This window comes from Callorhinus ursinus, unplaced genomic scaffold, assembly GCF_003265705.2.
Source record: "Callorhinus ursinus isolate GAN/ISIS: 27379988/994484 unplaced genomic scaffold, GSC_fseal_2.0 scaffold42, whole genome shotgun sequence".
Classification (NCBI taxonomy): domain Eukaryota; kingdom Metazoa; phylum Chordata; class Mammalia; order Carnivora; family Otariidae; genus Callorhinus; species Callorhinus ursinus.
In genome coordinates this window covers 1,339,959-1,471,183 of record NW_027397104.1, presented here as the reverse complement: position 1 = coordinate 1,471,183, position 131,225 = coordinate 1,339,959, and the positions used below count along the sequence as shown (strand labels likewise).

The 131,225-nt window shown below is 46.9% G+C and overlaps 8 protein-coding genes across 18 annotated transcripts; 3 read left to right on the top strand and 5 right to left on the bottom strand.

Annotated features, from left to right (window-relative positions):
- The first annotated feature begins 31,318 nt into the window (after window positions 1-31,318).
- NPR2 (natriuretic peptide receptor 2) lies at window positions 31,319-48,065 on the top strand. 5 transcript variants are annotated; one of them, XM_025852888.2, is made up of 22 exons: window positions 31,319-32,778; window positions 33,588-33,793; window positions 38,707-38,820; window positions 39,121-39,256; window positions 39,489-39,583; window positions 39,805-39,937; window positions 40,164-40,248; window positions 40,733-40,853; window positions 41,016-41,090; window positions 41,299-41,376; window positions 41,601-41,705; window positions 41,803-41,874; window positions 43,811-43,970; window positions 44,135-44,290; window positions 44,373-44,541; window positions 44,682-44,828; window positions 45,300-45,423; window positions 45,615-45,683; window positions 46,946-47,120; window positions 47,192-47,290; window positions 47,564-47,655; window positions 47,782-48,065. In XM_025852888.2, exons 1-22 carry the CDS (start codon window positions 32,112-32,114, stop codon window positions 47,845-47,847), a joined length of 3,144 nt encoding a protein of 1,047 aa, XP_025708673.2. In that variant the 5' UTR covers window positions 31,319-32,111; the 3' UTR covers window positions 47,848-48,065. The 5 variants fall into 5 exon arrangements, with proteins under 5 accessions (XP_025708673.2, XP_073737463.1, XP_073737466.1 ...); XM_073881362.1 differs by having other exon boundaries at window positions 40,724-40,853; XM_073881365.1 differs by lacking the exon at window positions 38,707-38,820 and having other exon boundaries at window positions 40,724-40,853.
- A 137-nt stretch (window positions 48,066-48,202) lies between these two features.
- On the bottom strand, window positions 48,203-51,081 carry SPAG8 (sperm associated antigen 8). Of its 3 annotated transcripts, none has more exons than XM_025852891.2 (7): window positions 50,356-51,081; window positions 49,549-50,257; window positions 49,255-49,429; window positions 49,017-49,062; window positions 48,818-48,932; window positions 48,639-48,701; window positions 48,203-48,522 (listed from the first exon to the last, which is right to left on the bottom strand). In XM_025852891.2, the coding sequence occupies exons 1-7, from the start codon at window positions 50,391-50,393 to the stop codon at window positions 48,334-48,336; spliced, it is 1,335 nt and encodes a 444-aa protein (XP_025708676.1). In that variant the 5' UTR covers window positions 50,394-51,081; the 3' UTR covers window positions 48,203-48,333. The 3 variants fall into 3 exon arrangements, with proteins under 3 accessions (XP_025708676.1, XP_025708677.1, XP_025708679.1); XM_025852892.2 differs by having other exon boundaries at window positions 49,255-49,351; XM_025852894.2 differs by lacking the exon at window positions 49,255-49,429 and having other exon boundaries at window positions 48,818-48,942.
- Window positions 51,082-51,215: 134 nt separating this feature from the next.
- On the bottom strand, window positions 51,216-53,440 carry HINT2 (histidine triad nucleotide binding protein 2). Of its 3 annotated transcripts, none has more exons than XM_025852896.2 (5): window positions 53,221-53,386; window positions 51,891-52,031; window positions 51,690-51,794; window positions 51,519-51,591; window positions 51,216-51,408 (listed from the first exon to the last, which is right to left on the bottom strand). In XM_025852896.2, exons 1-5 carry the CDS (start codon window positions 53,305-53,307, stop codon window positions 51,395-51,397), a joined length of 420 nt encoding a protein of 139 aa, XP_025708681.1. In that variant the 5' UTR covers window positions 53,308-53,386; the 3' UTR covers window positions 51,216-51,394. The 3 variants fall into 3 exon arrangements, with proteins under 3 accessions (XP_025708681.1, XP_025708680.1, XP_073737470.1); XM_025852895.2 differs by having other exon boundaries at window positions 51,216-51,397; XM_073881369.1 differs by lacking the exon at window positions 51,690-51,794 and having other exon boundaries at window positions 53,221-53,440.
- A 3,214-nt stretch (window positions 53,441-56,654) lies between these two features.
- FAM221B (family with sequence similarity 221 member B) lies at window positions 56,655-66,751 on the bottom strand. 2 transcript variants are annotated; one of them, XM_073881367.1, is made up of 7 exons: window positions 66,183-66,751; window positions 63,424-64,336; window positions 63,133-63,276; window positions 57,750-57,860; window positions 57,398-57,595; window positions 57,092-57,211; window positions 56,655-56,731 (listed from the first exon to the last, which is right to left on the bottom strand). In XM_073881367.1, exons 2-7 carry the CDS (start codon window positions 64,334-64,336, stop codon window positions 56,694-56,696), a joined length of 1,524 nt encoding a protein of 507 aa, XP_073737468.1. In that variant the 5' UTR covers window positions 66,183-66,751; the 3' UTR covers window positions 56,655-56,693. The 2 variants fall into 2 exon arrangements, with proteins under 2 accessions (XP_073737468.1, XP_073737469.1); XM_073881368.1 differs by lacking the exon at window positions 63,133-63,276.
- Window positions 66,752-66,799: 48 nt separating this feature from the next.
- TMEM8B (transmembrane protein 8B) lies at window positions 66,800-93,583 on the top strand. Of its 2 annotated transcripts, none has more exons than XM_073881366.1 (13): window positions 66,800-67,692; window positions 71,991-72,180; window positions 72,532-72,739; window positions 78,744-78,877; window positions 79,208-79,476; window positions 80,090-80,415; window positions 83,390-83,483; window positions 83,670-83,793; window positions 83,878-84,020; window positions 84,255-84,433; window positions 92,026-92,172; window positions 92,306-92,422; window positions 92,674-93,583. In XM_073881366.1, exons 1-13 carry the CDS (start codon window positions 67,155-67,157, stop codon window positions 93,037-93,039), a joined length of 2,835 nt encoding a protein of 944 aa, XP_073737467.1. In that variant the 5' UTR covers window positions 66,800-67,154; the 3' UTR covers window positions 93,040-93,583. The 2 variants fall into 2 exon arrangements, with proteins under 2 accessions (XP_073737467.1, XP_025708682.1); XM_025852897.2 differs by having other exon boundaries at window positions 66,803-67,692; window positions 92,670-93,583.
- Window positions 93,584-95,815: 2,232 nt separating this feature from the next.
- Window positions 95,816-96,908, bottom strand: LOC112809557 (olfactory receptor 13C7-like). Its single transcript, XM_025852881.2, has one exon. The coding sequence runs from the start codon at window positions 96,906-96,908 to the stop codon at window positions 95,943-95,945; it is 966 nt and encodes a 321-aa protein (XP_025708666.1). The 3' UTR covers window positions 95,816-95,942.
- A 4,777-nt stretch (window positions 96,909-101,685) lies between these two features.
- On the bottom strand, window positions 101,686-106,656 carry LOC112809548 (olfactory receptor 13J1). Its single transcript, XM_025852869.2, has 2 exons — window positions 105,531-106,656; window positions 101,686-101,904 (listed from the first exon to the last, which is right to left on the bottom strand). The coding sequence occupies exons 1-2, from the start codon at window positions 106,468-106,470 to the stop codon at window positions 101,852-101,854; spliced, it is 993 nt and encodes a 330-aa protein (XP_025708654.2). The 5' UTR covers window positions 106,471-106,656; the 3' UTR covers window positions 101,686-101,851.
- Window positions 106,657-129,356: 22,700 nt separating this feature from the next.
- On the top strand, window positions 129,357-130,275 carry HRCT1 (histidine rich carboxyl terminus 1). Its single transcript, XM_073881310.1, has one exon. The coding sequence runs from the start codon at window positions 129,546-129,548 to the stop codon at window positions 129,816-129,818; it is 273 nt and encodes a 90-aa protein (XP_073737411.1). The 5' UTR covers window positions 129,357-129,545; the 3' UTR covers window positions 129,819-130,275.
- Window positions 130,276-131,225: the final 950 nt, after the last annotated feature.

The window sequence follows — 131,225 nt, the reverse complement described above, 5'->3', positions numbered from 1 at the left end:
TTCTGCCTTTCTCTTTGGTAAGACCTTAGATTTTTTTTTAAAGATTGGATTTTATTTTTTCTGCATGATCTTCTGTCTTCCTCTTCTCTCACCTTTTTCTGATTCTAGACTGTTTGTAAAACCTGTTATGCTTGCTTTCACCAAGGCTTCAACCTTACCCTTGGCATTAAGCTCTTCTTCCTCTAAGATGCTTATGTTTCCACTCTTTTTCCCACAAGAATAAGAGTTTTCAAATTTACTCTACTTCAGTCTCTTCCAGTATTTTGCATCCAGAAGTGTGACATGGTCAATTGTAGAATCCATTGAATGACCCCACTTAAGCTTGGTGTTGTGCTAGCCACTAAAGAGTGAATTTCACAATTCTGGTGCCATATTCCTCAGTGCTTACCAACAACGGATGTTATTGCATGCGTGTGCATGAATTCTCTCATGTACACATATATGCTAAAATGCACAAATAATATAACACGTCAGTACATGTATCTGAATATGTATTCAGTATGTTTCATTATAATCAAGCCAAGTACATTTTGGGGTGGAAGATGAGGATGGGTTAAGTTCATAGCTAGGATAGAAAGTTAAGAGACCTCATCCTTTGGCATTCTCTGTTGAGATGAGAAGGATGAGAGGAGCTGTTCCTGTGCAGATGAGGAGATCACGTGAAGGAGACTGAGTTTCAGGAGTTGAGAGAGATGACAAATAAGACTGTGGTGAATGGCAGGAGAATGGGATGGAGGGGTCAGAGTCCCAAGAACATTCAGTTGCTATACTTAGCCTGGTGTTCTCTCTGGCAGTGAATATAAAAGATCCTCTGGTTCTAGTACTGATTTCAACTCTGGTTGAGTTTCCATTAATAACCTATGTTGAAGTTTTCCTACTTTGTCTCTGAACCATTGGTACCATTCTTTTTTTTTTTTTTTTTTAAAGATTTTATTTATTTGACAGGCAAGAGAGAGGGAACACAAGCAGGGGGAGTGGGAGAGGGAGAAGCAGGCTTCCCCCGGAGCACGGAACCTGATGCGGGGCTCAATCCCAAGACCCTGGAATCATGACCCTAGCCGAAGGCAGACGCTTAACGACTGAGCCACCCAGGCGCCCCCCATTGGTACCATTCTTAACAAGTTCATGTAATTCATGATAGCCCATACCACCAATAATTAACCCCTAACTAACCACCATTAATTTTGACTAAATTCCCTGTCCACTTATATGTTTTCATTGTTCTTGTCTGCTCTACGATCTACTTGTGGCAGTAGTGACTTTTAAAATTCTATTTATGACTCTACTTGTATCTTATTTGGAAATTGCTCTCTTCTTAAAATTACAGACTCAAAACTAGATACTTAGAAGCCGTCTAGTTCTTCGTTACTTCTGAAAGATGATCAAGTAGGTCTTTGCTTGTCTGTCTCTACTGAATGAAATGGGTTACTTCCTCTTGTGGTTGGAGGCTGCCCATTCTACTGTTATCTGGCTTTAGGTACTAGAGGGTCGGTAAGCTGAAATCTGTCATGTTATGGCATCTCATTTTCCCCCCTTAATTCTGCTTTTTGAAACAACATGGAAAAAAATCTACTTGTTTTTCAATGTGGCAGCTCTTTAAAGATTTGAAAAGGGTCGTTTTTTTGTTAGCTGTTTGTCTAAGCTTTTTTCTTTACTCCAGCACTGTCCAATAGAACTTTCTGTGATGATGGAAATGTTCTCTACCTGTCCTGTCTAATCCCTAGCCACGAGCCACATGTGGCTTTTAAGCACTTGAAATATAGCTAGTGTGACTGAGAAATGAAATTTTAAATTTTAGTTAATTTAAATTTACATAGCCCCACGAGGTGAGTGACTTGTGTTAGTCCAGCTCTAAACTCTGGGAATTAGTTTATTGTCATATAGCTGTCTTTTGGCTGCTCCAGAAATCTTACGGTCATGTCAAACATGGTAAAAATGTGTAACTGGGCTCTTGATCTGTCTAAAGGCCAGTACCTATTGTCACAACTGAGAAAAAATGCAGACCCAATCCCCAAAGCCCTGATAAATGTCAGATTTTACTGAAGATTCCTTAGAAGGTGTAGAAGATGAAGGCTGTATCTCATCTCTCACATCCCAAAAGCAGTGCTTAAAAAAAAAAAAAGTTCTCATTTAATTTCTCTTTCCTAAAGAGAAAGAGTCCCTAAAGTCCTTCTCCCTCAAGTGGCTACCAGATCTCTCCCTCATCTTTTCTCTTCTTTCCCCAAAACACCTTTCTCCTTCTCTTTGAGCCTTACTTCTCTATTCTCTTTGAGCACCGCCCTCTTTTCCTTTGAGAAGAGTTCTCAGGTGTGCTCCTCTTTCTTCAGCTTCCCTTCCCTTTCATTATGTCTGCTCAGTAAAAGCAAAGAACTTTTTTCGGACCTATCTTTCTTGGGGTGAAGGTGGGTGGGGGGAAATTAGGGCTAGAAGATCATAATATTTTTTTCCTTTCTCACATAATTCCTGACCTCCTCCTAGGAGTCCTCTGTTTTCTTGTCATTGCTGAAGAGTCTTTAGTATTCTTTTACAGAAGAATCTCCATTGTCTTCTTTCACTCCAGATCTATGCTTGATGTATCCTAAAGCTCCTTCTTCACAATTCCTTTATTCATTTTCCTTTCCTTTTTGTGTGTTTTTTTTTTTTGCTTATGTTATTTTTAATAGAGTTCTCTTTACCAATCTTCTACATGTGGAGAGAGGCTGCATCCATTGAGGGAATGGCATTCATTGCCCACTCTTGTCACCCAATACCTTGTCCTCCCTTGATTTCCTTCTTGGCTTACCATCATTGTCCATACCTTTACTTCCCTTCATTGTCTGTTGTTCTGATTTTTGTTTGTTTTGTTTTTAAGTAGGCTCCATGCCCAACGTGGGGATTGAACTCAGGACTCTGAGATCAAGAGTCACATGCTCTACCAACTGAGCCAGTCAGGCGCCCCTGTTTGTTGTTCTAGTCTCCTTATCCATATCTTTAATAACATTCACTATTTTTTTTAAAGTGATTTTTGGGGTCTCATTTTTTTCCAGGGGACCTCACATACTTCTCTGTACTATGACCAAAACTGTGTATGTAGCATTGATTTCTGTGGAATGGGCATGATGGTGTTGAGAGGCAGAATATTCTCAACCATGGCACTGATGTTTTGGGCTGGATAATCCTTTGTTGCTGGGGGCCAGTCCTGTGAACTACGGGATGTTTAGGAGCATCCCCGACCTCCACTGTGACAACCAAAAATGTCTCCAGACATTGCCAAATATCTGCCTGGAAGGCAAAATCTGTCACCGCCCCCCGCCCCCGCTCATGTTGAGAACTACTGTGCTAGAATATGGGCTTTCTGAAGTTAACAGGTGGTTATACTTTTTCTCTCTGACTCCTGATTTGTTTGCTTAGCCTCGGTTTTCAAAAGTGTGATCTTTGTCTTACTTGGTAGGAGGTAGCTTCTTAAAATTGCAGGTTTTTGAGCTCATCTTAGACCTGTTGAATCAGAAACATTGCAAGTGGAATCTGGAGATCTGATTTTTACAAGACACTACTCCCTCTTCTCCCCTGACCAGGTAATTCTTATGCCCTAGGCTTGACCCTCCTGTGGCATAACTGCTGCATTACCCACATTTTTTTCCTGCAAATCTTGCTGGTGCTTCAGCTTTGCTTCCGCTCTTGGCCCCATGATGCCAACACAAATAAGGGGGCCTCAGGTTACCAGGACAACTGGAGCACAGGAAACTGTAAAAGCTCTGCGCTCCCACAGGCATCATGGACTGTGGCTATACTGGCTTGATTTCTCCTTAGGGGCTCAGTCATACTTTTTACTTCCCATCCCCAAATACCCAGACTGGCAGATACCCAGGCCCAAGCCACAGACCTCGTGCTGGAATATGCAATGGGTGGCATGGAGAATGGTGAATGAAGTTTTCTTATTAACATTGATGATATTCCGTGTCACCTTGGTGATAATTGAATTTTATACTGGTGAGAATTATATTCCCTTCAGAGATGATGAGATTACAGGTTTTGAAGTCAGGATGCTTAATTTATTTCTATTATTTATAGTTGCCTCAGTGGACCCTGAGTCTTAGATCTTTTTGGATCTCTGGATAGATATTTTCACAATTAGCTTTGGGTCAAAAGACTTAGCAATCTACTTCTGATAAACTGGGAGCAACTAATGTTTAGCAAGAAAAGAGTAGTTACCAGATAATGAGTTTGAGTTCTATTTACATTTCACCATAAAGCTAGTCATTTGTTTTAAGGAAGATCATCTGGCTTGATTAAGTCTTTAAGGCCATGAGTAAATAAAAATCTACTTGCACATCTAAGCACTTAGATGCTTAGAAAATGTTGAATTGATCCAGAACTAGAGCAGGCTACCTCCGTGGAGCATCTTGGCAGGTCAGAGCAAGAGAGAATAAAGGATGATAAGGGAGACTTGATAGTTCTTTTCAAACAACTGAAGGATTCTCCTATGGAGGAGGGGCTAGATTTACTTGCTTTAGGTCCAGAAGGTAGAATAAGCACCTTTATTTCAGATGACAGTGATAGAGGGACAGACTTCGGTTCAGTAAGAAAGAATCTTTGATTAGTTGGGGGATCTCAAATTGGAATGAACTGAATTGTTAGGCAGTGAAATATTTGTGACTGTATTGTTTATATGGAGTTTAGATTACTGCTTGCACAAGGTTTGGATGAGATATGGGACATTAAATTGAGTTTGGCTTGGAAAGAAAAGCAGGCAAATTTATTGAAGGTCAGTTTATCCTTTTTATTATATGATTTTGTGGCGACTCTTAAAGTCATTACTGTTTTCCTAGGCACATCTGCCAAGTTTACCCCCTTGAGTCATTGAATATTAGAGTTGGTAGTAGAATCTTTAGAAATTTCTCAAATGTTGTTCCCTAGTCCTCTGGAGATTCCTCAAGAATGCCTCAGGGGTGGCTGAGAGAAGTGAAATGGAGTCTGGCGGAGGCTCTGAGCCCTTTACCTGTGCTTCAGCCAAAACAATCTTGCCTTGTTTTTGCCCAGAACAAAAGGGTTCCACTGGGGGGAAAAACTGTAAAAGCCCTGATATTCTAAGTTCTTCATTTTACTGACAGAGAAACTGAGATATGGAGCAGGGAAGTGTCTTGCCAGAATTCACACAGCTAATAAATTTCAGAGTTGGAATTCAAATTTAGCCCTTCTAATCCTAGTCTTCACTCTACTAGTCTAACTTTTTGTAATTCAGTAGAAGTTTCTCTCCATTTCTCTGGCCCCACTGTAATCCGATTTTTAATTTCTTCAGATCTATCCTCCAGGTTAGCCCCTGAACTATCAGTCTCCCTGCTCTCCAATCTCTTCTTCTGGTCTATGTTATATCCATGGTTGCCATGTTATTCTTCTTGAAACATTGTCTTTATCATGGGATTTCCCTGCTTAAAAACCTTCTCTAGGGATGCCTGGGTGGCTCAGTCGTCTCAGGTCATGATCCCAGGGTCCTGGGATCGAGTTCTGCATCGGGAGCCTGCTTCTCCCTCTGCCTGCCATTCCTCCTGCTTGTGCTCTTCTCTCTCTCTCTGACAAATAAATAAAATCTTAAAAAAAAAAAAGAACCTTCTCTATATTGCCTCGAAGAACTTTTCAGCTTGACACATTGTTAGTATTCTTTAGGATTCTCATTGTTCAACTAGCTGAACTTTTGCCCAAATCCATCATATTATGGGTAAGTAAGGGGCTATATAGAATAGTGAGATTAACTGAGTCCCACCCTACTTCTACTAAACACCAATTTTGGCAGAATTTTTATGTGTACAGTTTTAATCAGGCATGATGAGAAGATACAAAAGAGATAGAAGATTATAGCTCTTAAACAGCAAGTTGCACAACAATATGGATCATGTCCAATTTTTATGACACATACATGGATTTGTTTAAAAACAAGAATGGGATGTATAGAACTTTTCTGGAAGAAAATATACCAAACTGATAACAGACGTTAACTCTAAGGAGGGGGACTGAAGAACAGTGGGGGATAGTGGAGGAAGGGGGGCAGCTGAAAATATTTATTTCTCCACTGAGGAGAGCCTCACAGGGTGGAAGGGAAACCTGAGGAAGCAAGCTTAGAGATGACAGAGAAGGAACTGCTCAACTGTCTTGCCTAGATCCACTGCCAACCATTTCTTTGCTTCTTGCATCACTCTGCTGAAGAAGTGAAGTGCCAAGAGATCGTTTGATTGGCTAAACTTAAATCAAGGGCCCAATGGCTCTATCAGATAAAGAGAGAAAGGGTCTGGGAGAAGGAGCACCCCCCCACCCCCAGAGAAAGTCCTTGGTTTCGGTGGAGGGAGGGAAAACTTTTGATTTTCCTCTCCCAACAAAGGTGTACACAGGGGAGTTAATTACTTGAAATGACATCAGAGTACTCTTAGGAAGGGGGCATGGACGCTGGGAACTAGAAAGGACAAACGTCCACTGAATTCATTATCCCTTCCCTCACTTCTTACCCTTACCTTCATCATAGATCTTTCTTTACTTTTGGCTTAACCCAAGTCCTCTGGTGTGGTTTTAGCATTTACTGGAGATTGAGGTGCAGTGATTTAAGGGGATGAGGGAGAGAAGTGCAAGACAGGGCAGTAGAGAGGGCAGGTGGCAGGTTTTACTTTGCTTTCTGCCCTTCCTGTGTTTACACAAAAGCTTTTTCAGTGCCCGACCATTTAAAAAATGATCATAATAAACCCTTATAAGTCAAGTTACAAATAAAAACTATTCCATCTGGCTGTTCTAACAACCTGCCTCTCTGATGGTGGAGCCCTGTGCCATACTATGCCATATACAGTGTGGCCAGGGAAGCATTTCTGCCCATTTCGTGTGTGTGTGTGTGTGTGTGTGTGTGTGTGTGTGTGTGTGTGTGTGTTCCTGCCAACACACATACCAGGTGATTCTTCACCCTCTTTGGAAGGTCCAGACGCCAAAGTATGTATTAGAAGTGTTTTGTTTTCCTACAGTGGGGATTCTTTATTTTTGAAGCATTAACCTTCTGATAAAAAATAGCTTTCTTCAACTGTTATCATTGTTTAGGCCTGATTTTTTAAAAATTTGACTTGGGTAAGGGGCGCCTGGGTAGCTCAGTTAGTTAAATGTCTGACTCTTGGTTTCAGCTCAGGTCATGATCTCAAGGTAGTAGGATCAGGCTCTGTGTCGGGCTCTGCATTCAACACAGACTGCTTCAGATGCTCTCTCCCTCCTGCTCACTCTCAATCTCTCTCAAATAAATAAATCCTTTAAAAATTGACTTGATTGGGTTAATCACGAGAGGGTGTGCAAATTCACACTCTTAACTTTAATGAATTGGAAAACAAATTCCCTAAGGCATTCCTTTCCACTGGACAGAGAATCCATTCCTCTAGTATGTTGCAGAAGACTGATGGATCAAGGATAATTCTATACTACCCATGGGCTGCTTATTAACCTCTGTAATGATTTGCTGGCCAGCCACTATTGGTAACAAAAAAGACTTAACTTCTTAACTGTTGCAAAATAATTGTTTTTTGAACCTTATGGAAATATAATTTACAAACAAGATGATGTATGTTTTTTAAGTGTACAATGTAGTGAGTTTTGACAGATATTGGCACCTATATAATCATCTTCCCAGATTGTAGAAATTTGTTACCCTCCCCCATGAATTCCCTTGTTATCCTTTGCAGTCTCCCGTCACCCCGCTGCAGACATCCACTGATCAGATTTCTATCACTGTAGATTAGTTTTGCCTATCGTAGAGCTTCATATAAATGGAATCATACAGTGTGTGTCCTGTTCTTGGCTTCTTTAATTCAGCGTTATGTTTTTCATATCCATTCATGTTTTTGTGTATATCAGTAATCCATCCCTTTTTATTGCTAAGCCGTATTTCATTGTTGGATATACCACGATTACTTCCCCAGTGATTAATGATACTGAGTTTACCCATTCATCTGCTGATGGACATTTAGGTTGTTTTCCACTTTTTGGAAGCTGCTGTGAACATTCATATGCAAGTCTTTTTGTAGACATATGTTTGCATTTTTCTTGGATAGATACTTAGGAGCGAAATTTTAGGATTTGTGTTAAGTGAATATTTAACCTACTGTAGAAAAAAAGTGTCAAACTGTTTTCTAAAATGCCTGTACACTTTACACTTACCAGCATCTTGTGAGAGTTCCAGTCGCTCTTCATCCCCATCAGCACTCGGTATCGTCGGTTTTTAAAATCATTCTAGTAGGTGTGAAGTGATATCTCATTGTGGCTTCACTTTGCATTTCCCCAGCGATTAATGATACTGAACATCTTTTCATGTCCTTATTTGTCACCAGTATCTCATATTTGGTGAAGTCTATTTAAATCTTTTTGCCCATTTAAAAAATTGGCATGTGGTCTGTTGCTATAAGCGTTCTTTATATATTCTGGATACAAGTGAGTCTATGAATTGTGAGTATATGTGAGTGTATGAATTGAAAATATTCCCTCTAGTTAGTGGCTTGCCTTTTTTTCTTTATGGTGTCTTTTGAAAAGCAAACGTTTTAAATTTTGGTGAAGTTTAATTTCTTACTTTTTTTTTTCTTGTACAGTTAATGCTTTTTGTGCCCTTCATAAGAAATCTTTGCTTACACTAGAGTCACAGATTTTCTCCTGTGTTTTCTTCTATATCTAGAAATATAGTTTTACCTTTTGTTAGGTCTTTTTACGTTTATTATCCATTTTGATCATTTCCTTTGCCTTTCCTCACTGTATGACAGACACAGTAAGAAGGAAAGAATCTGAAATAAAGGTGATCCTCTTAAAAAAGGATATACTGTAGAATAGAAATATTAAGCTTTTTGCTCTCTGTATTGTTGTCTTCATCTAATATTTATTACCTATTCATTAGTAAAATAGGTATCAGTCATGTGCTGCATGTCAGGCACTGGGGATACAGTAATGAGCACACTAGAGAGTGTCCTTGCGCCACAGAGTTTCCATTTCAGTGGAGAGGTGGTGTTTTAGTGAGCATCCATTGTATGCATGGAAAAGTCAAGGAAATGTTACTGCCTTTCTCTCTGATTCCTCATTTGAAAGGAGTATTTCAAATCCTTGTCAATCTATTTAATCTCACTGTATGGTAGAGCAGTAACCACTTTCCACAAAGGGCCACTGATCTATAGAGAAAAGGGAATCGGCTTCATTTGGCCAGCTACTGTGCAATACAGTGGTATAACTGTACAGGATAGAAAACCATAGTAAGTGATCTCACGCTCCTGTTACTGTTGAGATACAGTGACCAGACTTTGGTTTTTAAAAAAAAACAAAAAAACAACAGTTTGTTTTTTTTGTCTCCAATCCTATATTTGATAATATCTTTTTGCTAAAAGAGTTCACTGTTAGCATCTTTACAGAACTCCTAGATCTCTTTCCTGATAGCCAGAGAACCAGGTGTCTCCTATAACTAACCAATTATATTCCCTAAAGCCAGTCATACTTTGTGTTAATGATACCACCATTCTTCAAGCCACCTTAAGTATCAGTAATAAGTGTTGTTTACTATTAACATTTATAAACTAATACAAATATTAATAACCAGATAATAAGTGGTGTTAGTTTATAGCAGGATGAGATGACTGTGACTGAGGTTGACCTTCGTGGGAGAAATAAAGATTGAACTAGTTCTGAAAGATAAGTAAGATTTTGATGGATGCAAAGAGGGCAGATTAATTTGGATTAACAGATGTGAGGAAGAAGAGATTAAGGATCGGTACATATAGCATTCATGGTGTGATTCCCCTATCATCTGTCTGTAGTAGACATCATTAATGCATCATGGTACTCATTCTTGCTGGTAAGACTGGAACTAGATAATAGGGAAAGAAATGTAGGCATCAAGTGGAGAGAGATTTTGAAAGGCATCAGTGAGACTTTGTGAAAATGTCTGATGTAGGAGGTCAAGCTATGGGGCATTTCCTGGGGGGAGTAGGGAAGCCCTTGGTGCAGAGGCTATGAAGGGTTTCTTTTCTTTCTGTCTTTTTTTTTTTTTTTTTTTTTCTGTGAAGGGTTTCTGCTGCAGCTGTACCGAATGTACAAGCATCTGAGGGCTGGGATAGGCGTCATAACCAGACTCAGAAAAATAGTACCAGGGGAAGACAGTGCAATTTCTTCTGTCAGGGGGCACCACTCAGGCTATTTTGGGCTGAGAGAGATCGTAGAATTATACCAGCCACAGAGTTGGGCCACGATTGTGGAGTGAGCAGCAAAGGCAAAAGAACATTGCTCTAGAGATCTGGGAAGTCAGAGGACCACTTGCTCAAGGAGTCCAACTTTTTCTTGCTCTACTACAAAGCCCCCTTCCCCTCATACATCCAGATCCATTTCAGATAGAAAAGCAGGGGAGAGGTGGCTCTCTTAAGAGATCAAGCAATTTTTATTCAAGAGAGTTTAAAGTCATTTAAGGACTTTAAATGATCAGATCTGACTATGTTAAACTGGATGGGAACTTCTGAAGGATGTGGTATCAGCAACTGTGAAGATGTATGAGACCTTCATGTGAGTAAAGGGTACCAGTCAGCTCATCTCCCAACTTTGATGACAAGGCAGGACTGAATGTGGAATGCTGCAGGCCTGTGCACCTGTTGCCCAGAAGAGCTGATTGGGCCCATCTAGGCAGGTTAGGATAGGTGCCAGAGGAGTCTGCCTGAGACTCTCCCTCTCCTTCTCCCCCAACTCACACACACGCTCTCTCTCTTTAAAATAAATCTTTAAAGAAGTAGCTATGTTTACATGGTGATCTTAATGATTTTGAGGTGATCATGTGGAAGGTAAGAAGAATGTTTCAGGCAGAGGGAACAGATCACGGAGCACCTTGAAATCCATGATAAGGTGTTTATAGTTCATCCTATAAAGGGGAGGCCAGTCTAGGGTTTTACGAAGAGGAATGAGTTGGCCAGTGCTGCATTTTGGCTGTTTTATAGACATATTGGAGAGGATCAACACTAGACTCTGGGAGACAAGTTAAAAGGCAGTTACATTGGTTCAGATGAAAGATGATGGTGGTTTGCCCTGTGTAGGGTAGAGCAGTGGAGAAGTGGATGGATTTGAGGGAATATTTTGGAGGTCTATCCAGCAAGACTTAGATGTGGACAGTGAGGGAGATGAGAATTCAAGGATGGCTTTGAGGTTTTGGCATGAGCATGTAGGTGGATGATGGTGCCAGTTCCCAGTAAGAGAACTTTGGGGTGGGAAAATCATGTGTCTGATTTTGGACATTGAGTTTGAAGTGCTTGCAAGTCCATCAAGTGAAGAGATCCAGTAGGCAATTGGATATATTAATGTAGAGCTGACAGAATCCATGCTTGGCACATGGAGATAGTTATTGGAGTTATGCATGGGTGTAGATAGAATTATTGAGAGTTGAGTGGAGAAAAAAAAGAAAATTAGGAATAAAGCCTCCAGGAATACCAATGAACCCAAGGGACAGGCAGAGGAGGAAAAGCCAGTAAGAGACTGAGAGAGAGCTACCAGGTGGTTGGAAGAAACCTATGGTATGGTGGTGTCACAGAAGGTGTCCCACTACAGTCTATTGTAGAGAAATGTTGGAGTGTTTGGCTGGACTCCTGGCGCTGCTGAAGTTACCTATAATATTTGATAGGGTGGGTGGGCTACAGAGGATCAGAGGAGTAGACCCAGAGTTCCCAGGCACCTTAAGTGTCTCCTTAATAACATGGCAGCCTTCTGCCTGTCAAATCTGAAGAAACCTGGACTCCGGGAGGTAGCAGGGGCTCAGAGGAAGGAGAAGGCTCCCACACAGCTGTATTACCTTCAGAGCTCCACCTTTAACCTGGTCAAGTTCAGCAGGATTCAGGGGAACCCCAGACTATGGACCTGAACCATCCCACAAATTTTGTTACAACCTTACCATTTACCCAAAGCTGATCCTCACGCTTTTTTCTGTCTTTGCCACTCTGATTCTGATGCCTAATTCGTTCCCCTTGGTTCTTGATCTTTGGTTTAGTTTGGCTAGCTCTCCCTTTCTAAGTGGTAACTTCCATATATACATACTTCTTTTTTAAAAATAATTTTATTTATTTATGAGAGAGAGCACGAGCACGAGCAGGGGGAGGAACAGAGGAAGAGGGAGAAGCAGACTCCCCACTGAGCAGGAAGTCTGACCCCAGGACCCTGGGATCATGACCTGAGCCAAAGGCAGACGCCTAACTGATAGGCGCCCCACCATATATACATACTTCTAATAACCCCTATGCATGGCTGGCAAGCCCCAGATGCTGCCTCTTTATGTACTGCCCGAATAAGCAGTCACCACAGAGAATGGCCCAGGACTACAGATACCTAGAGGTGTTAGTGGCTCTGACCCGTAGAAGTTTTGTTTTCTTCAACCATCTCCTTTTCTCCTGTTTTGCTTGTCTGAAGCTTTCTTGCTTATTTATTTATTTATTTATTTATTTATTTATTTATTTATTTTTTGTTTACCTGGGATCATGACCTGAGCTGAAGGCAGACGCTTAACGACTGAGCCACCCAGGCGCCCCATTGAAGCTTATTTATTAGCTAGATGTTAAAGGCTTATTCTACCCTTTGACAAATCTCGGCTTTTATTGCTATTCTAAGCTACTATCTGGCCCTAGTCTTGCTCATGGCCGTAAGGGTTTTGAAAACCTTTTCTATGGAGTAATATTCTGTGGAGCTTGCTAACACGTGCTTTCTTTCCTGCTGGGATTAGTCAAAAATTAATAAAAAGTTCTATCTTCCTATTCCAAAAGTCTATAACCTCTTTGTTCTGTGTATTGGGTCTGAGGAATGCCTATAGCCCTTAAATTATTTCAGGACCTATGATTAATATACTGTAGGTCTAAATAATAAATTTGCATGCTCCCTGTTGCTTGCAGATTCGTATAGGAAAAGTTTAAGGGCAGAAATCTGATTGGAAGGGGAGGGAGGGAGTTAGAAGGTTTGTCTTGAAGCTGAGTCCACAAGAGTAATGTGATCAGCTGACTAGGAATGACTACCAGCAAAATAATAAAAGATGTGATTAAAAAAAATGTGCTTTCTTCATTTAAGTGAGTTTTATAAATGTAGAGTCTAGAGCCTTAAAAAAAAGCTTCTGTTGGCCAATTCATTTACTTAGTTTTTTCCTTCCTCCAAACAAGGTATACCATTACCTGAGAATTTCAAAGACATGCTTTGCTCACTTTTCTAATATTTATGTATTTTTATTTGGTTTACTTTATGAAGAGGGGGAAGGAATTCATTGCCACCTATGCTGACAACTCTTCCTCAGATCCTCCAAGCAATCTTTTCCTTGGTGAGTTATGTAAAATTCTAATCGTTACTGTTGCACAATACCAAAATACCTTTTATATGTAGCAGTGACAGCACACATGCCCACACCCAGTGGAACAAGGTCATGTTCCACCCGAAATTATCTACATTGAGTGACGGGTGATGATGCCATGACTGCAGGTGAACTCACCAAGGAAATGAGCATGGAAAGAAGAATGCAGAGAGCTGAGGACCAGGGTGGTGGCGGGGGCTGGGGGAAGCTTACAGTTCAGAGGAGGAAGAGGATCTTCACCACAGTAAGAGATTAGTGGACACTGAGATGGGAGGGTAACTAGGCGAAGGCGCCGTGGTAGAAGTCTTGAGAGTTTCAAGAACAAGGTGGTGGTGAACAGTGTCAAATGTCATTGAAATATAAACAGAGGAACTTACTGTCATGTGTAAGCCAGGGACGTCTCTGTGTGCTTCCTCATCTAAATCACTTACAAAAATTTTACACTAGATGATTCAATTAGAGCTGCACACTAAGTGTAGTGCAGTTGTATAAAAGAAGTATGAAGTGTTTTAAGTAAATATACTGGTAATTTATACATAAAAACTCCCATCAGTTTTATCTGGTATATTTGTTAAATGGAAACTAAAGACCTATTTCAGTGAAATTAAAAAAAATCTTTTGGGGGCGCCTGGGTGGCTCAGTCAAGTGTCTGACTCTTGATTTCAGCTCAGATCGTGATCTCAGGGTGGTGAGATCGAGCCCCACGTTGGGCTCCATCCTGGGCGTGGAGCCTGCTTAAGATTCTCTCTCTCCTTTTGCCCCCACCCCCTCCCTCTCTAAAAAAAAATACTTTTCTTTCTATTATTATTTATTTATTATTTATTTTTTTATTATGTTAGTCACCATACAATACATGATCAGTTTTTGATGTGGTGATCCATGATTCATTGTTTGCGTATAACACCCAGTGCTCCATGCTGTACGTGCCCTCCTTAATACCCATCACCGGGCTAACCCATCCCCCCACCCCCGTCCCCTCTAGAACCCTCAGTTTGTTTCTCAGAGTCCACAGTCTCTCATGGTTCATCTCTCCCTCTGATTTCCGCCCCCTTCATTTTTCCCTTCCTTCTCCTAATGTCCTCCATGCCATTCCTTATGTTCCACAAATAAATGAAACCATATAATAGTTGACTTTCTCTGCTTGACTTATTTCACTTAGCATAATCTCCTCCAGTCCCATCCATGTTGATATAAAAGTTGGGTATTCATCCTTTCTGATGGCTGAGTAATATTCCCATTGTATATATGGACATCTTCTTTATCCATTCATCTGTTGAAGGGCATCTCGGCTCTTTCCACAGTTTGGCTATTGCGGACATTGCTGCTATGAACATTGGGGTGCATATGGCCCTTCTTTTCACTACATCTATGTCTTTGGGGTAAATACGCAGTAGTGCAATTGCTTTCCTTAAAAAAAAATCTTTTGGTATCCTTTCATCTCTGATACCTTTTTAAAAAATCTCGTAATTTTTTCTTATTACAAGAGTAATACATATCATTGAAAATAGAGTTATATAGGGGCGCCTGGGTGGCTCAGTCGGTTGAGCATCTGCCTTCGGCTCAGGTCATGATCTCAGGGTCCTGGGATCAAGCCCCATGTTGGGCTTCCTGCTTATGGGGGAGTCTGGTTCTCTCCCTCTCCCTCTGCCATTCCCCCTGCTTGTGCTCACTTTCTCTCATTCTCTCTCTCTCAAATAAATAAATAAAATCTTTAAAACACATCTTAAAAAAGGAAAAAATATAGTTATATATAAAAGTCTAAACCATACTATCCCCAAGAGATAGCCATTCTCAACACTTGGATTTATACTGTTCCAGATTTCTACTCTGTATGTGTGTGTGTGTGTATTTTTAATGAAACTTGGCTTGTTCCATACATGTTTCAACTTTGTTTTCACTTAGTGATGTGTGGTGAACAATCTTTGATATCATATATATCTGAAACAATGTTTAATGGGCTGCTCAGATTAATTATGTGTGAATATAACATAGTTTAATTATACAGTGCCCTATTATTAGAAATTTAGATCTTTCTTGATTTTTTTTTATTAGTATGAACAATGCTGTGTTGGGGATCTTTGAGGCTAAATCTATGATTGGTTTCTTTAGCTAAATTCTTGAAGTGGAATCGATGGATTAATGGTAAACTTTTTTTTATTTTATATTTATTTATTTTGGTAAAAATATTTTAAAGATGTTTGATGGAAATTGTCATGTTGCTCTCTAAAGTTGTATCAGATTTCGGGGCGCCTCGCTGGCTCAGTAGAGCATGTGACTCTTGATCTTAGGGTAATGAGTTCAAGCCCCACATTGGATGTGGAGCCTACTTTGAAAAAAAAAAAAAGAAGAAGGGGCACCTGGGTGGCTCAGTCATTTGGGCGTCAGACTCTTGGTTTTGGCTCGGTTCATGATCTTGTGGTTGTGGGATTGAGCCCCAGTTTGGGCTCTGCGCTTAGTGTGGAGTCTACTTTAGGTTCTTTCTCCCTCTCCCTCTCACTCATTCTCTCTCTAATAAATAAATAAATAAATCTTTAAAAATAAAATATGAAAAATTATCCTCATTATTGAAGTTGTACCAGATTGTACTCCCACAGGCTGTGTATGAGAGTACCATTTTCCTGCATGCTTGCTAATATTAGGTATTATTACTAAAAATTTTTTCTACAGGTCAAAAAAGTAGTCCTTCATTGTTATTTCAATTTTAAAGCCACTATAAAAAATATATGTATATGATAAATATACTAGTGGTAAATACTTATTCTTTGAAGATAAATTTTATTTAGAAGGCTAAAAATTATTCTGAATTGATTTAATGAAGTGAATGAACAGTCTGCATACTATTGTTTTTGACTGAACGTGGATGTGACTCTGAAGTGATCGTATCCTAGTTCTGTCCCTTACTGGGTAGTCTTGGGCAATTGGTTAACATCTCTAAGCCTCGGTGTCTTGACCAAATGGGGACTATAATAGTACCTGTCTTAGAGGACTGTTAGGCAGATTAAATAAGGTACTAGATGCAAAGTTCATGGCCCAGTAGTTGACATATGGCAAAAATAAATATTAGCAATAATTATTGGTGAGACTGATTTTCTTGTGTGACTCTTAAGCTGAAAGGAGCATCAAAAGTGGAGTTGCAGGAACACATTTTATTTTTTTTTAAAAATTTTTGCTTATTTTTATTTTAGAGAGAGAAAGATCGCACAAACAGGGGAGGAGCAGAGGGAGAGGGGGATAATCTGTAGCAGACTCCATGCCGAATGCAAAGCCCGATGCAGGGCTTGATCCCAGGACCCTGAGATCATGACCTGAGCTGAAACCAAGAGTCAGTCGCTCAAATGACTGAGCCACCCAGACCGCCCCTCAGGAACAGTTTTTAAAGATATCATCTTAGGAGTAATCATCTAGACTCTGAAGGATAGTGTTCTTCCCATCAACAAATACTGTAGGTGCTAAGGGGGTCCAAAAATGAATAAAAAGTGTCTTCTGTTTTCAAGTAGCTTACTGCCTAGCAGGAAGAATGAGATATACCCATATTACTCTTACATGAGGCCAAAAGTGAAAGCCTCCATGGAAGAGGGGCAGATAAAACACTGTGAAGTTTCAAGTAAAAGACAATTCTCTACAGAAGGCAGCACTTGAACCAGACCTTGAAGCATTAGGATTCGAATATGCAAAACATGGGATGGGAGTGGGGAGGGTATTCTTGGCCGAAGGAATCACCTGAGCAAGAAGGCAAAGTAAAGCTGGAGATGGAAATGTAGGCATTATTAACCTCTGGCACTAGCTAAAATCGTGGAAGTGGGTAAATACGTAATTGCATAGTCACAAGACTTGGACATGCAGAGATTTTAACTTTTGTTTTTGGAACTGATGTCCTCCCCCCCGCCCCCCCAACTGATAGAAGAAAACTTAGTGTTGTATGTTTCTGGTATATTTGGTTCAATTCAGTGGTGTGTGTGTGTGTGCGTGCGTGCGTGTGGAAACTAAGATTCATGATTTATAACTCCCAGTCCAATTCAAAGCTCCATCTCTGGGCTTTCTGCCTGTTCCCTGCCTATTTGGTTCTATCTGTCAGAACTTGTACACAGCCAGGTCCTTATAGGGGAGGCTTATACTCTTGTTATTGGTCTCTTCTTAGTTGTTTCCTCTCTCTCTGCAGCAGCTTGTCATGCCCGCCCCTCTGCCACAGTTGGTTCTAAGATGATTGCCAGTGGTGGTTTTGATGGATGATGATTTTGATGGATGGTGCTTTAGCTTTTTCCATATATGGATAACCCTTTGGAAATATATCCACTGTAAACCTTACCACCAGCAGGTGACCCCTGCACATCCTATTGCTCTTTCAGAGACCCTTAGGGTTGGCACACCAGCTCACCTTCCCTTCTAAAGCCCACAGCTCCCTCCGGGCCCGTGTGAACTTTTCCCTTTTCTCCACTCCTGGGTCCTCAGATGACTCAGCTTCCAACCCCCTGCATCCCCATAGAAACATGTGATGCACCATCCCTGAGAAGCTGGCCACTGGAGCTGTGGACAAGGCGGGCTACACAGAGTCATCACTGGATGACCCAATGGGCAGACTAAGTGTGTGCTTAGGGTACCAGCAAAGCAGGGCTATCAAATAGATTTAGAGGATAAGATTTGATGTATTTTTTAAAATGTGAAAGTAATTACTTTAGAAAGAAACCAATTTATTATACTTCGTGTAAAGGATTGATTTTATTTATTTGGGGGGGGGTGGAAATGGAGTACTATAATCTTTCAGTGCTTTGGGTTTCTAAAGGCTTTCTAAAGACCCTGTGCAGGTCCACTCTTTGACTCATCCCAGATTTTAAGGAGAGATTCAGTTATGTCCTTTAGCCCCTTCCCCATATTATCCTGAGGACCAGAAGTAGGAAACCCATAATGCTCCCATCTCTCTCATTTCCCCAAACTCTTTTTCTCTCCTGTGTTCTTTTGGGAAAAGAGGAAAATCAGTTCTTTCTCTGCACTTCTCTGCATAACTCATCTGGACTCACACCGATAGCAGACAACTTTGAATTTAGCAGATTTTGGAATCAGGGTCTTTGCTCTTCATACAAGTAAATTCATTTTTGATTTAGTTGCCACATTTAGGGTCCAGCCAGGAAAACAGAAATCACTCTAAGTGTTTAAACCAGAGGGAATTTCATCCAGAGAATCAGCTATAAAAGTGAAGGAAGAGTTGAGAAGCCATTCAAGGAAAGGTGAGGCAACCCAGAGATTTGCAAGAGCAGGAATCTTCTGTCATCTCTAGATGGAAGGAACAAGGGGAGGAAGCCCAGAGGCCAGGGTGGGTGAGAAGCTGGAACTTTGGAGGGCCAGCCTAGGGCCGCTGGAGCCATCGGTGTCAGCTTCTGTCAGAGCTGCTGGCCAAGATGCAGGGAGGAGGGGAACAGAATTTTGGCTTCTGGCTTCCTCCTGACTCCAGTCTTCTGCCAGTGCCTCTCATGGACTGAATTCGGCAGGACTCAGTCTGTGAGTGTTGGCCTCCCTGGAGAGGGAGACGAGTGGATCGGGTAAGAAACAGACCAAGGACTGACTGGGGTGGGTGGGACATAATCAGGTAATCACTTTGCCACATAAATGGGCTTTTGTCTCTTCCTAGTTAGTACACTTCTTAAGGGTGGGTGAGGCAGGGAACTGTATTCTCATTTAACTTTGTATCTTCTGAAGGCCCATCAACAAATATTTGTTCTATTGAACTGAACTTCACAGTTTCTAAACTCTTTTGGTCACGTGTCACTGACCAGCTCCTCTTTTCAGACTTTGCAATGAAGAGATGAAAAGTTGAAAACCTTGTGCACTGTTATAAAAACGAACACATTCTTTTAAAACACTTCATCTTCCAGAAGATGACCTCAGACTGCTGGTGGTGGGGTCTAGTTCATTTTTGAACAGGAAATATCAGGAATATCCCTGATAATTACTATCATAATTAACACGTATACAATGCTTGACAATTTACAAAGTACATTTACATTTGTTTTCTTTATGAGGAGGTTTTAGTCTGGGGATCCTGGAATCTGTTTATTTGACCCCTGTCAGGTTAGTATAAGCTTAGATTTGAAAGAAAAACATTAGGGTTCTTTTCTTCTGAACCTCACATGATGGACAACCTTCTATGCCCTTTTTGTTAGACAGTTTAGTTCCTCTCAGTAGCTGACGAGGGCTAGGTTCTCAGCTGTCATTTGGCTGGAGACGCCCGCATCAGGTTACCACTCCATTTTTCTCTTTCAGGGACCTAGCAGGTGTTTGAGGACGATGACTGACTCATCTACTCACATGGAGTAGTCATGTAGTCATACATATCACACTTGTTGTTTTTAGCGCCCTGTTCTCATCTGACTGTCCATGACTGTACTTATGTGTTTTAATAATCAGACTCAGTCCTCAAGAAAGTCTAAATCAGCCTTACAGTTTGTGTCCGGTGTTTGGTCAAGATTTGCTCTGTGGAAAAGCAGACTGCTTTCATGACTCTATTCTTGGGCCAGAGATACCCCAACCAATCTTAGTTTTGTTTTTATCACATTATACATGAAGTTATCTAAATCATGTTTGGAGAGTTTAAGTGCCCATTTCTTGTAAAACATTCTAGTCCTAAGATCTGCTAATATTGGATTACACTTTTTCATAAAACTTCATTATCTTTTTGCCCCAAGTTACTGGTTTTCAGAAAAAACCTCTGAGCTCTTGTCTTAGTGCATTCAGGCTGCTTTAACAAACCACCACAGACTGAGTGGCTTATAAACAACAAATATTCATTTCTTACAGCTCTAGAGGCTGGGAAGTCCAAGATCAAGGTGCCGGCAGATTCTGTGTCTGGTGAGGACCTGCTTCCTCATAGACAGTGATCTTTTTGTTGTGTCCTCACATGGGTGAAGGAGCTCTTTGGGGTCTATTTTATAAAGGCACTAATCCCACTCATGAGGACTCACTCTCATGACCTAATCACCTGCCAGAGGTCCCACTTCCTAATACCATCACCTTGGAGGTTAGGATTTCAACATAGGGATTTGGGAGGACACAAACATTTAATCTACAACAGCTCTGATGTCACCATTCCACCCTCTAATAATTTAAATATTCCTAGTACAGTTATGAGGAACTCATATGTGGATTTACCTATTTAAGGAAATGCCATCTTTCTCTTTGATGTCCCATTACCTTCCTGTAAAACATTTAAAGTACCAAGTACCCTATATCAATATTATATTTTTAACACTTTCTGTTTATGATTAATATTAATTTTCAACTGAAGTTTTTGAGTAATACTTGCACATGTTACAAAATTAAAGAAATACAAAATGATATATAATAAAAAAAATCTGTCGCTTCTTGCCCCTTAGATACCTCATTCCTCTCATGGGGGCAATCAGTGTTACTGATTTCTAGTCTAACAACTATATTTTAAGGCATAATCAAATACTTGGTCCTTTTTCTGAAGTCCCTCAATTATTTGTTATATTTACTATATAGAAGGATGCATTATGGCATGATACTGAAAAGTAAGTTGAATAGTGTTAAGCAATCAGAATAGTTTGGCTTAAACATTGCATTTAGAAAACTGGCATCTGGCATGGACTGCTTCTGGGTATATGCATATCCCTAAATGTCTGACTTTCTAGCATTACTTTACCTGCATAAATACCACTCCTTCCTCCTACGTATATAAACAATCAACTGTTACCTTCCTGCTTGTTTCTCTTAGCCTAAAATTTGTTTATCTGGGGTCCTTTGGCCCCTTCGGATGTTTTAAGAGATCCTGGATCTATGTGCCCCTGAAATGATATGCAAAATTTTGTGTGTAATATGTATATGTGCCTTTATTTTTTTAATTGGGGGGAAATTGGGGCACCTGAGTGGCTCAGATGGTTAAGTGCCTGCCTTGGCTCAGGTCATGATCCCGGGGTCCTGGGATCAAACCCTGTGTTGGGCTCCTGACTCAGTGGGGAGCCTGCTTCTCCCTCTCCCTCTGCCTCTCCCCCTGCTCATGCTCTCTCTCTCTCTCTCTCTCTCTCTGTATCTCTGTGTCTCAAATGAATAAATAAAATCTTTAAAAAAAATTGGGGGGAAATTATCCATGGCTTTTATCTGATGTTCTATCCACAGTCTGTGTCTGTCTTCTTTATTCTGCCTGAACTTTTTTTTTCTTAAATATTTTATTTATTTATTTGAGAGACAGAGAGAGCTAGAGAGCACAAGTGGGGGAGATGGAGAAGCAGGAGCCTTCAGGGAGCCTGATTTGGGGCTTGATCCCAGGAGGGATCTGAGCTGAAGGCAGATGCGTAATCAACTGAGCCACCCGGGCACCCGGTATTCTGCCTGAACTTTTAACTCCTGGTTCTTTCTCTCACTCAGAAGATGACCTTGCCTCCTTATTTAGGAATGTAGCTGAGCTGCTTATTTCATACAACCTTTCATTCAGTTCGGCATATTGTAGCAGATACTGAGTTGAGTCCTTCCTTTTGCCCTGTAATTGGTGACTAGGGTCCAAAGATGGGGACAAAGGAACACTAAGTAACACACATTCTAGAGAGAGTTGCTAGTAATTGGGATCAGTCACCCTCTCCAGGGCTTACAAAGAAGTATCAGAACTGGCCCTGGTACCTCCAACCACTAACCCCACACATTCCTCATTACCCCACCTCACTCCCAGTCTATATAAGATATAAGATGACTCAAGGGGGAGGGAGTCATGACCCTAGCAGGGAATACTTTCCCGTCCTTTAGCCCCCACACCAAGCAAGAAGCTGTCAAAGAGAGTCTGCGTAAAGGAGAGACTGATTTCTCATTTCCTGGTTAGATTATTTGGACAGTGGATTTGTTCAGCTCTGCATTTATCTGAGAAGAGGAAAGGCAATTAGAGAGAGGTGGAAGGACAGGGAGGGGGGGTTAGCAGTGGAATAACCTTTATTCCTTCTGTTTGGCTTAGCAAGGTTATTTGTGTTTCTTGTGGTCAAAGGGACCTGAGAAGGATAGCTTGCTTCATCCATCTTTCTGGTAGCCCATACGAGAGGCTGTCTACTGGACAGAAGTTAGATGGGTTAAGGGAAATGACTTGGAACAGGATTGTCTACATTAGGGCACAACTCAGTGGAGAGTCCTCATGGGACTTTATAAAGAACTCACTGTATGAGTTCTTCCAGCAACAGGCTGGAATGGCCTATCATCCACAGCCAGGAGTGGTTTGCAATAACTACCTCGTTTAGTAAAGAGACAGTTACTTCTTTCCTTTCTGCTCTCCTCCTGGTTCCCAACCCCTGAAGAGCTAGAACCTTCCTAGAGAACCTTCTAGAGAACTAGAAGAAGAAGAAGAGGAGAAGCCATAGAAGGGACCATACTCCCCTTCCAACTTCAGGTTCCTTAAGCCACAGCTCAAGCTTGGGCTGGAAGAAGGGAGGAGATGAGTTCTCACTGGACCTGAGATGGGCTTTTAAACCAGTTGGATTGGATTGAGTTTTTACAAAACCTAAAAGGGAACAGAGAGTTATAGAATCTGTCCATGCTGGTGAGTGAGAAGGAGAATTTGTCATGGCAGAGATCAAGACTGTGATAGGATGGGAGGTTATGTTTATGCCCAACTGAGTTCAGTGCTCAACAAAGAAGTTAAACTTACCTACCTATCACTAATTCCATCCTTGAATCCATTGTCCCATCTTTCCCTGCCATCTCAGAGGAAAGAACTCCTTTTCTTGTAAAGCGAATCTCTTCATCTGTACTCTTGTTTATTCATTGATAAAACATTTCAATGACATCTAAAATGTCTTGCTCGTGTTAAGGTACAAAGATTAACCATGACAGAATTATTTCCCTCATGGAATTCACAGTCTAGCGGGGTAGGTAGAAAGTAACTACCTACTTTTTTTTTTTTTTTAGATTTTATTTATTTGTTTGAGAGAGAGAATGAGAGAGAGAGAGAGAGCACATGAGAGGGGATAGGGTCAGAGGGAGAAGCAGACTCCCCGCTGAGCAGGGAGCCCGATGCGGGACTCGATGCCAGGACTCCAGGATCATGACCTGAGCCGAAGGCAGTTGCTTAACCAACTGAGCCACCCAGGCGCCCCCCACTACCTACTTTAAAGACAATATAGGCAGTGTTACAAAAAGTGGCCTGAAAGTCCTCAAAGCTGAGTGGTTAGTCAGAAGGCAAGGAAAGAGAAGACCTTTCAGGCTGTTGGAAAAACCGTGGGCATGGACTAGTGTGGCTCACTTAGGGAACTACAGATAGTTCTGTATGTTTTGAAGGCATTTTGGCTGCAGAGGAGGCTGGAAAGAAAAGCCAGCACCAGATTCTGATGGGCTAATGAGCTTGTTCTCTATCCTGTAGGCCAGCAGTTCATAACAGCAGTGCTACTGCTCGTGGAGGGGCATTTTGGACACTGGTGGGACATTTTTCGTTGCTATAGTGATGGGAGGTGGGTGCTACAGGCCTTTTAGTAGTTGGGGCCACAGATGCTAGACTTCAATGGGAGAGTAGATCCACGTAAGTAAGGATACTGTTTTAAAGCAGGTATTTCCTTTTCTACCTATGCTACTAGGTCATGCATTCCACAAGAGAAGGAATTTGGTCTTGTCAATTTTTGTACTTCAACACTGGCAATATATTTTGGTTGTCAAAAGCCCTGGATTCTTCATGATTTAGATCTCCTGAGTTCTGTAAGATTTGCAAATGTTCCACCAAACATTTGTGTAGGGTATCATATATAAATAAATTTGGTCTGTTATTACTTATCCTAACACTGGTGTTTAATCTAGTTTTTTTTTTTTTTTAATGGGATGGCTTCTGATCTTCTCTTAAATCCTTATTTACTCATTCCATATAATTAGGTGCAAACATATTAGTGCTTCCTTGAGTGTTCTATCATAGTCCTGTCCAACCACTTATGTATTGAAATACCTATTATTTTACCACCAGTTATGGTCTTTTATTTGTTTTCTGTTACAGCTAGGACATTTTATTAGTGTTTTGAAATTATGTGTATAGATAGCTTATATTATCTATGAGTTTCATTTTAGGTTAGTAAGTTGCTATTATTTAAAATATTTTTTTAAAGATTTTATTTATTTGAGAGAGCGAGAATGAGAGAGAGAGCATATGAGAGGGGGAAGGGTCAGAGGGAGAAGCAGACTCCCCGCTGAGCAGGGAGCCCGATGCGGGACTCGATCCCAGGACTCTAGGATCATGACCTGAGTCGAAGGCAGTCGCTCAACCGACTCAGCCACCCAGGCACCCCTTATTTAAAATATTTATTAGCAGAAGGGAGACTAACATCTGATAGGATCAAGAGTCACTATGTAGCCATTGATTTTCAAAGTGTTGTTTTATTTTATTTTTTAAAGTGGCTTCCATGCCCAGTGTGGGGCTTGAACTCACGAGTCGCATGCTCTTCTGACTGAGCCAGCCAGGTGCCCCTCAAAGTGTTATTTTGAGCCACAGACCTCCAGCTTGTTTGCTCATAGCTCCCTAAAATAATAATAACTCCCTTACACAATTTTAAGTTGAAATCTCACATTTATAATCCAAGCTTACCTTTATATATTGTTAATAGGCAATGGAAAACATCATTTTACAAGTTGCAATGAACTGAGGATTGACTGTAATTGTAACATATCTCATGGTGATTCAATAAAGTAGACTTTTAGCTATCTTATAAATAAAGCACACTAAATACTAAATAAGTTAACTGTTTACCCGTGGTTTTTATTTAATGTATCTGAATTTTTTGATGACCTACAGAACTTTCCAGTTACTTTTTTTTTGGTTTATTTAAGTTAAGTTACTGTGGTATAATTTATATATAGTAATATCCAATTATTTTAGTGTATTTCAGTTACTTTTAAGACAAAATATGTCACTAATGTATCCTCCTTTGGCTAATGAATCCCAGCCTGGGCTAAACATGCCATTTCCTTTCTCTTTCCTTTTTTTTTTTTTTTTTTAAGATTTATTTATTTGGAGGGGGAGGGGCAGAGGGAGATGGAGAGAGTCTTTTTTTTTTTAAGATTTTATTTATTTATTTGAAAGAGGATGAGAGAGAGAGAGAGAGAGAGAGCACATGAGAAGGGGGAGGGTCAGAGGGAGAAGCAGACTCCCTGCTGAGCAGGGAGCCTGATGTGGGACTCAATCCTGGGACTCCAGGATCATGACCTGAGCTGAAGGCAGTTGCTTAACCAACTGAGCCACCCAGGCATCCCAAGATGGAGAGAGTCTTAAGCAGACTCTGCACTGAGTGTGGAGCCCAACGCAGGGCTCGATCTCAATCATGATTCTGACTGAGATCACAAACTGACCTGAAACCAAGAGTTGGACACTTAACCAACTGCACCACCCAGGCGCCCCTGAACATGCCATTTCCAGTGCTGTTTTACCCTTTACAGAATTATGTGTATGGAGGGAAAAGGCAGGAAGCCCTATCAACTTAAGTCACCTTGATTCATCTTTAAAAGTTTTCCTAGATCAATGTCTTCATTTATGTATCCCTTTGCTTGGTGTCCCAACATTTTTCACACCCCAGAACAACTCCTCATAATTAGCTTTGGCATGAGAGAGGGACATGGCTTTCTTTTGTAAAGTGGGAGGTCTGTGTGAGCACAAGGTCATTCTTTGGTAGATCAATTTTAGGAAAGTACATATGGAAGACGAGGATCTGGAAGTGGATTCCTTGAAACCATCTTACATACATACACTTTGGAAAATCTGTGCTCCCCCCATTTGAAGGGTAGAGGCCCAGAGGCTTGGGGGCTGTGTGTGAGAAGGCAGTAAGGGCAGGCGGGAGGGGGTCTGGGCCTGCCCCTGCTATTGCATCTGGAACAGCTGCACTTCATTTCTGTTTTACATTTAAGTTTGTGTTTGAAGGAAGAGTTTTGATGCTAAAAATAACAGTTTTGAAAAACACATCTTCCATGGGGAACCGTTTAAGAATTTTGAGCAGGGAAGCGGCATACTCGGGTTTTTGTTTCAAAAGGTCACTTTGGCATCTGAGCACGTTGTGGAGGATGGCTTGGAGGGAGGTGAGACTAGAGGCCCAGGGAGTTGTCACAGAGGCTGTCAAAACAGTCCTAAGGAAAAATTGTAACAGCAGACAACTCTGGGCTCCATCCCAGAGTGGGGGCATCCACATTAGATGGAGCAGGGGCTTCACGGTTTGCAAACCCCCACCCAGCTGCTGCTCACATTTACATTTTCTGCCTGGCCTTTGCCTGTGTGCCCCCCACCTTAGAGTCTTTGACTCCTTTCTCTTCCTCCTGTGGATCTAGTCTGCCACCAAGTCCTGTTGTTTCTTCCCTCATATTATCTCATATTTGATTCTGTCTCTCCATTACTCTTCCATCTTCCTAAATCAGGCACTTAGCAGTTCATGCTCGGATTTCTCCAGGAGCCTCAGAATGGTCTTCCTGCTTTTAGTCTGTCTGCCAACCAATTCTACGTTGCCACAGCTAGCTACTCTTTTTGTTTTCCATGACGTATTGTAGCCAGGCAAAAAGAGTACAGTTTTGTCAGATCCTGTTTCAGATTTCTCCTCCTCTTCCCAGTCTTTGGCTTCTCTAGGAAATTCTAAGTAGAGCAAAAGATTTAAAAAGTGATTAATACATTTCCATTCTCTAGAAGCTGTTGTGGTCGTGTTTCCTTTGCTGCTTCTTTTTTTTTTTTAGAATTTATTTATTCATGAGAGACAGAGAGAGAGAGAGAGAGAGAGAGAGAGAGAGAGAGAGAGTGGAGGGAGGGGGAGGGAAAGAAGAAGAGGGAGAGAGAGAGAATCTCAAGCAGACTCTCCACAGAGCACGGAGCCCGATGCTGGGCTCCTTCCCAGGACCCTGAGATCATAACCTGAGCTGAAACCAAGAGGTGGACGCTTAACCGATTGAGCCACCCAGGCACCCCTCCTTTACTTTTTATGTGACGTATTTATGGTGCAGGGAACATATGCCTCTTTTTCTCAGTGAAAGACTGTGTGAAGAAAGTAGACTTTTAAGTGGAGTGGAGAAAGAAGTATAACAGAAAATATTATATCTGAAGCTTTATGTTATCAGGTGCTCCCAGTGGGTGCTAAGTAATTACTGGGGTTGGTAATAATGGTGAGGGGTGGTATTAGGAACATAGTACCTATGTTCCTAATACCAGTATATGTACCTGGGAAAACAGGCCACGTGTGGAAGAACAATGGAAACCACTGGGAATGCATAGAGGTGGTGATCCAGGCTTTGATGGAGTAGATGGGTAAAAAATAGGGTTCACCTGGAGCTTGAATTATGAAGATAAACATATGCAGTTGCTTTTCCTGACAATTCTTAAACTTCTCAGGAATTCCTTGAAAAACTACCCATGTGGACTGTCTTTTCACAAAACCGGTGTTTCTGGCCCTCAGAGTATGGTACCAGTTCAACTTTCAGCATACGTATCGGGACAGGTACCTTAGAAGCTGGGATCTGATTTGAAAATATTTTAAATTCAAAACCTTTTCAACTTATAAAAGAAAAAATGATTTGTGAATTCAAAGTAAAAAGCCTTGATCCTCTAAACAATAATAGCTGCTCTTGGAGGATATTGAATATTATGAGAAAGTGAACTGGACCCAGGGTCTAGAGCCATCTTGTGCACTGCTGTATAGAGCATGAGGGGAGTAAGGAGGTGGCGGGGAGCGGGCTACATGAGCAATAATGGGGTTTGACCTGTTTTCAGGATTCTGTCTCTCCCTTACTGGGGCCAAAAGAAACAATGCAGAATTTTTGTAAACTCTCTCTTTGCCTTCAATATGTTTCACTTGTATGTATTTCTCTTTTTACACTGCCTCCTCCCCTCCCTTTATTGAAATGCTGCATTTGAAATGTATCTTTTCTCCTTTATTTTATCCTACTTTCCATGGCTGTTCTCTGCCCTCTGTTGGCAGGTTCCTTTGGACCTGTCTGTCTTGTGTGCAGGAGAAAGTGTACAAATAGTTAAAGCCCTTTTCTGCAGATCGGGTCAGTCAAGCAGAGAGAAGGCTGGAAGGTGTGTGGTTTTGTTTTGTTTTTTTCTTGTTTTGCTGGAATCCTTCAGGTCTGGAGGCATGGTCTGGTGTAGAACAAACCTGGTGTGGTCCAGAGTTAGCTGTGAAATCAGGTAAGTTGTAAAACTGTTCAGTGCTGAACTGGGAGTCAGTTTGGGGCCTCAGGCCCTGCCATGGAGAGGATTAGCATGAGCCCAAATCCCATGGTGGTCCCAGAACTCAGCAAGGGTCTTGAGCCTCTTTTGGCCTGCGTGTGACTGGAGGTAGGATTTTTTTTTTCCTTTCCCGCTAAGGAACTGGGCATTTTGGAAACCACAGCAGCTTCTAGCAGCTTTGATGCTTGGCAGTTTAGTTCTGAATGAGAAAAGAGGTGTTTGGGCTGGTCCTATCCTAGAAGAAATTATAGGTGGTGTCTGCGAAGTAGTGGAAGGCCATACCAACCCTATAGAGAGAAAGGTGGAGCCTGGGTGGGTGCTGCTCAGGCTAGCAGTGTCTTTAGATTTCTCAGGTTTTCTATGAATTACAGTGGGGTCACCAAATATTACAGCCAAAATCTTTTTGTCCACATCAGTGAGAGCAGTGATCACTTAGATAATGGGAACTTAGATAGTGGGAATATATAGATAACCAAAGTTCTCGTTTATATAATATTTTCAGCCTCTCCTCAAAAATGAAAACCTTTCACTGGATGTTAATAAGAAACTGCATTAAGCAATTAACTTTTATTTCCCTGCCCTTTCCCACTTGCTAGTATTAGTGGCCAGTTGGAAAGAAGGGGGCAAGATGATTGAAAGTTTAATCCCTAATTAAGAGTTGTTCTTAATATTTAGAATAATGAACTATCATGTACTTGAACTTGTGTGGGAATCTAGGCAACAGAGGTATTGGTGCTCACTAGGGTCTGCAGGTGTTCCAGAGAGACTTGTCTGGGTCTTTGGTGGCCATTATCCTAAAAGCATGGCTTCATACCATAAGTTCATGAGTTAGCACAGAATCTATACAGAGCGCCACCTTAGAGAATATCTATATAGAGCCTTACCTGGATTCCAGTCTCTGCTATTAAAAAGCCATGTGGGGTTGGGGGAGAAGTGGTTTCCCTCTCTGGAACTTAGTTTTCTGTTAACTTTCTTTTTTTTCTTTCTTTTTTTTTTTTTAGTAGGTTCTATGGCCAACCTGGGGCTTGAACTCACAACTCCTAGATCAGGAGTCACATGCTCTACCAACTGAACCAGCCTGGGATCCCAGTTTTCAGTTATCTTTAAATAAGGGAATTGAACGATGTATTTATAAGACTCCTCTAGCCCTGAAATTCAGTGATTCTGGCAAAGATTGTGTAAAGATTTGCTTCTCTTATTAAGCTGTGTATAGTTGCTTAAAACATATTTGGTTGATGTGATCTGAAGTTAGAACCTTGTCTTTTTCAGGTTGTCCCATCACCCTTTTGACTGTTTTGTCCTTCTCTTCCTTGCTCAGATAGGACAAAATGCCTTTTTACTAACAGTGTCAGGAGCTGGAATTGGAGTTATCATCCCTCTGTGTTAAAGAAGTCCTAAGGCTTCCATTTCTACTGCACTTGGGGCAAGTTGTTGCTGGGGGCTTGCCTTTGGCCTCTGTGCCCCATGGATTCCAACTACATGCTCCTCCAAGGTAAGGGCTGTGTTATTCAGCTTTTCTTGTATTCATCCCCACAGCTTGTGCAAGTCAGCCAGTGTTCAATAAAGAAATATCACACCTAAGAATAAAATGTCATTGTCCTTAATTTCCCCCCCAAGCCACTAGGTGTCGCCTTCATCTCAGAGAAACTAGGCCCCTCCTCTCTCCCTGCACACCTACACCCCTCCCTCTACTTTTGGAGCTCTCAGCTTCTTGGCACTGTGATTTCTGGAGGAGAGGCTTGAAGGGGGGAGACAAACTGTGGCTCTCAGGAGGGGGAGGAGAATGGACTTATATGCATCTCCTTTATGACCATTTGAGAGAAACTCCCCAAGGTCCCATAGCAGTCCCTCCCAGCAACCATGATATCATCCCTCATAAGCTGTTCTCGGGATCAGATTGGCATGCCAGATATGGGGTATCTGGGGAGAGCCTTCTAGGTTGGAGGCTTGGGAGCAGGATGGAACCCAAGGGGGATACAATGGGCTTCCATTGCCAGGGGGGAACGTTCTGCTTAGTCAGTCCATGAGCTGTTATCAGGTGCAAGCCTGGGCTGTGCAGGGAGACAAAAGAGGAGAGACTGTTCCTGGCCTGGGTCCCTGGAGCAGATGGTGTCGTAGAGGCCTAGCAGGCTATGGAGGGCCTCTGAGGACTTGGGAGACTACAGAAGGGAGCATGGGGAAGGAAGAGGGAGGTTGGAGGGTTGAGTTCTAAGGAAGAAGGAGACCCACCCATGGACTTTGTAAGGACTCAGGAAAAAATCAGTCATCGGAGTCCCTTGGTCCCGGAGGGGCCAATCTTCCAGGTAGCAGGCATGTCTTCCTGGTGAGGGAGTGAGAGGTTCCTGCAATGGGAAGTTTGCTATGGTTTACTAGGTGGAGGACTAGTGAGGATACCAAATATGTGGGGATTCCTGACTGCTTCCTGGAGACTGGAGTGTTGGAGGGACTCAGGGGAGTAGAGAGGGGACCTTAGGAACAGCAGGATACGCGAGTGGGGAGAAGTTCTGGGCTCGTGGCACTGTGCAAGATGGGCAGAGGGTGGCGGAGTGGGCCAGGGGCTTGGGGGAGACAGGGGTAGGCCCTTAAAGTGAGAGGACGCCCAGGAACCTCGCCGGCCTGAGAGGCCCTTGCGCGAAGCCCCCGAGTTGTCACTGCGTGGGTATAAGACCTGGGATGTCCCTGGGCGCCAGGGAAGGGGGTGGGGGGAGACAGCAGGCGCCGGAGGGTGGGGCCGGAGGGGGAGGAGGAGGGGCCGCGGGGGCGGGGAAGGCGCGGGGCGGGGGCGGGCGTGGGCGGCCTGCCCGGGGAGTCACACTCGGCCGCCGCCGCCGGCGCAGCGAGCGGAGACGGGCCCGGCCGCGGCGACCTGACCTGGACGAGCGGCGCGCCTGGGGGCCCAGGCGGGGGGCGGGAGGAAACGCCGGGCAGCGCCGGCCGCGCGGGCCCAGGAGGAGCGGAGCAGAGAGGAGCTGGGACACGGGCGGGGCCGCCGCAGCTCCGGATGGGACCAGCGCCCTGGGCCCGTTAGTCCAAGCAGGAGCTTCAGGAGAAGGCTTCACAGGGAGATTCACCCCTGCCTTTCCCTCTCCTCCGGCCCAGGCCTCGCTTCGCTCCCCGCCCGCCCATGGTCCCAGTCCTTCCGCGGCGCGGGCCCCCTCCCACCTTACCCCCTTGGTCCTCCTTTTCGCGGCTCTCAGCCCTCCTAGCCCCTTCAGCGGCGAGGTACCCCCGGGCCTTTTCTTTGTACCAGCGTCCCCCCCACCCCCACCCCATCCCAGTCTCGGATCCCCCTTTCCTTCTCAGCTTTATCAGGCTCCTTCACCTCCCACTGTCCCCATCCCTGTCGCAGGCCCCCTTGGTCCCTCCCTTTTCCTGCCACCCTACTCAGCCCTCAGTCCTTGCCCCAGGCTGGTAGACCCACCCCCTACCTCTACCTCTGGGGCTTCCTCCCATCTCCTCCTCTCCCGTCCCCACCACTTTCTGTACCCCAGCCTACCTAGCTGCTCCGCACGTCTCTTCCTGGCCATCTTCCCCCCAGGTTCCGGGCTGGGTGGTGCTTGTGCCTCCCCTGGAGGCCAGAGTGGCGCCGGGGTCTGGGGGTGGCGGGGCTGCTGCTTTCTCCCCATGGCACTGCCATCACTCCTGCTGTTGGTGGCGGCCCTGGCAGGTGGGGTGCGTCCTCCCGGGGCACGGAACCTGACACTGGCGGTGGTGCTGCCAGAACACAACCTGAGCTACGCCTGGGCCTGGCCCCGGGTGGGTCCTGCTGTGGCCCTGGCGGTGGAGGCGCTGGGCCGGGCACTGCCCGTGGACCTCCGGTTTGTCAGCTCCGAACTAGATGGCGCCTGCTCTGAGTACCTGGCACCGCTGCGCGCTGTGGACCTCAAGCTGTACCATGACCCCGATCTTCTGTTGGGCCCCGGTTGCGTGTACCCTGCTGCCTCCGTGGCCCGCTTTGCCTCACACTGGCGTCTTCCCCTGCTGACTGCGGGTGCCGTGGCATCTGGTTTCGCAGCTAAGAGTGAGCATTATCGTACCCTGGTGCGCACTGGCCCCTCTGCTCCCAAGCTGGGTGAGTTTGTGGTGACATTACACGGGCACTTCAATTGGACTGCCCGCGCTGCCTTGCTGTATCTGGACGCTCGCACAGATGACCGGCCTCACTACTTCACCATCGAGGGCGTCTTTGAGGCCCTGCAGGGCAGCAACCTCAGTGTGCAGCACCAGGTGTATGCCCGTGAGCCGGGGGGCCCTGAGCAGGCCACCCACTTCATCCGGGCCAACGGGCGCAGTGAGTGTGGCCCAGGCTATCTTAGGGTCAGGGGGAGGAGGGGCGCCGCATCCCTGGAGCTCAGCACTGGGAAATAAATGGTGGATGGACGTGGTGGTTGGGGTCAAGAGGCACCTGTGGACAGAGCACCTGTGACGAAGGTGAGGGCGTTGTATTAGGGGAGCCCGTGGATGGCACAGGCAGATGTAAACCAGGGATAAGATTTCAGGTAGAATGAGAAGCGAATCCTGTGTCAGGGAAGAATGTGGGATTGGGCGGAAATTGAATTTGGGGGGCAATATGAAACGAGTGCCCTGGAGTAGTGAATGCGTATCCATCTGTGAGCAGAGACTTCTTAGACTGGGGCACCAAGAGTCCTTGGTGGCAGAAAAATCGTGAGGACTCCATAAATGAACTTTGGGGTTCAGCAGATTTGTTTGGGAAAGACGGGGTAAAGCTGACACTGAGAGAAATTCTGAGCAAGTCAGTGCCTTTGAGCCTAGGGAAAAGCAGGGCAGAGTGGGGCAGTGAGGAGGGCTGGGTGTGGGGCAACAAGCAGAGCTCTGGGAAGAGGAGGGGCTTAAAGCTGATAACTCCCTTCCTCTGGGGTCTGGAGTCAGACTCTGACCTCTGCCAGATGGTCCATAAGGCCCCAGGGTACTTATGACATAGACTTCAAGGGGGAGGAATGGGGAGCATATGTTGGGTGGTTGATAGGTTAGGGCACTCTCTTCCTTGCTAAAGATGGAAATGCAGATGGTTCAGAGAGGGGGCTGTGTGGGGACCGGATCCTTTCTCAGAATGCCCCTCTGTCTTGTACCTGTTCCCAGTCGTGTATATCTGTGGCCCTCTGGAGATGCTGCATGAGATCCTTCTTCAGGCCCAGAGGGAGAACCTGACCAATGGGGATTATGTCTTCTTTTACCTGGACGTCTTTGGGGAGAGTCTCCGTGCCGGCCCCACACGCTCAACAGGCCGGCCCTGGCAAGACAATCGCACCCGGGAACAGGCCCAGGCCCTCAGAGAGGCCTTTCAGGTATCATTTGAGCCAAACTTGGAGGAGGGGGAAGAGGAGCTTCTTTGAAGATTCTCTGTCTCTCGTAAGACCCACAGAAACCCCGGGAACAGGGCAGGAATTATGAGCTACAAGGAGGGAAACGAACAGAGGTTTTTTGAGTTTCATATCGTTCTTTCTTACTTCTCCACTTTTGTGACTCTTCTGAGTGTCAGCGCTACCCCCCAAGATCCCGGAACACCCTCCTAAAGTCCCATTAGTAGACTATACTGTGAGGGAGAAAAGTTCTAGAAAAGACCTGGTCCCAGACCCTGAGAGGACTTTCATCCTTTCTGGATAAGCAAGGCATGATTGTGGTACAGTTAACTACAAGTCTGTGAAAGAAAATGATTATGTGTCCTGGAACAGACACCAAGAACTTCAGGGGGTTCAGAGGAGGGAGAATCAATGTCAGCTGGGTTTAGGAGAGCCTTTTTATAAAGGAATAAGAATCTGTTGTGACTTGAAACGTAGATGTCATATTCCTAGTCTGAGTGGGAGACAGGATCCAGGCAGCCTGAGCAAAGAGAAAAAGATAGGAATGGGCATATTTGGGGGACCAAGAAGATACTGACCTGCCAAGAAAGAAGGGTTGGTTTGAAGCAGATATAGGAAATAATGTTGCAGAGATATAATCAAATTAAGGAGAGCGCTGAACCTAAGATTAAGGTACCTGGACTTGAATGTGGGGTCCTTGAGATTTTTTTGCAAAGAGAAATATAGAGACAGAATTCAGGTTGGATTAGGAGAGGAGTACTTGGGTCTCAAATAGGGTGAGGTGATGTGGGCTCCAACGCCACTGGCAGTAGTAGGAATGCAAAGAAATGAATTTACGAAATAATTTGTAGGGGTAATTGACATGACTCTGTTCATTTCACTCCTCTGCTCAAAACTGTCAATGACTGACTTTCTACAGAATAAAGTCCTGACTCCTTATCATGACATTTCAGACCTTCTACAGTCTGTGTTCAGCTCAGTTTTTCAGTCTTGCCTCCTGGTGCCCCTCATACCCTGTACTCCAGCCAACCAGACCTCTCTCAGTTCCCCAACCCCTGGGCCTCCCGGCCTCTTGCCTTTGTGCTCTTTGCTCCTTTTTTTTCTGGAACGCTCTTCCTTCCCTCATCCCAAATCACACCCATGAACTGTTCCCTGATTCTCTCACCAATTTTTCACTAATTTATGTTTATGTGTTTCTTTTTTTTTTAAGATCTTATTTATTTGACAGAGAGAGACACATGAGAGAGGGAACACAAGCAGGGGGAGTGGGAGAGGGAGAAGCAGGCTTCCCGCGGAGCAGGGAGCCCAATGTGGGGCTCGATCCCAGGACCCTGGGACCATGACCTGAGCCGAAGGCAGACGCTTAACGACTGAGCCACCCAGGCGCCCCTATATGTGTTTCTTATTTATTTATCCATATCCCTCCTTTTCCTGAAAAGGATTTGAGGTGGCCTATGGGATAACTTTAAGGTCTTTTCACCTGGGATTCTTTGAGTCTGAAATTCAGTAGATGTGTATGAGGGCTGGACTTTGGTGGTCATCATCTCCAATGAGTAAAGTTTTATGTGGCTGTCATTATATATTTGGTTGTATCTGACTGTGAATGACAAGTCTGGGTCTGAGTCTGTGACTGTCACACTTGAACATGGGCAGTGGCAGGACGGGTTTCGTTTATGCTATAACTTTTGCCTGAAACAACCTTCTCACCTTTGTCTGTCTGGATAATGTATGCGTATTCTCTAAGACTCAGATGAGTTATTTTCCCTTTGAGGAAACAATTCTCGAATCCCCAGGTTGGGCTGAATTTCCTGTTCTGTGCTTAACTCTGTATCCTGTAGAATTTACCACATTATTCAGTCGATATTTGATTCATTTGAAGATTGACTCATTCTATTAGTATCTATCGAGTACGTGCTATGTCCCGGTCACTCTGCTAGGTTCTGGTATACAGTGGAGAATGTAATAGATGTAGTCCTTGCCTGGAACTTACATTTAATAGGATGGACAGACACTAAATAAGCAAATAAATACAAACATAGGGCAACTTGCGATGAGTGTTACTTAAAAAACCCACAAAAAACAAAGATCATAACAAAACCAAACCAAAGCCTCTCATGAGAAGGGAATAACGAGGGAATTGTACTTCAGCTAGTGTGGTCGAGGAAGATCTCTATGATGCTCCTGAATGGGATGACTCCAGAGCCTTTTGGACTGTATTTTTTTTTTTTTTTTTTTTTTTTTTTGTGTGGAAGGAATACCTTTCTTTCTCATCTGGGAATTCCTACCAGTCAAGGGGCCCCAGCACTTCGGGTGGGGGAAATGAGATCTAGTCAGCTGACAGATAAATTAATTCTCAGTTTTCCCACTCACTACAGGCATTATTCAGGTAGAAAAACATAGGGAGATTTTGCTAGGACACAAGAGAAGGGGGGAATCAGCAATCAAGAATATGCTGAGGGGGGAATCAAGGCTTTGGGGCGGGGTGAAGGTAAGGGGGTAACGAGGTGTTCTCTGGAAAAGCCACTTATCCTGTTCCAATGCTGAAGCAGGGCAGGGGGTGAGGGAAGTTGAGTGGTCAGCTCCAACCAAGGATGAAAGAGCAGAGAGCCCTTACCCCAGAGATACCTGGCCTACTGGGGGGAGAGGGCTCTGAAATTAAGTATATTGATATGATTTTTCTCTCATTAAGCCATAGCTGCGTGATCATGCTCAGTTTTGTATTCTACGTGCCTAGCACGGACTTACTGAACTGCATTAAGGTGCGTGTTGGGGAGAAGTGGGGAGAGGACTAGGAATTCGTTTACAGAGGGGTAGGGCTAGCAGGTGCCATAAACCAAGGTGATCAGCCAGGATAGGGAAGACTAAGTGGATACAGTAGAACTAAGTAAGCAAATGATGGCTAAACACGTTTTTGGCAGCCTTTGCTTGTTTTTCTTCTCACCTGGGGTCCACTGTGAAAAGGGCCACCATTACTTACCTTTACCTTCTTCTCTCTATGTAGCCCTGAGCAAGCACAGAAATTCTTTGGAGGTTCTTCTTTTTTTTCCTTTTTTTACATAGCTAGTAACCACAGCAAAAACAGTCTAGCACAGCAGTTTTCAAAATGTGGTCTTGGAACCCTGGGGGCCTCTGAAATCCTCTCAGAAGGACCGTGAGGTCAAAACTATTTAAAACATAATACTAAGATGTTTATTTGCCTCCTCACTCATCCCTCTGCGATTGTACAGTGGAGTTTTCCAGAGGCTACATGACATGTGATGCTCTTGTCAGCCTGGCAGCTGGAGAAGGTGTCCTTGTGTATTCTTGTGTTCTAAAAACTTGTCAGTTTTAATTTCTAAAATGTAAAGATTGATAGATATAATCCATGTAATCAAAAACTCTTTGTGGTCCTCAGTAATTTTTAGTAGTGTAAAGGGGGGTCATGAAATCAAAAAGTTTGAGAACTGCTAGTCTAGCAAACTGAGAAGCCTAGAGAATTATGAAGTGTCTAAAAAGCATTAAAAACCTGTTAGCCTTTATATTGAGATATAAATTGTGTTAAGCACGATCTTTTTGGGCTCTTTTACTGATTTTTTAACATTGTTTGTCAACAATATCCTACCCTTCTATTTTTCTTTTATTCTTGAAATAGGTGTTACTGAACAAACCCTTCCAACCCCATCCTCAGACCCCTTCTCCTTTTAAGTTATACCTGAGGGTGGGAGAGTATTACAAGCGTGTGATCAAGGACCCAAATGCTCCAGTAAGAATAATTACGTTACGAAGCAAACGCTAGTCTAATGTAATGAATACATATTAGAGATCAACTTTATTATTTCCTACCTAGAATGAATTGATAGAAAGTAAATCACATATATGTGATTTATCTAGTATCTCCAAGTCCACATGTACTTTCAGTGACAGGAATGAACAAAACTGGTAGAAGTGGGTAGATTTTAATCTACATTTCACAAAATGCATTGATCTGAATGAAGTCTTGCCCTGAAGTTGCGATGCCAGCTTCCCATCCAAGGCAAAGGCTGGTCTCAGTCGCTGTGCAGGCCTGAGGTGTAGACAGAGGCCAATATGTCCATCAGCAAAGGAAGGGGAAATGTGTGAGGTCAGTGGGCGCCAGGAGGGCATCCCAGAGAGAGACAGAGATGCGCTGACCCAAGGCCAGTGATGTGGGCCTGGCTGAGGTCACGTGTGTCATTTGCCTAGCTATGAAATGTGTGTGGGCATGTGACTATATGTTTTCTCTGTGACACATGTCTATTAGTGACGTATAGGACCATGCCCGTATGCGGGACAGTGCTGCTTAGGGTGGGTGTTCCACACATGTTCAGTGAATGGGCCCACAACTTTTCACTGATAGACTCATTGTCTCCAAGTGTTTCCCTCAGGTGTCCTGAAATCTGTTTAATTCACTGGGTGGAGGCACTGTGTCCAAGTGGCCCAGAGGAAAATATCAACACGTTACTGATCACATTAACAGTAATTAACATGTCAGAGAGGAGCTGTTGATCCGTGTTGTCCTTGACAGTGAGTAGGTCCCCAGAAAGGATGGGACAGAGCAGCTGTGAGTGCCGTGGCTGGAAGGGAGGGGACAGGGAAGACAAGGGGACAGGTTTGGGGGATGGAGCTGATATCTCTATTTCCCAGGCTCCACCTTCCCAGAACCGTGCACTTTTCGTGGAGGAGTGCCACTCCCCTCTTCCCAGATGTAGTAAACATACACCACACGGACCTCACACACACAGGTGCATGCACAACACAGAGCTTAGTGTCCTTGCAGCCTTCAGACTCATCTGTGTATATTTTGTATCATGAATATTTCACCGAGCTCCCTGCCCTGCTTCCTCTCTTCCCCAATGCCTATCTTGAATCCTGTTCACTCTCCCCATGTGCTGTTGGTACAGACAGTATTGGTGATCACTTACCGAGAACCCCCAAATCCCGAGTATCAGGAATTCCAGAATCGTCTGCTGATAAGAGCCCGGGAAGATTTTGGTGTGGAGCTGGCCCCCTCCCTGGTAAGTAGATCTCTCTTTCCTGAGAGTTGGGCCAGGCTTTGAGGAAAGGCTCTTCTAACTCAGCATCAAGCCTTGGCCTCGGAGCCAGCCCAATTTGGGGACTGTCTGCTGTCATCCAGGCTTTTTCCTTCAGTTCTTCTGTCCAGTGGAGGTAGGGATGGCACATTAGGAATGAGAGGAGGGAAGGAAGCAAACCAGAAGAGAGAGAAGCGGTAGAAGGAGACCCCAGAGACGGGAAAGGGGGCTGGGGAGGGGCCTGGCAGGACATTTGGAGACCCCTACTGAAGTTGCCACCCCTAGATGAACCTCATTGCTGGCTGCTTCTACGATGGGATCCTGCTGTACGCTGAAGTCCTGAACGAGACAATCCAGGAGGGAGGCACCCGGGAAGATGGACTTCGAATTGTGGAGAAGATGCAGGGACGAAGATACCATGGTAATGGAGAGGGTCAGGCGGGGGCCAGAGCGCTGCTGTCGGGCCTGGGAGCGGAGTAGGCAGAAGAAAATATAGACGCCAGGGGCAGAGGAAGAGTTAGGAGGGGTCAGAGAACATGGTGGAGGTGGACGTGTATTAAGACCAGGGGCGGGGAGGGATCTGAGGTAATTGGAGGAATCAGGGCACAGGAAAGGGTAGATCTCAAAGTACGGGCTGCTCTTTTCTATCTTAGGTGTAACTGGACTGGTTGTTATGGACAAGAACAATGACCGAGAGACTGACTTTGTCCTGTGGGCCATGGGAGACCTGGATTCTGGGGACTTCCAGGTAACGGGGGAGGAGGCAGGGAGGAGACTGTGGTCCCTGAATATCTAGCTTTCAAGGGTTCGGTGGGGCAGAATCAAAGGTACTAGAGGCAGGGACTTGTTTGCTGGAGCTCTGTCCGGGGTGGGTGGTAGGCTGGGGAGAAAAGCAGCCAAATAGCGGGGGGTTTGGGGGAGAGGCTGGTGGGAGCAGGCCTGTGGGCCCAGTTTTCTCCTTCCTCACAGCCTGCAGCCCACTACTCAGGAGCCGAGAAGCAGATTTGGTGGACAGGACGGCCTATTCCCTGGGTGAAGGGGGCCCCCCCCTTGGACAATCCCCCCTGTGCCTTTGACTTGGACGACCCATCCTGTGATAAAAGTGGGTGTGTGCGGGGGCTGGGAGTCACCCTTCCTCCCCTAACTCCCATCCTTTCATCTCCTCTCCCTGACCCCCCACCCTTAGCTCTGTTTCCCCCTCTACTTGTAGACCCCCTCCTCCCACTCCTTTCCCTCAAGGAGTCTGTCTGCTCCCTACACCCTGAGCACCGCCCCCTCCCCGTCCACAACTCCACACAGTGTTTCTCAGGGTCCCCTCTCTCCTTCAGCTCCACTTTCAACTCTGGCCATTGTGGCGCTGGGAACAGGAATCACCTTCATCATGTTTGGTGTTTCCAGCTTCCTCATTTTCCGGTGAGTTCTGGGCTTCCTACTGACCTCTACCCCCTTCCCTCCCTCCCACCGCTCAGGCCTTCTGGGGGTTAGCGGGACTCTTAGTTTGATGGCTGTCTCTTAGGCCTAACACCTTCCTCTCTAGCCTTTTCTCGTTAAGCTTTTAGCCTAGGTGTGGTTTTCCCACTTTTGGTCCAAGCCTGGGTGTCCTAAGGATGGGTTTCGCGTGGGGTCTTCTAAGGGCAAAGGTGAATTTTCCATGAATGGTACCATTTTAAGAAAGAACTTTTACCTTCAGCCTCTGTGTTTTCAAATGAGCACAGGGCACATATCCCCCGTGTAGAGAGAGAATGCATCCTCCTGAGGCAGTCCTGCACTGAGTCCCACCTCGAGTGTGATGGTTGCAGCTTCTGGTGCTGCAGGGAAGCCCCCCGCAACCCCTCTGTTGGCTCCCGGGGTGGTAGGATCGGGCTTGCCAGTCAACTGAGGTGTGCAGTCCTTACAGAAAGCTGATGCTGGAGAAGGAGCTGGCTAGCATGTTGTGGCGCATTCGCTGGGAAGAACTGCAATTTGGCAATTCAGAACGATATCATAAAGGTGCAGGCAGTCGTCTCACACTGTCGCTGGTGAGCTCTGGTCTCAGCTGTCCCTCTGCTTCCCTCTGAGTGCCTGTCCTTTCGTACCCTGGACCTTTCCCAGCACATTGGCTTGTAATGATAGCCCTTGCACTGCCACCATCATCTAATGTTCCTTTCATCCTTCCGCCTCCATGTTGCCCTTGGCCCCAGCGGGGATCCAGTTACGGCTCGCTCATGACAGCCCATGGGAAATACCAGATCTTTGCCAACACCGGTCACTTCAAGGTGAACAGTCATCCGCTTGTTCTGGTCCCCATCATTTCATCCTCTCTCATCCCCATATGTCACCTCTTGCCATGAACCTCTGCCCCTCATAACCTTCCTTTCTATGTCTAGCTGAGCTCCTGGATGTTCCCACCCTTCTCCAGGATTTCCTAGCACCCGGGAACTCCTGATACTAACTTCCCTTTTCCCCTTTCACTTCCACCATCAGGGAAATGTTGTCGCCATCAAACATGTGAATAAGAAGCGCATTGAGCTGACCCGGCAGGTTCTGTTTGAGCTCAAACACGTATGTAATGTTGTATGGGTTAAGGGTGAGGGGTAGATAGGGAGGGAGAAGAGGAGAGGGGAATAGTAAAATTGGCTAGGGAGGCAAGGGCTTATTTATGAGGGGTTTTAAGTTGTAGGTACACTTACGAGAAAGGTCCTGTCATGCAGTGCTTTATTTCTGTATCTGATTTTTGATTTCCTTCAATTCTTTTTTCCTTTCCCACCTTTTGTTGTTGTTCTTAGATGAGAGATGTTCAGTTCAACCACCTCACTCGCTTCATCGGTGCCTGCATTGACCCCCCCAACATTTGCATCGTGACCGAGTATTGTCCTCGGGGGAGTTTACAGGTAAGGGAAAAGTGGAGATTCTAGGGATAGGGGAGATAAGCACGTGATCGCTAGTGGGACTAGGGTAGTCATATAATCTATCCCATGTCACTACCAGGACATTCTGGAAAATGACAGCATCAACTTGGACTGGATGTTTCGTTATTCCCTCATTAATGACCTTGTTAAGGTGAGTCTTCCCTGCTCTTCCATAAGAGTTCATTTGCTTTAAAATGCCTTTCTTTTTTTAAGGTTTTATTTATTTATTAGAGAGAGAGGGCACGCACATGTGCACGAACGGGGCGGGGAGGGGCAGAGGGAGAGAGAGACTCCCTGCCGAGCAGGGAGCCCGATGTGGGGCTCCATCCCGGGACCCCGGCATCATGGTCTGAGCTGAAGGCAGATGCTTAACTGACCGAGCCACCCAGGCGCCCCTGAAATGCCTTTGTTTCTTGATCTTTGCTTTCAATTTCTCCTTCCAGTCCGGTGAAAGTGCTGTTCTCTCCAGTTCCCCTTATTCCTATGGTTGGGTAATAATGGGTGAAGGGTCTGGAGTTTTTAATCGGGGGAGATTTATCTGCCACAAAGAGTCCTGTACTTGTAAAGAGTTTTTGTCATCCTGCCCTAGACATCTCCGATCTCTCACTATCATCTTTTTTTTTTTAAACCTCCAAGAGTTTATATTAAGATTTCTCAGCAGGAAAAAGATGAATGGGGTCTCCAAACATAATTCTCTCCTACTTTTTCCTCATCATTTATTTTCTGACCAATATTTGGCATAGCTGCTTTTTTTTTTCCAGAAAAACTGAAATTAAAAAAAAGAACATTTACTAGTAAAACTAAGAGAAATGAAGGAAAATTATACTAGACCTTTGGTATCTTCCCATATATTAGTTTTTAGCTATTTTCAGGTGACCCAGTGGTGCATGGCTTTGCAGAGGTATGAGTTTGAATCGTGCATGGATTGGACAAGTGTTTAGAGCAATTCTTATAGCCAGTGAGCTAGCCTAGTGGATCACTTGTACCACACTTGAAGCTGGCTTTGGTTTTTCTGTTTAATTCTCATGAGGTTATTTAAAAAAATTTGTGTGTGTGTGTGAAAATTTGCCATCAAGTGAGAGATAAAATATTAGGTAAAGTTGATGTGGTGGCTGACTGTGATGATAAATATAAGAAAAACAGGACTCTAGAGAGTACCATGATTTGATGGAAAAGTGATTTAGAAAAAAGCCAGAAGCCTAATGCTTTCTGTATTCACAAATTTGGTGATTCCCAAAGGTTTTGTTGATATCAAAAGGAATAAAAAGGGAGGAGTTCACAGAGACTAGAGTTACGATTTTTTACGTCCAGAGCTAAACACCTTTAGACAGAGGTGTTTTGGTTAGCATACAGATCACTGCATCCTTTTTCTGTTCCACCTGAATGATTTGGGCGGGCTCCCAGGGTTTCATTTTGGGAAGCACCACTCTGCCTTCTTGGGACCTGCCTGATAGTCCCTCATAGGCAAAGGTTTTTCTCCTCTGGCTCTGCATTGGCTTGGCAGCCGTCTCCCACTTTTGTCCATTGTCCAGGGCTTTACTAATTTACTATTTTTTCCACTTTCTCTCTGGCCTAGCATCCTCTCCAGTAGATGGCTTTCCTCCTCCATCCTGACTTGCCTGCCTACACATGGCTATATGTTAAAGTTTACAACTGGCTAGTCTTCCTTGGTGCATCTAGGTACTCTTGATACCTGGGTCTCTAGCCATGTCTTCCCAAGTAGTGGCCATATATTTGAGGCCATCATGGATGTCAGACATATCATTTTTGGAGTTCACCCTCATAGTTCTGTTTACTACTCAGAAGACTGCCCTTTCCAGTCCTTCCCTTGTCTCTCCCCTTAAACATTTCTCCTGTCCCTGGTGCCATGGTGCCAATATACTGTTTATGGTACCAAGAAGGGATGACTCTCCTATTCTGCCTGCTTCTTTGGGTAGAAACTTACTGTAAAGGATGCCTTCCAAAAGTAGCTTATTGTTTTTATGGTCCAGAGATCTTTAGACAGCTAGCTAATGCCCATCTCATGGAGAGGGGGGTATCTTAAGCCAGATATAATCCAAACCCATGACTTGATCTGTATCCTGCAGGGCATGGCCTTTCTCCATAACAGCATTATTGCATCCCATGGGAGTCTCAAGTCCTCCAACTGTGTGGTGGATAGTCGTTTTGTGCTCAAAATCACAGACTATGGCCTGGCCAGCTTCCGTTCAACTGCTGAACCCGATGACAGCCACGCCCTCTATGCCAGTGAGGCCTTCCCCCACAACCTCCTTTTATATTTCTCCTCTGGCCTTGATCATTTCCACCTAGGGAGGGTGGGAGAGGGAGATGGAATGACAGTAATATGGGGAGCATTATGGGCTTGGGGATACTCTTTTTGAGGACCTGGCCAGCCTGTTCCCTCTTTTCAGAGAAGCTGTGGACTGCCCCAGAACTGCTCGGTGGGAACCCACTGCCAACCACAGGCATGCAGAAGGCTGATGTCTATAGCTTTGGGATCATCTTACAGGAGATAGCACTTCGCAGTGGCCCTTTCTACTTGGAGGGCCTGGACCTCAGCCCCAAAGGTGAGAGTCAATCAATCTACTGCCCATAGACTCCTCTACCTGGGGGACCCTATTCTTCATCCAAAGCCTTTATCACCCTCAGAGATTGTCCAAAAGGTCCGAAATGGTCAGCGGCCATATTTCCGGCCAAGCATTGACCGGACCCAACTGAATGAAGAGTTAGTATTGCTGATGGAGCGATGTTGGGCCCAGGAACCAGCTGAGCGGCCAGACTTTGGACAAATTAAGGGCTTCATTCGCCGCTTTAACAAGTGAGAGGGCACTAAGGGGTGGGGGCTCTCAGTCTTGGTGGATGAGGTGGGGCTGCTGGGGCCAAGAGGGTGGGTTGGGTAGGAAGTCCTGGGAGTCTTGAGAGTCTGGGAGCAGGTACCATATCCTGGCCTCCCTCCAGGGAGGGCGGCACGAGCATATTGGACAACCTGCTGTTGCGCATGGAGCAGTATGCCAATAACCTGGAGAAGCTGGTGGAGGAGCGCACACAGGCCTATCTGGAGGAGAAACGCAAGGCTGAAGCTCTGCTCTACCAGATTCTACCCCAGTGAGACTTTGGTCACCTTCCCAGATTTTCCTTTAGTATTCTACTCTATTGGGTTCTCCCAGATCAAGCTCCTGAGAACTCACCTCCCAACTCTTAGAACCCTGTTTTGTTTCACCTTGACACAGTGAGCCTTTCTGGCTATAGACTGTGTGTTTTCATTCTGTCTCCGAATGAGCTATGCTGCCTTCTTCTTGGCTTCGCAACCCTTCTTTTTAGGACACGGCTCTACCATGCCTTTGCTCTAGCAGGTGGATGTAGAACACTCCCAACTTGAGACACTTAGCCCCCATCCCTAGGGGTCCCCTTCCAACCCGCCACCACTTAAGTACTTTACCTTGAGCTAGTCCTAGTCACCTTCCTTCTCTTCTACCCGGCTTAGCTTTCATGTTATAATGCATCTCTGCTCCAGCCATACACTCCTTTCCTCTCTCCACCCATCCTCTCTCTCTGAGTTTGGCCCTTGCTTCCTAGTTCAGTGGCAGAGCAGTTAAAACGGGGAGAGACTGTACAGGCTGAGGCCTTTGACAGTGTTACCATCTACTTCAGTGACATTGTTGGCTTCACAGCTTTGTCAGCAGAGAGCACCCCCATGCAGGTGAGAACCAGAAGTGAGAAGTAGGGGGCGGGATAGGGATCTGGGGGAGCTTTGTTGGGGCATAGGGAGCCTTGATAGTAGGGGAGATTCATTTGTTCGGGAGTTCCCATATTTTGTTAGGGCTTATGGGTTAAGAATTCTTAGAAAGTTAGGCTCAAGTCTCAGGGGCTCTACTTTCCCATCCTTGTTAGGTGGTGACACTTCTCAATGACCTGTATACCTGCTTTGATGCCATAATTGACAACTTTGACGTCTACAAGGTGAGAGCTGGGGCTATCCTTCTCCTGAGACCACCTTGAAAACCCAATCTCCCTGAACCCTACATGCCTTACCCCACTCGATAGTCAGTTTGCCCTCCTGGGTCTCCAGCACCCTAGTACTGGGGTCCCTTTGTAGACAAATGAGGCTCTGGCCCTCTTATTGTATCTTTCAGTCTGATTTCTTGTGAATCTTAGGCTGCCCTGATCAGAACCATCACAGGATTTAGCCCCTATCCACCACTTTTTGCCTAGGAGTATAAACACAGCCTCTCCATCTTTTCTCATCTCTCCATCCCTTCTAGACACGGAAGAATCATATGGGATGTAGGTACAGAATGATTTATTAGGGTGAGGGACATGCTACCTTTTTGTTACGTCCTTGAGTTGGCACAGAGTGGGCTTTATTGTACTTCAGAGTAAAAACCATTGGGATTTAGGTGTTGATTTTGTGACAATTAGTCAGTGACTAATTGTGGCCTTGGGCAAGTAACTGGAAAGCTCCTTGAACCTCAGATATTTTACCTATAAGTTGGGAATAACAGATTTATTGTGTAAAGCGCACATTGCACAGATAATACTATTCCTGTCTCTTTCCTTTGGACTTACTCTACCGTGTCTGTTATTACTATAACATAGAACTCCCATAAACCCTTTACCAGATTCACCAGTTATTTATATTTTACCCCACTTGCTTTATTAAAAAAAATCTATATATCTATGTAATTATTTTCTGGACTATTTGAGAGTAAGATGTAGGCACGGTGCCCCTTTATCCCTAAACGGTTCAGTGTCTGGTTCCTAAAAATAGGCCATTCTTTTGTATAGCTTCAGCACAATTAACAAAGCCAAGCGGTTGCTTTCGTACCTCGCACAGTTCAGGCTGTCTGAGGCCTAGTTCAATGGGCCTGCCTGCCCTCCTCATTAGCCTCTGTGCCCTGTTTTCTTGCTTCCCATTTCCTGACAGCAGAACCTCTTTGTCCATGTGTTGTTGTAGACAGGGTATCCATTCATTCAGCAAATGTTTACTGAGTGTTCGCCAGGTACAGGGGTGGGGTAGGAGGATTTAAAGATTCCCTTAACTGGACCTCTCCCTCTTCCCCCCTCTGCCAATTCTCAGGACCATGGCACTTACTTTCTAGTCAATGTTCTGGCCTCCCAGGCTGTTAGGATGACTCATAGTGGTGTTCAGCTTATCTCCTTCTATGCTTCCCCATTCCCACTGATCCACATAGAGGTGACATTTTCATCCCCATCTCAATCAGGTAGAAACGATTGGAGATGCCTACATGGTGGTGTCTGGCCTCCCAGGCCGAAATGGTCAACGCCATGCCCCAGAAATTGCTCGTATGGCCCTAGCATTACTGGATGCAGTTTCTTCCTTCCGCATCCGCCACCGACCCCATGACCAGCTGAGGCTACGCATAGGGGTCCACACGGGTAAGGCTGACTCTCACTCCAGCCCTCGTGTCTGCTTTTCCCAGGCTCTCCCAACCTCTTTCTTCTCCTAGGGCCCGTCTGTGCTGGGGTTGTTGGCCTGAAGATGCCCCGCTATTGTCTTTTCGGAGACACGGTGAACACTGCTTCCCGCATGGAGTCTAATGGTCAAGGTAAAACATGAGCCCTCAAGCCCAGCCTCAGCCTCAATGTGTGTTGTCCTTTTCTTCTTTTCAGAGTTCCTCCAAATCTCTCAATCTGAGAGACCACAGTTCCTGACTGCCCCATCCTTGGACATATTTTGGTTCTAGTGCATGCCCTGGGAAGACTGAGAGCCTCCTGAGGGGTGGTGGTTTGGTAAAGCTCTCTCCGGTACCGCCAATTCTTCTCTTGTCTTTTCTTTGATTCATCTTCCCACCATCCCTGCAACCTCCTCCCACCCCCAGCCCTGAAGATCCATGTCTCCTCTACCACCAAGGATGCCCTGGATGAGCTAGGATGCTTCCAGCTAGAGCTTCGGGGGGATGTGGAGATGAAGGTGATGGCAGGCCATGGGGAGGGGTCATGGAAAGGGAGGATGAAAGCAATTATGGGGACCATGGGGAAAAGAGAGAAAGAGAATAACATCAAAGAATTTGAATTATCTTCACTCCCCCACTTCTAGGGAAAAGGAAAGATGCGAACTTACTGGCTCCTAGGAGAGCAGAAAGGATCCCCTGGACTCCTGTAAACCCTACTTCTTCCCAAATCAGACAGTCTCCTGCTGCTGGGACCTGGGTGGTCACCATCTCTCCACACACCAGAAATGGACATTGTCATGTAAGATGGAAACCAACGTGCACAAACCCCGACCTTATATGGAAGTTGTTGCTCTTTGCAGCTCAGCCTTGTACATATACCTGCCTCGCTCTGGCCTGGTCCCCTTCTTTCTTACCTTCTGTAAATATCTGTATCTAAACCAGAATATTTTGGCCAAATATAAAACAACAAAAAATGTCATGGTGTCAGAGTCTGGGTTAGGGGCAAGTCCAAGGAAAGGTGATGAGGTGTGAACATGGTAACGCCTAGAATCACTGAAATTGCAATCTCAGGACAAGAGAGAACCCTTTATGGAAAGCCCCTTCACCAAGTACAGACAGAATGTACTTCCTTCCCACCTCTCCAGTACAGATGGAAATAGATTCCATATTCCACATCCCTCTTCCCTCCTCAGTCCTTAGATAGTGGTTCTACACATTTCACCACCCTGTTCTCCCTGACAGGCAAGGGAAGATATTTCTCCCAGTTGGTGGGAATAATTCTCAGGTTCATAGGGCAAAGGCTGCCCCAGAGACAAAGGCACTGGTGTCGAGAAACTGCAGTTCTTCCGGAATGGCGTGTCCAGTGTCTTGATGTTACTGACACCCTGGAGGAGGGCCAGAATGAGCACAGACCCTGCTCTGCACCAAGCTGCAACCGAACAGCCTCTTCCTCGCCTTCTCCTCCCTCCCCCCCCCGCCCACTCCCAACACCCTCACACACCGGCAGCTGTGGTGCCCTCTGCATCCAGAAGGTTTCAGGCTGCTCCTGACGGTAGTCGTGAGGCTGTAAGGGAGAAAACCCGAAAAGCTCTTGGTTTGAATCTCCCTCTCTTAACCTCTGCTACTTTCCCACAGCCCATTAGAGCCCAGCTGTACAAGTGGGATGGGATAAGCTCTCACCTTGGTTGGGGCAGGAGGCCCGGCAGGTACCAGCTCCTTTCGGTAGTCATGGTGTGTCACAGACTCAACCTCAAAGTGATTCCTTGTGGGTTCCTGCTCTGCCTGCACCTCTTTACTATACAGTCCTGGGGGGCATCAGAGCCATTCTTCCCAGATTTTTGTCTTCCCCCTCCCCTTTACCCTTCCCCCGGCCTCTCACCAGATCTGATGGCGCAGGAGCATCTCCACCATGGCTTCACGCTTTCCTGTGGGAGGGCAGGGAGGGGAGAGAGTGGGGAAGTCTGGTTAAGAAGCAGGCCCAGAAGAAAAAAATGTGAGAAAAGGAAGGAAAATCATGGGGTTTTACCCTTATACCCATTGGACAATCCATAGTCCTACTAGAAATTCCTTCCTCTCTCTTTTCTCTAATGGGCTCATGCTTCTCTCATGCTTCCCACCTCGAATTGGCTGATAGTAGTTTCGTGGGGGCTGGTAGGAGTCTTTCTGGGTGGTGCTGAAGGACATGGGTGACTGTAGCTGCAGGGTCAGCAGTCCCTGGTGTCCATGTCGGAAGAAGAAACTCTCAGAGCCATCCTGCATACTTGGAACTTGATCCAGGTGGTTGGTGGCTCTCTGTGGGCCCCAAGTTGAGTGATATCCTTTATGGTACCCACCCTCATCATAAACTACTGCCTCCCCCAGGAAACTGGGGGCAGCCTTCAGGAAAAGGGAGCAGGTCAAAACCTTAATACCTCCTCCTCCCAGTTGTAGAGAAGGCAGTGGCCCCGTGGCAATGTTTCACTGAGAACCTTACAGTTCCCTTCAACCTGGGGGGTCTTCCATTGCCCTCGAGCACCAGGTTCTGAGACTTGCAAAAATTTCCAGGGTTGTTTCCGAGGTTCCCAGTGGCAGCGATTCCAGGAGGCATAATTAGGGGTCAGCTCTGCCCTGAGGTTTCTGAAGCTTGGGAGATTGGAGGGGCTGAGCTCAGGGTCATGGCCACCGTCTGGACCAGGCCCAGAGTCAGTGGCAGGACCAGGGCCAGAACCAGGACCTGTGCCTCCACCAGAGTCACAGCCAGGGCCACAGCCATGGCCAGGACCAGAACCGGAGCCAGGAACAGGGCCAGGACTAGAGCTAAGGTCATTTGTAGTACAGGGATCCTGGGTGAAACGGGAAACATAGACAGGCTCAAAGCCAAGTCTCCTATGGCCTGTCTTGTGGGTAAAGCCGGCTCCAGTGCAGGGCTCCTCAGGAAGACTGTCAGAAGAGCGGTCCAGGAGAACGCTCGGCTCAGAGTAGCGCGCTAGGGTCTTCGTAGATAACGCATCGGTTTTGGCGGTGGAGGCGGCTGCAGCTGCAGTGGTGGCGGCTGCCAGGACCGACCCAGGACGGCCATCCGAAGGAAACGGTTCTGAAGCCGACGGGAGCCCTCCAGCATCAGGCTGTATGTCCAAAGATCTAAAAGAAAGTGAATGCGTCAAAGTCGTCAAAAGCGCAGCCCAGTAAGTCCGCTGACCCTTCTTGTTTACACCTGCAGCCAAAGCTGCCGCTCTCACCGAGACCGCGATCCCTTGGTAGACTCGGTGGTCTCCATCTTCAGGAACCAGCTACCGGGTTGCCATAGAGACGGCAAATAATTCCAGGAGACTGCGCAGAACTAGAGTTGGGCGGAAGCGTTGGGTGGGGGTGGAGGCGGATTCCCTGCGGGGCGGAAGTCTTCAACCTGCCGCTGTCTGGGAAGTTTGCTTTCCGTTCAGACTCCGTTCCGCCTCAGCCCAGCTTTTAAGGTTCCGTTGGCCTAGGGCCCTGCCTTCTACGCTTAAGCATGGTTCTTTTGAGGCTTTCTAAGGTGGTTGTGTTGGAGACAAGCACAGGGCTGGGGTATCAGGGTAAAGCATACTTGGTGTGCTTGTGTAGGGGCAACAGTAACTTCCCCTTAGTTCATTCTCAAAAGTGGAGGGAGTCTTTTTAAAAAAATGTTTAAGGTTGAAAATACATCAAACAACTCAAAAGCAAAATGGTGAGACATGGGGATCCGTCAAAGGCTAGAGGCCTTTTTTGGCGTGATTACTTCTCCTTCATTAAAAGGCCCTCACATTGACCATCCTCCTCTCAGACTCCCTTAGCACTTGGCTTGGCATCTGAGTGAGTGCCAGGATTGAGCAAATCTCACTCCTGGGTTTCAGTCTCTTCCTACTCACACAAGCTTATTCCTACTGCTACTTTTCTAGAAGCTTGATCCAGGTGGACCATTAGTCATGAGGACTCACAGATCTATAGGCAAATGCTTCTTTAACTTCATGGTGGGCCTCCTTAATGTCTCTCACTCAGACCATAGTCAAGAGAGATGATTATCTTTAATCAGTTTTCTTTCCTATTTGTGGTATCTTTATATATTTAAGACAGTGATCCAAAATCGAGGGAGAGCAACTTTATTAGCATCATAGGGTCCTTTTCCCCCACCCTCCAAGCATCCAGGTCTGGGGTTCTTGGTCAGTTGGTAGGTTCAACCTGGAGGCCACTGGAGCTGTCGGCCCCCAAGTACATGAATGTGCAGATGATACACAGACTGTGCGCCCAGCTTCCCATCATTGATCACTGAAACAGAGCTTGGGGTTAGGGGGTCAGGATCATGGAAAAGGTCAAAGATTAAAGATCATATTGAGGGGTAGTTTTGAGAATTTATACGTGAGGGGCTCAAGGGCCAAAAGTCACTCACCAAGTCGGTATCCATCTCCCAGGCCTTCAGCCTTTGCTGTCTTCTTGGCCACAAGGAGAAGGTGTCCTAGAAGCTACAGGGAAAGGGGTTGGAGACAGGTGGCTTCATTCACAGGGAGCAAAACCTCTAGCTGCACCCCCCGAAGCCAAACCTTGGCCCTGCTCTTCCCACCTGCTGGTCCTCTTCCTCAGCCTGGCTAATCCGAGGAATGGGCTTCTTAGGAATGACCAGGAAGTGCACAGGAGCTTGAGGGGCCACATCACGGAATACGAGACACTGGGAGTAGTGACAGGCCAGAGGCCACCATGTTACTTCAACAGGCTGATGGTATCTCAGAAATTCCTAAGGGGATGAGTCCTAAGGGCACCCCACCTGCTTGTCCTCATATAGAATGTCAGCTGGGAGACTTCGATCCAGGATCCGGGAGAAGACAGTTGGAGCTGCTCCCCTAGGAGCTGTCTGCTGGGCCTTGGCCACTTCATTTCCATCAGTCACACCTGCAGCTCCTCGGATCTGAAGGTGGGTCAGACATACCCAAGGGAGGGGGCTGACACTACCTCTCCCATAGAGTGAGTCGGGGCTAGCAGAGGCTGGGCTCTGTTAGTCATTAACTTCATCCTTCTAAGAACCTATTTGTGGTTCTCATCCAAAAGAAAAGTTCCTCAATTTCAGAGCATCAGCAGTGGAGAGTAGGGTCAGATAGTGCTGAGCTTGGTTAGATAAAGGCTGTATTACAATGCAGGACTCAGCAGTGCAATTGATTCCTGTTCCTAATGTGTCTAGTAAATTTAGTTACTGTTCAGAGGAAAGGACACAGGATGAGAACTGGAAACTTAGGTCCCAGTTCTTCTATTACCAACGAATTACCTTAGATAAATCCCTCCTCTTGGCTTCAAATATAAAATAAAGGGCGTGGTCTGTGTCACCTTTGAGACGACTGGAGCTCTTCCCATTTACTCATACCTTGTTACTAAGTTTCCATTAATTTCTATTACTTGTTGCCTGATCTTTAAGCTATGTTACCCGTTTTATTCAGGTTTGACACAGCACGTCTAGGTGTCACATCCGACCTCTTACTGTGAATTTTACTTCCAGTCCCTTAAATCAGTGAAGGGAAGAATTAAGTGAACTCAGCACCCCCAGCCCCAGGGGATTGTGGGTAGGGAAGCCCCAGTTTCCCAGGGGCTCAGAGAAGGCTGAAGTCAGTGCTGTCACATTGTGGGAGAAAGAGCTGGGAGGAACCTGACCCCTCTGACAAGTGGGGGAAAATAAGAGGTTAACGCTTGTGCTCAGAAGGCCAGGGGCCTGACAGAGGCTGGAGACTGGCTCCGAGAAGACAAACCTCATTTCCTGCAGGGGGCGCTGAGGAGGCTGCCCGGAGCAGGCGTTCGGTCAGCTGGGCTTCAGGTAGGCTTGGAAGGCAGCAGCCAATGCACGGACCCTGTGGCGACCTCGGCGCCCGAGGCGGGGCAGGGCGTCGGCCACCGCCGAGAGGCTGCCGCCGCCCACCAGCCCGACCTCACCGCACAGCCCCGGAGCTTGCACCTCGGGAGGGGCGGCGGCGTTCCCTGCCCGGCGTTCGGGCTCCGTCCCCACGAGGCCGCAGGGCCGCGCGCGCCTCGGGTAGGAACGCCTGTCCCCCGACCCCGTAGGGCGGCTGAGCCCGAGGGACGCCCTCCGCGCGCCTACGGCCGCTTCTCACCTGTGCCCCCCGCGGCCCCGCCACCGCCACCGCCACCGCCCTGCGCGCCACGCGCAGCCCGGCAGCCAGCGCCGGGGCTGCCGCCATTTTGCCTCTCAGCCGCCGAACCTCTCCCCGGGCCGGTACGCCGGCCCCGCAGCCAGCCCGAGGTGGGGCTGCCACGGAGCCGGCGAGCGGCAGCCATTGGCTCCGCCGGCGGCCGCGAGCGAGCCCTACCATCCCATTGGTCGCGCTCCTGGGCCCCTGCTTGCTGCCCTTTAGCCCAGAGGGTGGCGCCGTGCACCCCTCTGGCTCCGCCGCCACCCTGGAGGCGGAATCTTTTCATCCCATTGGCTTCTGCCAGCTGGAGGGCGAGTGTTCCACTCCATTGGCTTCGACTTCTGGTCAGAGTGAAGTTTCCTTCGCCATTGGGCCCCCTAAGTAGTTTCGCCAACAGAGTGTCTCACTCATTGGAAGGATTAAGAGACCCGAGGTGGGATTTTCCTCCAGTTGGCTCTGCTGCACCACACTGGTGTGGCACCGAGCCCCTAAGGTCGTAGACCGTCTCCCGGCATTGGCCGCGAGGAGGGCGGGTTCTGAGGGCGCTCGGCGCTGGCTGGCTCCGGGAAGCACTGCAACCCCTGGAGGCCAAGGCCACAGAGGGGGGCCGGGCGGGGCGCCAGGCGGATGGGGCTGAAGGTGAACTGGGACGGGGTCCTTTCTTTAACTGGTGGGATAGATACCCAACTTCTTCCCTACAAGGGCATTTCAGCCCCTTAAGCATTTCAGAGATTTTTAACTTACTCATCTAAGGGCAGTTCCTCCTTAGTTTATGTTCTTGTGTACCTACTCCAAGATGGAAGATTCTGCAGTTTGTTTTCAGGGCATTCCCCCCCCCTTTTTTTTCCTTTCTTTTTTAAACGGGGGTGCGGCAGGAATGTCCTGTCTTTGTCGCACGACTAATAAGCGAAGTAATAGGTATCCAGTGTTTTTTCCTTATCAGAAATGGTGTGTGATGCAGTTAGCCTTGCGCCTGGCATTTTTAGATCGTCAGGTTTGAAGGACCAGGGAAATGCATCAGGGCTAGGTAAGAAGTATATTTCGTTTTGCTGGAATGTATATTTTTGACAGAAGGAACGGGGGTCACAAAATGCTAGTATTCTCACTCAGCTAAGTTTTAGTATGACATTTAACACTTAGGACAAAAGCCACCACTGTATCTTTAGGGTTTTTTGTTTTTGTTTTTGTTTTTTTTTAGCACAGGCCCTTGACATAGATAGGTGCTCAATGATTGTGGAATGAATAATATTTGGTGTTTCATTTGCTTTCATAATATGTAATACATATGTATTGCATATATATTCTTATTCTGCCCCTTACAATTTTCCACATTATTACATAGCCTATGTAAATATACTTTGTAATGTCTGCATTTTATTTATTTACTTATTTATTTGAGAGAGAGAGAGAGAGAATGAGTGGTGGGATGGGGCAGAGGGAGGGAGAGAGAGAAGCCGACTCCCCGCTGAGCCGAAAGCCCTGATGCCATGCAGGGCTCCATCCCAGGACCTGGAGGTCACAACCTGAGCCCAAGGTAGATGCCCAGCTGACTAAGCCACCCAGGCACCCTCTGCATATTATTTATTTGAATGAGTTTATCACAGTAACCATTCTTTTATTGTTGACTATTGAATTAGTTTTAATGAACAGTCATTATGGCGCTAATTGCATATCACCAGTCAAGAGCAACTCTTTACTTCCAGAGATAGTAACAATCTTTGCTATAGCCATATTATTGTTAGAAAGTCCTTTTTCCCTCCAAAGGGCAGACATTTGACCCTGTGATTTCCCCCCTAGGAGTTCTAGCCATCCAGATTGCATCCCTTCCTTTGGAAGTATAGACAGCTTCCCCAAATGTGGGGAAATGTAGACTGGCCTTTTCTGTGCCCTAGAGGCTACATGCAGTTCTCTGTGGTGCCTCTGAGACCACACAGAGCTGCTCTGGAGAAGCTCAAGAGATAAGAGGAGCTGGCATCTAGGAAGGGGAAGGAAACCGGCCGGGCATGGTAGACGATGACAAAGCACTTTGAAACTGGTTATTTCTTTGGGTTCTCAGGGAGAGCAGGTAGCACAGAGATTATTCTTTTACAGAGCCAGAAACTGAAGCCCGGAGAGTGACTTGCCTAGGATCACAGAGCCCATTAGTGCCAGAATCTCCTACTCCTCGTAAAAATAACTGTGATTCACTGATTTTGGCCACAGTCACCGATTTTGGCTGCGTGGCCACAGTTCTTTACTCCATGCCTTTGTGATACCTGGCAGCTGCTCTCCGAGCTGCAGCTCTCTGGAGGTTCTGACCGCCGTCTCCAGTGCTGATCCCCACTGCTACGTTGGATGCTGGACCTCATTAGAGACTTCTGTTCCTTAGTTCTTTTTTTTCAATTTGACAGTTGCTTCCTGGCTTTACTTTCTTCCCATTTGTATGGCCAGCTCTCTCCACATTCTCAAGCCTTCTTTTTGCTTTCTTTTCCTGATCATCCTCCCTGACACCCTCCCATCATCAACCATCAATCTAACTATTGTGTTTCTCTTCCTCTTTAGGTTCCTGCTTCCAGCTGTACCCGAATCCTCAACTACCCACCGATTAGGTTTTTCTGTGATTCCCCACATTACTCTTCCCAAACCTTCTCCTCTCTCTTCCTGTCTCCTACTTCCCACTCTTACCCCTTTCCTTCACGACCAGCAGCTGACCTTGTCTCCTACTTCACAGGGGAACTTCCACAAGATCCTGCTTCCTGCAGCTCCCTGGAGGCCCATCATTTTCTTTCTCCCTTCCTCTTGGTCTTAGGGGGTGGTACTTCTCCTGTCCAGAGCAAATCTCTTCACCTCTGCCCTGACGTCATTCCTTCCCTCCATCTCTGGGATGTCTCACCAGGCATCTCTCTCTCTTCCGCATCCTTCAAGATCTTTTTCTCTACTGGTTCCTCCCCCTTTTTCCCTCCTAAAAAATGCTTCCTTGACTCCACATCTCCCTCTGGATATTGTCTGACTTCTCTCCTGCTCTTTTCATCCAAGCTTCCTAAACCAACTCTGCTGTTTGGTTTCTGCCTCCACTGCACCACTGAAACCACATTATCTGAAGTGCCCAAAGACCTAATCATAAAATCCAGGGGACATCTTCCAGTCTTTATTACTGGTGTCCCCACCTGCATCTAACATCAGTGATCACTCTATCCTTCTGGAAACCCCCTCCCTCCTTGGTTTGCTTGAAGCCACTCTGTCCTTCTGATGCCAGAGCTAGCATCTTGAATGTGGGTTTGATGGAGGCAGGTGGCTTGATCCAGCCTGTCTCCTGTGTGGTGCTCTCTCTTGGCCTCATTAGGTGCCAACTCTAAGGTCCTAGGGTGTCTGTCCCTGGGCTGGGATCTATTTGCCCCATACAGAACCAGGCCAGATTCCAGAGGCTTCCTTTTTATTGCTGATTTGAGCCAGGTTCAAAGAGGCCTGCGCCAGGTGTTGACACTGTCTGTCCCTGGAGGAGGGAAAAGCAGAGGTGAAGGGTCAGGTATGTGGGTCAGACATAGGGTCAGGCCAGAGGCTGTGTGGGCCAGGAGGCCCAGGGGGTCTGGGGTGGGAGCCAGGACGGCCAGAGGGCCCCTGCTCCTGTAGAGCCTCAGAGTCAGAGTTGCTGACGATGGCTTCTCGGAGGGTAGGCATCTCTGCAAAAGGCACATAGTCTGCTCCTGGGGGTGGAAACCAGGGCAAGTATGGGGTGCAGCAGGTGAGAGGGTGAGATAGTCCTGGATGGGATGGTTGAGGGTGAGAGCACCTTCTTGCCTGGCCTTCTGACCTTGACCCCCCCCCCCCCCCCCGTTCTAGGTTGCCCCCTCACCATGAGGCCTCCCTCCTCGTCGCCGGGTCTCCTCAGTCTCAAAGAAAGTCTCGTGTTCCTCCCAGCGCCGGTCACAGGCCGCACAGAGGAAATTAGACTCAAAACAGTTGCAGCAACAGCCTAGGGCAAGGAGGAAGCCAAGACAGGTATAGGGAATTGGGCCTTCCCCATGGGCTAACTATATTCTCATCTCTTCTGTACCAACCACAAATGCGAGTTTCTTCTACCAGTTCCCCTATTCTTATCTCCAAACTATTTGCATCCTACCCATGCCCACCCCTGTACTCCCCTCACCCTAGAAATTACCTTTCACCCTGCAGGGATGGGACCCAGCAGCTGCATGGTCTTCATGGCTGTGTTTGCAGCGACATTGGGCCCTCCAGGCCTTGGGGTCAAAGGTAGCTCGTCTTTTGAGCCAGAACTCACCCACCTCCTCTGGGCGTGATGGGATAAAGCAGAACATGAGGCAGCGACACTGGCCCACGTTGCAGGGCACAGATATGTCTGTGGGAATGGGGACAGATGGTAGGATTAGAATGGCACCTCATAGGGCCTGGCCTTCCCGTGCCAACCCTCATACCAACATGCACACTTTCTCTCATATAGCCAGAGTATAGTTATCCCTCCCCGCTGGCAGGGGCTGCTCAGTTCTCCCTACCTGAGATGATCTGGTGCTCTTTCAACAAGTGTCCACAAAAGCATTTGGACTCATCTCCAATCCGGAAACAGTCCCATAGGTAATGGGGGCAGCGCCAGCCAATGTAGAGACCTGAGAGTGGAGGGATTAACAAGGAAAAGTGAGAAGGAATAATAGCCTAAGCCTCCTACCCAAGGCATTCTCACCTCTCCCCCTAGGTGTGTTCACCTCCACCCATGAGTTCTCATCCCCACCCCTTTAGACATTTTCTCGCCAGGTTTTCTCAGGGTTCCACAAGTGTTTCAGTTCCTTTTCCACCCCAGGATCCACTCCATCTCTGTTAGCCTGTCAGAAATGACTGAAGACAGTCTTCAAGATGATAAATGAAATTTTGTTTGAAGATGAACATGAATCTCGCCAAGTTCTCTGTGACTGTGAAGATTCCCATCTCCTCTCCTTCCCACATTAGAAACCAGCTTTGTTTTGTTTCCTTGAAGTGTCTAAGGTGAGGGAAGGGAAGATGATTGGCCAGGTGTAGAAGAGATGGTGAGGACTGGCACCTAAGAAGCATGGTTGTTGACGGGACCAGAGGCGGAGGAGGAGGAGGAGGTTGGGCAGCTCTGGGACCAGGAGAAGGGCTTTCCTCACTTTTCAAGGTTTGCACCTTCATATTACCTTTCTTTGTTCCTGGTGTTACCGAACTAATGCTATCTATGAATTTGAGAAGGGCTGCCTATGGTTCTCTAAGAATCAGGAGAAAGAGGTAGGCCAGAAGTCATGAGTGGTGAAGGTCAAGAAATCGAAGCTTGTGAGGCTAAAAAGTATCCTTGAGAGCAGGCACCAGCAAAATGCCACAACCCTTGAGAGCCTGGTTACAGTAGTGGGATCTGAAACTGGCTTCATGGTTAGCCTTACTAAAAGGCAAGGGTGGAGCCATGTAAATGTGGGAGGAGAACCAGAGAGCACATCCCACTCAGATTTTCTCACCCTTCAGGAGACCTGAGAGTACTCCAACTTCTAGGCAAGAATCCTAGATGAGTCCTCATGGAGTGGGACCTTCGGCCGTAGGACCAATTCCCATTTAAAGGCTACAGTGAGGTGTCACCTCCACCAAAAAGTTGTCCCTGACTTCCTCTGTCTACGGGCCCCTTCTCTTTCTTTGACTCCTTGTGCTACTCCTATTACAGTACAATACATCAGAATGGACTTTCCACTTGTATTCCTCTTCAACTGTAAGTTCCTCCAAGGAAGGGTCTGTCTTTTCGCCTATATCTCTAGTCCTAGCTTAGGGCTTGGCCAAAAGAGGTGCCCAGAGAGCACAGACTCCTTGACTGATGAAGTGAAGGAGCAAATTCCTTCAGGAAGGAAGAGAGACCCAGTATTCCAGGCGTAGCCCTGAAGTTAGTGTCCTCTGGTCTTTGACTCTGGCCAGGGCCACAATTCACAATTCTGTGCCTAATTGTCAGTCTAGGTTTTCTTGCCTTACCCATGGTCTTTCAGGGTCTAAAGCCTGTCCAGATATGGCTTTTGGCTTTGCTACTTCTGTCTTGATACTGACAGCCTATAGTGCCACTGCCCCATTACACCAGTGAGTCTTGGTCGAAGGGGCAGAGAATAGGCAGAATCACAATGGAGGTGAGTGGGGGCCAGAATTCCACTGGAGGAATTCTGAACTCTGTCCAGAGCAGCAGGACAGGCTGAGCAGATGAGGTGTGGAGGTGAACGAGGGTCAGTGCCCACAGATCAAGGTCCTGCCTGAGGGCCTGGGAGAGTCAAGTCCAAGCACTGGTATGGGAGTCAGTGTCCAGCTCTCAGATGAAGACTAGAATTTAAACAGACTAGCAACTATACCTCAGACTCCATTATAGGTGTCAGTGCTCTTAAAGTGGGACAACTGACATCAGGCCATGTAGTCCAGAGTGGGAGCCTCTTCTCTCTGCTCTGATTCCAAACACTCTTCCTGTTATAAGTGGACAAGGGCCGGCAGGGTGAGGAGACATTATCTGGGATGCCATTTTGACCCTGTATAAGGTGATTCTACGTAGTTTTGCCTTAAGAATCTTTGCCTCAAGCATTTTCACTGCAAACATTTTCACTGCATGATTAATTGGCCATAGGCAATTTTGCCACAAAAGATAAAATTATGAAAAATAAAAGGGCATTCATTAAAAAGGACATAATGAAAAATGGAAAATGAGTATCAAAATTAAAAATGGCTTTATTGCAAAATGCAATATATTTGAATTTAAAATGAATTTATTTTTTTTAAAGATTTTATTTATTTATTCATGAGAGACAGAGAGAGAGAGAGAGAGAAGCAGAGGGAGAAGCAGGCTCCCAAGGAGCTGGGAGCCCGATGCGGGACTCGATCCCAGGACCCTGGGATCATGACCTGAGCCGAAGGCAGACGCTCAACCATCTGAGCCACCCAGGCGCCCTGAATTTAAAATGTATAGAATAGATTCACAGCAATACTGTGAATAACTGATTTTATTTTGTGGATTGTACCTAAGCACTTGTCCTCAAAGTCTTACATTCATTGTATTACACGTTTTTGTTTTTTGTTTTTGTTTTGTTGTGCTTGTTGATTCATCTCCTTGTTTGGCATCACACTTTTTTTGCTAAAATTTCTTCCTTCATTAAGAGAGGTATCAGTTTCCAAATACTAGGATACATATTTGTAACTGAACTTTGTATTGTGTTGTGAAAGCTTTCTACACTGCTGCTTGTTCTTGGCAGATTGTCACATGTCCATCGATAGACATTCCAAAGTTGTATGGGAAGTTGTGTGGATTCAAAACTCTGTGTCACTGTGTAGACAATTATGAAGGCTAAGATCTATGTGATATAAAAATGGGAGTACTGTGTCAACAGAAAAATGAAACCAAACTGTCAACCAGTTGATGAAGCCAACAAACTGTCAAACCAAACTACCAACTAGTTTATCTTTTTTTTAATCTTTTTAAAAATCTTTTATGGCAAATTGCCTTATGGTTAACTAATTTTGTGGCACCCTACTTGTGGCAAAGGCGTCTACAGTACAGATGCTTACTCTGAAAGTACCAGACAGAGTACAACACAGTCGATTCCATGGTCATATATCACATTTGCATGATAACATCTATTTTTGCTTAGAACATCTCCATACAACATACAGCTGTCTTTACATGAAGGATGTCTCCAGTCCAGACTTCTCTCCTGAGCTTCAGACCCATATAGCTAGCTGTCTCCAGACTCTTTCACCACCATGTTCCACCAGCACTTCTAATGTGGTACAGCCAATTATTCCTTTCAAACCTGGCCCTCATCCTTTGTCCTCTGTTCATCCAACACATACTTATCATGCATCTACTCTGTTTTAGGCATTCATTAATGGTTATCATCATCAAATCAGTCTCTAAGCCAAAAACCTAGAGGTCATTCCAGGCATGTCCTTCTCTCTTATCCTATACATCCAAAGATCTAAAAGTCAGTTTCACCTTCTTAACATTTCTTAAACGTTCTGTTTCTCTCCACCTCCACCCATCTACTTCTTACCTGGATTATTATTACCAGTGACCAATGTAGTCTTCCTACGTCCAGTCTTATCTTTCTCCAGTCTACGATACTGCCAGAGCAGTCTTTCAAAAACACAAATTTGTTCATGTTATTGTCCCACTTAAAATCTTTTAGTGACTCTCAGCTACCCTTAGGATATAATCCCAGCTCTTGAGCTTTGCACAGAAATGCCTGTACAGTTCTGCCTTCCAGAGCTGAGCCCTGTCCAACATTTCTTGCACTTTCCTACTGGTGCCTTGCCCTGTCAGATCTCACCTTACCCCAGTTTTCACCTGGCCACCTCTTTTTACTCATCTTATAGATTTCAGCTGAGAAGTCATCCCTTCCAAGGCTTATTCCCTGAGCCCCCAAGATTGGGTGCCCTTTTTTTCTGCTTGTGCGGCACTGTGGGCTGACCTCAATCATAGCAATTAGAATGAATTATAATTATCCTTTTACTTATTGGTGGCTCTCATTAGAGTACAAATTACTTGAGAGATTTTGTTTTTGACATCCCACCAGCCACTGCCTCCACATCTGGCTCAATGACTGGCATACAGTTGGTGCTCAATAAACGCTGAATAAATAAAAGAAAAGCTTACATTTGATCCTTCTCTACACAGCACACATTCTGATTCTCTAGGGACTCAAGATCCCCAATATTAGGAGGGAACTCTAAATACCTTTTTCAGGATTGAATGACACTTAAATTACTACATAAAACCGCCCGTTTAAACAGGAAAATGAAGAAGTTCCATGTGAAAAAGTATAGCAGCCTTGAAGAGTGGGGAGCAGGCAGGAGGTGCTGAGGAGATCAGGGACTGAATGACCCTGTATTTGCAGGAAGAATAAGAGTGACAGAAGATGTTAAAATAAGCAAACAAAGCCATTTAAATGCCTGAATTGAGACTGAGAAACAAATGAGATCATTATGACTTTCTTGGCCAGGGGTGGAGGGGAAGGGTCCCAGCTTGAGAATGAGGAAAGTAAATTGCATGGAGAAGGGAGGACATAGGATTGCCTGGTTGTCTTTATATCTTAGGACCATCTAGTTTCAACATAACTCTCTTCCTATCATAAGGGGAAAAGGAAGTACGAAAGACAAAAGTAAATGCACTGATGTCTACTGAATTCAGTTTAGAAACCCCCAGAATCTGCAGAGCAGGTCAGGATGGCCTGCTTTCTGAAGTTACTCGCTATAGGCATGAAGTGCAGCAACACAGGTACACATGCTCGCACCAGACGGCACGGGTTTACATAGTACATCTGCACACCTTTTATATGCAGGCACAGATAAGCATAGCGTGCCACTAATGGGGCTGGCATGAGTACTAATTCTGGGCTGAGACTTGGAATCATTAGGGCTTGAAGATATGACTCTTCTCTTTGGTGAAGAGACTCATAGCTTTTGGGTACCCACGTGATAATGGTCTGGCATGCGGGGTGACAGCCTTTTAGTGGAGTTCCACCAAGGGGACCAAGGCCTTTTGCCATGTCAGAGCCACAAGTCTCCTGGACTGTCTAGGGTCCTGGGCCATCTCTGCCTTAAGGTTGGTTTGGTGCAGGCTCTCAGAGCCCTAGATGTGGGGCTGGCCTATGACCCTTCTTCTTCTTTTTTTTTTTTTTCAACAACTTTAGTTTGCTGCCTGTCTCTACCTGGGATTTATATGAATATCCTCACTTTTTTCTGTACTCATGCTGTCCACTTTGGCCGACCTGGCTTCTCCTCTCCTAGATTACAGGCAGTTAGCATTGCCATTTCCACAAGGGGCAGTGATCCATTGATCAGGGCAGGTTCCCTGATCCAGTTGGATTGGAGGATGGCCACGGTCCTGTCACAGGCTTCTGAAGGGCTTTCTGGGCTCACCTGTCTGGATGGTACTTAGGGCTGCATTCTTCTCCCATTGGAAAAGATAATTCACCTGAGCACCAAACTTCTCTCTGGGCATTGCCTTAGCCACTTCCACCAGCTCTGCTTGCTTGGCAGGCACCACTGGGTGGACTGTGTAATCTGGGAAGGGAAAAGCTGAGTAACCAAGGGAAGGTGAGGAGGCCCTAAAACTAAGAGAAGGGGCCAGGTTAAAGAGTAACCCAATCCCTCCTCCTGGGGCAGGTATAAGACAGTGATGAGAATGGGGAAAAGTGCAGGCATAATTACAGCTAACTCCTTTCTTCTTCTTCTTCTTGCCCAGCTGTTGTCCAGGCTGAGCTGTGTGTGCAGTGCTGTCAGTGGCATCCACCTGCTCTTTGTCTTCTCCTTCCTCTTCCTTTTCCTTTGCAGATGTGTCCAGGTGGACCGGGGCTGAAGGGCTTGAAAGGGAGTGCTTTTGAAGGATCTCAGACTCAGAGGTCTGGATGGACCTCCTTGTCCATGAGACCTCACTGGGAGAATACTTAGAGAGGTCTTCCTTCAGAGTATCAGGGGAAGGTACAGCGACATAGTCTTGTGATGAGGTAGGAGAAGAAAGGTGTTTCTCTGGGACCTTAAAGATGTGAGTTTCCAACAGGGTCTCAGGGATAAGGGTTTCTAAAAGGATCTCAGAGTATCCTACAGGGGTCTCAGAGATGGAGGGCTCCAAAAGGGATTCAGAGGTGTAGGTCTCTAAAGGAGCCAGGGAAGTGGATGGAAGCATATGAGATTCAGAGGTGTGGGCCTCTAGAGGGGTCTCAGAGATGGAAGGTTCCAAAGGGGTTTCAGAGTTGTGGGTCTCCAAAGGGGCCTGGGAAGTGGATGGAACCAGATGAGATTCAGAGGTGTGGGCCTCTAAAGAGGTCTCAGAGATGGAAGGTTCCAAAGAAGTTTCAGAGGCATGGTTCTCTAAAGGGGCCTGGGAAGTGGATGGAACTAGATGAGATTCAGAGGTGTGGGGCTCTAAGGGAGTCTCAGAGATGGAAGGCTCCAAAAGGGTTTCAGAGGTAAGGGGCTCTAAAGGGGTCTCAGAGATGGAAGGCTCAAAGGCTGTTTCAGGGATAGGGGGCTCCTGTGAGTCCTCGGAAGGGTCCTTTGAAGAGGAGCGCTCCTCTGTTTCCATGGTGGTATGAGGCTCTTCTGTGACCTTGTCTGCTTCCATCTAGTGGTAGAAGAGGGTACAGGCTTCATTAGGTTCGGACTGGAGGGTCTGCGAGTCAAGAGTTCACTGGGGGTTATGGAATTAGGATAAGGTTTTCAGGGCACCTGAGATATAAGGAGGAAGCAAGATGAACTTTGGGTCAGGGTATAGTGCCAGGAGGTTCACCTGTGTGCCTAGACCCCATGTGACATGTGGCTACGGATTGTGAGGGAGCTGGAACTTAAAGACAGAAAGGTTGAAGCAGTCAGAATCCCATCAGTAGATGGTAGCAGAGGACCGTGACCCAGGAGGGAGCCTAAACATAGCAACTTGGTTAGTCCAAGAGCAGGGTCCTGGGCCTTAGGACCATGGAGTTCAGGCAGTGGAGTTCTAGAGACTGGGATACCCAGCCAAAGTGGGGGTTTGCTCCTAAGAGTGCAGGACAATGCCATGATGCATTAGGCAGGGCCCCGACTGCAGTCTGGTTTTGTCTAGGACCACATACACCCTCCCTTGATGATGTCACTCATGTTCAAGGCTTTAGTTACTTCCAGTGGTATGCGGATGATTCCTAAATCCGTATTTCCAGTTCAGACCTCTTTAAATCCCTGTATTTAACACTCATACCCAACTGCTTGCTGGACATTGCTAAATGGATGTCCCACAGGGCATGAAAGCTGAACTCTGGGAATTATTTTGGTCTTACCGTTTCCCCTCAGACCTCATCTTCAAATAGGCACCAAGGACTGTATTTCCTATTTTCTAAATAATCCCAAAATCCATTCTCTCCTTTCTTTTCTCTCTAATTTTGTTTAAGTTCTCATCATTTTCTACCTGGATTATGTAGTAACTTCACCCCTCTGTCTCCTCCAGCATATTAATCCACTCAGCCATTCTTTCATTGATTTATGTAACTTATACTTTTATAAACAACCCAATCTTACACTTTTGCCCAGGCACTGTGCTAAGCACTGGACTCAGTTGAAAGAATCTGGGAAGGAGACCAGGTTAACCAAAATGACAATACAGATGAGTTGGTGGTGTGCTGGGGTAAGCTCAGGATGCTGTGGAGTGGGGTGTGACAAATTTGTCTTGGAAGGATGTCCAAAAGAAGTCATTCCTTTTTTTTTTTTTTTTAAGGATTTATTTATTATTTATTTTGAGAGAGTGAGAAAGAGAGAGAGAGTACATGAGAGGGGGGAGGGTCAGAGGGAGAAGCAGACTCCCTGCTGAGCAGGGAACCTGATGCGGGACTGGACCCCGGGACTCCAGGATCATGACCTGAGCCGAAGGCAGCCGCTTAACCAACTGAACCACCCAGGCGCCCAGAAGTCAGTCCTCCTTAATGACCCAATGGAGATCTTTCTTTAAAAATGTAAACCTAACAATGGCATTCCTTTGCTTAAAAACACTCAATTGTCTCAGCCTAAGGATTAAGTCTAAATTTCTTGGCCCTGACATTCAAGGCCTGCCATTATTTGCAACACTGCCTAAGGATTCCAGCTTTAGCCTTCTGTGCTCCCTTTCTCCCCAAGCTCCAGAGATGCTAAACACATTACTTAACATTCATTAGAGTCTTTCCAAAGGGGAAGTTTGGGACAAGAAGTAGGGAGACAGGTAGGATGATAGGAATCTGACCAGACATTCCGCAAGAGGAAAAAGATACTTGAAGGTGGAGAACCAAGGATGGGAGAAGGATAAAAAGAAGGGGAAGAGGGAACTGGGCGGAGAAGTGTGGCGGAGGGGGAGTGTAAGGATGAAAAGTAGAGAATGGGAGGGGTTTCGAGTGAGGTGGGAAGGGGCAGAAGGTGTTAGGAGCGAAATGGGATGAGAGTTTGGAGGAGGAGCCTTTGGAGAAACCACATACCTCTGGGCTTTGGCTTGGCTGTTACAAGTCCTTCCTTAAGTCACGATCTCGTCTGAAGCTGGGAAGGGGAAATGTTAGGGGAGGATGGAAGGCTCTTGGATGAGACTCGCCTTGCAGTTGTTATGTAATGAGAGGCCTTGCCTTCAAGTCTACCACTTGGGGAGGGAAGTTGGACACCTGCAGAAATTCGCAAAGGAACTCTGGCCAGATCTGGGGGAGGGTGGGAGGGGAAGGGACGAGGGGTTCCGCGGCCGATGAGGGAGGAGCTTGACTGAAACTTCTGGAACCCCAGCCGGGAGAGGAGGGATCCGTCACCAGGGCAACCAGAACGCCCAGGAGTCTCCGTGGCAACAGCACTGGTTTCCAGATGAGGCTGCATTGGACCCAGAGGGGACGAGCCTAGAGGGCTCACTTTTAAAGGGGTTTTGCGGGATCTCTGTGAGAGTGTTTGGGTAGTCTGCGGACGTCTATGGGGACGTCCGTAGGTGTCTGGGTTTGTGAGGGTCTCTGTAGGGTTCCTATGAGATGTGTGTGGCTCTATCAGTGGGGGCTGTGAGGATCTGAGGTTAGCATCGGCGTTCCGAGGTTGGGGTGAGAAAGGGGATCAAGAAGCTGGGGCTGGGGCGGAGTCTGTCCTCGGCCCGCAGAATCAAGTTGGAGACCAATAGAATAGGGCAGGGGGTGGGCTTTACTGGCAAGAACCAATCGAGCTGATAGATGGGCGGAGCGTCATAACTACGTCAGACAGAGGCCGCCGCCGCGGGGCCTGGTTGTCGCCGGTCCAGCGCAGCCCGGAGTCGCCCAGGCCTGAACTCCTACCCAGGTCCCCGGCCCGGCCTTAGCCGGCCTGACCCCGACCCCGGGCCCACGAGGACACCGAAAGCCACCCCCCTAGGGGTGGGGAGCGGAGCCGTGGGTCAGCTCTGCGCGCACCCCGCGCTGGCCTGTCCGGCCCCGCCCCCGCCCCGGGCCATGGCCCAGCCCTGGTCCCGGCCCCTCGTCCTATCCTCGTCCAGCCCTTGGCCCCCAGCCCCGCCCTCGCCCCGCTTCCCAAATCGGCCCCTGCCCCGGCCTGGGTCCCAGCGAACGCCCAGATCCGAATCCCAACCCAGGCCCCCCCTCCAGTCCCAGTCCCTGTGCCTGTCCTGGCCCCCAACCCCTCCTCTGCCCTTGTTCCACCTCCTGTCACAAATCCCAGCCGAAACCCTGTCCCAACCCCATTCCCAATGTTTGCTTAAACCCGGGGCCCAAACCCTGCCCTTGCCCCAGTCCCCGTTACAGCCCCTCCTTCAATCCCATTCCCTGCCCTTGTTCAAGCCCCAGTGCCCAGCACAGCCCAATCCATTATCTCAGCCTTTGCCCTCATCTCTGTGTTTACCCAAGTCTCTCCCACTACCCACCCCCCTCTCTCATACCCTGCCCCTCTCCCAGCCTCGACTCAGGTCTGGGCTCCAGCTGCCGCCAGCCTTATTGCTGCTGTTGCTGTTCTCTGTCCTTGGCCCAGGGGCTGGTGAGTGCAGAAGCAGGAAGCACTGAGGCAGGGAGGGGTGGACTGGAGGGATTCAGGAGAGATGGGACCTGGGCAACTAGATCATTGGGGAAGAAGTCGGGAGAAATAGGGAGGAGAGAGGTCTTACACAACTGAGAGAAATTGGGAGGGTCAGAAGAGAGGAAACTGTGGGCTTGAGGCTCAGCAGGTGCCTAATAGTCCCCAGGACAGAGACTCCAAGGTTTTCTTTCCTGGTGGCCATCCTGACCCTGCTTTGACTCTTGCTTTTCCAAGGAAGGAAACTTGGAACTTCTTCTGCAAGGGAAGTTTGATGGGGGAGACATGATCCTATATCAGAGAGCCTCTGGTCCAGTGTGGGAAGTTCTAGCCTAAACTTTGAGATATTGGGCATGCATTAAAACAGGGTTAAGAAAACAGTTTTGAAAACAACATGTAGCAAACAGTTGGACATGGGTTAGTTTTCTTCTTGTAATGAGTCTTGTTCCAGATAAGTTTGTTTTGCTGAAGAATAATTCCTGACACTTCTAGAGCAGTCTTGAAATATAGAGGGCCATTTTATAGATGGGGAAACTGAGGCTTAGTTGGGGGCAGTTTTCCCAAGGTCATACAGCTTGTACATGGTAGTACTGGGCCTAAAAAAAGTTTCCAAATTCCTGTTTTATACTAGTGTTTTTTTTTTTTCAATGCAACATATGCCTAATAGGAAAATAGACCCAGTTGAGAGAAGACTCAAAGTACAACCTGTCCTCTCCCATGTCTGCCCACAGTGGGGCTTCCTCATTTGCCAGTTGTCAGCCTAGGACCACCATCCAGGGAGGAAGTGATTCGGAGAGGGGGAGGTCCAACTTCTTAATGGGTGGAATGTGGGAGCAGGCGGGGTTCCTGGCTGTAGGAGATATGCCATAAAGTTGGCCCCATCTTAAGGAGATGACTGTGGTCTTCACAGCCTTAGCCTCCAATCCCCTCTGGCACTCTAGATAAGATGGAGGTATACCTAAGGGAGTCTGGCAATAATAACAGAGCAACTGGGTGGGAGTTGGGTTTCAGTGAGCTTTGGGGGCCTAGTTCAGTGTATAAACTTGAGAAGATTGGTACATGCCAAAGGTTATGCCGCTGCAGAGGTGTCCAAGCTCTATATGTATGTTCACTGGCATCTGGGTACCTATGTGTTTGTGTACCTGAGGGGTCTGTGGGAATGCTTGTCATGTGCAGTGTGTATACATGCTTATGTGTTAGTATGTTCTTTGGCATGCATGGGAGCCCCTGAGTGTCCTCTGAGTGCCTATGTGATTGTGTGACGGGGAGAGTACATGTTGTGGCCACACATGTTCCTCTTCAGCAATTCTTGCTCCTCCTATAGACAGATCACCAAAGTGTCACCTTCCAAATGGATTTCTTAGTTGGAGGCAGTGTTTGCTGCCTCCCACAACATATAGGAGTAATCCATGTGCCCCTAGCCTGACTCTTTGAAGGAAGGAGCTGTATAGGGGCTCAGTGTTGATGACTGCTGCTGGCAAATCAGGCACTCAGTAGAGGTAATAACCAGGCCAGTTTTTCAGTTTAGGTGAGGGAGAATCTACTGTTGAGCCCAATTCGTAGTGTCCATCCCTGCCACCATGGCTTCTTTGTTCACGAGCCCATTGAGCAAGCCTTGGCTGGCTAAGGGAGGAAGGTGACTGACAGCCACAGAACAGTAGGAAGCTGAAAGATGTGGATTAGAAGACGATTGTCCAGAAGCAGGTTCAGGTGCTTTGGGGAGAATTGTAATGAAGTTGGAAAAGAGCTCTGAATAGGCTCTACTAAGTAAGGGCTGCCCTGTGTGTTAATAATTCCTGCCTTGGTGGCTGTGGTCTGGCCTGCAGGGTTGCTGTGACCTGGTGGTGGTGACAGGTTTCACCTGAGGAGAGGCTGGCAGTGTCACGGGACCATCAGAACACATCAGAGCACATAGCGTAGACTTAATAAATGTTTATCGTTGGCTTCAGTCTCATTTCAGGAATGGAAGGTACCTCCTGGGTCTCCTGGTCTACCCCAATCCTTGGGTCTTTTCCTTGGGCTCAGCTGACTATAGTTGCATAGCCCAGGGGTGCCTTGCCATCCCAGGAAGTTGCCTTTTGTTCCACCTAGCGCTATCACTAGCAGGGCCAGCCTCTGCCTGTGTGTGTATTTGTGTGTGTGCGTGTGTGTGTGCATCTGCGTGTGCATGTATGTTTCAGATGGTGGTGGAGAATCACCCTAGCTTCATGTGGAAGTATTGAGCATCCAGGACGGGTTTGTCTGGGCTTGACTAGGGCTTTACTCATGCTTCCTCTGGGACACAGCTCTGTAGGCATCATTGTGAAATGCCAAACCAAAGCTTGGAGTGAATGGGGCTGTAGACACTTTCTCAAGCATCTGCCCTCAGAACTTCTGGGCTCCTCCCACCATGTCCAGTTGCTGCTCACTCCCTTTCCCACTAGCCCATTCTGTGACCTCTGTAGCCCCCGGCCACTTTTCGGGTGGCTTAACCAATTTCCCAGTTCTCCAGGCCATGCCATGTTCCTTTGAATCACAAGGGTTTTTTGTACTTGTACTTTTGTACTTTGTGCTTATCCATTGTTTCCCAAAAGTCATTAGCTGCTTTTCACCACCAGTTCTCTGAGGGTCTGCATTGGGGGACTGGCCAACATTTCTTCCTCACAATAGCAGTGGCCCATCCGATGACCCATCCCTGGTACCAGCTTTGGGGAGGAGAAGCTCTCCCCTAACCCCAGCAGAGGGTGCTCCAGAGCTCCACTTTCTTGTAAACAATAGCAGCCAGGCTATTCAGCTCTTGGCTTTCTGCCTCTGTTATCATTCATTGCTCAGCTTGCAAAGGTGGCAGGTTTTCCTTGCTGACCGTTGAGGCCCATCATGTGGTCTGAACCGGACTGACTAGTCCTTGGGTCTAGCCATGGCTTTGAAGATGAGCATAGGCCAGTCTAGGGCCAGTGGGCTCTATATACTTAGGGCAGCTCCCTGCAGGGTGACCTTGAAGTTCAGTGGTGCCTTCCTTACCTGTGTTCCCTCCTTCAGCAGGCTCCCTTTCCCAGATGCCTCTTTCTCTCTTATTCCAAATACCTCATCTTGAGTTATAGCTCCCATTTCTGGAAGGGAGATTGTCAGACTAGGTAAGCCCTGTGTGTATTTCCTGTTTGGCTGAAAACTCCCCTTCACGGTCTTCCCTCTACCCCCTGCTCTGTCCTGAAGCTGCTGGAGTTCCCAGCCTTCTCATCTGTCCTGGGGGCATGCTTCTGTGCTTCTCTAGGGCTGATCTTAGGTCTCCAGAGCAGTCAGATTCTCCAGAACTTTGCCTGCCATCTGGGACACTCTTCTATGCAGCTGAGCTACTGGGTTATTTTCACTGTCACGGCAGTCCTAGTGCCCATGCGTTTGCCTGGAGAGCTGCTGACACCAGACTTTTTTGCTCACCTTGGCTCTGCTCTGAACAACCACGATCAGGTACTTGTATCTTGGCACTTCAGTTAGAGATAACCAGTACCCCCAACCCCAAGTGTGAATATTTCCAAGTGGTTTGAGATTCTACTGAGTCCCAGCTGACTGCCTCACCGGGCCTCCCTCTGGGGAAACGCCCTCTGGTTGCTCATTCTGAATCCTGCAGGGCCTGATGACTCCCCTCCTCTCCTGCGAGTTCTCATGGTGGCCTACCAGCTCCTGTTCTTGCCTCTGCCACCCAGGCAGGCCCCTTGCATCCTCACCACACTTTCCCCTTCCCCCTCCTGCCCTGAGCCAGTATACAGACAGTTTTTGTGAAGCTTCTGAGGGTTTTTACTGCTCCTGGAACCACAGGGGAACAGAAAGGGGAAGAAAATAAACAAGGAAGTTACACATTCAGTGCTGACTCCCAAGCTCCACAGGTGGAGTTCTAGCCTGCTCAGTGGCCAAAGAGCCCATGTCCCCCACACCCCACCCCAACACACGCCATTCACACCTCTGTTTTGTTAAGCTTGCTAAGAAGAGAACAATGACTCCTCAGTGAGGGACAGCTGTGGGGGCATATAAAGGGTCCTGGTTTGGGATGTAGATAGATCTAAGTTTGAATCCTCAGTTTGGTCTAGGTTTGAGCCTCAGTTTCCTTATCTGTAAAAACAGGTCATTTTTCCCAAGGTCATTATAAGGAGTAAAGCAGATGGCTAGGGCAGCATGAGCCCCAGCTCCTGGCTCAGAGGAGAATATTTGTTGAGTTGGTGCTATTCCTGTTGCTTAACAAAAGTGCCCTGTGTCCTACCCTGCTCCTTTCTCTCTTGCCTGCTCCTCAGGAGGCCTCTTCCTGACTGACTACTCCACCTGCTCACCCCGCAAGCTGAGTCCCTTCCGCTCCTTTGCCAGCACCGAGCTCTTCCACTTCCATGTTCCCGAGGACACATTCCTGGCTGTTTGGAACCTCATCATCTTCAAGGAGCAGGGGGGAACCTTTGGGGACCACTGCCCAGACCAAAGTGTGACTGTGTGAGTGTCCGAGTTAACATCCTGACCCCCACCTCCAACTCCAGAGCACTTTCCAAGCTAAAGTGTGACTGTATGAGTATCTAAACTGACCCAACCCCTCACCTATGTCCAGATTGAAGTGTGACTGAGTGAGGGACCTCTGGCTCCTGACTACTGTTTGACTGTGTGAGAGCCTGAGCTGACCTTTTACTCTTTATGCCCTGACTCCTGACTTGGAACCACTTTGCTGTATGTATCAGTATAGGGAATTCACTTGTGTTATTGGTGATGAGTGACAGTTCTTTCTTTTCCCCATTTCCCATCTCCCACCCCATTGCCTGTTGTCTTCCTCTCCTCATTCTGGTCCCCCAGGTATTTCCGGTCCGGGGCACCCCCTGTCATCAATCCCCTGCACACACACTTCCCAGGGGACACGGCTGTGCCTGGGGTTTTCTCACTGACCCTCAGCTGGACACTGCCCAACCGCACCTCAGGCATCTTTAACGTCAGCAGCCCCTTACCTGGGGACTGGTTCTTGGCTGCCCACCTTCCCCAGGCCCATGGCCACATCTCTGTCAAGGTGGGTTGATGCTGCCCAGGGTAGGAGGGGCCGAAGCTGCTTCTCCATGCCTGCAGAATCCCCCTCAGGCTACCTGGCATACCAGCCTTGTGCCAGGGTGGGCAACAGCATAAGGGTGGCTAGGGTGGGGTGTAGCTAGAGGCCGGCTGTTCACCTGGTCGGCCAGAGGTCATGATCTGTAGAAGGCAATTTGGGAGCCTTAGGAGGACATAGTGGGTGCAGGTAGCTGAAGGGAAAGTGCAGAGTCTGGAATCGGTCAGAGGCCCTGGCACTGTGGAGTAGTGTCCCTGTTAGAAGGTGTAAGGGTTATTCAAGGTGATCAGAAGCCAGCCAGGGACTGGTCATATGCTGCTGCACAAACCCAGGACTGGTCTTGTTCTACATCTTGATTGGTGATAGCCCTGCAGACTCTCATAGGCTCCAGCCCAGTTGTTGGTCCATCTGGGAGAAAACGTTCCTCTTCTATCATAATTTCAGCTCCCTACGCCCTCTGGAAGACCATAGGAGAACACTTGGGGGCAGGGAAGCCCTTTCCTGTTAAAAGGAGGCCTTGGGCAGCTGGTGTCCATCCCAACTGTTGCTTCCCTTTTCTCCAAAGGTCAGCTCTGATTTCATTGAGCAGAGGTTTTTAAAGTCTGAAGTGTAGGTTCAAAGGTCAGTATGTTTCTCCATTCTGATTTGGAGGGGAAAGAAATGCCACAAAGTTTTCCTGCCCCTCCCAGGTACAGGCCAGACATCCTCCTTGTAGTGAGAGGATCTATAGGTTTCTTACTCTTGTCCATTGGCAGGAAGGGAGGGTATGATAAGCTGGCCCTTGGCAGAGTGGGATGGCCACATGTGTGGGCCAGTGGTAAGGGTGAAGGAATGAGCATAAGCAGAGCAAGGATTTGAAGAACACGAAAGCTAGTGGGACTTGGCCATTGAGAAACTTCCAGTTGGGAAGATTTGACTCAGCTGTATCTCTCCAGGCTGAGTTCCTTGAGGGCAGTGGCTCTTTGCCCATGCCAGACTCACCTCTCCTCCTCCTGCTATAGCGCAGTGTTCAGAGAAGGTGTTATGATGCTTTTGAATGAGTTGAGAATTGTACAGGGACAGGTGCACTGGTCTGCTGTTGTCAGCGATGGGAACTATGGCTGAGGAAGCAACTTGAGGCCTCAGTGATAGGCCTGTCTTTCCTGAGAGGGTTGTACCAGAGAATTTCCTGTCAAGGCCTGGGAGCCCTGTGGATGACAGCATGTTGGGAACTCACCTGGAAATGGCTCTGGGTTCTAGGTAGATCTTGACTCTCATCAGAACTAGGGGTTATTCTATTCCAAGGAGTGCCTTAGGTCTTTGGCCAAATCCCAAAGAGCCCATTCCTGATTGTAACTTTGATCCTGATTCTCTTTGTGAGAACTGACAGGGAAAATCTTTCTGAAGCCCTGCTCTAGTTATCCAGAAACCTTTCTGGATGAGTAGGAGGAACTGGGGGCCTGGTTAGGAGAGGTCAGAACCAGCCTTGACGTAGCCATTTGCATCTAGATCTAGCAAGTGGGGTCTGGGGACTCAGAACTGCAAGCTGGAGGGCTAGCTGGCAGAACCCCTGAGGTATGGCGATATCAGAGACAAGGGGACACTGTTACACCTTGCCCTTGAATGACAGCAGACCTGAATACCATGAGAGATGTAGATCTTTAGTTAAGGCGTCTTCTAGAGGGTTGGGGGTGAGGGACAGGCAAGAATCATCCTGTGGTTTCTCTGAGAATTTGATTATCTTTTGGAATCTTATATTGGCCTCTAAGGATTCTTGTTCTCTGGTTAATTCCCTAGACTCCAGCCTGTGAATTAATTGTCCAGAGCATTCCTCCAGGGTTCCATCTTCTTGACTTGCTTTCTCCTCATACTGTTGTTCTGACTTCCTGTGAGGCTTGGCCTCAGGTGGGGACTGAAGAGTTCCAACCATAAGAAGGCAGCACTGTTTCTACGGCCCTCCTCAGCTTTGGGGTTGAGCTCAGACCTCCCTTCAGACCTTAGTCCTTGGGCACCTGCTTTGTCCCAGACCTTGGGTGTGAGGGACACAGATAAATAAGATGTATATTAGTGAGATTCAGGAGATGTTTTAAGAGGACAAAGGAGAGATGGCTAACTCAGTTTGGTAATATGGTAGAGGTGGTTTTAGGAAACAGGAAGTGAGGCCTGATGTTGAAAAAGCAAGGGAAGCCATTCCAGGTAGTGGGAGTAGCATGGGCTAAGGCGCAGAGGGGAGAACTGAAGCCGTTCAGTGTGGAGTGGTTGTTGGAATGGGTAAGGGAGCTGGGCGGGTGAGCAGAGGCCAGATCATGAAGGACCTAGAAGTTTGAACTTTATCCTGAGAGTGATTGGGACCTTTAAGAGGTTGTGAAAGGGTAGTGACTTACTGGTCCACGCCGTTCTCCTGAGCTCTGGTCCCACACTTCTGCAAGCTCCTGTGTCTATGCCACTGGCTACTGTATTCCTAGCACCTGGCACTAGCCTGGCACACAGTGGTGGCATGGCCAATTTTCATTGTTCTTCTGCTATCTTCTCAAATTCATAGGGTCCAAAACCGATCTCACTTCTCCTTTCCTTTTCCCCTTTTCCCTGTCAACCTCTTCTGTCTTGACCCATGCCCTCCATTGCCTTGCCCTCCCTGTCTTGGACCATGTGTTCATTCTGTGGTGCCCAGTCTGCACTGAGGGACTGACCTTTGGATTATAGTAACATCAGGTACCACCTGGCTCATTAGGGGAAAGTTTTCCAAATTTCTGGAGCAGAGTTCTCCTCAAATGCTTCCTCTTTCCAGCTCCAAGGTTTGAAAGTAAATGAAAGCAGGTCAAGTAATGAAAACAAGGATAAGGAAAGCAAAGAAGCAGATTGTAGGGAAGAAAGGATCCGACTGAATCCATCAACCAGACCAAGTATAGCTCTGTATCTCAATTTGAAGAGATTAAAATCTGCTAACAGTGCTCATTCTGCTCTTCCTCCTCCTTCTAAATTATTATATTTGTGTCTTGAATAGGTAATATACGCACCTGGCACAACATTCGAAAGGTACAAAAGGCATACAGTGAAAAGTAAGTCTTCCTCTTCCCTTCACTCCTTCCAGTCCCCACTTCCTCTCTCCAGAGTTAAGTAGTAACTAGCTATTAACTAGTTCCTTCTATCACTCTTTCCTTCTTGAAACACTTTCTCCTTGTGGCCTTCATGACTTTATAGAACTGTCCTGATTTGCCTCCTGCCCGCCACTCCTTCTCTGTCTCCTTTCTTCGTGTCTCCTCTGCTTGGTGCATTTTGTGGGGCCCCAGTGTTTGGTCCTGAGACGGTTCCTTTTATTCCTTTTTATTTCTCCATTCTCTTGCTAGGTTTTTCCAGTTTTAAATACCACCTATAAGTTATGTTTTCCAAGTGTATTCCATGAGTCGTAATTTCTTTAAATCTCAGACTTTATATTTAACGACTTGGTATCTCTGATTGAATGTCCAAGAAATGTCTCAAACTTAGCATGTACAAATCAAAGCAGAGCCCAAAGTGGAAATCTCATTGATTCTCATTTTACTTCTCCCAGCCCAAGCCTCTTCTCTCTAGTCTTCTTCTCAGTCAATGGCACTGCCATTCACCATTTGCTCAAGCCCCAAATTTAGGTGTCATACTTGATTCTTCTTTTCCCTTTATTTCCCTATAGCTAGTCCGTAAAGAAAAAGTCTTGTTGATTCTACTTCTAAAGTATGCTCTGAGTGCATCTGCTTCTCTCTTTCCATTCTGAGCAAACCTTCCCTGAGCTTTCTCCAGGGCCACCGCAGTAGCCTCCCAGTCATCTCGCTGCTTGCACTCTTGCGCTCTGCAGGCTGTCCGGCACTCTTCTGTGTTGTTTGGTGCCGACTGACTGTGGGCCAGGGGCTGTCCTCGGCGTCTTTGGGCATCTTAGTCCATAAGCCCTATCCAGAGTCTGGCACTGGCCACCCTGCTGAGGCCTTCCTCAGGAAACTCAGGCCCGCCGTACTAGGACAGTCTGGGGTTCAGTCAAAGGCCTTCCTCCCTTGCTCCTTTCAGACTAGTTCCCACTCTACTTCTCACTTTAGCCCTCCTGGTTTCTCAAGTGTCCTTGCTTTGACCCCATTCCTTACATGACTGCTGATGTTGGCTCAGTTTGGACTCTCTCACTTGGCTTATGCCTTGGCAGCTCCTGAAGACCTGGCTTCCAGTGCCCTTTCTCTGGCCCTATCACAGGGTGAAGGCTGCTGCATCTCTGCACCTTCCCTGCTCTCCACTGATCGAATGCTTCCCTCTGCAATAAGGGATGTGCACATTATACAGTTTAAGGAAGGAGCACATTTTAACCATTGAGGTCATGTCCACTGATCCTTCAGTTAAGCCAACAACAAGAAAGATGTAGAGTAAAGTGTTGCTTCCCCCTGGATTGTCCATCCAGCAAGGAAATGGGCCACCTCCGGTGTGTGAGCTCCCACCCTTGGGGCTCGCTCACTGCAAGGTTATTGTGGTGGTAATTGCTCCCGTAGGAAGTGGGGTTGATGAGATGACTTGTGGTAGTATTTCTGGTCCTTAGGGTTTGACACCAAAAATGAAGGACATCTGCTTTGGGTATCAGAGATGGAGGTCTTTGAGCAACTAGGTAGGTTGAAGAGCTCTCTGAAAGGACTCTCTTTTTGTCACCCACTCTTTAACTCAATGGATATTTTCTTAGTGCCTAGTATTTGCCAGGTAGTGTGCTGGGCATTGGGGATGCAGTGGTGCAAGAGGCACAGAAGAATTCCAGGCAGAGGGTAGTGAGGTCTTTGGCCTGGCCTCATCAAGGCCTCCCTCCTTCCAGCCTTGGGGAGCTTTGCTGGAAGTCAGTGCCTTGGCTGGCTCGTTCCACGGTATGGAACCCAGAGGGATGTCAGAGCCTGGAACTTCTGTCAGAATGAGGTTTAGAGGTTTGTCTCGGTCGGAATAATCACATAAGTAAACCGTGGCCTCCAGTTTCTTGGGCCAGCATAAGGCCATTTGTCCAGAAGAACAGAGAAGCTTCATCAGGAGCCCTGTCCTCCTCTGACCTGCTGGTATCAGAGGGCTTAGGTAGCTGCAGATGCTGCAGAGGAGGGGCCAGAAGGGACTGTGCCCACCGAGGAGTGAGGAGGCCGTGCGTGCTGGGGCGGTGCCAAGTCAGTCAGCGAGGGTCAGGGATCTCACCGAGAAGAGCAGCTTAGATGTGGCTGTCGTGTCCAGTAACAGGAGAAACCCAGCTTGATTCAGAAGAAGCAGATGTATCTGTGGGTCCCCTGAGGCAGAACAGTAGGAGGGGAGACAGAAAACAGGCTCTGGCTTCATAAACATCAGAGCTGCCCACAGCTGTGTTGATTCGTTTGTTCATTCATTTATTCAGTTGACGTTCATCTGTGAGGCATGCACTTTACATTAGGCTTCATGTCTGGGGGAGCAAAAATAAAATAAGACAAGGTTCCTGTTTTCAAGTTGCCTGCAGTCTGGAGATTGCCTAGGAGGTAGAGTGGCCCTTCCCCGGGGGGTGTTAATGCAGAGGCTGGACAAACACTTGGGAGGGCCGAGTAGGGAATAAAGGAAATGAAAGATTCAGGTTAGGAAGGCTGGTTGGGTTTGGACTAGAGGCCTCAGGGAGCTTTCTAACCCCAAAAGAGAGCCAGTGTTCTAAGTTCTTGAGGGCTTGGAGGGAAATGGGGTGTTTTGAAATTACCTTGAGGGCCTGTCCGGGAGTGTCCAGGAGGAGGGGTTAGAGTGGAGGAGGTGCAGGCCTGATTGTCTGGGGGGCGTGGCTTTGCGTCCCCAGACCTCACCCAGTGCAGAGGCTCGGAATAGATCCTATGCACCTGGAAAGACAGACGTGGAGACCAGGCAGGAGGGACCCAGAGCTTAGAGAGACCTCAATCCTAGCCCTGGGAGCTTTGTCCCCCACCTGTCAGCAGATTCTGTTTGCCTTGCTTCGGTAGCACCCTTGCTGTCTCTCCTCCCACCGCTCCTGCTTTTGTCTCAGGGTCTCCAGGATGAGTGTCAGTACCTCCTTCAGCCGCAGCTGATTGTCCGGCGTTTGCTGGACGTTGCTGTGCTGGTGCCTGGCCGTCCCTCAGAGCAAACCCTCTCGGCCCACAATCGCTCAGCCCTCTACAAGTAAGTCGAATACTCCCGCAAACCTGACCCTTTCCCCTCTTCCTTCCTTGGCTTCAAACAGGGAACAGGGTTCTTTTGGCTTCTCAGCCTGTCTACCTGTTCCTACTTTTCCACTGGCCAGCCTGGGCTACGGGGGCCACCCCGAGCCCCCGGGGGGTTGGACCCCTGCTGCCCTCTCTCCCGGCCCCGAGGGCAGGAAGCAAAGAGGCCTCCTGCCCTCCTGTTTCCCCGTCCCTCCGTGCCGCCTTCTTCCTGAGTGTTTGCCTCAGCCTGGTGTCCCTCTCACTCTCTCGCCTATACTTTCTTACCCCCAACCTCCCCTCTGCCCAGGGTCTTTGTGCCCAGCTTTACTTACAGGCTTTCAGCACAGCTGGCGTGTGTGGGGAGCCGCGGGGCATCGGCCTGCCCCCTGACGTTGCGCCTGCGCCCCAAGGCCCCACCCCTGCACAACTCAAGCTCTTTGTCCTGTGGAGGTGCCTCGGTGTGCCAGCTGGAGCTAGCACTGCCACCCTGGGGGCACTGGGTCTACGTGCGTGTGGAGATCCCATCCCGGGGTCCTGGCAGGACCATCCGCTTCCAGCTGTGTGTGCGGTTGCAAGGTCAGAAGCCCCACATCTGCCTTGGCCACTCAGCCTGTTGCCGACATCTGTGGCTGGGAAGAGGCAGCCATGGTGGTTGTGTTCAGCTGACCCTCTGCCTTGTCCCTATAATCTCCCTAACCCCCCAGGCTCCTTCACACTCCCTAAAGCCCTTCCACTTGAAGCTTCGATTCACTGGAAAGCCTTTGGATCATTTTTTGCATTTGACTGGGGCTAACTAAGGGACCTCATTACTCTCCTTGATTTAATCTCGTTCAGTTTCCTGGGGGTAGGCAGGGGCATCTAAAACCTCTGGGACAACTGTCCTTGCCAAAGCCCATGCAAATCAGTGAGAGACCCCATCATCTGTTTCTACAGTGTCTTCACTGTCCTTGGGGAGGGAGAGATGACCTTGACTCCCTCCACATGACATTCTGTTGGTTGTGACCACTAGGAACCCCCTGGGCCCTATCTTGTGACCCTGGATGCCCCATACTTCCAAGGGACATTTGATTCTAGTTCTCATCCCCTCCCTACTCTTTGCTAATTCCTGTCTGGCTCAGCTCTGGTTTGTGGTGGGGCTGCAGGGCTTGTGAGGGTGGCAGTCCCCAGCACTGATTTCCTCTGCCCACAGAGTGCCCGCAGCCCAGCCTGTCCCGTGTCCTCGTCCCTGGAGCTGCCATGAACATGCCCCAGTCACTGGGCAACCAGCCACTGCCCCCAGAGCCGCCATCCCTGGGGGCCTCTGCGGAGGGGCCTGGGGCCACAACCCCACCAGAGCACTGCTGGCCAGTGCGCCCGACACTGCGCAATGAGCTGGACACCTTCTCTGTCCACTTCTACATCTTCTTTGGCCCCAGCGTGGCCCTGCCCCCTGAGCGCCCCGCAGTGTTTGCCCTGAGGCTGCTGCCAGTGCTGGACAGCGGAGGTGTCCTCAGCCTGGAGCTCCAGCTCAATGTGGTACTCTTGGTGGAAAAACGGGGAGGCGGCGGCGGGGGGTTGCCCTGGAGGGGAGCTTGAAGGAGAAGATGACAGGGTTGCTTTGGGCCCACTTTACGATTAGGGACAATGTCTCAGCCCAAGTCTGATCAATAAACATACAGACATTCCCGAGTGTTGACTCTACTACAGATAGGGCTAGGTCAGCCAGGGCGACTCAGAGTGGGCTAAGTTATCCCAGTTTTACAGGCTAACCTTCTACTTCCCAAGGGCTTCTGTGGCAGGTGTTCACTTTCCTTGCATAGCTTCTGTGATGGGGAGTTCACCACCTCTTGAGGCCATGCGGTCCATGTTTAGACAGCTCTGATTGCTAGAGGAAGTCGTGACATTCCATGAAAATCTGCCTCCGGGATTTCTGCCCACCGGTCTCTGTTTTGCTCCGGAAGCTATATCCAGTGAATCTATCCTTGTCCTTTTTGTTTTTCTTTTCTTTTTTTAAATTAATAGACTTGATTTTTTCAGAGGAGTTTTAAGCTTACGGAGAAATTGGGCAGAAAGTACAGGGCGTTCCCGTATCCCCCCCTCTTTCCCTGCACAGTTTCCCCTATTATTTTGCATCTTCAGTGTGGTACAGCTGTTACATTCCTATCCCGTTACGTAGCCCTTCAGATGCCCCTCACCTCCCCATAGCTGAACAACCTCAGCATCTTAGACCTCTCCCCATCTTCCGCTGTCTCCTCTGGTCCTAGGGCCTCTGAGATAAGTGATCCAAGGGGGTCTGACCAGGGTGGCAGGCGATGTTTGTGCGGCCTGAGGTCACGTTCCCTCTTTGAGCTGCCACATCACACTGGGGGATCACCTGGGGTTGTGGTGAACTAAGATTTCAGAGTCTTTTCCTTTTTTCTTTTTATTTTCTTCAAACCAGTTGTATACATTTACTTTTTTATTATAAAAGTAATAGGATCACATGTAAAAACTTTGGAAAATTGAAGAAGACCTAAAACTGTGTGTCTTCTCAGTCCTTTTTCCACATTAACTTCTGTGTTTATCTACTCGTCACTAAGGGACACACACATTTTTATGCCGGGAGCTGGTTCATGTGAACTCCTGCCAATTCCCACCTTGTATTTTTGCAGTGAACTTTTTAACTTCAGTGAAAGCATTTATGTCCATCTTTGAGGCATTGCCTAGTACTAGTTTGGGTCTTGGGTTTTCCCTGCTTTATGTAATTCACACACTTGAAAAGCCAACCTTCTGTACCTCTTAGTTATTATTTTCAGCATTGAATAAGACTGGGCTTAGGGCAGAGCCCTGTGTCAGGCCATTAGTGACTGTCTTAAATTGACATTGATCCAGTAATTTATGTACTATTCCCCAGCTCTGGAGGCAGGCACCATTTCCCTGTCAGCCAACCTGAGACCTGGTCTGTGTCTAGATGTGGTCTTTTGTAGGACATGGCTCAGAACTTTTTAGTCCTCCTGCTGGTCAGGACAGATCAGATTCTTAAGCCCAAAGACATTCCTTATCTCCGTACTCAAATTCTCTGTGACTCTTACTGCCTTTGGGCTGTGACAGTGAGGTCTTGATTTGACCTTGAAACGATAGAGCCTGTTTCAGAGACCAGTAAGACCCATACTTGTTCTTCCTCAGTATCTTGAGAGTAGAGGCCCAACCCCCCTGCAACCTCTCACCCTGTCCCTTTGTGCATTCATCTGCCTATATTACACCCATCTGCATGCCATGATACTTGTTACACACCTCAAACAGCCCATTATATTTATTCTGAAAGATATATTGGCTCATCTACTCTGATTTTTCCCTCTGAGTACTTTGATTTTTCCCCTTGGAATCAAGAACTGAACATTTGGATCAGAGAACTGCATACCTAGAGGACATTTTCCCCCCTTTGGCTTCCAACTAGAATGACTTTTATGGTATAATACTTTGGTATATTACCCTGGCTTGCATTGAGGGAAATTATAAGCAAGTTGTATGAAATTCACTCTTGTGGTTGAGGACAGGATGCATAACAGAACACAGTGCTTCTTTGATGAGAATTTTCCTGAGAACCACCGGTTTGGATGCTGTGCTTCTCTTGAGATTCTAATTAAATTTTATCTTATGGACTCGTAAGATAAAATCTGGTAACTCATTATGTTTCATTTTTTTTTTGCTTTGGTTGCTTGGAAGTTAGCATCAAATATATGGCTCACATCTAGGGACAGACTTTATTTTTTTTATCTTGATTTTTAAATTTCCCTCATGCATTTATTTTATCCTATTATATGCATTTAATAAGCTACCTCAAATCCTTTTTGAATGAGGTGAGCTTATGGCATTCTGTTACTTTTATTCTTGTAGACACTCCTTACATTTACTCCTGTGGATATCTGGTTTCTTTAAATCCCAGACAGGTTGCTACATTAACCCCCCAGGCATTCTATTACCGCTGTTCAGTACCTAGGATCATTTTACCTGGGGAAGAGTACATTTCTTTACACTCCTCCTGCCTTCAGACCCAAGTGAAGATGATTGAAAACCTTACAGCTTCCTTTGTTCGCAACTAGTTTCTACATCCAGCAACAGCCCCCCCCTCGCCCCCCCCCCCCCCCCCCCCGGTAAGCTAGATGGGACTGAAAGAGGGTGTTCTCTCTTGTCTGGACAGAGTTTAAACAATTCTGCTCAATGACAGCATTCAGAACTGGGCCTTGCCTTCTCATCAGTCTTTGAAAGATCTCTGCTGTGGAGGATCTGGTGTTCTCCAGTTTTTCTAAGAATAGGGGTGAGAGAGGGAGAGAGGGAGAAAAGAGAGAGAAGGACAGAGAAAGAGAAAGGCAGGCTTCGGTGTGGAGAGAACCTGTAGGAATGGGATGTCCAGTGAGCTCCCGGAGGGGTTTCTGGAGAGGTGTTAACAGGTGTAGGAGTCTGGGGGCGGTGGGGTGGTGGTAGGGTCTGGAGGGTGTGACCTCTTCGTTTTCATACCTGCCCTCCCCAGAGCTCCCTGCTCCAGGAAAATGTGACGGTGTTTGGATGCCTGACTCACGAGGTGCCCTTGAGCCTAGGGGATGCAGCGGTGACCTGTTCTAAAGGTGGGAGTGAGGAATGGGGGAAGCAGAAGAGGCTTTAACTCTGGGGCTGGGCACAGTGGGGGATGGTATGGAGGAAGGATGGGCTAGGGAAATATGGTCAGGTGGGTGAAGGTTCTTTAGGTCTTGACCCCACACTGACTCCTCCTCCCTCTCGCTGATACCCCCTCTTCTCCCTTCTCCCCTAAGAGTCCCTGGCTGGCTTCCTCCTCTCCGTCAGTGCCACTTCCAGAGTGGCCAGGCTGCGAATCCCTTTCCCACAGACTGGGACCTGGTTCCTGACCCTGCGCTCCCTGTGCGGGGTGGGGCCTCGGTGAGCGGGGCGGGGCAGGGCGGGGCCGAGCTGGGGAAGGAGCGGTTTGGGACCCGGCTGACCGTCCGCTGTGTGTGCGTGCAGGTACGTGCGGTGCCGGAACGCGACGGCCGAGGTGCGGTTGCGCACTTTCCTCTCCCCCTGCGTGGACGACTGTGGGCCCTACGGCCAGTGCAAGCTGCTGCGCACGCACAACTACCTGTACGCGGCCTGCGAGTGCAAGGCCGGTGAGCGGGCTGGGCTGGTGAGGGAGCCGTGGGCGGGCTTCCTGGGTTGGAGGGGCTGCATGGACGGGCGGAGGCACCTTGAATTGAGGATGGGTTTGGAGAGAGTGGGAGGGTGGAGACCACCCTTCCCTGGCAATGTCTAGGGCCTGGCGAGAGGCCCCCAGCAGGAGTGCCGAACCTGTGGCTGCCTTGGGCCCTCTTCCACTTTCCACCTTGCGCCCTCCCTACTCGCAGGGTGGAGGGGCTGGGGCTGCACCGACAGTGCAGATGCGCTCACCTATGGATTCCAGCTGCTGTCTACGCTACTGCTCTGCCTGAGCAACCTCATGTTTTTGCCACCCGTGGTCCTGGCCATTCGGAGCCGATATGTGCTGGAAGCCGCTGTCTATACCTTCACCATGTTCTTCTCCACGGTATGCGGTGCACCTGTGTCTTCACCGAGTCCTTACTTATGGTGATGGGTGAGGGTCTGCATTTCCACTGTGTTTTCCATGGGTTTGGGGATGTCTACTTCTTCATTACTTGAGGATGTCTGCCTCCTCACAGTGTCTTCTACAGCAGTGTCACGGCACGCCGAGAATATGGTAATTTTTGTGAGGCACATCAGGCTAAATGAACAGGACTGTTTGTAACTTGAGATAACCAACAGCCGCTTGAAATAGTGTGTGGTCTCCGGCTGTCTCACACACTGAGGGCCACGGGGACCTTTACCTCAATATACTGGCTGTCCTACAGTATGGAATGGTGTCTACAACTTCCCCTTTTCTCCTCCTTATGGTGACAAGAGATCTGTACTTTCTCCCATGTTTCTATATGGAGTCTCCACTTTGATCTCTCATGATGTGAGGGCTAGCTATACTGTGCCCATGTTCTTCATTGTACTGGGCATTTCTGTATCTTTAGCTTGTTCTTTCTTATGGTATGAAAAGGTGTCTCCCCATTCAGTCACCAGGGCCTCCTGGATTTCTTATGGGGACTTTTGGAAGACAGAGAGGATCTCTATAACTGGGTAATTTATAGAACATTCTGGCTCTTGGGATTCTAAGAAATTTTATGGACTCAACTATGTCCTGAGACAGCATGGGAAGTGTCAGTGTGATATAAAATTCCAGCTCAAAGGAACATATTTTGATGAAGCTTAATATAGTTTTAAATTCTTCCCTTCCCATTACAGAATGTCCACGGTCCCTTCTCTGTGTTTTCCCACTCCTCCATAATCAGAAAAGTTCACATTACCAGCAAGCTTCATAAATAGTATAAGGAAAAGGTAGAGGAGAGTCTGCTAATATGACTTAACCCCCGTGTAGACTCTCCCCTTGAGATGCTGCATCTAGGGATCTTTTCAGCTCATCTCTGGGCTCTTGGCATCTCATGACATACAGTGCCTGCCTATGAGCCCTGCAAAAATCTTAGATGGACTCAGACTTTCTTCATGTCTTGGCAACAGGAATATCACAAAAACCAATATGTGCTTCCCTTTTGTTCAGCATTAATAGATCAGACGTATGTCCAAATTACAAAAATCCTACTTACCATTTAGCAGAAAGTGGGGGGGGGTGAATGCTCTGAAACTGAGGGACATGTTGTCGGGTCCTCCAGGATGTTCATGCACAGATGAGGAAGAGGAGGCTAGAACCAAGCTGTGTAGAGAGACCTTCTCCTCTTTAGCTGGGTGAGAAGAGCACACTCTAATTTTGCTTGACTGTCCCCCTTTTTAGACCTGCTCTGACAGTGCTTCATTCTATTTTTATAGCAGACACTGTTTCTCTCTCCCTCCTTTTTTTTTTTTTTAAACTGCCAGATGACCTTTATTCTGTGGCTCACCAAATCCTATAGCAACAGCTGCTCCACCAGCCTACTCTTGGCTGCATGCAGGTCTAATAGGAGTCACAATCAGTAACAGTACCTAAGTGTATCAGGAGCCTGGAACATGGGAGAGTGTGTTCATTCTGCACTTTGCACAAGCATCCTGGACGTTGGCTCTAGAGTGTTTAGTACCAGATGACTCCTTATATTCTGGATACAACGGCAAATCGTCCTTGAAAGAAAAGACCTTTTCCCCAGCTGGAACACCAGAGGAGCCTACAGTGGCTGACGTTACATACAGAGCTTCCACTTTCTTAACGAGGATAATAAGCAGAGCGCCTGGCTGGCTTAGTCAGTAGAGCATGCGACTCTTGATCTCGACTTGTGAGTTCAAGCCCCATGTTGGGTGTGGAGCTCGCTTAAGAAAAAGAATAGGATAATCAAAAGATCAAGGAAAAGATGCTGGCTCTGTGGTATTGCCTGAAGTCTTGTTCTAACTCCTCTTCTTTTTCCACATGGGCCAAAATGTAGAGCTACTGGTCATCCAGTTTTCCTGGGCAGGTTCCCCATTGCTCTTCCTTTCTCATTCTTTACTTAGATTAGACTTACTTCATTCCTCAACAGTCTCCATTTAAGGACCCACTGGTCAGGGGCACCTGGGTGGCTCAGATGCTTAAGCGTCTGCCTTCGGCTCAGGTCATGATCCCAGGGTCCTGGGATTGAGTTCCGCATCGGGCTCCCTGCTCAGTGGGGAGCCTGCTTCTCCCTCTGCCTCTCTCTCTCTCTGTCTCTCTCTGTCTCTCATGAATAAATAAATAAAATCTTTAAAAAAAAAAAAAAGGACCCACTGGTCATATTGCAGGTAACAGTACCAGGACGTAGATGACAGTCTTCTTCCCTGTCTTCAAAGCCAGGACAGTCTACAGCTGGGAGTAGTGCATCGATTCCTATCCAGGGCATGGGAGCAGACAGTAGGTTTGTTCTTCAAGAGTTTAGAGTGTAAATATGTAAAATATTAAAAATGCAAAATACGTTACATAATATGTAAAATATGTTAAAAGAAAAACAGGTCACAAATCCAGCACTTGATTTTGTGTATAGCCAGACCAGTTCAGATCATGGAAACAGCAAAATAACATCTAGTGTGTCAGACACTGCAAATTGAGTCCTCACAATACCACTAGAGCAATAGGTAGGCACTTATATCATCATCATCATCATCATCATCATCATCATCCCTTTTTGCAGATGAGGGCAGTTTAAATACTTTGAGGTGTAAGGTGAGTGGTAGAAGCAGAATTCTCGTGCAGCCTGACTCTAGGTTCCTTACATGTAATCACTAAGCTATATTGTCTCCTTGTACCAGGGCAGAAAGGACGCGTTGGTAAATTTCTAACCTGACGTCAGTTTCTCAGAAGTCCTAGAGTCTGTAGAGAAACGTATGACCTCAGTTTAATAGTTTTCACATTCTTCTTTAAAAATAGTTCTCAAATTCTTAAAAGATAAGAGCCAATCAAAAGATCAGAAAATATAACCAAATGCAGGAAGTCATCAAGGGAAATCTATCAAACATTGCAGTTGTACAGCTCTAACCCATACAGTTCAAGCTGTGAACCCTTCCCAGTGCTAGTCGAAGCCTCATAATCCGTTCCTAAGAGCTGACGTCCTGCCCCCCCACCCCGGGGGCCTTTCTCGCTGATTGCTGACATCCTGGCTACAAGCACACCTTGCAAGTAATTCTTAGTGGCCCCTGGCAAAATCCCATGACTGTTTCCAAGAGGAAATGGAGGCAGATGATAAGGAAATAGCCATAAATTCCATTATATCCTGAGTGCAAATATTCCAGTCACTGCATGGATTGAATGTATTTGCATTTCCCGTTTTACATTCTGTAGTGCCTGGATACTCCATTTTGAAGCATTAGATGAACTGTATAGTTATGTTATAAAAATATGAAATCTCACAGAAAACAATTTAGGTTAATTTTTAAAAAATTACCTCATAAATGTCCAAAGCTGAGGGAGGTGTCAAATTATATTAAAATTATATTAACGGAAGCCAGTTTGTAGTCTAAATTTGTTTTTTTAAATTTCCCAATCTGTGTTATTTCTATCACTTTTTTTTATTTCTGTTGACAAAAGGAATACCAGTGTAAAAATCAGCCCATAATTTTCAGTGGATTGATAATGTTGCAAATTTCTTTCTTTGCTTCTGCATGGAGGAAAGTTCATTAGTGTAGGGATGTTCTCTCATGAACATACATGGCATAAAGTATGAGATGACTAAAGTTTACTTTAGCTTTAGTAAGCCTACTCTCCTATATATTTGGCACACACTGTGCACCAAACATATAGGAGAGTATTACAGACTTACAGAGTAGAGGCTCCCAGGTGACACCATAACTAAGCCTTCACTAGGCCATTCCAGTGTTTTCTTCAGCTGGTTGCTCCTAGGTATTGGGCAGTGTGTTTACACCAGTGAATTCTATGGTGGTGAGTGATTTGCTTTACTTTGTTTACTGTCAGTTGTATCTCCTGGTTAAAGATGGTAATGAGTGGGGTGCTGTGGCAATGGAGAGTGGATTCTGCTCCATGAATAATAAAGCATGAGGAAGCACTGCAGGTAGAAGGGACAAATATATACCCAGAATATATGAGGACAAGATGCTGCCTTCTCCAGGTTGAGAAGTTTCAGTGAGGTAAGCTGACACAGGTTGTTGGTTGGTTTCCCTAGTGGATTGAGCCCCATGAAGGAGTCAGTGATGGACTGACTGGTCCAATGGTGTTTTTAGACATTCAGCCATGACCATAGCCACATCAGGATTGGTGATCATCTTGTTCACCTCACACTGCAATTTTAACAACTCTACTTCTGTAGGTTTTCTACAACCTTAAAAATCTCTCTGACCTTTTAGTATGCTTAGAGAATAATCAGTCATAGAATACTAGTGCAGTGATTCCTCCCCAAACCTCTCTACTCCAGGGACAATCTCTCCATTATCCCCTACTCTTTTTTCATTGCAGAGAAATTCCTAGGAGAACAATCAGACTTCAATGAATTATTCCCTTATATGTGTCTTCAATATTAGGTGATTTAGCTTTGCTTTTTTTCTGATATAGATCTTCTCTTATCTGAGATTGAAGGATTTATTACAAGTCCAGTCCCTCTTCCAGAAATGTTTGGACATTTCCTTTTATATACTTGAAAGTCAGGCAGATGGAGCAAGCTTGGTGAAGGCTGAAATGTAAAATTAATGTTTTAAAATAAAATCCGAGGGGCGCCTGGGTGGCTCACTCGTTAAGCGTCTGCCTTTGGTTCAGGTCATGATCCCAGGGTCCTGGGATCGAGCCCCACATCAGGCTCCCTGCTCGGTGGGAAGCCTGCTTCTCCCTCTCCCACTCCCCCTGCTTGTGTTCCTGTTCTTGCTATCTCTCTCTCTGTCAAATAAATAAATAAAATCTTTAAACAAAATAAAATAAAATCCAAATCAGAAAATAGTAATGGGTAATTTAGTAGCTATAGTACTTATATCTGATTTTAGACGTAGAGGATAATCAATATCCAATAGCTAAAATAGCAAAAGACCAAAATATTCATTTGCCTAGGAACTAAGTTAACTCTACCAATTGATCAGCACATACAAGAGAAAGAAAGAATTGAAAAAAATCAATCTTTTAGGTGTGTTCAGATACTAATTCTAATGCAGATGTGGACTCCCATGAAAAGTCTCTCTGAGTTTCCCAGTAAGAGCTTACTTTCTCAATTTAATGAAATGTAAGAGGGAGCCATGGTTGCTAAACTTGCAAGCCCTTTCAAAAGCTTGGAGTACTCAAAACCTGATCATTCCAAAGCAGTCTCTTCCTGAAGGGACAGCATTCTTTACCTCCAAAGTGAAGGGAAAGACAGAGGATAGGTACACAAGCTTAAGACTTTAAAATTTGAAGGAATCAAACCCAAGGTTTCCCAATGCCAATTAATATCCCTAAGTTTTCTTTTTCTTTTTCTAAACCCCTAGCTTCTCCCTGTTCTTACATTATTCACCTTTTCCAAAGTTACAAATTTTGCAGTTTGAATGACTGGATAAACTCTTCAACAGGTTCAAAAGAAACTTAGCAATTTCTTTCTCATCCTTTGTCTCTAGAGACTGAACTTTCGAGTCTGCTTTCCCACTCTATTGTTGGCAGCTCGGCTCCTGGACTGGATTCTGCTAGTTTTCAGAACAGACTTGCTTCAGTTTTCCACCTGCTTTTTTCTAAGGGGGATGCTGTTTGATTAAGGTTGGGGTGTCATGATTTGTGATTTGAGTTCAGGGTAGAATGCTCCTTTTCCCTGAACTCATCTTCCTGACCTCACCTCTACCTTCTCATTCTCAACAGTAATACATCCAGACAGGAGACCAGGTTCTCCCATTTCCATTCTTCCCCAAAGTTACAGAGACCGTTGCTGCCAGAAGTGAATGACCTGTGATATTGCTCAGCTACCCCTTTCCTTTGCTGTGGGCTACATCTCCCTGCCCTCCACCCACAGTTAAGGATATGCCTCTGGAGTGCCGGGCTGCCTGTCTCACTGAGGTCTGTAAGGCCACCTCTCTTCTGGACTCAGAGCCTTTGTGACTTAGGGTTGCTTTTCAATAGAATGAATAAGAAATTGACCTGGGCTGAAAGTAGTACCTAAAGGCTCCCTTCAGTCAAGGATCAAGCCACTTCCAAGGCCATGTTTGGGTGGTACAACACGTAGCCTTCCTGCCCCGGCTTCAGTTCAGCCTGATGAACTTCAGTCCAACCGTGGCAACTCCAGCAGCTTGTTCCTGCTATCAAGAGATGCCCTCAGCAGCCATGGCTCTCTAAGGACCAGGTGTAACATGCAGGGGACAGAGGTAAAGCAGATTGAGTCACAGGATCTTAAGAAACTTTTTTGATCCTGTAAAATCTGCTGGTATGTCTCAAGGTCAGCTCCAGTGAGTAGATTTTCACCAAGTTTATATAGGTCAAAAACCTTTTCTCTCCCATTATAGCATTTTAATTTTCTTTTTTCATCACTATAACAGTCTGTTCTTCCTGACATGGAGCAGGGGCAGTATCAGGTGATGGGGGGAGTGAGCATGCCACTGTGATGTTCTTGGTCTGGAGCTGTTTGTCCTCATAGGTCTTACCCAGTATCTTGTCTTGGGGTGGGCTCATAGGGATACATGATCCTGTCATCTTCACACCAAAGATAGTCTTAAAACCATACATGTTCTTAGTGTTTGCCATCAATAAAAAAAATCACATAAATTCTACACAGAAGTTCAGAGAAAGGTGACAGCAAATGTTCTAAGGTAAAAAGAACTCAGGTCATTTTTGGGTAGCCCCTTTTACAAATAAGGGAACACAGGATGCTCGAGGCCATGATAGCATTGTCCAGAGAGGCACAGGAGTTGGGACCACAGACCAAGGGGGGCTGACTGCAGACCTTGGTTCCTTAATTGGGGTGCCCAGTATAGTCTGATGCAATCCCACCAGTGTCCCCTGTGCCTCCTTTGTAGCTCTTCTTTACCGTCTTTCCCACAGTGGAGGATAGGTGGATGTTCTCCCTTCCCTATTTTCTTCTCCATGCTGTAAAGTGACATGCTCTTCTCCATGGCCCAGGGACTGCCTTTTTTCTTACTCCCCCCACCCCCCCCTCCACCCATGACATTGGGTGGGAGGGGATGAAGAGGGCCAGTTCGTGTAAGGCCTGAAGATGAATCCTAGCTTAAGAGTCTGAGCTATCAGGGGAGACTGGGATATGCAGGGGAGGCTTAGGGTCTGGGTTGGCCACAAGAGCAGTGTCTAGCCCCATAGCTTGGGCCCGGGAGGGGGATTATAGGTGGGACCCATGGTGAGCATGAGAAGTAGGGAAAGATTGGCCTCAGTTTGACGGACCTGGAATCCCCACTGGCCTGGTGCTCTCCATAGTATATTCCAGAAGCAGGAAAATTAGGAAGGTAAGGACAGGGTCAGGGCTGGCAGATACAAAGGGCTTGTGAGGCAGACCAGGCTTCCCTACCACATTCTTCTCAGGAGCAGGGAGTCAGGCATGTCCCAATTACTCTCAGCCTGTGACCTCTGACCTCTGCTTTTCTGACAGCAGCACACCACCCTTGTTACCTCTTTCTCCTGTTTCATGGACCTGGACTGTTGCCTTAAGTTCTCTCAATGCCTGTCATTTCTTCCTCCAGTTTTACCATGCCTGTGACCAGCCAGGCATTGTGGTTTTCTGCATCATGGACTACGATGTGCTGCAGTTCTGTGATTTCCTGGGCTCCTTAATGTCCGTGTGGGTCACTGTCATTGCCATGGCTCGTTTACAGCCTGTGGTCAAGCAGGTCAGTCCAGAGTGGGCCCTGGGGGACAACCATAGGCAAGTCTACTTGAAATTCACTCCCCACCTCTCCCTGGGGGGCATTGCCAAGTGCCTCCCGCCCACCCGGCCCAGCCCCTGGAGTCCTCTTTCTCCAGGTGCTGTATTTGCTGGGGGCTATGCTGCTGTCTATGGCTCTACAGCTTGACCGGCATGGACTCTGGAACCTGCTTGGACCCAGCCTCTTCGCCCTGGGGATCTTGGCCACAGCCTGGGTAAGGTTGGGAGGGCTTGGGGAGGGGGGCATCCCAGCAGGACTCGGGTACAGGGCCCTAAGGATCTGGTCCCCAGTTTGAGATGGGCTTGGACCCTGTCATCACTGTGCTGTTCGTGGTGCCCACTCCAGACTTGGCAGGTGCCTTCGGGTCATGACCAGGGCTCCAGGGAAGCCTGAGAATGACCAGTTCTGGCTTGGGTTCCAAGGCCTTGTATTCCTGAGTCCCACTTCTCTGCTTCCCCCAGACAGTACGCAGCGTCCGCCGCCGGCACTGCTACCCACCCACGTGGCGCCGCTGGCTTTTCTACCTGTGTCCGGGCAGCCTTATTGCAGGCAGTGCTGTCCTACTCTATGCTTTTGTGGAGACCCGAGACAACTACTTCTACATTCACAGCATTTGGCATATGCTCATCGCTGGCAGTGTGGGCTTCTTACTGCCCCCACGTGCCAAGACTGACCACCGGGTCCCATCTGGAGCCCGGGCCCGGGGCTGCGGTTACCAGCTGTGCATCAATGAGCAGGAGGAGCTGGGCCTTGTGGGCCCAGGGGGGGCCACTGTCAGCAGCATCTGTTCCAGCTGAGAGGGGCTTTGGGCCTGGCCCTTGGGGAACATGAACCTTTCCTAGGGGCAGAGAGCCCTTCCTGGGAGTGTGGAACCCTCCCTGGATAAGAGACAGGTTGTATTTTTGAGGACATGGCATCTTTCTTAAGGACGTGGAGCTCTTCTAGGGACCTGGCGCACTTCCTGAAGGCCTGGAGTCTTCCTGCATCCATGGAGTCCTTCTTAAGGACTGGAGCCTGTGCAGGCCCCTAGAACTCCTCAGGACCAAGGAGTCCCTCCTAGGGGTGTGGAGTCCTTCCCAGGGATGTGGAGCCCCGCTAAGGACATGGATTCCTTCCCAGGGAGACAAAGCCCTCTCAGGACGTGGCATCATTCTCGAGGAAATGGAGTCCATCTTGGGGAAACTGAGTCTCCAGATCTTCCCAGCATCTCAGCAACTGTGGCCTCAGGCTTCCTTCCCAAGGCAGCATCTGGGCCCTGCCGTGCCATGCTGTGCCGTGCTGGGAGGGGGATTGGAGGACGGCTGGGGCTGGGGCTGGGGTGACTGGTATCCTGAGTTGATGCAGGTGGAGTCTGGTGTGTCTCCAATGAAGTATTTGCTGGTTCTGTGGTGCCTTTTTTCCTGGGGCCAAGGGTGTGGGGAGGAGAGGGAAAGAGAGGGTCTGAGGAAATCAGCGGGGGTGGTGGGAGAGCAGCTGGAATGAGCTGCTGGAGCTTTTGCCGGAGGCTTTTGCCCCATCACGGCAGGCTGCAGCCCCTGGGAGTAGGGAGTTGTGTGTGTGTCTGTGTGTGTGTACGTACTGAGATGATTTACGTTAGTGAGACAGGCCTCCCTTGTGGTGCCCACACCCAACAGGAAAGGAAGCTGAGGTCTCAGGAAATTGGACTAGCAGGTACAAATCACAAATATGCAAGAAATATCGCAAGAACGTAACTTCTATTTTGAGCCCCCATTTTGCCTGAGTATCCTCTTTTTTGCCTGAGAGACATCCTTTGTCATTTGGGATTTCTTCTCTTTCTACAAGGGTCACAGCTGACTCTTGAGGATCTTAGATAATGGGAAGATGTTGGGAGGTTGTTTTCTGGTCACTGGGGTCCACACTGTGCCCATCCCCTGAGAGTTCCATCATTCCACCCTGGTCCCCAGTCAGCGGCATAGGCAGGCCATCCCAGAGTGCTTTCTTGTTCCCATATGCATAACCATTTTCAGTGCTGAGGCCCTCCCCGACTTCTGTGCTACCCACAAAGACCTGTGAGGCCTGGGCTGCCCAGACACACCTTGAAGCCATTTCTACTCTGGCGGCCTGCTCTGGGTTTTACTTGACCAACAAGGCATGAGTTGCTCCATCTTTCAGATCCTACAACTCTGTCCAGGGGTTTGGCCTAGGGAGTGGGGCTCAGGGCCTCTTCTTGGGACCCTTCTGTGCCAATGCTCTTACTGCATCCCCTCCTCTCTCTTTTCCCTAGCTTAGAGCGTTAATCTGGAGGTGGGGAAACCTACCTTTTACTTAGGTTTTCTCCCAAATCTTATCCGTGCCTTCGGTCTCTCCTGTTAAGACTTCAGAGCCTAGGCTTTTGAAGCTCAAAAGCCAGGAAAAATCCCTTTGTTCTCTGCTTTCTGCAATTCTGTCTCTTCCTTGGGGCCCTGAGCAGAGTGATATGGCCGACTGAATGGTGAGCCAAGAAGTGTGGGCTTGGTGTTTGTTCTGGTATCAGAAATATTAGTCCTTCATGTTAGGATGTTTAGAGTCAGGTCACTAGGATGCATAAACCCAAATAGCTGGGATTCGGGACAGGGTCAGCAGAGTACAGAAGGCACTAAGGAGGGACACAGAGCTGGGACAGACCTCACCCTGCTAGGGGGGGTCAGAAGGGTTTTCTGGAAGAGGGGGGCGGATTTGAGTAAGGATTGAATGAGTTTCTGTAATGCCAAGATGTTGGGAGAGGGTTCTTTCTGGTCACCATGTCCATATTGTATTCAGTCACTGAGATTTCTCTCATTCCAAGTGGTCCCCAATCAGTAAAGCACTTAGGACAGAATAATGCTTGGCCTGGTCTGTGGTCCAGTACATATTAGCTAAAGGTCAAGAAGCATCTGGACATGAGAGGGAAGAGCAAGGGGGAGACAGAGGCAGGAAAGACTGCTACTTGCTGGGGAACTGGGAATAGTTCAGGGAGCCCTGGACCCGGAGAGTGTGTGTGGATGGAGCAGGCCTGAGGCAAGCAGCCGGGATGAGGTTGGATGGAGAGGTGGGGTCTGGTTTTTATTCCATGGGAAATGAGCCATTGGAGGGATTTAAGCAGGAGAGTGGCATGATCTGATTGGTATTTTGTTTTTTGGATTTTTTTCTGATCGGCCTTTTGACAGCTAGTGCAGAGGGTGGATTCTGAAGGGAGTTTGCAGGGTGAAAGTCCGGTGACATAGCTGTTGCAAGTATTTGAGAGAGAGAGAGGGAAAGCTTGAGGAGGCAGTGTCAGTAGAAAGGAGGGGACCCATTTAGGATTCTCATGACTGACTGGATGTGTGGGGTGGTGATGGTCCAAGAAAAGGAAGGCAAATCTCTTGTGGCTCTTGGGTTGACTGTGCGATAGTGTGGCAGCCATTAGACCATTCACACATTTCTCAGTCTTCCTGCTCCTTCCCAACACATGGTGAACGTGCTTCGCCTGCCCCTTGATGTTGGCTGTGGCACGTGCTTGCGTTGGCGGATGAAGTAGATGTGGAAGTGAAGCTTAAGAGAGCCAGTGCAGGCTTTGTCATGGTGACCAGCAATGTTCCGGATGGTGGCTGCTTATCATCCTGACGCCCGGAGGGATGAAGACAATGATTCAGAGCAGACCCCACCCACCCAGGCCACTGCTAATGGACCTGCAGTGAGAATGAGAAATAAACCCTTGTGGGTTTCAGCCCCTGCAATTCGAAGGCATTACCATGATGGACCTAGCCTGCTGTGCATTATAGAGTTGAAGAGCAACAGGGAGGGTGGGACATTTTTCTGGAGAGCAGGTCTCCCCACAGCAGGGCTATGGCAGCAGCTTTCACCTCTGCGTTCCTCAGGCTGTAGATGATGGGGTTCAGTGAGGGTGTCACGACCCCGTAGAACAATGCAATAATCTTATCCAGGTCAGGGTCCTTGGCCTTGGGCTTGAAATACATGAAGGATATGGTTCCATAGAAAACCACCACCACTGTGATGTGGGCAGAGCAGGTGGAGAAGGCTTTGTGCCGACCTGCAGCAGAGGGCACCCTAAGGATGGTAGCAAGGATGAAAATGTAGGACAGGCAGATGAGCAGGAGCGGGGCCAGTGTCAGGACCACTGTGGCCACCATTAACATCAGTGCGTTGAGAGAGATGTCCCCACAGGCCAGTTTCAGCACTGCCAAGATCTCACAGAAGAAGTGGTTGATGATACTGTGGCCACAGAAGGGGAGGTTCCAGGTGAGAAGGGACTGCAGCAGTGAGTTGGCAAAGCCTGTCCCCCAGCTCAGCACTGCCATCTGCACACACGTCTGCCTGCTCATGATCTCTGGGTACCTAAGTGGCTGGCAGATAGCCACATAACGGTCATATGCCATCATGGCCAGGAGCAGGCACTCCGTGGAACCCAGCGCCAGGGTCAGGTACATCTGCAGGGCACAGCCAGGGAAGGAGATGGTCTTCCGGGCTTCCAGGAAGTTGACCAGCATGAGAGGCACAAAGGAGGATGTGCCACAGATGTCCATGAGGGACAAGTTGCTGAGAAAGAAGTACATGGGGCTGTGCAGGCGGGGGTCCAGCATGCTCAGCCCTATGAGGAGGGAGTTCCCCAGCACATTCACGGAGTAGATGGCAAGGCAGAGCACAAACAAGACCGTCTCGAGGTTATGGTGCTCACGGAGTCCTAGCAAGACGTATTCGGTCACAGCCGTCCGGTTTGCCATCTCATTCTCGCTCCTTCCTGTCTAGACCACACAGGTGTCAGAAAAAGCTCTTGCTGGCCTGGAAACCAAGCAACCTGACCGGGCAGGTCATCTCTGCCTCTGTGATTGTTTCACCATCTGAATAATGAGAAGATTGGACTTCAGGCCTGCAAGCTGGCCCTCTCAGCTCTGCAGCTCTGATGTAACTTAGGGAGATGAGACCCATTCTAGCCCCCTAGGATCCTCATTGTTCTCCCCATGGTGGGGGCAGGGGAGACAGGAGAGGAGGACTCATGTTTGGCACACTCTGTCGTAATCTAAAGAGTTCTTGGCTGTTAAAGGAAGCTTCTTTTCTAGGTTATGACTCCATATGGCTGAATTATGCTCATGGTATTTTAGATTCATTCATTTGCTGAATGTGCTTTGAATACTTATTCTGTGCTAGATCTTGTTTAGGTGCTGTGGGTACAACAGTAAGAAAAATAAGTGGATAGAAACATACCATACCTATCATAAGGCTGTTGTCCCTTCTTCCCTGAATTAGATGATACGAGCTCTTGCAGGCCCGTGGGTGATGGATGATGGTTACCTGGTGGTTCTTTTGGGCATTAAGGATCAGTCATTCTCACTCCACAGGACGTGTAAGCTTGATGTGCAGGACCATTGTTGATTTTTTTTTCCCTTTCCCTCATCCGTTGATTTTTTTAAAAAAGATTTATTTATTTATTTTAGACAGAACATGAGCAGGGGGAGGGGCAGAGGGAGAGAGAGACAAGCAGACTCCCCACTGAGCGGGGAGACCAACGTGGGGCTCGAGCACAGGATCCTGAGATCATGACCTGAGCTGAAATCAAGAGTCAGACTCTTAACCAACTGAGCCACTCAGGCGGCCCCCTCATCCGTTGATTTTTAAAAGAACATACAAGAACATATATATTCCAGTGGTCATGCAAGCCAAATGACTCCCTTCTTGGCCTCCATATTGCCTTGTGGGATAAATGATATTGGCAGTGATGTTGCAGGAGGAGGGAAAACCAGGTTCTAATCTGGCAGGGGCATTGCCAGTCAGTGACTAGTTCTAAAAAGAAGGGGGAGTCGGGGAGGGCCTCAGTTTTCTCCCTGGTGGCTTTCATTGCTCTTCTGAGCTGGTCTCATTGCCTCCTGGGGAAATGCCAGTGTCAGGTATTCACAGGAGGGAGCCCTAATGTCCCCAAGGCACGGCAGTCTTGTTAGGCAGGAAGGCTGTCTTATGGACCAGGTGACCCCTGGTCTAAAGCAGAAACAGGAGCTGAGTATGAAATTTAACATACAGAAGATATAGTCACCTCCTCATTCCTGCATTGGCTGAGAGGCCGATGTCCTGTGACAGCACTGGAGCCCTGTCTGTCCTTCAGGGCTAGATTTTCCCCCTCATTCCTCCTCTCCGGGGCATCTAGCATTTGTTAGGGGCTGGTGGCCTCACCCTCTGCTGAATAAACCTTGTCTTTTCCCAGTGCTACATCTTGCCCAAGAAGTTCCCTTTTATTTTGTTTTGTTTTAAAGTTTATTTATTTTAGAGAAAGAGCGAGCAAGCGGGGGGAGGGGCAGAGGGAGAAAGAATCCTGAAGTAGACTCCCTGCTGAGCGTGGAGCCCAACTCAAGGCTTGATCCCAGGACCCTGGATCATGACTTGAGCTGAAATCAAGAGTCAGCAGCTTAACTGGCTGAGCCACCCAGGTGCCCCGAGAAGTGCCCTTTTAGAGGCATGTCCTCCCTTCCTTCCCCTGTGGGGGCTTCCTGCTCGTCCCTCAGAGCACAGCTCCTTCTGTCTGTCCCTCCTCTCCCTCCTGCTCCGTGAGGGGTTACCCGCCCCCTTCTTGCACTCCTTTAGCCCTCTGCTCTCCTGTGTTCATCTACCATGTGCTGTGTGACTATCTCCTCTACCACACTTGAGAGCAGGACCCTGTCTCCTTCCTTCCCACACTTCCCACAGTGAGTGCTGCCAAGAGCAGTCACTCAACAGATATTCAAGCTTTGCACCCCAGTGTCAGTACTAATTAGCTGTGTGAGGTTGACTAAGTCACGTGGCTTCTCTGAGACTCAGTGTCCCTTTGAAACATGGAAGCGTTGTGTAGCTCAGATGAGACATACCCGCAAAGGTGCTCGTGAGCCGCCCGGCACTACCTGTTGTCTGAGGATCCTGAGCAAAGACTGTATATCTTCAGCCACAGGGCTCCTGCTGGATCTGCGCTTGCCACCTCCCGACAAGAGCTCCAGCTTCTGTCATGACTCCTTCCATCCCCAGAGCCTGTGCCACTTTCCCCTCCTCCGGCCTGAATCAGGGTGATTAAGAAGGGGGTTTCTGGAGCGTCCAGGGGCAGCGGATTAATCTGAGTCAGCACCTGACTTTAAATCTTAAACACATGAACAACTAAGGGTAAGGTTTCTCTTGCTGAGGTTTGGCAAAAAGAGAATTGCCTGAGTGTGATGGTGGCTCGTTCGTTCACTCATTAAACAAATAGTTGTGGGACACTTACTATGTGCCAGGCAGTGGGCTAGGAGGTGGGAATACAGCAGAAGCAGATGTGGTTTCCGCCCTGACAGAGTTTACACTCATTCCCTCATGCTGGGTGAACTTGGACACGTCCCTTCCTCTCTCTGGACTTTAGAAACCGGAGGTTCTCTTTGAGAACTTGGGATGGAAAGACAAAGTAAAACTTGAAATCTGTAAAGAAGCTAAAAGGAGGCACCTTTTCTAGGTTATGACTTCATGTGTCTAGATTATGCCCACAGCATTTCAGATGCAAGTATAAGGGTTTGGTCCTTATAGGGTGTGTTATTACAAAATGACCTATGTTAACCTTGAATTCTGATACCTGACATAGGGGTGTGTGTGTGTGTGGTGGGGGAGGTCTCAAGTAGGTGAAAGGTGGGAACCACCTGTCTCCATATTTCTCTTCCTTGCCCTCGTCTCCAACAAAAAGACCAAGACGGAATGGCAGAGGCATTTAAAGGCTTTTGAGAACAGGCTCCGGCCTGCCCCCTTGCTTCATCTTCCTTCCATCCCCTCACGTACACCTGCTCCAGCCTCACCAGACCACCTCCCATTAATGGTCACCCCGCACACTCCTGTCTCGTCCCTCTTCTCATGTTCTTTCCTCAGCCTGGAGCGGCCTTTCCCTTCCACTCATCCTTCCTTCGAGGCTCGGCTCTCACACCCCTCCTCTGCACAGTCTGCTCAGATGCCCTAGTGGGACTGACCAGCCCAACAACACAATGCTCACAGCTCTAAGCACAGGGTAATCGCATTCTCCTTTGCACGGTAGTGTGTGGTCTCTCTCTCAATAGACTGAGCTCTTGTAATCAGAGGCTTGTGTCTGATCCATCTCTGCTGCCCTCCAGTGCCTGCACCCAGGAGGTGCTGGGGATTGCCATTGAGATCCCGTGCTGTTCCGCTGCCCCAAATCCCCGCCCTCCCCAGTCCCAGATGTCTCACCTTTTTTTTTTTTAAAGATGTTTTTTTAATTTATTTATTGAGAGAGAGAATGGTAGAGAGCATGAGAGGGAGGAAGGTCAGAGGGAGAAGCAGACTCCCCGCTGAGCAGGGAGCCCGATTCGGGACTCGATCCTGGGATTCCAGGATCATGACCTGAGCCGAAGGCAATCGCTTAACCAACTGAGCCACCCAGGCGCCCCCAGACGTCTCACCTTGAGAGCACCTCCTGCACCAGCACACACACAGCAACCAAGGAAGCAGCTGTCGTCATTGCTGGAGAAGAGCGGGGGTGGGGGGGGTGGGGGGGGGGGGGGGGTGGGGTGCCGGGCTTCTCCCTGCTCTTTCAGAGGAGCTACTCAGAGAGGAGTGGGTCTCCTCACAATTTAAGAGTCTGATCATAACACATTCATGGAAATTAGAACCCGCTCATGGAGCCACAGGCTTATGGCCCCAAAGAAACAAGTCTGTGTCTAGGAAATACCATGCTTCCGGGTAACCGACAGCTGTGACTCTGCACCCTGGCGTGGGAGGGGACGTCAGGGAGCAGCTGCTGTTCCCTGGGTGCGTCAGTGACGATGAGCTAGGTTTTGCTGCAGTAACACACCTAATCTTAGTGGCTTACCATGACGGCGGTTTATTTCTTTCTCATGCTCCATGTCCTTTGTAGCGTTTCAGGGGGCTCTGTTCCATGTCAAGCTGCTCAGAGACCCTGGCTGAGGGAGGCTCCGCCATCTGGACGTCATCAGCTGTTATGGCTAGGGAAGGACACACTAGGCGTTCACACCAGCAGTTACAGGCCCCGCCCCAGAAGTGGCATGGGTCACATCCGCCCACACCCCACTGGCCCTGGGTGATCCTACCATATGCCAGGAGAAGGAAAACCTGAGATCTCCTGAATATTTGGGTATGAGGTGGTTTCCCAATACACTCGGAAAACCACCCTGGCTTCTATCTGCCAGTGTCTCACACGCGAGATAGCAAACCGAGTGTCTCTGAGAATAATTGTCGAATTCCACACCCCAGTTTTAGACCTCCTGGAAGGTAGGGTGATGCCATGAAGCAGGACTGGGTCAGGAGTGAAGGATCCAGGTTTGATTGTTGCCTTTGTTCCGATTCTGCTGTATGACCTTGGTCAGATTTCTCCTGTGAATGGAAACACTCAATTAGGGGACCTCTAGTACCCTGTCACCTCTGAAACATTTCCTCCTTCTGTCTAGCAACTTCTAACCCTGAAGTCTGACAGACCTAGGGTTACTTTGCAAGGTAAATATTATATCAATTTCATTGGCTGGCGAATCTAGTTTGAACCATTTAATATTTTATTTTAGGCTTCACAAATTATTTTAAAAGAAAGGGGATGGGCATAAAAGGACCGAAGCTTCTGTTGCAATTTCCCTGACATGCCTGGATCTAGGATTCCTGCTTGACCACGTCTTCGCTGGATGGCAGAGCAGGTGAGTGTGGGCTTTGGAGTCAGACCCACCAGGGCTCAAGTCCCAGACTGCCACTTGCTAGCAGTTTTCTCAGCCTCACCTCCCTTACCTGTAAAGTGGAGATAAGCATAGTGTTTCCTTGTGGGGTTGTTTTGAGGATCCAGTGAGATGAGGCGTGCAGAGCTCTTAGCACAGAGCCTGGCACACGGTAAGTAATCAGTACGTGGTAACCAGTATCGCTTGTATCATTATGTCCTCTTTCGCAAGCAGTTATTCTGGTTTTCACATGTTTAAAGAAGATTTCATGAGAATAGTCCACAGGCTAGATGGATTGTCCTTACCTCATCATACATATTGCCCAGTGGCATGAGCACATGCAGGTAGCTGGAGCAGGCTGCCAGGTGTCCTGACCCAGGGCTTCGGAGAGCAGAGCCGGCAAGTGCTGAGCTCATTACCGGCAGACACACTGTGCCGGGATGGGCCAGGGCCAAAGCCTTGAGGACCAGCCTCCTGGTCCCCTGCCACATAGCCTTCTGCTCCGTGCCCTGGGGAACCTCGCAGTCCCTGCCCAATTTAAAGTTCAGACTCTGGAACTACACAAGTTTGCGGGTTTGGCAGCTGTGGGGCTCAGAGACCCCAGGATTCTTGTGCTTTCCTGGGAGGGCCTGGCTGCAGTGAGATGAGTGCAGGAAAAACACTGGCCAGAATCTGATCGGGTCTTGGTGCCGCCCTGTCGCTTGGATCCGAGGATTGAAGTCTGGGGCCCCCTGTCCTAGGCATGGGTGTCTTGGTCTGTGAGAAGAGGTGTCTCCATTCTAGAATGTTGTGAGGATCAGGACTCATGAAAGTTCCAGAAAGCGCATTGCTGTAGAGTATGAGGCCACGAGCACTCTTGAGGGACTTTAAGTCAAGGGTTCAGTCAGGTGCATGGGTCTCTACACGTTTCCTTTCCCTTCCCTTCATAAAAACTAACAACCAACACAGTTGTTGTAAAGACGACAACACAGCCTTAAATAAATCAGCAGCAGCGACAGAGTTTTCCCTTATACTGTGATTTGTCCTTCTGAATCTTTATCAAGATCCCAGGTCAAAGTCAAACATTTGAAGACTGTTAGCACTTGTTGTCTCCGTGCTCGTGGAACAGTGCCCTCTTGCCACCCATGGACACCTGGAACTCAACACCATCCCCCTGCATCTCTCATCTTCCCCATCTCTGTCTCAGTGGGCGGCAAATAAGCCAGAAACACAAGCTGCAACCCACAGGCCTCTCTCTCCGTCTTCCAGCTCTGCAGTTGTCTGTGTACCCCAAGTATTTCTCAGCTGCCTTCTCTCCGCTTGGTTGCCCAGTGGGTCAGGCTGCCCCTGACTTATTCCCATCCCCACCATGAGAGACTGGAATAGGGCAGCAGCTTCCTCACTTCCTGCCTCTCGGGCTGGAGGCCTTCTCATCAGTGCTCTATTCTGGAACCAGGTGACCTTGCATTTCTTAAAAATGCATCACCTTATTTTTTAAATTCAAAATTAGAACATGACTTCTAAGTTCAAAGTCATGTTCATATTATATAAATATTGGAAATATTGGAATTAGTTAAATAAGAAAACAATTGGCTCTAACTGATCAATCCTATTTAACCCCTCCACCCAGTGGAAACAACTCTTAATATTTTGTCCTGGTTTCCCAGGATTTTTTGCATATATACTAACTCATAAATCCATAACAAAAATACTTTAAAAAATAACATTGGGATCATAGTGAATGCAAAGTTGTGAATTCTGCTTTATTCTATTAATTACATTGTGAGCATTTCTCATTATCAAATATTCTTCAGAAAATAAGAATTTTTTGAAGACTGCATCACATCCTATCATTGGACACCACCAGTATTTATTTGGACATTCTTCTATGATTGGATGTTAAGATTATTACAACTTTTTGTTACTGCAAATAATGCTATGATTGATGTCCTCATACATATCCTTGTTCATAAATCTTTATGCTTCTAATGATCATATGAGACTAATTCTTAGAAGTAGATGGGTTAGGTCATAGAGTCTAGCAATTTTTTAAGTCTTTGGATCATACTTCCAACTGACTTTTCAGGAAGTTTATATTAACTCATTGCCATCCCCACCAGCAGCATAGGGCATTACTTCATTACCAATAGAAATTAAAAAAATTCTTCACCAATTTCATGGGTGGAAAATGGTATCTAATCAGTGAGCTATCTAAAAGTAAATGTGATTGTAAACCCCAGTGCCCACATGATAACGTCCAAACTCCTGTCATGGCCTCAAAGCTGGACATCTTGGCAGGCGGGCTTCAGTGTGGCTTGGTCAGAGAGGGTAGAGCTTCAGGGGGCAGGCTGGGCTTCTCTCCTACCAACATGGGAAGCAGAAAGAGGGACTGGAGTGGAACTGAGGGCTCTAGCAAGGACCGGGCTTCCCTGTGGCAGGGGGCAGGAGAGCTGGACTGCTTCTTGGAGACCAAGGCCCGTGTCCCCATCGTATAGATGGTGCCACTGAGGCAGGGTGGGGGCAGGCAGGGAAGGAGATACTCTGTGAATCTGTATCCATTTCTACTGTGTGCTCACTGGGTTGTCAGAAAGGAAAGCTGGGAAGAGGCTGAGCACCAGGAAGGGGCAGCTCTGGCAGGATCCCTATGATGAGGTAAGGAAGGGTAAAGCAAGTCTCCCCAAAGTGAGGTGAGGCCTGGATGCTGGGCTGGGAGGCATGGCAACAGTTGCTGTTCCTGCTCAAGACCGATGTTGGGAACACAGGCCCTGGGCTGCTCAGCATGACCGGTACCCCTGTGGCTGGACCGCTCTGGGGATCATGGACTCTGGGCCTCGTCACTGCCTCTACTGTCACCTCCCAGGGCACCAGGTCATGCCTGTCATCTTTGAACTCTGTCTCCGCTCTGCTCAGATTCAGGAAGGTTGCCAGGCTCTGCCACCATCACCCCTACACTGTTGTGTTCATGTATTTATTTACAAAACCTATGGGGGGGCCTAGGGTTGGGCAGGGCTGGACCTTGGGACAGAGTAGATTCTGACCATCCCTGCTCTTACAGTAACACTGAAAATAAAACAGGAGGAGCTCAGGTGAGGAGGCTTCCTGGTGGAGGTGGCATTTGAGCTGGGCCTCGAGGGTCTTGCCATCCTGGAGTTGTGTGCTGGGTGTGGCTGCCTCGTGGGAAGAACCAGGAAGAGCATGGAGCTGGGCAGGGCTGGGCAACACTGGGGCTCACACCTGGCTGCTCAGGTGGGAGAAGGTGGGGCAGAAGGTTGGGGGTTAGGACCAGCAGGGCCAGCTTGTGAAGGCCTAGAATGCCCCACGGAGGAGCTTACACTTTGTCCTGAGAGTAGGGGGAGGCTTTTGGGGGTTTCAGTCAGGAGAGGATGTGATCACATTTGCCTTTCACAGAGGTCCCTCTGGATGCCCCAGGGAGGATAGAGTGGAAGGACCACTAGGAGTGCGGTCTTGAGGCCAGCCAGGAGCTGGTGTAAAGGTACAGGAAGTGATGTGGAGAGCTGGCCAGGGTGATGCCAGGGAAGGAGCCGAGGGTGCTTTGTGAGCAATTCTGGGGCAGCATCAATGGGACTCGGTGCTGCCTTTCTGGGATGAAGATTCTAGACTCAGCCCTGCACCCCACCTGTCCTCAGTGTAGGCCTATGAAGGCCTCACCTACTAATCTGAAGATCCCAGGCCTCCCTCACTGGGACGTCCAACTCCTACCCCACACTTTCCTGGCAGCCTCCTTCACCTCCTTGTTCCTCAAGCTATAGATGACAGGGTTCAGCATGGGCGTGACCACAGCATAGAGGACCGTGAAGACCTCATCAGAGATGCGGGCCTCCTTGCTCTTGGGTTTCATGTACATGAATATGACGGTGCCATAGAAAAGCATCACCACGGCCAGGTGCGCCGAGCATGTGGAGAAGGCTTTGCGGCGTCCGGCAGCTGAGGGCACTCTCAGGATGGTGGCCAGGATAAGTGTGTAGGACAGGCAGACAAATGTCAGAGGTATAGGCAGCAGCAGGATGGCCCCAACCAGCAGGAAGACTTCACTGACAGAGGTGTCACTGCATGCCAGCTTCAGCACTGCCAGGATCTCACAGGTGAAGTGACTAACCACATGGTGGCCGCAGAAGGGCAGCCTCATGGCAATGACTGTCTCAGTCACTGACTTGAAGAGACAGAGGACCCAGGCGGTTCCCGCCAGCGACAAGCAGAGCCGGGGGCTCATGAGCACGGGGTACCTGAGTGGCTGGCAAATGGCCAGGTAGCGATCATAGGCCATGATGGCAAGAAGCAGACACTCTGTGGAGCCTGTGGAGAGGCTCAGACACATCTGGATTGCGCAGCCAGTAAAGGAGATAGTCTTCTGGGCTGACAGGAGGTGGACCAGCATCAGAGGCACAAAGGTAGACGTGTAGCAGATGTCCAGGATGGAGAGGTTGCCCAGGAAGAAGTACATGGGCGTATGCAGGCGGACATCCAGGACACTCACTGCCACGATGGCTGTGTTCCCCAGCAGGGTCACCAGGTACATGGTTGAGCACAGAGGGAAGAGCACGTGCTCCAGGGCTGGGTAACCAGAAAATCCTTTCAGAAAGAACTCAGAGATCTCTGTCCTATTGACCAGCTCCATATTGCTGTGCTCAAGGGGGCACATGGCTGTGATGGAAGGAAAGAGGGTGCAGGGTTGTGGGAGAGCCCACAGAGCCTCTTTTGGGTGGGGGTGTGTTGCTAGGGCCTTTTCCAGTTCTTACACACACTCTGTCCTTGAGTTTGGGCAATCTGTGCACTTCTGGGCTGTAATTCATCCATGTGAAGAGTGAGCATTGATCTGGATCAGCATTTCCCTGAGAGAGTGTTAATGAAAATGTTAGTAGGCAATCTGAAAAATTAATCTGAGACAACACTAAATTAATTAAAAATAAATAAAGCCCTTTAGTGCAGGACTTCTCATATGCCAATGTGATTTGTGACCTTCCAAAAGTGGTATAGGGCATGTAATTCCCAAACTTACTTGACCATGGGTCCTCTTTTTACATTAATCTACAGCAGATAAGTATTCTTTTTTTTTTTAAAGATTTATTTATTTATTATTTGAGAGTGAGAGAGAGTATGTGCACAAGAGGGGAGGGGCAAAGGGAGAGAGAGAATCTCCAGCAGACTCCCTGCTGAGCATAGCTGAACACAGGGCTCAGCTCACGACCCTGAGATCATGACCTGAGCTGAAACCAAGAATCACCCAGGCGCCCCTACATCAGATAAGTGTTCTAACATAGTTTGGGGGAAAATCAGAGGTCCTCAAATCTTAATGTATAGCAGAATCACCTGGAAAGTTTGTTAAGACACAGATTGCTGGGCTCCATCCCCAGAGCTTCTGACTCAGTTTGTGTGGGTGACGTTTCTTCTGCTTGCCACGGCAGCACACTTGAGAATCCCTGGGCTAGATGGTTCCTGAGGGTTCTCCCGGCTTTCAGGAAGCCTCTGAGCTGCTTTACACTCTTCCCACTGTTGGGAATGCCCTTCTCCTTTATTTCTCAACCTGCAGACGTCTGGTTGTGTCTTCAGCTTGGCTCTGGTCTCCATGCATGAGGCATACATTGTGCCTCTCCTCGGAGGGGCTGCTGAACTCTGAGCCTCTCAGCAGGCTCATCCACCTGTCCCTCCACAGGGCCTGTTCACCAGCTACTGTGTGCAGACCGACCTTCAGAATCTGCCTTCATCATGGGCTTTGGAGCTGCAATTTGAAGGAGTAGCTGGCCTGGCCCCCAAACTCCTATTTTCTCTGGGTGTGAGCCAGAGCCGCTTTGGCCCTATGAACTTGTAGGGCATCAGCATGGAAAGCTCCCTGAGAGGCGAACCTATTGGATCTCACTGAAGGTAGGAAACTGAGATCATGTCGTGGGTCCGTGGCAAGGTGAGTCTAGAATCCAGTCCTCCCGACTGTGTGACACCACATCATGCTCACAGCAGATGTTTGCTTCTGTCAAGGGCCAAATGTTGGTGGTCCTTTTATCATACCGGGTGAACATCTTTCTCCCACATTCTCCCCCAATCTTCCCACCAGGTAATGAACGTAAGTCAACTTTTCCTTAGTGTTTTGGGCACCTGGCATTGATGTCAGTAAACCCATGGGACACGCTGCGCACATCTGGGTCTGGAGGGAACCCCAATTCTTGTGAGCACCTCACTTGCATGAGATAGTTCCCTTTTATTCGTCCTGTGTTTATCCGTTCCAGAATGAAGAAGAGATTGAGTTCCTATGACACACCAGGCACCGTGCTAGGCATTAGGGGAATGAATGAGGACATATGTGCTCCCAGACCCCTAAATTCAAACTATTCCTAGGGAGAAATCCTCTCCAGTTTCCATGCCTAGCCTCATCCTGCTTCTGTCTGTGGGCCCTTAGTGATAAGAAGCCTGTTTCTCCCATGGACATACCTTTCTTCTCCTCCCCCCCTTTTTATCTCTTTCTGTCAAGCCATGCTAAGGGTCACAAAAATCCTTCCTGATATGGAGTCTTTGGGCGTTACTGGGCCTACACCATCCAGCAGGGTGCAGGCTGAGTGGTCCTTGTGGACACTTCCCTCTCACACAGAACAAACACAGGGTGCTGGGTGCTGGGCCCAGCACAGGGATGAAGGGCCCTTTCTGCAGCAGGGAGAGCTCTGCCCTAGCCTTGGGTCCTCAGGTAGAAGGTCTTGCCTCTGCTTGACTGTGTCTAGAGACATTGTGGGGTCAGGGGAGCATGCTCCGCAAGCTTCCTCCAAGATGCTGCTGGGAAACCTGAGACTGGGCTCCTGGAGGGACACCTCTATTTAACTGAGTGTCAGTAGCAGTAGATGTTGTGCCAGGGGCGTGGATGGCAGAGAGGTGGCATTGTGTGCAGCCGCAGTAGTCGGGTCTTGCATAGCTTCCTCTTTGCACGGTTACACATACTATAACCTATCCCCTAAAGTCACTAGCAAACATGGGCGGCCATTGGCTCTCTGTTGCAATATACACACAGCTACATCATGTCCCCACATATGGCTCCCAACTACAAGTGTATGCACAAACAACTGTTTGAGCCCCACGTACTCACAGATGTGCCTGTGTGAATACATGCTGCACATCGGCTCATGTGTGTCCCTGTATGGTCATTCATGTGAAGATGTGCACATGTGTGGCAGGCACTCTCACTTTCTTGTGCATTAGCTCTCTCTCTCTCTCACACATACACACACACACTCACACACGCAGACACCAGTAGTGCAGACATTCGGACTTGTGGCCAGGGCTTCAGAGGACCAAGCAGGATGACTAGGATGAGTGGAGACCAAGCAGGGGCCCTGGAAGTGCCAGGAGAGAAGGAGCAGCCCTTGGGGTGGGGAGCATACTTTGGGTTGAACCAGGAGGAGAAAGAAACATCAGAGCAGGGATATGGTTATGGAATCAGCTCAATGTCTTGTCTGCTTTCTAGCCTGAGTGCTGAGTTGCTGGGTTTCCCTGCTCTGCTGTCTCTCCTTCAGCTGGGGGATGGGGGCCTATGGGAAGAGGGGCCAAGAAGGGATGTGGCTGGATGCTGGGGAACTCTGGTCCCTAGAGCAGGGCTAGGAAGCTTTGTCTGCAGAGCCCACAGTGTCCTTTCTGCCTTTGCCTCACTCCTGGACATAGGCTACTTAAAAACCAGTTCAGATGCCACCTCTCCCAGGAAGCCTTCTTTTATTTCTCCCAGGCCAGCTCGAACCCTCTCTCCTTTGTGCACCATGGCCCTGTGTTGGCATTTCCAAGGTGGTGCTCACCTCTCTCACTCACTCTTTGCCTCTTGCCTACCCTGCCAGCCCATAGGGATGCCACCTCCTTCCCCTCCTCACCCAGGTTCTGAAGGCCAAGTTGAAGTCCCCAGCCTGACCACAGCCAACTTCTTCCTGTCTTGCTGTGACTTCATGGGGCTAAGACAAATTGGGAGTGAGCAGCTGGGTGACAATCATGAACTGTTCCCAATCTGGAAGACAGCCTGGCAGAGCCCGGAGGGTCTTGCAGCTCATGGAGACCACCCTCTTTTTACATATGGAGACTGAGACCCAGAGAGGAGAAGGGGCTTGCCCAGCATCATCACATACTGAGTTGGGGGGGAAGCCAAGGCTCCAGTAATTCCTTGGGGCTCTTGACTCCCAGCCAAGGCCCCTTCCCCTGTGGGGAAGTCCACTTTTTTACTTACCTTGAGGCTCTTTCAGACCCATGTTTCCTGTTTCCCAGAAGATAATTCAGAGACCAGGAGCCTTCTTTAGCTGCAGCTCGGAGAACACAGTTGAAAGAAATGGGTACACAGGGAACCCTGGTGGGCAGGACACAGGGTTTCACACTGACCCAGCTTCCCAAACTAAGAACACATGCCTATATTTGTGCAGAATTCAGGGAAGTGTTTGCAACTTGATAGAATTAAGTGGAACTTTTAGAACTGGGTGGAATTAGGCAAAGTACTCAGAATTCAGTGGAGGTTCTCTAAAGGGTGTCAGGTTTGGTGGAATTAGGAAATGCTGACGTGCTCAAGGCTGCACAGGGTCCTCAGTAGCTTACTGTGGGCAGCCAGGGTCTCCCCGACCTGGGCAGCTCCCAGCTCCATCGTGACTGACAGCCTCCCAGGGAGCAGGCAGCCCGAATGGAGTAGACACCTTTCAAAGCTCCCTATGTGCCAAGGGACTGTGCAATCCCCAAGGCAATTTAGAGGGAGAAGGGGAAATGCGCCCAGCTTAGAAACTTTGGGGTGCTTCAGGGATGATGTCCCAAAGACCCAATTACACAGAGTCTAGTTGGAAATCTTAATTGGTGTGAAAAAGTTGGAGAAAGTGACTCAGGGTCAGGATCCACACTCATAGGTCAGCCTCCAGCCAGTGTGGCTTGTGCATGTGTACAGAATGAGTAAATGAGTGGATGGATGAATAATTGAATAAATGCATAAACACTTCTTGGTGAATAAATTTTAAAAAATTAACGGGTGAGCACACAAATGGGAGGCAGAGGCACTTTCCCGAAGTTAGAGGTCCTGCCAACTTTCATAGGGATCTCAAGAAAATGCAAAATTTGGAAAGAGTATAACAGGGAGGGAACTGGGTGAAGAGAGACAGAATTAAAGAATATCAGAGCATGGGAGTCTGTATCTACCATCCTGGCACACCCTCATTGGATGGATAGGAAAACTGCTCTAGGGAGGCGGAGCGGCTGGCTCAGGGTCCTGGGTTTGCTCTGTGACGCTGATGTGTCCGCTCTTGAATGCATCACCCTCGGTCAATGCCAAGCAGGTCTGCCCAGGTCAGGTAGTGACTGGGGGCCTCTCACTGCACCTGGCTCCTCCTCTCCACGCTCAGCACAAGTTCTGATGGTGGCTCCTTGAGGTTCCTTGCAGTTCTCAAAGTCCATGCTTCTGTGGGCTTGAGGGCCTCGTTATCAAATATGGTCATATCTATATCTAGATAGATATGCATATCTACACAGAAAGATTGATTTTGTAATCATATGTAAGTATGGCTTTTAAGCATGCTTTCTTGTTGCAGTCTTATTGACAATGAGTGATGAACAGTTGCATATATTTAAATCATATAATTTGATGAATTTTAACATAAGTGTACAGTCGTGAAACCATCAACACAATCAAGACTGAGAATTTATCTGTCATCCCCAAAGTTTCCTCATGCCCCGGTGTAATCCAGTCCTCCCTCCCCCAACCAGGCCACCTCGGATATGTTTTCTGTGACTAGATTACTTGCATTTTCTAGCAATGTATTTGTTGCAGCCCTGTTTATCAATACTCATTTTTAATATGTTTATGGATTTCTTTCTAGACATGACATTAGGTTTAAAATAAATTTTATTGTCTCTTATGGTCCTCATACCACACTCTTTTAATTACTGTAGATTACTAGTATATATTGATACTGATATCTGCTAGGTCAGATTCCCTCTTACTAGCCTTCTTCAGTAGTGTCTTCATTATTCTAGCACATTTCCTTTTCCAGAAAAATTTTGCAGTCAGCTGTCAAATTTCATGACATCTCTTCTGGGATTTTGCCTATAATTCATTGACGAATCTGGGGGGCAGAATTGACATCATTGTAAGATCAAGTTTTCTTATCCAGGAACATTGTCTCCATCAATCCAGGTCTTTTACTATGTCCTGGTCATATAGCTGTTCTAATATGTTCACAAAGTGATTTCCATCAATATATATATTTTCCCCAATGTCAAATTCTCCTTGTATTTCTGGATAAACCCTCTTAGTGTTTTATTCTTGTCATAGGTGCAAGATTGATTTGGGGGGTGAGCTGATGGGCTCTAGCTCCTGGGCTCCAACTGGTGGACATCAGTCCATTCTTGATGACCTTTGGGGAGGTGGGAGGAGGTGGTTGGAACAGCCATGAGGCCCTGAATTCCAGGGCTCAGGCCTAGGGAGATTACTCTGGCAGCAGGATGACAGATCGAGGACTCTGGGGGACATAAAATCTGTGTGCCCCAGTTACGTGGCTGTGTATTCTCTACTAGCTTCTAACTGCTAGGAGACCCTGAGGGAAGAGATTAAATCTGTATTCAAAGAATCTATTCTCTCAGAATCTAGCAGTTGATTCACTAACATGTCCTTTCTCTAAGATTTATAATTATCTTTATGTCATTTCCAATGAGGCCAAAACCTCAAATATACTTTCACTTTTATGAATCTGGATGGCCTTTCATATCAATAAATTTACAAATCAGAAAACTGTATTTCATCTTTGGTCCAGAAAGTAAGATCTTGAGTCCTTGGCACCAGCCAAGTTTGGAGACTCAATACGTGTGTGGAGGTCTTACCAAAAAGTTGTAGAAGATAGAACTTGTACATGTTTAAATAAAAATAAATTCTTAACAGCCCTGAAAAATCAGGGAGAGTGCTACCAGCAGACCAGAAACATTGAGAATTGCTGAGAAATGACAAGCAAATGAGATTGGATTGTTAGAAGAAACCACAGCCAAACAAAGTAAGGAAGAGATTACTGCAATAAGGACAGTGGTTTTGGGGGTTCTCGGCTCACAGGCAGTGGTTACAAGGAGCAGGAGGAAGAGCCTGAGGGAACCCATCAGGATGACTGGTAAGGGACTGTATCAGCAAGCAGGCAGGTCCAGGTAGTGGGCACGGAGATACTTGCCCTCAAACTGAGTCAGTAATTGTCAATGCTTGAACCAGAGACACACAGAGAAGTCCTGGGAGGAATGGGGAGCCACCAAGCCCAACTGACATCCTCTCAGTAACTTCTTCAGCCCTTCAATCATCATTCCTGGAGGTGGTAAATGGAAACTGAGTTCATAGACAAGGCAATAGGGAATTGTAAATAAGAAGACGAGCCTACCAAAATTAACAAGTCAGGAAACCACAGATGTTGGCGGGGATGCAGAGAAAGGGGAACCCTCCTACACTGTTGGTGGGAATGCAAGCTGGTGCAACCCCTCTGGAAAACAGTGTGGAGGTTCCTCAAACAGTTGAAAATAGAGCTACCATACGATCCAGCAATTGCACTACTGGGTATTTACCACAAAGATACAAATGTAGGGATCCGAAGGGGTACGTGCACCCCAATGTTTATAGCAGCAATGTCCACAATAGCCAAACTGTGAAAGGAGCTGAGATGTCCATCAACAGATGAATGGATAAAGAAGATGTGGTATAGATACACAATGGAATATTATGCAGCCATCAAAAGGAATGAGATCTTGCCATTTGCAACAACGTGGATGGAACTGGAGGGTGTTATGCTGAGTGAAATAAGTCAATCAGAGAAAGACATGTATCATATGACCTCACTGATATGAGGAATTCTTAATCTCAGGAAACAAACTGAGTGTTGGTGGAGTGGGGGGGGGGGGGAGGGAGGGGGTGGCTGGGTGATAGACATTGGGTAGGGTATGGGCTATGGTGAGCGCTGTGAATTGTGCAAGCCTGTTGAATCACAGATCTGTACTTCTGAAACAAATAATGCAACATATGTTAAGAAAAAAGAAAAAGAAGAAGATAGCAGGAGGGGAAGAATGAAGGGGAGTAAGTCGGAGGGGGAGACAAACCATGAGAGACGATGGACTCTGAAAAACAAACTGAGGGTTCTAGAGGGGAGGAGGGTGGGGGGATGGGTTAGCCTGGTGATGGGTATTAAAGAGGGCACATTCTGCGTGGAGCACTGGGTGTTATGCACAAACAATGAATCATGGAACACTACACCAAAAACTAATGATGTATGGTGATTAACATAACAATAAAAAATTAAAAAAAAAGAAGACGAGCCTACCATGTGGCATTATACGGTATTTATCTTTTTTGTGACTGGCTTATTTCAATTAACATAATGCCTTCAAGGTTCATCCATGTTGTTGCCATTGTATTCCATTGTAAGGATATACCACTTTTTGCTTATACATTCACCAGCTGATGGAAACTTGGGTTGCTCCCACGTTTTAGCTGCTGTGAACAATGCTGTTATGCTAACGTTAACCCTACTTTCAATTTTTTGGGGGTATATACCCAAAGTGGAGTTGCTGGCTGGTATCGCATTTCTTTTTTAAATTTTTGAGGAACCTCCAAAATTTTGAGGAACCTCGACTATTTTCTATAATGGTAGTACTATTTTTTTTTTAAAGATTTTATTCATTTGAGAGAGAGAGAGAATGAGAGATAGCACGAGAGGGAAGAGGGTCAGAGGGAGAAGCAGACTCCCTGCTGAGCAGGGAGCCCGATACGGGACTCGATCCTGGGACTTCAGGATCATGACCTGAGCCAAAGGCAGTCGCTTAACCAACTGAGCCACCCAGGCGCCCCCGGCAGTACTATTATTTTACACTCCCATCAACAATATGCAAGAGTTCCAATTTCTCCACATGCTTGCCAACACTTGTTAATTTCCATTTTTTCCTTAATAGTAGCCATCATAATGGGCGCGAGGTGGTATCTCATTGTGGTTTTGGTTTACATTTCCCTAATGATTTGTGATATGGAGCATCTTTTCATGTGCTTATTGGCCATTCATATATCATCTTGTAGAAATGTCGGAACAAGTCCTATGCCCATTTTTATTTTTTAATTTTATTTATTTATTATTATTTTTTGAGGAATAGCTTTTTTTATTTTGTTCAGTTAGCCAACATATAGTACATCATTAGTTTTTGATGTAGTGTTCAACGATTCATTAGTTGTGTATAACACCCAGTGCTCATCACAACATGTGCCCTCCTTAATACCCATCACCCGGCTCCCCCAACCTCCCACCCCCCCTTCCTTCTGTAACCCTCAGTTTGTTTTCCAGAGTCCAGAATCTCTCATGGTTTGTCTCTCTCTCTCTGATTTCTTCCCATTCAGTTTTCCCTTCCTTCCCCTATGGTCCTCCACGCTATCTCTTATGTTCCACATATGAGTGAAACCATATGATAATTGTCTTTCTCTGCTTGACTTATTTCACTTAGCATAATCCCCTCCAGTTCCATCCATGTTGATGCAAATGGTAGGTATTCATCCTTTCTGATGCCTATGCCCATTTTTAAATTAAATTGTTTGTTTTTTGTTGTTGTTGTTGTTGAGTTTTAGAAGATCTCTAGAGATTCTAGATATTAATCCCTTATCAGTTATATGATTTGCAAATATTTCCTCCCATTTTGTAGGCTGCCTTTATACTCTGTAGATAGTGTTTTTTCAGTACACAAAGTTTTAAAATTCTCATGGGGTCCAGTTTGTCTAATGTTTTTTTTGTTACCTATGTCCTTGGTGTCCTCTCTAAGAAATCATTGCCACATACAATGTCATGAAACTTCTGTCCTATGTTTTCTTTTAAGAGTTTTATTGTTTCAGGTCTTACATTTAGGTCTTTGATCCATTTTTAGTTAATTTTTGTATGGGGTTTTAGGTAAGGGTTTAACTTCATTCTTTTCATGTAGATACCCAGTTTTTCCAGTACCATTTGTTGAAAAGACTATCCTTTCCCCATTGAATGGTCTTGGCACCCTTGTCAATAGTCATTTGATCATATGTGTGGGGGTTTATTTCTGCACTCTCTATTTTATTCTATTCATCTATAGATCTCTTCTTTTACCAGTGCCATACTGTTTTGATTGCTGTAACTTTTTTTTTTAAGATTTTATTTATTTATTTGACAGACAGAGAGAGTGCACAAGTAGGCAGAGTGGCAGGCAGAGGGAGAGGGAGAAGCAGGCTCTCGCTGAGCAGGGAGCCCAATGCAGGGCTCGATCCTGGGACCTTGGGATCATGACCTGAGCCAAAGGCAGCCACTTAACTGACTGAGCCACCCAGGCACCCCGGAATGCTGTAGCTTTGTAGTGAGTTTTGGAATCAGGAAGTGTGTGTCTTCCAGTTTTGTTCTTTTTTTTTCAGGATTGTTTTGGTTGCTTGCCATTCCTTGAGATTCCATTGAATTTTAGGATGAATTCTTCTATTTCTGTGAAACATGTCATTGGGATTTTCTTAGGGATTGCATTGAATCTGTAGGGCAGTTTGGGCAGTTTTTTTTTTTTTTTTAAAGATTTTATTATTTACTTGTCAGAGAGAGAGAACACAAGCAGGGGGAGTGGTAGGCAGAGCAGGCAGAACAGGCAGAGGGAGAAGCAGGCTCCTTGTGGGGCAAGGAGCCCAATGTGGGACTCGATCCCAGAACCCTTGGGATCATGACCTGAGCCAAAGGCAGACGCTTAAATGACTGAGCCACCCAGGCGTCCCTGGGTAGTTTTGATATTTAAAGTATGTTAAATTTTCCAATCCAGGAACATGGGAAGTGTTTCTATTTATTTATGTCTGTTTGAATTTCTTTCAGCAATTTTTGTAGATTTTATTGTACAAGTCTTTCACTTCCTTAGTTAATTCCTAAGTATTCTTTTTTTTTAAAGATTTTATTTATTTATTTGAGAGAGAGAGAGAGAGAGCACATGAGGGGGGAGGGTCAGAGGGAGAAGCAGACTTCCTGCTGAGCAAGGAGCCTGATATGGGACTCGATCCTGGGACTCCAGGATCATGACCTGAGCCGAAGGCAGTTGCTTAACCAACTGAGCCACCCAGGCGCCCCTAAGTATTTTATTCTTTATGATGCTATTGTAAATGGACTTGTTTTTGTGATTTCCTTTCAGATTGTTCATGTATAGAAATGCAACTGATTTTTGTGTGTTGACTTTTGTGTGTAGTATCCTGCTATGTTGCTGAGTTCATTTATAGTGCTAACGGCTTTTTTTGTGGAGTCTTTAGGGTTTCCTAAATATAAGATTATATCTGCCAATAGAGATAATTTAACTTCTTGCTTTCCAATTAAGATGCCTTTATTTCTGGGGCACCTGGGTGGCTCAGTAGTTAAGCGTCTGCCTTCGGCTCAGGTCATGATCCCAGGGTCCTGGGATCGAGCCCCACATCGGGCTCCCTGCTCTATGGGAAACATGCTTCTCTCTCTCCCGCTCCCCCTGCTTGTTTTCCCTCTCTTGCTGTGTCTCTCTATATCAAATAAATAAATAAAATCTTAAAAAAAAAGATGACTTTATTTCTTTTATTTCCTAATTGCTCTGGCTGGAACTTTCAGTACTATGCTGAAAGGGGGTCATCCTTGCCTTGTTTCTGATCTTAGAGGAAAGGCTTTCAGTCTTTCACAACTGAGTATGATGTTTGCTGTGGCTTTTTCATATGAGTTTTATTATGTTGAAGTAGTTTCCTTCTGTTTTTATTTTGTTGAGAGTTTTTACAATGAAAGGGTGTTGAATTTTGTCAAATGCTTCTCCTATATCAAAGGAGATGATCATGTTTTTTTTGTCTTTTATTTTGTTGATGTAGTGTATTACATTTATTGATTTTTTTTATGTTGAACTATACTTGCATTCCAGGAATAAATCTGCCTTGTCACAGTATATAATCCTTTTAATGTGATGTTGAATTCAGTTTTTTAGAATTTTTATTGAGGATTTTTGCATCTATGTTCATCAGGATTATTGGCTTGTAGTTTTTGTTTTTTTCTCATGGCGGCTTTATTTGGATTTGGTATCAGGGTGATGCTAGCCTCATAAAATGAATTTGCAAGTGTTCCCTCTTGTTCTATTTTTTGGGAGAGTTTAAGAAGGATTGGTTTTAATTCTTTGGGTGTTTGGTAAAATTCACCTGTGAAGCCATCTGGTCTTAGTCTGTCTTTGATGGGAGGTTTTTGGTTACTGATTCAATTTCTTTATTTGTTATTGGTCTGTTCAGGCTTTTTATTTCTTCTTGATTCAGTTTGGGTAGGTTGTGGGTTTCTAAGAATTTATCCATTTCTCCTAAGAATTTAGAAGAAATTTCTTCCTTCTAATTTATCCATTCTTCTAAGAATCTATCCATTTCTAGATTATGCAATTTGTTGGTGTGTAATTGTTTATAGTAATTCTTACATTCTTTTTAATTTCTTAATTAAAGAAAAAAATCATTTGTTGTAGTGTCTGCTCTTTCTGATTCTATTTATTTGAGTCTTTGCTCTTTTTTTCTATTAGTCTAGCTCAGGATTTGCCAATTGTATTTTTTTTTTAAAACCTCTTGATTTTGTTGAGTTTTTTCAATTGTTTCTCTATTCCTTATTTGATTTATATCTGGTCTAATCTTTATTATTTTCTCTTTTTCTGCTAACCTTGGCTTTCTTTTTCTCAATTTTTAAGCTCATTAAATTTCAGACTTTATTTTTTCTAATAAAAATGCTTTTTTAACTTCACTCCACATATTTTTTTATTTTTATTTTTTAAGATTTTATTTATTTATTTGACAGAGAGAGAGAGAGCACAAGTAGGCAGAGTGGCAGGCAGAGGGAGAGGGAGAAGCAGGCTCTCCACTGAACAGGGAGCCGGACATGGGGCTACATCCCAGGACCCCAGGATCATGGCCATGAGCCGAAGGCAGCCGCTTAACCGACTGAGCCACCCAGGCACCCCTCACTCCACATATTTTAATATGTACTATTTCTAAATCTGTCTTGTTCTAAATAATTTGTAATTTCTACTATTATTCCTTTTAGTTATTATAGAAGTATATTTCTTAATTCCCAAACAAATGGAGGTTGTTGGATAAACCTTTAAAATTATCTCAGCTTGATTTCTAATTTAACTTCATTGTAGTCAGAGACTGTGGTCTGTATGATACCCATCTTTTAAATTTGTTGAGACTTGCTTTATGACCTATTTTCTGGCAATTTTTCATCAATAGTATCTGTGTGCTTGAAAACAATGTCTTCTCTGCTGAGGGCATTGATTCTATATATGTCCATTTTATCAAGCTTCACAGTTAACTTTGTTCAAATCTAAATTCTTACTGATTGTTTTGTCTGTTTGACCTCTCAATAATGTAAAGATATGTGTTAGAATCCTTTTCTTTATTGTGAATTTGTCAGTTTTTCCTTATAGTTCTAGAAATTTTTGCTTTATATACTTTCATACTATGTTATTAGGAGCATACAGCACTATAATTGGTATATCCTGCTGGTGAAAAATGATCTTTTATGTTTATATATGGATCCTCTTTATCTCTAGAAAATTTTTTTGCCCTAAAATTTACTTTGTTTATCATTATACCAGCTTTCTTTTGCTAGTATTTGCTTGACATATATATCTTTTCTATCTTTCTGCTTTCAATTTCTCTATCACCTTTTTTAAAACTTTTGTAGTAAATAGCATATAGCTCAATTTTTTAAAAAACTGAGCAGGAAGGAAAAGGAATGAGGCCCAAGGAGGTCACTTCAAGTATCTAGTTGGCTGGAGACTCATGGTACCAGGAACTGAAACAGGGAGTCAGTCTCAAAATATCCCACTCCACCCCTATTCCTGACCCTAAATCCTCTCTCCTCCACAGGAATATCATTCCATGAGTCACTCCCCTCCCTTGGGGATTCCCATGGAATATAGGGCTCTATCTTCTTACATCTTTAAAATAAAACCTTCTTTGATATAATTTCCTCTTGTAGCTGCTGCCTCATCTCTCTTCTACCCTTCACTGACAAGTTTCCCGAGAAGTTATTCCTGCCTATTCTATCATTTAGTTGTTCATTCCAGATCCCTTAATTCTCCTTATCAAATGTGTCAGAAAGTCCTCTTAATGCCATCTCAACAATATATTTTAAGTCTGTGCCACCTGCTTTTCTCCCAGATACTGTTGTGATGCAGGCACTTACCATGTCTTGCCTGCACCTTGTTCTAGGAAGGGATTGCTGATCCTTTCACAGGCTAGCAGTGATACTCACCTATCAGATTCCTTACATCTTACCTGGTGCTCACCTAAGGCCTTCTGGGGATCTGTGGAGTTTGAGGACTTGTCCTTTAGCTGAAGTTATGTAGGACACCCATCCACACTCCTCATCTCCCATAGCTCCAGCCCTTGAGATCAGAGCAAAGGGATGGCTCATTTTCACTGGTCACCACCTCCAGAAGTGGGTGTCCCTGTGGCATTTTGGAGCCTGATGCTGGAGAATGGTCCCTGAACTCTGGGTATAGGCTCCCAGATGGTTAATTAGGCTGGGCTAATTGAATGCTGCCTTTGGCAGTCTTCATAATCAGACAGGTTTCCTGCTGGGAGCCAAACCCTTGGGTGTCCTTAACTGTCCCAGGGTAGTTTTCCTACCTTTAAGGACATATAGAATTGGGTTATGTGATTCAGTACCCCAGGAAGCTCCTTGTTCTTGCCTGCATAGGAATATTGGTGCTACCTCTGTGTGGGTTAGTGAACAGGCCTCAGAGTCCTTATCCAGCGGGTAGAAACAGGTGTGTCATTCTTCCTGTACTAGGTTCCTCAACAGGTACACTATTGCAGTTTTGGACAAGATAATTCTTAATCATGTAGGACTGTCTTTAATGTGGGATACTTACCTTCCCTGGCTCTTGCATGTGAAATGCTGGCCCCCAGTTCTGACCTCTTCAAACACCCCCACATATGTCTCAGTGTGGTCTAGAAAAGTTCTGCCCTCAGTCTAATCAGAAAGGCACCACATGGACACTCACAGGCAAGGAAGTCACTGAGGTTACCTAGATACTGAAATCTTATCATGTTTTCAGGTCTGTATTGGCTTGTCTCCCAGACCTAGACCTTCAGCTGTCTGAGGCTGTGATTGAGCAGACACAGGACTTGGTCCAGAGCAGGTATGAATGAGCAAAGGAATAGGATCTGTGGTGACTGGATGCTGTAGGTGACACTGTTCAGTAGAAATGCTCTATAGGGTGTGCATGTAAGTTACATGTGTAGCCACTTTAAAAAAGTAAAAAGAAGCAGGTGAAATTAATTTAAATAATGTATTTTATTTAATCTAAAACCCAAAAAAATATCATTTCAACCTGGGTAAAAATTATTAATGAGATATTTCCCATTCTTTGTGTACAAGTTTTTGAAATCTGGAGTCTCTATTACATATACAGAACCCCTCAACTCAGATTAGCCACATTTCAAGTGCTCAATCGCCATGTGGCTAATGCTACCATATGGGACAGCACTAGAAAACTCTATTCTCTTACTTCCCTGCCCAACTATTGCTTATTTCCCCCTGCCTACAACATTGTGCGTGTGTGTGGGTGGTGGTGGTGGTGGGTGTGTATGTGAAAATTTTCAAACATATAGGAAGGCTGGAAAAATTGTAGTGTGAATAGCCACATACTTAAAATCTAATTTCGACAATTGTTAACCATTTGCTATTTGCATTATCACATATGAATTCATCTATACCGTCTTATTTTTTGACTATTTTCTACTTTAAGAAGACTTTTCTTGGGGCGCCTGGGTGGCTCAGTCGTTAAGCATCTGCCTTCGGCTCAGGTCATGATCCCAGGGGCCCTCCGCGGGAAGCCTACTTCTCCCTCTCCCTCTCCCCCTGCTTGTGTTTCCTCTCTTGCTGTGTCTCTTTCTGCCAAATAAATAAATAAATAAAAATCTTTAAATAAAAAAAAAATAAGAAGACTTTTCTCTTTGTTGGAGGATAGGTTGGAAAGACACTCAGGAAACTGTTATCTCTTTGAACATTGTTCTACAGTCTAATCAGAGTTTTTCAAATTTTCAGGGCAGAAGTCTTGAAAGACTCCTCTCTTTTTCTCTCCATTATCCTCCCATAATCTTTTTCCTCTCTGTGGATTCCCAGAGACACAGCTTCTCTTTCCAAGGGGGCGGTGGGGGCTCTTGCCTCATTCAGTTCCCTCTCTCAGTCCACCACTAGGTTAGAGGTAGGCTTTGGGGCCAGGAAGGCCCGGGCTCCATTCTGGCCCTGCCACTCCCTAGCTGTGCCTCATATGTAACACGAGGATAATGGAGTTGTGGGAGGTTTAAGTGAGATCAGTTTGTGAAGTGTAATTATTCTAGCAATTATTAAAATAGTAGGTTGGGAAGAAAAGGGAGAGAAGTTTATTGCTTATGAATGACCCTCTCTTTTGTACTTTGCTGGGGCCTTGTGAACATTTAGGTCCCAGAATTTACCTGGTACATTGTAATCATTTCTATTTCTGTCTCCTATCCAAGGTAAAAAGCTCCTGGAGGGCAAAGACTGTGTCTTTCTTCTCCCTAGCCTTAGCACCAAATGCAGGGCCTGGTTAAATAAATATTAGTTAAATAAATGAATAGAGTTCTAAGTATCACAGTTATCTTTTAATGGTACTTTCAGAAAGTTATAGAAACTTGAAAAGTCAGAAAGGAAGGCAACTTAGACTGTACAGATTCAATCTGTCATCAGTCTTTCCCTCATTGTGCATAAGGGGAAAGTGAGGCTCAAGAAAATTTACTATGTTTACCTGAATATGCGTGGCTAAGTGCCCATGGACACACCATCCAGGAGGGTTGGGGAAGAGCAGTCCTCTTGGATTAATCAGCTCCCTCACATTCCTGAGGACAGCCAATCTGTGGTATACTTCTTACATTTTTTGGCTTCTTTAAGCTGACACCAATTGAGTTTATGATTCTGGAGTCTGGCTGTTCTTACGTTTGGTGAATGAGGTGGATGGCTTGGCTGGGATTCAGGGCTATTCTATTTGGGTGGGCATGGTTTCTGAATATTTATTTATTTAATTAAGGGAGAGAGGGAGCGCGAGGGAGCGCTAGAGAGCATGGGGGGAGGGGCAACGGGAGAGGGAGAGAGAAACTCAAGACAACTCCACGCTGAACGCAGAACCTGATACGGGTCAATACCCTGAGATCACGACTTGAGCGGAAACCAAGAGTTGGTCGCTTAACTGATCGTACCACCCAGGTGACCCCTGAATATCTTTTCTAAAGCTGCTATAACTTTTGTTGCATTCATTAATATACAAATAAGGTGTTTGTTGTCAAATGTTAAAAATATAGATTGCCAAAATAAAATTCAATCACTGGTAACCCCACCACTCAGTGAGAAGCACTGTTAATATCACATGGTATAGCTCTCCAGCTCCCATCTGTGCATATGTTTAAGGTTACAACTAGAACATTCCCAGCCCTAACTGCCCTGTATGCCCAAATGAGGTCACATTTTTATGAATTCCCAGATTTGTAGACTGTATTTTTTATCCACATGTCAGTGTCTACCCCCATCTTCCCGGTCTCGCCACTTATTTTTGGAATTCCCTAGGGCCTGCCTCGTGGAGTTTATACTTCACGTCTCTTTCTTCTGTCTCTTTTCTCTTTTCCATCATCACTTGGGGCCAGAAGAGACTAGGCTTCCCCTGGCCCTGGCTATCATGGCCCCTTCTACCTTAGAGCTTCAAACCTCTGCTACTCGGCGGTCACAGGTGAAAGTGGGGAACTTTCTGCACTGTGGGCATTATGGGGGAGCTCTGGGGGCTGGGTCCTCAGCTTGGATCTTGATTCAGTGTGCTGAAAGGCAACTTCGAAAAACTGCTCTCAGGACAATGGCTTGACTTATAAGGAAGAGGCCTGCTCTGAATGTCAAAGATTGCATATTCATTCCTTCTCTTTGTATTCTTTCTATAATAATTCAAATCTTCCCCCAGACAGATGCTCTGGGCCCCCAAGGAAGAAGCTCACATATTTCCTTCCTGAGCAAAATGTTGTTTCCCCCACCCCCGCTAGCCCCCACCATTAGTATTCTTGTTTAATTTATTCCTAGAGATTTTATATTTTTGGCTGCCAATTTCAGTATTTTTGCTCTGTTGTGTTTTTAAATTAATTATTACCATTATGTAGGAAAGTCACTACTTTTTGTATTTTTTTAAAAATAATCTTCTTTATTGAACTCTTATTAGTGTGGATAGTTTTTAGCATAATCTCTTAAGCTTTCTAGATATGTAATTACATAATACATTATTTTTACCTTTTATGCTCTTTTTAAACTGTGCTAAGTTAAGTGAAAGTGGTAAGAGTGAGCATTCTCACTTATCCCTGGTTTTCATGGGAACAGCTGTTTTCTTACCATCAGTCATGATGTTGGCTACTGGTTTGAAATATTTTTCTTTTTAATCACGTGAAGAGAGTACCCTTCTAATACTGCACTTCCGTTTTTTTTTTTTTGGTTCATTTGTGTATTTATCAGGAATGAATAATGAATTTTATCAAATGCCTTTCTGCCCCTCATGGAGGTGATTATATGGTTTTATTCTTTTTACCTATGTATATAACTAATTACAACAATAGATTTCTAAAAATATCAAACCACCTTCAGATTCCTAGAATAAGCTATATTTGTTTATGGAGCATTGGTCTTTCAATATTCTGCTAGGGATATAAATATGTTATTTATTTTTTAGAATTTTGATATCTGTTGTGTTTTTATGCCATAGTTGTCAGGGTTAGTATCAGGGTTATGCTAGTTTTAGAAAATAAATTTTGTAAATTAAAAAATAAAGGAAAGTTCCTACCTTTCTCTATTCTTTGAGATAGTTTGAACAGCTCCAGTTGTTTGTAGGATCATTTCTTAATCCTTTTACTTTTTTAGAGTAGACTATTTTTTTAGAGCAGTTTTAGTTTCGCAGCAAAATTGAGTGGAATGTACAGGGATTTCCCATGTACGTCCTGCCCCCGCTATCATCTGGCACCACGATGGTACATTTGTTATAATCCATGAACCTCCATTGATACATCAGAGTCAACCAAAGTACATAGTTTACATTAGGGTTAACTCTTGTGTTGTACACTGTAAAGGCTTTGACAAATGTATAATGACATGTATCCAACATGATAGTGTCCTGGGAAATAGTTTCACTGCCCTAAAAATCCTCTGTGCCCACCTGTTCATGCTTCTTTCGTTTCTGGGCCCTGGCAACCACTGATTCTTTTGTCTCCATAGTTTTGCCTTTTCCAGAATGTCATATGGTTGGAATCATACAGTATGTAGCTTTTTCAGATTGTATTCTTTCTCTTACTAAGATGCATTTAAGATTCCTCCATGTTTTTTAATGGCTTGATAGCTCATTTCTTCTTAGTGCTGAGTAATATTCCATTGTCTTAATGTACTTTGGTTTATTTATTCATTCACCTATGGAAGGGCATCTTGGTTGCTTCTAAGTTTTGGCAATTAAGAATAAAACTGCTGTAAACATCTATGTGCAGGTTTTGTGTGAACATAAGTTTTAAACTACTTGTGTTAATACCAAGAAGTGTGATTCCTGGATAATAGAGTAGAATGTGTTTAGTTTTGTAAGAAACTGCCAGACTGTTTCTATATAGCTGGACCATTTGAGTTCCTTTCTATATTTTTTTACATAATATTTTAATGTTAAAATTTCACCTGGATATACCTAGATGGTCTGCCCTGGCCTCTCTAAATAGTTTGCCTAGTACTCAGTGTGACTTTTCATCTAAACACTCAATTCTTCAGCTCAGGAAATTTACTTTATTTCTTTAATGATTATTTCTCCATGGGCTCTGCTCTCTACTTCTAGAATGTCTATTATATAAGCGTATTTGAGTTCCTGGCATTTCCCCTCTCTCTCTATTCTTTTTTTCCTCCAGACGTATGAGATAGGTTCTCGAAGTGGTCTTGCCTGATTTGATTTTTAATCTGAAAGTAAATTTCCTGCTTTGCATAATTTCCCCAAATTCATGTATGGATTGACTTTTGAATATTATTTAAATAGAATATAAATTTGGGGATTTTACTATTTTTCCATTTTTTAGATTCTAGTAACCCTGGTAATAAGGTACAATACTTGATATCTTTTTTCATATGTCTAGCAATTTTCCTCTATTTGTTCACTTTAAAGAGGGACCTAGATCTATGTTTGTTTGGTATTGTAATTGAAATGGTTCTAGGGGCGCCTGGGTGGCTTCATTGTTAAGCATCTGCCTTCCACTCAGGTCATGATCCCAGGGTCCTGGGATTGAGCCCCGCATCAGGGAGCCTGCTTCTCCCTCTCGCACTGCCCCTGCTTGTGTTCCCTCTCTCGCTGTGTCTCTCTCTCTCTGTCAAATAAATAAATAAATAAATAAAAATCTTAAAAAAAAAAGAAATGGTTCTATAAAAATTATGTAGCTTAGTTTCAAGCATGTTGGCTTCAGACAGTGGAGAAAGAAGAGGAAAACCTGGTTGTTTATGGTTTAGTGGAGTGGGCGTAGGGTGGTGCTCTACTTGGCCATGATTAGAGCAGGAAGAACTCCTGAGAAGACGAGAGAAGTTTGCTGCTGTTCTGGGCAACTTCTTTTCAATATTTACCGAGGCAGCCTAAGGTTAGGCAAAGGACTATCTCCCTTCTCTAACTGGCATGAGCATCCAGGTTAGGAACCTGCTGATCATTATCCCTACTTTTCTGTGCAAAACAAAAGGTGGGCTGAGTCTTGGCCTTTCCTCTGAGAGCAGACAGTTGTGTTCCTAAAGTGACTCAACTTGTTTCCTGCCTGTGCCCACCTCACCCTTATTCCTAGTCCTGGCTGTCTATCATAGGGCTTAGGGAGGCTCTGGGGGACATACCCTCCACTACCTCCCGGAGATGCCCTTCCTTAGTCAATGCATCCATCAATATGGTTTAATTTGCACTCTATCTTGTAGAAATCCCTTAAATTTTCTGGACCAGAATTTGTAACAGAGAGGGGTTAAGTGCATGGGTTCAAATTATGATCTATAAACGAAGATCTGGAGACTGTAACTTTTGGCAGGTTAGAATACGAAACTGATTTTTACAGTTTCACCACTAGGTGGTGCCACCAATTACTGAAAACAATGGTTGGATCGTGGGACAACCAAGAACCACTTGTATCCGGAACAAGCACAATTTTGTGAGCTTGTATGGAAGTTGTATGCACTTGTGCGTATGTGCACGAGTGTGTGCACACACAATTCTCGGTGCATGAGTTTACCCACAGAGCAGTTTACAAGGGCCCACAGGCATGTTAAGTGCATGCATAGGTCTGCGCCCTGGAAAGTATGGGCATGAAGCTAAATGATAGGAACTCCAAAAGGCTGACCTATCAGCTGTATGGTCTGAAACTCCAGTCCCTCAGCTAGGAAGGCAGCCTGTGGAGTGTGCAGAAGACCAAACCCTATGGGAGAAATACAGTCACAGTGCTACAGAACAGCTTTTCTGACACAACCACACATTCCTCTAAAGTCATCAGTCCTGCAAACCCTTCTGGACAGTCAGGACTACAAGAAGGTCTCAGTCACTTCTGCAGTCCCAGAGGACTGTGGTCTCTATACCTTCCCCCAGGTGCTCAAAGCATCTTATCAAATACCCACCCTGGGATCCTATCTTCTGTCCAGGTGGGAAGTGACTCTGTACTTAAGAAAACAAATGTCATGTGTATGTGTGTGTGAGAGGGGTGGAGCGTTTAGTGTCCACATCTGTCTATCGATGTCCCTGTTATCTCTGTAGAAGGTCCCCAGCTGATCTCAGACTCTCATTCTGGATTGCCCCCCTCACTCCAGGAATAGTGCCGTCTTCATTACCTGCTATACAGAATAGCCCACAAAGCTGGGAAAACTTAAGCAAGTTGCTTCCCTTCTCTGGCCTCAGTTTCTCTAACTCTTCAGTGACGGCTGGGTCTGGGTGATTCCAAGAGGTCCTTTGTGCTGACTGAAGCCCTGCATGTCTGCAGTTTGCAGGGTCCTGCCCCCATCCCGTGGCTGGTGTGGAGTGGGAGTCTCCTTAGAGAAGAAGGAGAAAGTTCTGTTTGCTTTTTTTCCTCTTCTTTCCAGCAGACTTCCCTCCTTAACAGGCCCTGAGAGAAGGCAGCTGGGTTCCCAGGGCCCCAGAGGCCATAGGAGGAAGTTCTCACTCCGGCATCATTAAAAGTTTAAGTGGCTTTCCCTCTGAGGGTGAAAGTCCCTGGATTCATTAGAGCTGCTGCCCCCTGAGTCCAATTTGGTTGAAGGGATCGTTTGGCGTTTTCATCCAGAGAAGGTTTTCACTAAGGGTTTGGGGCCTCCCTGAGAGAGCTCATCTCATTGAGGTCTGAGAGGAAAAGTCCCCAGAGGTCACTTCTTGTCCTGGCACTTTTCCAGAGGAGGAACCTGGCTGGGTCAGGGGAGGGGCTTGCCTAAGGACACATGGAGGCTGGCTGCTGAAAACATTCCTCCAGGGGGCAGGGCAATGAGCGGTACCAGGGAAGGGTAGGGAGGGAGGGTGGGGGGCCTCATTGTGGAGGGCCCCTGGGCATCTGCAGCTTATGGAGTGAGATGGAGAGCTGCATGTGCAGAGGAGCTTTGAGGACGGCCTGACAAGCCCACAGCAGAAAGGATTCCCCGGGGAGATAGTGGGTGCCTGGCCCTTAGGCATGTGAGCTGGATGGACAGTGCTTGTTTAGGATGCACAGAGCGGATTCGGGATTAGGAGGGGCAGGGGAGTCTGACTGCTCAGGTTCTGCCTGCTTTGTAAGTTCTTCACCAGGAAGGAATAGCATGTCACTCCTGCTGTGCAGAAGGTGTGGGATGGGGCCAAAAGCCTGCCATTTATGGCCAGTTGAGACTGTTGAACGGGGAACCAGGAGGCTGGGACGGGGTCTGGCCTCTCTGAGCTCAGCAGCCTCCTTCCTGCCTCCTGAGCATGGGCTAACACCCAGACCGGGTGGGACCGAGGACCTAGAGACAGGATTCAGCTTCCCTAATGATGAAAATCTGCCCGCAGTACCTCACTGAGCTCCTGAAGCACGGGACAATTCATTCCATAGGGCCTGTCCCTGTCCTGGAGGACTCGGGTGGCAGGACAGGGAGCCAGAGACTCTCAAATGCTGAGGTCTCTCTGGTCCACACTCCACTGCAATAATATTGATGGCAAATGTGTGTCAGGGACTAGTTTAAGTGCGTTATAAATCTTAACTCCTTGAATCCTTAGAAAACCCTATGTATGGGGGAAAGTACTCTCATTGGCCATTTTGCAGTTGAGGAAATGGAGGCACAGAGAAGTTAAGTGACTTGTGCACAGTCACAGAGCTAGTGAGTTGTGTTGTTCCAGAATCCACGTTCTTATTGGCTACGTTTTACTGTCTAAGAGTGGAGGGCGCTGAGGCCAGGGAGGGGAAGGGACCGGCCTGGTCACTTGGCCAGGTGGCAGAGATGGGGGGGGCTGGGCCTCTTGTCCCCAACCTCAGGGCTCTTCCTTCCACAGCCCTGGCTGACAGTGCCTCTGTCCCCACCCAGCCTCCCCATGGACCTCCCCAGAGTTAACAGTCCCCTGGCCTGGCGCTTGGCAGGCAGCTCCAGCCCAAAGAGGCTGCGCCCACATTCCCTGGCTGCTCTCCAGCCCGCAGGAGCTGAGACAACAAGGTCCAGGGACTGTGAGGGCTGAGCAGAGGTGGCCGAAGGGGAGGAAGCAGCAGGGAGCCGCCGAGTGGGAGGACTGTCCAGCTCCCGGATGCTAGGCCTCGTGGGCTTGATCACTGGCGCTGCTGCGGCCGTTCTGCTGCTGCTGCTGCTGGCCGCCTGCCTGTGCCGTGGCCGGCAGTACCCCGGTGTGGAGAGGAACCGCCCGGCTGCGAGGACAGACCGGGTCCGGTGGGCCCAGCCTTGCTTCTTCCCGCGCCGGGGCCACCTGGGCCGCCCTCACTGTCTCCATCATCCTGGCCACGTGGCTCGCATGCACCATGCGGGCCTCCAGCACCACCACGGCCCCCGAGGCCGCCGCTGACACCTGTGAATGGCAGCCACTGCCTGCCCTTCCATCGCAGGGACTCGTGGACGCCCGTGCTCCCGTGCAGAGGGGCGCCTCTGGGTGGTAAACGCTGGGTACTGTGCCCGGCCCTGCTGGGCTGCTTCTGCATACTATGCCCCAGAGAACTGAGGGGCACCAGGTGTGGCCCTGCGCACATCGAAGGGTGACGGGGTGAGAGCAAGCGGGGCCCTTTGGGGATGGAGCCGCCTTGTGACTGTCACTCCCAGCGGACGCCGGTGCACGTGGACGCCCAGAAGACGTGCCGCGCTCCTGGAAGTGCTGTCTTCTGACGTACTGTATGTACTGTCCGCAGGTCCCTGGCCCGGGGGCTAGCTGGGAGGGGCCGGCAATGCCCTCGTATTTGGAGAAGGCAGTACGAGGCTGCAAGGTCCATTCACTTGTGCCTTGATGCAAGAAAATAAAAACCACTAAGAAGCTTTTGTGAAGAGGCTCTTGATTGTAACTCAGGTGGGAGAGGGAGCAACCAGGCGTGTGTCCGCACTGCCCTGGGACCTTCCTCTCGGAAAAGGAGTGAATGCCTGGCACAGGCGCCCTCTGCCTGTGGGCTGGAGGGCACTGTGGCCGGCCCTGTGGTGCTCTGAGGGCAGTGGGGAGGGAATGCTCGGGACCCAGGCTTTGAGGGAGGATTTAGGGTTTGCACGCAGCCCTGCCCAGAGAGGGCTGTCCGTGTACCAGGGGGGCTCTGGGCCTCTGTGGGACAGTCCAGGGGCTCAGGGAGAAGAGGGATGAGGCCATGCAGGCTGGCCCCCAAGGGCTCTACCTCCAGCGCTTTTCCCAGCCCATCTCCAGGGCAGACTGAGCTCTGGGACCTGCAGAAGCCCCACTCTGTGGGCTGTGTTGAATTCAGTATTTCCTTGGTAACTGGGTCAGGGTTTCTTATCCAAGCCTTGAGTCTTCAGCTCCCCGTGCTCACGGGTGTCTGTGTATACCAGAGGGGTGGAGAGGTTCTTTAAACTGCAGGAGGTGGTGCTGGGTGGCCTTTGGAGAGTGCTTGCCTCCTCGGGATCTCAGTTTCCTCTTCCCTAAAATGGGATAGATAGCGGAGACTCCTTCTTGCCAAAGCCTGGAGACATGTTCCAAATATCCCATGAATAGCTGGCAGAATTCCACAGGGAGGAAGGAAATCTTGTTCTGAGGTCTTTAGCCTGTGCTTGGGTGGGAAATGGAGGGAGGAGATCCTTGGGGGCCAGGAGAGGTGGTGGTGGTAGTGGGGGCTGACTCGAGAATAAGCCAGAAAGTCAGGGGCCTGGTGACTCATTGGAACAGAACATCCTGTTTCTTTTCTATTTCCCAGTGGATTCTCCATGAGGCCTGGGGGGTGTGATGGGGAGGGTGAGGCGAATTCACACTGACAACCACACT

Coding starts and splice junctions, on each gene's coding strand:
- NPR2 (XM_073881362.1), top strand. CDS start 32,112: ATGGCACTGCCATCACTCCTGCTGTTGGTGGCGGCCCTGGCAGGTGGG. Junction 43,971..44,134: donor CAGCCACGCCCTCTATGCCA/GTGAGGCCTTCC, acceptor CCCTCTTTTCAG/AGAAGCTGTGGACTGCCCCA. Junction 47,291..47,563: donor CATGGAGTCTAATGGTCAAG/GTAAAACATGAG, acceptor TCCCACCCCCAG/CCCTGAAGATCCATGTCTCC.
- SPAG8 (XM_025852891.2), bottom strand. CDS start 50,393: ATGGAGACCACCGAGTCTACCAAGGGATCGCGGTCTCG. Junction 50,258..50,355: donor ACCAAGGGATCGCGGTCTCG/GTGAGAGCGGCA, acceptor ACTTTCTTTTAG/ATCTTTGGACATACAGCCTG. Junction 49,063..49,254: donor CTACTATCAGCCAATTCGAG/GTGGGAAGCATG, acceptor GCCCTCCCACAG/GAAAGCGTGAAGCCATGGTG.
- HINT2 (XM_025852895.2), bottom strand. CDS start 53,307: ATGGCGGCAGCCCCGGCGCTGGCTGCCGGGCTGCGCGTGGCGCGCAGG. Junction 52,032..53,220: donor CGGGGCCGCGGGGGGCACAG/GTGAGAAGCGGC, acceptor ACCCACCTTCAG/ATCCGAGGAGCTGCAGGTGT. Junction 51,398..51,518: donor GGGAGATGGATACCGACTTG/GTGAGTGACTTT, acceptor GCTCTGTTTCAG/TGATCAATGATGGGAAGCTG.
- FAM221B (XM_073881367.1), bottom strand. CDS start 64,336: ATGGAAGCAGACAAGGTCACAGAAGAGCCTCATACCACCATGGAAACA. Junction 57,861..63,132: donor CCTAAGTACCATCCAGACAG/GTGAGCCCAGAA, acceptor CTCCACTCTCAG/GTCTCTACATTGGCTGGCGC. Junction 56,732..57,091: donor ACGAGGAGGGAGGCCTCATG/GTGAGGGGGCAA, acceptor TCCCTCCTCCAG/GGACAGACAGTGTCAACACC.
- TMEM8B (XM_073881366.1), top strand. CDS start 67,155: ATGGCCCAGCCCTGGTCCCGGCCCCTCGTCCTATCCTCGTCCAGCCCT. Junction 84,021..84,254: donor GGCCTGCGAGTGCAAGGCCG/GTGAGCGGGCTG, acceptor CCCTACTCGCAG/GGTGGAGGGGCTGGGGCTGC. Junction 92,173..92,305: donor TACAGCCTGTGGTCAAGCAG/GTCAGTCCAGAG, acceptor CTCTTTCTCCAG/GTGCTGTATTTGCTGGGGGC.
- LOC112809557 (XM_025852881.2), bottom strand. CDS start 96,908: ATGGCAAACCGGACGGCTGTGACCGAATACGTCTTGCTAGGACTCCGT.
- LOC112809548 (XM_025852869.2), bottom strand. CDS start 106,470: ATGTGCCCCCTTGAGCACAGCAATATGGAGCTGGTCAATAGGACAGAG. Junction 101,905..105,530: donor GGCTGCCAGGAAAGTGTGGG/GTAGGAGTTGGA, acceptor TCCACTTTACAG/GTAAGGGAGGTGAGGCTGAG.
- HRCT1 (XM_073881310.1), top strand. CDS start 129,546: ATGCTAGGCCTCGTGGGCTTGATCACTGGCGCTGCTGCGGCCGTTCTG.